The sequence below is a fragment of the Mustela nigripes genome, chromosome 1 (genome assembly GCF_022355385.1).
Source record: "Mustela nigripes isolate SB6536 chromosome 1, MUSNIG.SB6536, whole genome shotgun sequence".
NCBI classification, from domain to species: domain Eukaryota; kingdom Metazoa; phylum Chordata; class Mammalia; order Carnivora; family Mustelidae; genus Mustela; species Mustela nigripes.
This window is the reverse complement of record NC_081557.1, coordinates 146,087,991-146,232,169: the sequence shown is the minus strand read 5'-3', so window position 1 is coordinate 146,232,169 and position 144,179 is coordinate 146,087,991. Positions and strand designations below refer to the sequence as shown.

The 144,179-nt window shown below is 37.4% G+C and overlaps 1 long non-coding RNA gene and 2 pseudogenes across 2 annotated transcripts; 1 reads left to right on the top strand and 2 right to left on the bottom strand.

Moving 5' to 3' along the window:
• Nucleotides 1–5,324: 5,324 nt before the first annotated feature.
• Nucleotides 5,325–15,247, bottom strand: LOC132013854 (uncharacterized). 2 transcript variants are annotated; one of them, XR_009403128.1, is made up of 4 exons: nt 15,164–15,193; nt 12,909–13,029; nt 12,710–12,795; nt 5,325–5,610 (listed from the first exon to the last, which is right to left on the bottom strand). It is a non-coding gene; the product is annotated as an uncharacterized LOC132013854 (long non-coding RNA). The 2 variants fall into 2 exon arrangements; XR_009403127.1 differs by lacking the exon at nt 12,909–13,029 and having other exon boundaries at nt 15,164–15,247.
• A 7,708-nt stretch (nt 15,248–22,955) lies between these two features.
• Nucleotides 22,956–109,724, top strand: LOC132025440 (peroxynitrite isomerase THAP4-like; annotated as a pseudogene).
• A 2,619-nt stretch (nt 109,725–112,343) lies between these two features.
• LOC132025397 (large ribosomal subunit protein eL8-like) lies at nt 112,344–140,711 on the bottom strand (annotated as a pseudogene).
• Nucleotides 140,712–144,179: the final 3,468 nt, after the last annotated feature.

Sequence of the window (144,179 nt, the reverse complement as noted above, 5' to 3'; positions counted from 1 at the left end):
GAGACTATTAAACATAGTTTGAGAAATGACAATAAAAACTATGACATGCTGGCCATTTAGGACAGAGTTTTTTTTTTTTTTTTTTTTTTTTTTTTTTTTTTTTTTACAGAAAAGGCATTGTGCGGATCTGACGACTGTAGGCAGCATTCTACTTTGGTGACAAGGGTTTGCCCTGAGGAGTGCCCCAATGCATGGAGACAGCCATCCAGACAAGCTGAAGTAATCATCTTTGAAAAAATAAGTTTCTTTTTCTGTAGATAGTTTTTATCTGGAGACTGCTTATAACCTTTTTATGGTTTGATTCCATCACGTTCCACTGTGTCGCACACTGCCTGTTTTTTCCTTCTGTCCTCCTTTGGACCTATTTTTCCTTTGTAACTTTGATTCATTGGTATCAAGGTATAATTCAAACAGAACATTATCCAACCAGAGGATGGTGTATGGGTTTCATATCCTATGTTAATTCTGGTCAATTCATAAGAACTGTCAGGTGTGCTGGGTTAAGAAATTATAGTGGTCTCTCCACCCAACAGAAAAGGATATTGTGATTAATCAGAAGTATGTGGCTTGGAAAAGGGAAGGGTGTGTTGATCCTCCGGAAAAGCATTTTTCTCTCACGACAAAGATTTTAGTCACTAACTTTTCTGACTGAAACCCTCAGAAGCCGTTATTTTTTCCTTGCATCTTAGAACATATAGGTAGAATGCATCAAATAAATAAAACTAGAAGTGACATCTTGTTATAAAAAAGTCATATATTTATGTGGCAAAAAAAATTCTAACAATACAGAAAGTATAAGATAATCATGAAATTGTCCCTCCCCTGTCCTTTTACATATTGATTTCTAGAACTTCTTTTTAAAGCAAATGTTAACCTCTCTTCCAGAAACTGCTTCCAGAAAAATGCTGAAATAGGATTGAATGAGAAAATTACTTTTTAAGTGTCTTACAAATTGCCAGGAGCTATGCAAATAAATAATATGATTCCCACCCTCAAGAAACACAGTCTACCTGATAAAAATAACATGTTGAGGGGCCCCTGGTTGGCTCGGTGAGATAAGCCTCCGACTTTTGATTTTGGCTCAGGTCATGATGTCCTGGTCATGGGACTGAGCCCCACATGGGGCTCTGCGCTCAGTGTGGAAGAGTCTGCTTCAGATTCTCTCTCCCTCTCCCCCTCACTTGTCCCATCTCTCTCTCTTTCTCTCAAATAAATAAATAAATAAATAAAATCTTAAAAAAATATATGTTTATCGAGTGGGGAGGGATGCCAAAAGGGAGCAGGTGTGCAGCATGTGAACTGGGAGGAGTCTGAAATCACTCTAGTGACCCAGTTGCTATGGCGATTCTGCCTTTACCTATGGATGTACTGACTTCCATGAAGAAAACTAAATTGTTTGCCTGATTTCTACTAGAGGTGAATGATGGGAAGCCAAGGGCAACTGGTATTGGAGGCCAGAAGCCTGGAAACACAGCAGCAGCTGGGAGGATGGGAAGCCATGTTATGGGAGGGGAAGACACACTTGGTTTCTCAGAGGCTTCTGAGCAGTCTGTTTGGTAGGAATTACCAGAGATATGAGTCCCTCAAATTTGAAATACATTTGTAGAGCCCCTGGAATATTCATAGAAAACATCCTTCTAACTTTGGCAGCTGAGCAGGGACTGCAGAAGCCCCTTTTTTCCCCTCATGTGGAGTTGGCCTCCTTCTTCCAGAGTCCAACTGCCAAGATTTCTGTCAGCTTCTGGTGGTGGCAGTTATGCTCAGATTCTGGATTATTCTGAGAAGACTTAATTAATTAATTTACTTATTTATTTTAAGACTTTATTCATTTATCTGACAGAGATAGACACAGTGAGAGAGGGCACACAAGCAGGGAAAGAGGGAGAGGGAGAAGCAGGCTTCCTGTAGAGCAGGGAGCCCGATGTGGGGACTCAATCCCAGGACCTCAGGATCATAACCTGAGCCGAAGGCAGACTTTTAACAACTGAGCCACCCAGGTGCCCCTCTGAGGAGAATTTAGGTGTAAGCACACTCAACTTTGTTCCTCTTCTAGGCCAAGGCACTTCCAGTCCTCACTTCCTCAGAGCCACTGTCTTCTAGTGGAGGAGACAGTTAGTTAGCCAGTTAACACACGGTCTCCATTAGGATCTTCACTGGTTCTGTGACGCTCAGGGGTATCATCACACATCATGACCAACAATAACAAGAGTACTGATTTTAGCCTCTTTTCAAGGATTTTTCCTCTTTCTTTTTATTTCCACTTAACACTTGGAAGCTCTAGCTTCCAAGAAAAGTCTCTCTCTCTTTTTTAAAAAATTTTATTTACTTGACAGACAGAGATCACAAGCAGGCAGAGAGGCAGGCAGAGAAAGAAGGGGAAGCAGGCTCCCTGCTGAGCAGAAAGCCTGATGTGGGGCTTGATCCCAGGACCCTGGGGTCACGACCTGAGCCGAAGGCAGAGGCTTTAACCCATTGAGCCACCCAGGAGCCCCTAAGAACAATCTCTTTGAACATAACTTGTAAAAGCCTGGTGTGGGCATATCCTTCAATTCTGAGAAGGGGTACCCTTAATGCAGGCTCAGCACAGCCCTCCAGAGGAGGCTAACCTTAGCTGGACAGGAAGAAATATTATTTCTAGGTCATTTGCTTCCTTGATTCATTAAGAAAAAATACGATGCAAGGCTTGAAGTTTCTCTCCCTCTTTGTTACCAAGTAAGCAAAATCCTCAGAAGTTCCTCAATAGTGGTTTATGTGGAATGGCCTGATCAGGTGGAGGCCAGTGGTGTGGATGGTGAAAGAATTCACCCAAGGCAGAACAGAGGAGATAGAAGTTTGTTCATTTACTCATTTTTAAGATTTTATTTATTAATTTGAGAGAGAAAGAGAAAAAAAAATCATGAGTGGGGTGAAGGGCAGTGGAAGAGGGAGTCATGCAGACTCCCCACTCAGTGGAGAGCCCATTGTGGGGCCTGATCCCAGGATTCTGGGATCATTACCTGAACTGAAGGTAGATGCTTAACTGACTGAGCCACCCAGGTACCCCAGAAGTTTACTGAATACACTGCAAGGGAGCAGTGGGCAGGAGAGCAGAGGAGAGACAATCTGTCAGGAGGAGGTTGGGGGGCTATATTAATGGTGTATACATATGTATATATACATATATACACACACACACACACACACACACATATACATATATATGTATAAATACTATGCATATATATGTATATGTGTATGTGTATATATATATATATATGTATATAAAATACAGTATGATTTGACTAATGTCTGCTTGCCTCCAAAAAAATAGGCGGGAAATGCTTTGAGGGCAGGACCATATCTGGCCAACAATATAATATTGTCTATCCCACTCATTAATTGCTACAATTCTTTCAAACCATGGCTTTTCTATAGGGCTGATCCTGTGCTGTGCCTCTTTCTGCTAATCCCCACATGGGTGTTGCTGCATGGAATGATATATGAAGCTGAATTAAATGAATTTCCATGCAAATAAATGGATCTTCTTATTCTTTCACAAATTTACAAAAGCAAAATAGCAAAGTCATTTTCAAGTGGATTGAAAACTCTGTTAGTTTTTCTGTCATTTTCCCATTAGGCTTGTGGCCACTTTATCTGGTCCAGACACATGTATGTCTCATCCCATGATGAACTAAAGAGTTCTTTATTACATTCTACATCCTCTGCATCACTTTGCCAACCTGCAAGCATGGAACATTGCTCAGAAATGCAGCAGAGTGGAAATGCAACTGAAGATCAATAAAAATTTACAACCATAACTGTGACATGATTTCAACTAAGTATATTACTGTCAGAAGATCACTATTTTATTTTATTCAACAGCATTTCTATGGAATCTGGTCTTTAGCCACATTATAAATTCCATAAAGGAATAAGCTGATTAGTTTCTTTTGTAAACTGGGGAGGGCAAGAGAAAGTCATCATGAGCTCTCAGCTTACTCGAAATATTTATTATTACTTCTGAGTCTGGCAGAAAAGGCCATCAATTCTTATATACTTCATTTTGATTAATTATATCACTGGAGATCACTTACTTGTCCACGTCATTTTTTACAAATCACATTTCAGCTACCTGTATATTGAGGGAGAACAACACATAGCATTTTTCAAGCTTGTCTGATTATTGTTTGTTGAATATACAAATATGTGCTTAGTCTCCTTTCCTGAAGTAGAAGGCTTCTGGTAGGAATAGTCACCTAGTTTATGACATCCACTCTCCAGTGTTGATAGTAGCTTGATTATCAAGTTAGGTCATAATGCTTGGATTATTTGTGAAACAGTTTTAGAAGTCATTCTGTGGAACAATTCTACAGATAAATGAGGATCCTGACTGAGGTGTGAGGTGTCAGAGAGAAGCAGATGTGAATCAGCTCTAATGATTATTCATGTGTAACATTTATTAAATTTGTTTTTATGTGGTTCAAAGCAGTTCAAAAGTTTGACCTCTCATTATTGTTTCGGTTTTTATTTCGAGTCATAATGCTGGACTATCTGTCTGAGGTTAATCACTTGCTCCAGAAGAATAAAAACACAAGATCGATAGGACTCTGGATAATATTCTCTCACCACTCCATCCCCTCTGCAGAGCTATGTAAATCTTTTGATGTACTATTCAAGGCACACAATTTTTTCCAAGTCCCTTGGAGATGACTTCATAATGTGAAGAAGCTGTAATGTTCTAAGAAGTAAAGGAAAATTTCTATGATTTCTAAGATTTCTATGACTTTAAAAATTTAACACTGGGAGGAAATAAGTGAAATAAAATATAATAAACTTTCCCTTCCCAGATTTAATTTTAGCCACACTCTGGTAATAGAGTCCAGATCATGAAGCTTTATAGGTCAGTAAGATTCTTGATGGAGCTATGTTCAGAGTATTGAAAATCATACATTTGTTTCCATTAGAGCTAATAATCTAACTAAAATATCAGGGTTCTGAGCTTTGGGCTAATAAAGCATTTGTGAGCTCTGGTTCATCTCATGTACTTTTTTAAGGATTTTTTAAAAAATATTTTATTAATTTATTTGACTGAGAGAGAGAGAGCACAAAAGCAGGGGGAGCAGAAGACAGAGTGAGAGGGAAAAGCAGGCTTTCTGCCAAGCAGAGAGCCAGATATGAGGCTCAATCCTAGGACCCTGGGATCATGACCTGAGCTGAAGGCAGATGCTTAACTGACTGGGCCACCCAGGCGCCCCTCATCTCATATACTTTTATATATTTCTATCTTATCCTTTGGTCAACAAAAATTACAAAATGATTTTTTCTTGAAATGTATATTTGATGGGCATAAATTTCACACATGCAAGGTCCACATGCAGAAAGTTATTTAAAGGAGTCCTTTGTGAGGAATAGTTGTTGAATCCTTAAGCCACCACATCCGCCTGCTATGGTGATGAATGATATGAATTGTTCCTGAGATGGGGCCAGTCCAAAGGGCCACAGAGTTCTGGGTAGATTCATTTTATGGAGAGTTAGCTGCAGAGAGCTGATTGTATTTCAGACTGGACTTCGACTCTCTGTCAGAGGAAGCAAACCAAGGCATGGCACATAGCATCATCACAGCTGTGCACCCTGAAAGAGTTGAGAAGCAAGGTTTGGTGGGAAATGTTGAGGAGCATTTCAAAGTCAATGGGATAGCTCTAAAGCAGTCTGGAACTCCCACAAGCACTGTAGGCCTCCCTCAGCTGAGCCCTGCCCCACCCTACTCCCTCTCCAACACTCTCCAACCCGAATATTGTTGAGAAACCTGCCCAGCATTTAGTGTGGCCACTTCCTAATCCTCAGCCTGCCCACAAAGACAGGTGATCAAGGGTGTCTCTGGTAGACACCAAGCTTACTTTTTATTTTATAGTTGACTGAATTAAAGAATATTGCTTAAAATTTTATTTTTTATTAATTAGTTTTGATGACATATAATGTATTATTTGCCCCAGGAGTACAGGTCTGTGAATCGTCAGGCTTATATACTTCACAGAACTCACCATATCACGTACCCTCCCCAATGCCCATAACCCAACCACCCTCTCCACACTCCCCCTCCCCCCAGCAACCCTCAGTTTGTTCTGTGAGATTAAGAGTCTCTTATGTGCCTATTAGTTTAAACAGAATCCTTCAAAGTATCAGACACCTGGTTGTAAGGCTGATGTCAGTTGGATGTTCTGCCTTGATGAAATGTTATATACCACCTGTGGCTTCTGAAATTTGTAATATTAAAATCAAACGTATAATGATGGTGACATTGCAGATTGTCACCTTTTCATGTAGGTTCCTTTTGTTCTAATTTAAATATACAGGGAAGTAACACAGAATCTTAAAGTTAAATTTGCCATATTTGCTTTGGACTTTTTTAAGTAAAAATACACCCATTAGAAATAAAGCTGAAATCCTGTTTTCCTTCCTCAGACCCCTTAGAATCACTTTCTTCTCAAAGATAATCACTTTTGGGAATTTATAATATGCTTTTCCAGCCCATTTTAAAGTCTTTTAACCGTTTTTATGGAGTACTGTTTTGAAAGTATTTAAAGTTTTACAGGAGGTGTATATATTTTTCATTCACTTTTACCACCCCCTTTTTACATTTTGCATTACGTTGTCACTCAAGGAATATGTATTTTGTGTTCGATGTTCTGGGCACTATTCTAGATGTTAGTGCTAGAGATTAACAAAATGATAAGAAAGTAACCTACCTAAGTGAAGTTTATGTGTCAATTGGGAAAGGACAAATAAATAAAGAGGTAAAATATGTTGGACAGTGAGAATATTATGGACAAAAAAATAGGAAGGGAGAATGCAGAGGGATAGGCTGAGGCAGTCTGGGCAGAATGAGAGGAGCCCTGAGGACATCAAGGGAAATAGGGCAGTGAGGTTTAGAGTTGCTTAGAAGTGAAAGGCTGGGGTGGGGGCTCATTTGGAGCACACAGAGTTCTGGGATTTTCTTCTGATTTGACATGTTGTTAAGATAGCACTGTTGATATGTGTGAACCTGGTTTGTAGACATGAACTCCTGTAGAGCATTCCATCAGGTAACTTAATCCCATTTCATCTATATAGTCTTTTATTGATGACCATTTGGCTATGTCTCATTATTTGTTTCTATTGTTGAGAATATTGCTATGAAAATTCTCCATTCACTTCTCCTGGTGTCCATGTGCAGGTTTCCCTGGGCTCAGAAATGGAATGGCTACCATTTTTGTCATGCACACTTTCAATGTTATGTACATTGATAAATTATTCCTCAAAGTGCCCGTTTACATTTTCCCCAAAACATACAGACTAACACACATAGCACACGAAGCCATTCCCTTACAACTTTGTCCACACTAGGCATTGTCTTTTGAACTTTGGAGCCTTGAATATTGCAAAATGGGGGGTTATTTCTTTAATTTGATTTCTCTCTATACTAGTGAAGATAAGCATTTTTTCACTTATTTCTTGATCATTTCACTGCTTTAAAAATTAGTTTTCATATACTTTGCCTGTTTTTACCTTCATGCTGTTTGTCTTCTGAATGATTCATATCAATTTCTTATATATTCTGGATATGAAGTCTTGATAATACACTTGGCATGTATCTTCTCCAAGTCTGTTCCTTGTTATTTATCTTTGCCTACACTGTCCTGAACTGTGTCCAGGTTTTAAATTTTAATATTGCCTGGTTACTTATCTTTTTTTAATAATTGGAAGTTTCAATGTCTTAAGAATTTTTTTGAATACTCCTATGTCACAAAGATATTCATATCTATCAATTTATCCATCCATCCATCTATCCACCTGTCTATCATTTATCATTCAAGGTTTGTTTTATACATTTAGAGCTATAGCACATGTTGTGGTACAGAGCCCAGAGTCTATTTCCAGTACTGTCTTCCAATAGCACATAGCATAATCTGTCCCTCAAATTAACAAAAACCTGTTTTGCTCAAGATTCTGCTACCTCTTCAGAGATAGCCTTGTATTCAATTACTGAGTTTGTGTGGAAGGACAAAAGTCTGGCTCCTGGCCTCAGTCTGGGATTTCTCTAAAGGGCCAGTTCTACTTCCAAGCTCTCTGTGAGACTGATGAGTCCTGTGGCAATGAATCACAATTTAACTTCTCTCCTGCCCAAGTTTGCTTCCTTCCCTCCTTTATGCAAATTAATCACCCATAAACCATGCTAATCTACATCTCAGAGTCTGTGTTCTAGAAAACCTGACTTGTAATAATGGGCACAAGAAGTGATCCTGGAAAACAGATTTAAAAACGGATTTTGGAGCTGAATCTTCCATCACCTGGCTAGTAATGATGACTTTTTTTTTAACACCATAGATGAAATAATGATAAACATTGCCAAGCAGTAGCCCAGTGACTTCTAAAACTTTCACTGGGGGGAGGGGGTACTGAGGCTGGAAGAAAATACAGTGGTGGGTACAACATCTCAAGTGATTGAGAGGTTTAGAAGTAGTAAGAAATTATAAGGATTTGGGACTTGAATGGTGTTGAGTTAAACTACTCCCATAATACTGCTGCCCTGGCTTCTATTCTGTGTTGGTCAAGCAGCCTACAGAGGCCTTGAACTTGAACTGACACCAGCTTCTGCTGTGAGCTCAAGCCCAAGCTAATAGCCCACAGAGTCACAGATAAATGTAAATTTGTGATATGACACCTGTCAACTATTCCTGTGGTAAGCATCCCCCCCACCCACGTGTGTGCTGCACAGCACTACCACCTAAGGCCTTCCTACTTCTACTCCTAAACTCCTGCTGGTTTTGGTTTGAATTGCTAATCCACTTTTAGTCCAGAAACCCAAAAGCACTCCACTAGCAGACCTTAAAAGAGTCATGTGCCCAGACCTTGACACCATGTTCTTTCTGCCTGCACCCTGCCTTGACCTCCTCTGTGCCCAGTACCTCCTCTAGGATCTGTGAATGATAAACTTCTCTATTTCATTTTTCTTTGTGGTCATTTGTTGACCTGTCTCATCATCTCACAGTCCCCCAGGCTCTACTTAAGAAACATTAAAAAAAAATCACAACAGATGGCTGGTGCTTGGGGCTATTGATAAATTAGAAAAAGACAAAGAAAAGCTGAAGACCTTTAATCACCAGTGAAGGCTTTGTGATAGCCAGAGGATGTCCTGGGTCATATATAAAGAGATTCTGAGGTTTTGCAGCTGGAAGACAGAAAAAAGCTGAAGATAAAGCCCCTGTTTTTGTTTTTTTATTTTTAAAGATTTTATTTATTTATTTGTCAGAGAGAGAGAGTAGCAGCAGGCAGAGAGAGAAGCAGGTTCCCTGCTGAGCAGGGAGACCAATATGGGACCCGATCCTAGAACCTTGGGGTCATGACTTGAGTTGAAGGCAGATGCTAACCAACCGAGCCACCCAGGCACCCAAGCCCCTGCCTTAATGATCATGACGCTCTAAAGAAAACTGAATTTTCAGCCCTGGGAAGTTCAGAACACTAAGTTCAGGGCAGCAATGAAGGAGTGGGAGTCTAAGATTTGAGTTAAGGCACTCAAAAAATCTTGAATCCCCAGATTCTCCTAAATGTTTTAAGCAAGAATAAGTGGCCCACTCCTTGCTGAGAGTCTAGAGCTCCTTGTTTATATTAAGATGATGCAGAGGCCTCTTGGCTGGTGACAACAGTTGTTCTTCTCAAGATCTCCCTGGCTCGCCACCCTTTGAACATCAGCAGTTGCTAGGGTGAAGTCCAAGCTGGACCTAGCCAGGGAAGTAACTGCAACTGCTAAGGTGAGAATAGGACTATACCTCAGACAAACTACAGGACCTACCCAATATATTTTAACAAGAGTTGAGAGAGTATGTCTTGGACTATAACATCCTGAGAGTTCTAGATGAGAGGAGATGGAGTACAGAGTTGGATAAGGGAGCCTTTAGTGATATGGGACAGTTATTCCTGATAAAAATAACACTCTGACAAGAGCCTCGGGAGTCAGTGCTAACAGGCTGTTTAGATTACAAGTAGAAAGAAGGGTCCCCAGAAAAATGAGGACATAGCTTTCTCAACATAAGAAAAGTCATTTTGCCTCCCCCTCCACCCTGCCATCTTGTGACGAATGTTATAACAAAGAGCTGCTATCAGGCCAGGAGATACCTAATCATATTCAAAACTGAAGATTGACATGGTGGATATTCAGGAGTTATCTCTGCAGGATCTAAACGCCTTTGAGAATTCTGATACTGTACCAACAGGTGCCAGAGAATCGATGATGCTGACCCTGCCAGCCCTCCTGACTTTGACTGGGACTCAGCTGCCTTAAAATGACCTTTGCCCGATTGATTCTGTGCTATATTCCCCACTGCACCAGCTCCCTTATGAATATGCATGAACCCCTAGCTTAAAACTTCCCGATTTTGTCCTTCAGGGAGACGCTTTGGGAAAGATCCCTGGTGTTCTCCTTTACTTGTTGCAAGTAAAGTTCATCCTTTTCCTATTCTTTGGCTTGGTTGTGTCTTTTGGCTCAGGACCCACCAAGAGGGGAGCACAGTTTTAGATAACGAGAAGACTCTTAAAAACTTGGAAAAAGTGAAGTACTACATCAGGTGAAACAGAAATGCCAGAAACATTGCAGAGAGAGGGAGACAAGACAAAAAGAAAGAGAAATGAACATGTTAAGGAGAATGTACTATACAAGGCTGGAAAAACAACACATGTGCCTGGGAAACCTATTGGCAACTACATTCTATAGTAGGGTCCAAAGTACACTCTGTTTATTAAAGCAATAAAGAATGCACTTAGAGGAGGGACCAAAGTAATACTGAGAAGCCCACTGGCAGTGTCCTCTTTTGACCATGGCTGATGGTAAAACTGGGCTCCTTGATAGCAAAGGAGATTTTATGATCCTAAAATAACTATAGGTCAAGGGCTCAAGCTTCAGAAGAAAGATAGAAACAATTATAATGAATGGGAGTGTTATGATATTTATATCATATGGTTATTACCACCAGACCATATCCCTCATGTAATAGTCACTAAACAACCAAGTAGACAGAGTAATATAGTCAGTTGACATTAACCACTTTTTTGTTAGGGCATACCTTAGAACAAGCACAATGGATAAAAAACTGGAATTACCATTATGAAGGGATAGATAATATACATAGTACCCAAAATATGGACTCTCTCTCACTCAGGCTGATTTAACTATTGCTGCTGTCAAGTGTCCAACCTGTCAACAGTGGAAATCAACAAAAGATGAGTTTTCAGTATGATGAGTTCCATCTTTCTAGGAAACCAACTAGCTTTGGTAACGGGTTAATTATATCTGATCTTTTCCACCCTGAAGGGGTAGTAATTCATCTTAAAGGGAATTGACTTGTTTTACCTTTCCTGCTGATAGGACCTCATGCACCATTATCTAAAGACTTATATACTATTTCAACCATAAGGATTCTGCATACAGTTGCCTCAAATGAAGAGACTAACTTTATAGCAAAGGAGGTAGAGCAGTAGGCCTGTGCCCATAAGATCTCTTGGTTCTGATGAGATTTCATAGCTGGATTCCTCCATAGGAATTGTCCTCAATCAAAAGGTGCTGCTCCCCCAAATGTTCCTCCTCATCCTGCCCCCAACAGGGGCAGTCTGTTTTGTAGTTCAGGATGTCTCTGAAGAGCCTTCATAGGTCCAGAGCCCCTATGCCATTAGCCAAAGTGAGTTAAAGTTTAGCTTCTCTGTCTGATTCTATTTCTCTCACTCCCATGAGCCCTCCCCATTCAACCTTTTGCACACAAATTTAAGAGTTGTTTCCTGGGGAAACTGACCTGCATGGCCCTCATTTAGCATTTATTTTTGTGTGGTGTATTATAAGGATCTATTATTTTATTCTTTACAGAAAGTCGAGTGTTCTAAAGGTATTTAATATAAAAATCATCAAAAGATGGAAAGCCCCCCTGATAGGTAACACCAGTACTATTATACATCAAGTGGTATAGACACACCTTTCCCTTGCCTTTTCTATAGAATAAAAATAGATTGATCTATTTGTTTACTCCCATATTAATGTCACATAATTATAATTCTTATATAATTATAATAAATATTATTATCTGTTAGGGGAGATCTCTTGCCTTTGCACATTTACTTTAGATTTATCTTGAATGGAACAACTGGGTGGCTCAGTTGGTTAAGTGTCAGCTTTCAGTTCAGGTCATGGGCCCAGGAACCTGGGACTGAGTCCCTCATTGGTCTCCTTGCTCAGTGGGGAGCCTGCTTCTCCCTCTCCTTCTGTCACTCTCTTCTCTCTCTCTCTCTCTCTCTTTCTCAAATAATCAAATAAATTCTTTAAAAAAAAGATTTATCTTGGATATCCTTAAGCAATTATTATGCCACATACAATTTAAAATCCTGGTTTCAAGTTAATGAAAACATTGTTTGGATTCAAGTTATGAATGAATGGAATTTATAAATTAATAATGGTAAAAATTGACAGCTTTTAATATCGAATTTTCTCATCTGTTAACACATTCTAAATATATAAATGTATAGTTTCCTTTTATGTCCTCTCTTTAGTTCTTCATATCCTTTCTGATATTCCTACTGACTTCAGTGTTACGATTTGCTAATAGTGCCATTTCTTTTTCTTTCTTTCTGGATTTTTGTCCTCTCTTGAGAATTCTGTCCAAGACATTTACCCTGGCTGTTTACCTTCTGAAGGTATGCATAGTGGACTTACCTGACAATTCTGTATTTCTAGATATCTCCTTTCTTGTTCTAGTGAAGAACAGTCAAATTCTGGGGGAGAGTCAGGTTCATGGCAGGCTGGCAGATTGGTGGGATATAAAAAGCACTATGAGTTAGACTCACAGAGCATGAAATGCCACATCACTCAGCATTTTTAAGCAGCTGTACTGAATGTAAAAAGATTACATTACCTTACATCCATCTTGGTTCTTGAATATTTTGCTGTATTGATTTGATAGTGGCCCTTCTTTGATTTTGCAAAAAGAAATTACTGAGCAAAGAAAACTTAACATAAAACCAGAGAGGTGTCACCTGCAGTGAAATAAAGGATTTCTTTAGTGATCCTAGGTTCCATGTAATTTTAGAGAAGCTGAAATTGTTCAGAATTGATGTGTGTGGAGAAAGCCACTCCCTACCACTCTTTTTGATTTGGTATTAAAATCCTTCAAAGGAGTAAAAATTAGCATGTAAAACAGCTGAGCCAGGTGGATATTGAAAGATGTGAAAGATTTTTTTTTCCTAAACCATTGTAGAATTAACACATATGGTGTTTAGATTCAAACTTAAAGTATCATATATCAAACTAAATTGCGAGTCAGATTTGTGCTGACTCAGAAAATATTTTATTGCTGTCTTCCTTGAGATGAGGAGGAAATCTGAAGCCCTGAAATACATACGTGGGTATATAAATCTTGTTTTAAAAGTTATTTGGAATTTTACTTCTGGTTATCCTGGAGTATAAGGGTCTGTACTTATCTTACTATCATAAAGGACTAAGAAATGGGGCACTATAAGTGAAACTCTTTTCAAACATGAAACAAATGCCAGTTCAAGTCTTTGATCTCAGGAAAGGGGGAGGGGGAGATTAACCTTATCACTTTATTCTCCCAGATTTTTTCTTGGAAGAAATTATTAGCCAGTAACACAAAGAGTATATCAATAGTCTTGCTGAGTTGAAGAGACAAAATAGGAATTCAAAGACTTTGAGGCAGCTACATTTTTAAGGGATGTGTGCTATAGAGGATCACTATGCAGAAAAAAATCTCAAGAAATATACACAGACATCCTATTAAATCTTTGGACTGATAACATTTTGAATATGCATAGGCCATGAAACCAAGTGAAAAAATCCTAAGAAAGGAATAATTACTGAGGAAATGTGAGTTATTCTATTTTCAGAGTTTATGTATGATTGAAAATTAAGTTTCTACTATGTGTAATAGAGAAACTTGACTGGATATATAGGGAATTCAGTAAAGACTCCAGATGGTCATGCCTTAGTCATGGGCTAAACCAGTTCTAGAGAAAGATTACTCTGGTGCCATTCTAAAATGTGATTAATAACAAGCCTCAAAAGAGCAAAAGTATATTTAAATAACTTAATTGCCTGCTAGAACAAAGCCCAACACTTTTTAAGGAAATATAATTTTATCAAGCATTCAAAAATGTAAAAAAATAGTGTCTACCATACAAATAAAAATTTCTGGATATGCAAAGACCTAAGGAAATATGATCAATAAAAAAAATTTTCAATATAAATGGTATTTAAGTGACAGATGATGAAATTAGCAAAGACTTCCAAGAAGCCATTATAAATATACTCTATGCACTTGAGAATTTAAAGGAAAAAACAACATGATGAGAGGAGATATGAAATATATATAGAAGATTTAACTATAACTCCTATGATAAAAAATGCTCTATCTAAAATGAAAATATTTAGACGGCTTAATCACACATTTAGAGCCTATAGCAGCAAAGACAACATACTTGAAGATATAACAATATAATGTATCAAAAGTGAATGCAGGCAATAAAGATGTAAAAATTTAAAAATACTGCTTCAATGAGCCATAGGAAAATATCAAGAAGTCTAAAGGGCTGGAAAAACATATTTGAAAACATAATTGTTCAAACCTTTCCAAATTTGATGGAAACTATAACACAATTCAAAGCATTTCAATGAGCCTCAAATAGGATAAGCAAAGAATAATCACAAAAATGTGCACTGCAATCACATTGTTGAAAATGAATAATAAAGAGAACATCTTAAAACCAGCCAGAGAAAAAAAGAGAAAAGTTTAAAAGCTACAGAATACAAAGAACTGCAGACTTCTCACAAAAAATTTTATGTCAGAAGACAATGAAATTAACCCTTTAAAATAATAAAAGAAATAAAAAGACCTATCTAGACATTAAAAGAGAAAAAAATTTATGTCAGAAGACAATGAAATTAACCCTTTAAAATAGTAAAAGAAATAAAAAGACCAATCTAGATATTGAAAGAGAAAAAAATAAAGAGGTAGAATGAATAAGTAGTAACTGTAATAAAGTGGTATTGTAAGGGCCTATTTAGCCAGCGTGGCCCCACCTCGGCTGAACAGCCATTTTGTTGTTTATGCAGTAAAACTTAAAATGACCGTGCCCCACCCCCAGGGGAACTTACTTAAAAGCAAGTCCAGGAAACCAGTCCCAGGTAACAAAGCCCAAATACAGGTCAGGTCAGGTGGAGATAACAGCCCGAATGCGGGGATAAGTCGGGTCAGGTAGAGACGTCCGTCCAATCAGTAAAGCTCGAATACTGTCTCCCTAGCTAACAAGGAGTGTGGGCCCCACCTTTTGGGTGCCAATTCTCACCAAGGTGATAGGCTAGTTAAAATAACTACTATGGGGTGAATTGTAATTCAGTTGGCCACCTAGCATGACTGTGCAGCTTTCTCTGTGTGTTAAATCTCATTGGCCACCTGTGTGTGGCCAGGTCCAACCATATGGCCTTTGCTCTATAAAAGTTAGTCTGTAAACCAGGGAGGGGTCACCTCTTTGCAAGAGACGGCCCTGGCCGGTCAGTTTGATTCTCAGTGCTAGGTGCAAAATAAAGCTTTGCTTGACCTTCGCTTTGTATCAGTCTTCCTCCTTTGACCACGGACCCAACAGTATAATAAAAAATATGCAACTAATTTTAAAAATTAAAAAAATAAAAGAGTAAAGAAGACACAAAGAAGACATGGAACAAATAGAGGAGAAAGATGCTTCATTTTAAGGAACTGACTCACGTGATTATGGGGGCTGATAAGTCCAAAAGGTGCAGAGCAGGCTGGCAGTCTAAAGACTCAGAGTTGCTAATGTAGCTTGAGTCCAAAGGCAGTTTGGGGGCAGAATTCCCTCTTCTTCAGGAGACTTCAGGTTTTTTCTCCTACCCCTTCAATTGATTGGGTGAGGCCTATTCACATTATAGAGAGATTTCTGCTTTACTCAAAATGTACAGATTTAAATGCTGATCTCATTTAAAAAATACCTTCACAGAGACATCTAGATTCATGTACAGTACATATACTAGACTGATTTCTAGACCAGATATCTGGCCATCATGGCCTAACCAAAGTTGACATATCAAATTAGTTATCCCAGATAGATTTATACTCAAAAAAATGATAATCACATTAAAATGTAAATTGGCTAAATACCTCAAGTAAAAGGAAGACTGTCAGATTGGATAATAAACACAACCCAGATAAATGGTATCTATAAGACATACTTTAAATATAAAGACATTGACTAAAAATAAAAAGGTGAGAAAAGGTATGCCCTACGAATACTATTTATAAGAAAGTAGAAGTGACAATATTAATATCAGATATAGCCAACTTTAGAACAGTAAATATAAATATTACCAGGGATAAAAGACATTTTATAATGACACTTTACCAAGAAGACAGAATAATCTTAAGTTCACTTGTACCTAAAACAAAAGCATCTATATACACGAGGAAAAAATTTGAAGGGAGAAGTAGATAAATAAACAACTGTAATTAGAAATGTCAATACTTTTCTATCAGTAATTGACAGAGCAAGTGGAAAGAAACTCAGATATAGAAAACTCAAATAATCAGCCTACACTGAAGGATAGAGAAAGCCTTTAGGTAATCTTGACCTATTGAACCATGGTGCTATGGTGCTTATGCCTTAATCCTATATTTTGTGATTATCAAAATATGTTAATGTTAATATGTATTTGTGATTAACAAATATGTTAATGTTAATATGTAATATGAGATTATCAATTATGTATGGTGTTAGCAGTACGTGATTACAGAGCAGAGTTGTTAAATAAGAGCTTAGAATTTAAACCAGCAGAATGGAGAGAAATGGTTAAAAAGACAAAAAGAAAAAAATGCAAAGAAGTGCATTGTAGTTAATGGCTTCCACCATTCAGCAGGGGGCATCTTATTTCAGTGGTCTTGGGCAGAAGTAGTTTCCCTCTGGTAGTAATCCCTTGTTCTGAAAATTTAGAGCTAGCAGTTTACTAGGTCTTAAAATCTGTAAACTCTTTACTCCTGGAGATTCTCTGAGAATTTCACCTTATGGCTTCGAATAGTGTCATCTTCATCATTTTTAGAGTTGGAGAAAAGATCATGTTTTTGCCCAGAGGAATTTATGCAAGGATCAATCCCTTGCTACGTCATCTCCAGCAAGCGTGTTCTCCCATGTTGTTTTCAAAATACCCAATCTTTTGCTCAAAAATCATGTAGAAAATAATTAGATGGTTTCTTGGGAGGGCAGTTGGTATGTATGGATGATAGGACCAAATAGCACTGGCTAATTTATCATAACATATCATATCATAGCTATGTGAACAGAGGAGAGTGAGACTCTTTGCTGAGTTACAGCATGCAATTAGTTTGTTCTCAATGACTTTTTGGAGAATAAGGATGTTATAAAAACTGAGAACATTAACAAAACTTTTAGACCTTTAGTTTAGTGGTTTTTTTTTTTTTTTTTTTTTTTTTAGTATTAGGATTATGGTTGGCTTTTACTGAGAAGAGTAATTTACTGGAAGACAAATCTTTTTATACACAATACTTCATGAGTCTTGAATATGAGTATGAGTTTTTTATGTCTGAATAGTACGCAATCATTGAAACATGCTTTACCACAGTTTACTTAGAGTTAAACTAGGAAGGCTGAATTCTTAATTTTTCAAATTATTTTTGATCCTAAATTTCATAAATAAAAAAGTCTCACAATAGTGTTGAGATAAGTAAAATTTGGAGAGATGGGGCAAACCTAATTATTCTTTTGTGTTGTTTTTATAAAATGAAGATAATGAATGGTTTGTTCTACTAATAGTCATTTAGGAAAATCAAAGACATTTTGTGCTAAAAAAAAAAAGAAGAAACTGTGCTTTTTGTTTTAATTTGAATTTGGGGTCTGAATTAGATAGTAGCAAAATCCATAAGGATTTTTAGAGGAGTCAAGGTTTGACCATAAGTAACAAGGATTTGAAAGCAAGAAATAACTCTAGGAAATATATTTAAAAAATAAATTACAGTAATTAGTAGGAAATTTTATAAAAATGATGCAAGGATATGTTGAAAACACAGAGGATAGCAGAATATTTTAGTAATAAAAGAACCTCTGCTATCTGGGCACAAAAACCTGCAGTTTTGACAGAAAGAAAGCACAAATTCTGGTTTGGGTCTCTTTGTATTTCCTTTGTGTAACAATTGCAGTAAAAGATCCTTTTGCCTCATGAATAAGCCCATCATATTTATTTACCTTTGTCAAACATTTCAATACATTTTGTTCATTTAAAAATTATTATTTGTAGGTGTTACATTGCCAGGAAAATCATGTTCATTTCCCTTCAGACCTTAAGCCATCGAAATCATCCAAAAAATGTTTTCCAACCACAATGGAATGAAATTAGAAACAGTAACAGAAGGAAATTTGGAAAATTTGCAAGTGTATGGAATTTGAACAACACATTCCTAAATAATCAATGGGTCAAAGAAGAAGTCATAATGGCAATTAAAAACTACTTCGTGATGAATGAAAACTCGTACCAAAATTTATTAGATGCAGTTAAAACATTACTTAGAGCACATCTGTAGCTGCAGATGCCTATATTAAAAAAGAATTAAGTTCTCAAGTCAGTAACTTAACTCTCCACCTCAAGAATCTAGAAAAAGAAGAGACTGCTAACCCTAAATGTTCATCTACTGAGTAATGGATAAATGAAAGGTAGTGTAGAGTCATATAAGGAATATTATTTAGCAATAAAAAGGAATAAAGTATTAATACATGAGATAACATGGTTAAATCTTTAAAGCCTTGTATTAAGTGAAAGAGGCTAGTTACAAAGAGTCATGTATTATACATACCCACTTGCATGAAATGTTGAGAACTAGATACCTTTATAGAGGCAAAAAGAGATCAGTGGTTGCTGCCCTGAAAGGAAGAGAACATGTGGAGGGACTACCAATGGATAGGGGATTTCTTCTGGGGATGATGAAAGACTACTGTGATCATGGCACAATTCTGAGAATCAACACCACTGAATTGTATACTTAGAAATGGTGAATAGAGCAGTAGTGAATTAAATCTCAACACACTTGTTAAAAACAAAACAAAACAAAAAACCCAAACCAGAATCCGCCCCTAGAGGTTCTGATTCAGGTTTGTGGTGGACTCAGATGAATCATGCTCTGTGGGAAGTGTGTGAGCTAATAGCTTGGCTATTGTGCCTTCAGAGGACTGCTGTCAAAATGCAAACATGGTATCTGGGAAAGTTAAGTTAATGAACACCTGCTATTCCATAGATAGGAGTTAAATTATGAAGTTACCATCTGTTCTGTGGACTCTGAGCCATTGAAGTCCAACTATGAGAATCTGAGTGGCAGGAAAGTAAAATACAGTTAAGATAAGTAGTTTAATGATGGGGAGGTGTGTAAAGGGGTCCTAGGAGAGACAGTTTGTAAGGGAGAGGAATTCTGGGATGACAGAGGTACCCGAGCCCACTCCTCTTGGACTAACCTGGTACCATGTGCATCTCAACTTAAGAATTAGGGAAAATGATAGCTAACATGTATTAATTACTTACTTTATAGAGGTCAATGTTGTAAATGCTTTTTTGTGGGCTTACTTTGTTTAACTCCTTCCAAAGACCTGTGAGATTGATATGATTTTTATTTCCATACTACAAAAGAAGAAACTAAGGCATAGAGTAGAGTGATTATTAGGTCTCAAATTACATAACTAACACTTGAAAAAGCCGGGATTCAGACTTGAAAGTTTGGCTCTAGAGGCTTATGACCACCCCCTGTCCCCAGGTTTGTATGTTGATGTCACCTGGCCGTCACCAGCCAAGGCAGAGGGCAGAAGGAGAGGGTGCCAGTTACTTTACCCATGGCTTCTTGAGGCCATGACCAGGCTGCAGGTACTTTAGAGAGGTTGGGTGACGCAATGTGGTGGTTCAAACAAGCACTAAATTGGATTTGGACCATCTTGAGTTTGAGCTCTAACTCTGCTACTAGTGTCTGGAAGATTAGGGGCATTTGATCTCTGTAGGCCAGAACATCTTAATATATAAAAGAAAAAAAAAATTGTATTGTCTCTGCCTTGTGGTGAGATTCCAACTCAGACAATGGATCTCAAAAATCTCAGTGAACCTCAATGATTCATCTTAACGTAAGGTAGGGGAATGCCAACAACAACAGATTAAACCACAGGAGAGTCCCAGCTTCTAGATTATTCCTGGAGGCTCGTGGGTTGATAAGCAATCAGGGAAGGAAACATCTGTCTTTTCAGACCAATTCCTAATGTTGAGAGTTTGTTACTGCAGTTTGAGGATCGCCGTCTCTCCTACTGGTGTCTGAGGAGTAGCTACTCCCCATTTCAAATAATTGACATTTAAGAAAATTCTATCTAAAAAATGAGTATTCGATATCCGTGAGATACTCAGCTGGGGACCATGTCATCTCCAGCCCAGGCTGATGGCTCAGCAAACCCTTGAGAAGGCAAGCTGTGGCAACAGCTGTTGCTTAGATGAACAGACCGAAACATCTATACGTCTTGACAGCTCACTTCAAATTGTAATACCACTCTTTATTCAGGTGGGGGTCCATCTTTTATGTTTGTCCTCCACAGTTCAAGAGGGAAAAGGAGAAACGGTTTGATTTTGATTTCAACTTGTACTGAATGGAGGGTGGTGGAGGACTTTTACTGAAAGCACTGTTAGGATGGCAGGCAGATGTCTCCTTAACAGGGGTACTGGAATTTAGAGCATTTTGGAAAGCGTTTTTAATGACTTTCCAGTAGCTGTGGGATTTCATAGCTCCTGAATGTGCTCATTTAACATTTGTTTGGTTAAGGGACCCTTCTTTTGAAATGGTAGCAAAGAAAGCTCTGAGGACCATGTTGAAGGAGAGCTGTTTTGAAATGTAGTGACAAGCTCATAAACTAAAGGTCATATCTGTGACCGGTTGATCATTAATTTGTTTTTTTGCCTCTGAGAAGACCAGAGCCTGCGTATTTGCAGCAGACCTTAACACCGATGATTTGAACAATGAAAAATGCCTGTGCTTTTACTCCAGCTTTCAGAGGTCCTGACGTATCAAGGGAAAAATGCTGAGCTCAAGGCCTGGAACTTGGGGTCTTACCATCTGTCTACTCTAATGGCCCTTCAACCGGCTCTATCTCTGTCTTTTTCACTGTTAGAATAGAAACCTTGAGATAGATTTCTGGGGCAAGTTGAGGACATTCTTTTTTCCAGGGATTTTTTTTTTTTTTTAAATTTAGGTTTTATATTTTCTGCCTTGGCTGGATTCTTTAATCATCAGGCTGATGTAGTTTAAAATAATTTAAAGTAGTTTTTAAAGGAGCACCTTATCATTAACTCAGACAATGTAATTAAGAGTTTGGTTCTAATCACACCATATTCTTATGTTTGTGAATAATGAGGGTGCTGATGGTGTTACCGCTTCCTGGTAATCTAGTGTATTCGGGATTACCTCTTTAAATTAAGATGATGCTTGGCCCTGTCCTTGGAATCGTATTTCACATGTGATCTGCTACTCTAGCAGCTCTCGGGAAGAGAACCTTCTCATCCTCTCAGCTCTGCTGCCTCTCTTCTGCCCATGCCTTACCGGTTTCTCCCAAGGGAGAGCTAATCAACAATTAAACCAGGCAGAGCTGGGAACACGGACTGGAGACTATGTAATTGGCTGGGGTGTGTGGGTCACTGTGGTTCGGTGGTTAGTACTTGCGTGTGACCCTCTCTTCCTCTGCTCTTCAAGGGAGACCCACCCAGGCTGCTCTCTCCCTTTCTCTCTGTTCCAAATACAGAATCCAAGAGGATTCCTGTTCTTGGGTTCCTGGCTCTTCATTCCATATTAGCCTGGGCCTTGTTGGCATACTTAAAAAGGCTGACTTTTAGAAGAATGTAAGAGCCCTACTTCGGCTCATGTCTGAGTCACGTACTCCAACTCAGCTTTCACCAAAAAGCCATATTGTGACAGTCTGTAATATTGGCTCACTTGCAAATAAATATTTGCTTCCCCAGATGACTAGTCTTCCAATCCCCAGAGTTCCCTGGGACAGAGGCATGAGTAATAACAGCTCAGGATTCAGAGTCCTGACTCTCTGAACTAATATTTTTGGAATAAAATCAAACATTTTTGTAACTGATAACACTGAGTGTTCCACACCTCGCTTGTCTGACTTTTGCTTTTTCCTACACTACAATGGGAAGCATACTGACCTGGCTGTCCTTCATTCTATTCTCTTCCCAGCTTTGCCCTTTATTCCTTCTGTGCGCTGGGCCCTTGATTTCTTCAAGTGTAGAATGAAGGGGTTGAGCTGAATCCTTTTAAGTTCACCTCTAATCTGTTCTGTGCTACTGCAAATGTCCCTTTTGTGGGTTCAGAGCCCACTTAGGACATTTATTTTTATTTTTATTCTTTGTTCTGAGTTATCTTTTGAGTCTCTGTCTCCCTTGTTCAGTCTCTCTTTTTCTGACACACACACACTCGAATATCAGTGAATTAAATACATTTTCTGTGAATGGAGAACACATTTTACATGACATAAAATGCTTTTTGGGAAATGGAAGAAAACACCCTGAGCAATGCAGGGTTTTTTTAAAAAAGCAGCTTCAGGCCAGATCTCCTGGTGCCAGAGGAAACAGATCAAGCAGCCTCTAATTGGCCTCATTTATAGCCTTTTCACATAACCCGGGGTATCCTATTTTTTTTTTTTTTTTAAAGAAGAGCCCGCTGCACTCTGAAAAGAGCTTAATGTTTCTGTGAATAACATAATTAAAATGGAGATTAACATCAATGACTTAATCTGGGCCATTGATCTATGAAGAAGTTCTGCAAGGATTTAGTCAGAAGGCCTGTGGAGAGGAAAAATAAAAATATGGCTTGGTGCTGGAGCTGGAGGTTGCACAGTCCTGGAAGATGGCTGCTGCTGCCAAGCTGGATGAAACACTTCTGCTTGAAAACACCGTGGTCACGTGGGCGGAACCCCTCTGGGGTTAAATACACACACACACACACACCCTTATTATATATATATTATAATATATATAATATATATATATTTTATATATATATAAAGGTATATATAATATATGTGAGGATATATTATCTTCATATCCTGGGGGAAATATGCTTTGTTCTGGCAAACGCTGATTTGCTCTCACACCACAATCTCTGTTGATACCTGGTGTTTAGCGTGGTTTGCTCCACCACCTCTTGTGGAGGAGAGGGGAAAGGATGGTGAGAAGTGGTAACAGAGCAAACCAAACTGTCACCAACTTTTATCATCATCCCAGAGGAGGTTCTATTTCATGCATGAATTGCTTGGTGTGTATATTATTTATGGAGTCACCCAATGAAAACCACAAACTCTCAAAAACAAAAATAATCCCTTCTATTCACCCATGGAGTATATCTTCCAGTTCTAATTATTATCTGGAGAATTGAAGGGAGTTTCAGCCCACATCTATAGAATGTTACTTTTCCACTCATTTTTTTTCTGTATGTTTGGGAGACCATTCTCCACGGGTCTCTCATGTTTCCGTGTCTTACGACAGAGGTACTACCTGCCCTCTTATTGAGAACTACCTTCTACCTTCTAGTGTTTGTCTAGAAAACAGCCTTTTCTTTGGAAAAAACAGTATTTTTTCCAAAGCAATGAACAGGTATGCTTACTACAGAAGAAAATGAAAAAAATCTCTGTAGAGCAAACAACAAGTATACATATTGTCGATTACAGAAGGTTAAGTCTCCTTTTCTTTAATGCAAACCACTCTGTGTGAAGCCATGTATTTGGGCCCATTCCTGCCCCTTCTGTGAGACTTGGTACGAAGGGGGAAATCTAATTATGCTGATGCTCCTGCCTCCTGCTATGCCGTGAGTAGTTGAGTCCTTTGCCTGTGGCCCACAGATCTTGTTTCTTTTCTTTTCTTTTCTTTTTAAAGATTATTTATTTATTTATTTATTTGAGAGAGAGACAGTGAGAGAGAGCATGAGAGAGGAGAAGGTTAGAGGGAGCAGACTCCCCATGGAGCAGGGAGCACGATGCAGAACTTGATCCCAGGACTCTGGGATCATGACCTGAGCCGAAGGCAGTCGCCCAACCAACTGAGCCACCCAAGTGCCCCAGATCTTGTTTCTTCTGTGAGCATCGATGACCTGTTGCTACGTTATGGCAGCCTAACCTGTTTGCTTTTTTTTAAAATGATAAAAAATATAACTGCTTGAAGCAGAAGTTTTAAAGGTTTAGATTGCCTTTTGTTGTGATTATTGCACTTAAAATGGGCTCTGTGCTGATGTGAAAGGTCGGTTTATTAAAAGTGGAAGCAGGTAGAACTACACAAATACAAAAAACATTGAAGTCCCAGGAAGACTCTGAGTGGCAATGTAAATAAATTAAAGAAATTCTTTAGAGAGAACTCCCTATCTAAAACTCAGTTTTATCTAATATATGGTAGGCATATTATTGATGTCTGTTAAACTGAATTAAATAAAAGCCATTTTGCTTAACTCAGTGCACGCACGATATCCATGGCCAGCATCTAGTTAAACATTTACAAAATTTGTCAACTTGATTGATGGAAAAAACTAGTTTCTAGATATGGAGAGACAGTAGAGGAAAAAATAAACAGTATTGTAGAAAGACTGTGAAAGGCTAGGAAAATACAATTCTGAGGAAGGTCTTCCAGCACAAATGTGATTTAACCATAGAATAATCGATTTTCCCAAAGAACATGAAACTTCTCTGAACCATTCTTATCACTTAACCACAAGAGGAAGGGGGTGATGCTGCAAATAAACTGTCCATGGACGTGTGGTTATACCTGCATGTCCTTCATATTTGCAGAACTACACTCAACCATGTTATCTTGGTCTGTGGTTGTGACTGATAAGTTTGTGGTCAGACTGCTGGGCTTGCCAGACCTTTAGTTTATGGCTACAGGTCTTCTTTGTAGAGACTCGTTTTTATTTGTAAATGTGCACCTTTGCTAGGAGTCTGAGTGCCTATACCCAGAAAAGGTTCCTTCCACCTCCATTCCCAGCACCCGGTTGATGCACCCCAAATTGGTCTCTCTCTTCGTGCTCCTATTAAGGCCATCTATATAGCTTAGAACTTACAGCAAGGGTTTGACCTGATTTCAGCTGCCATTTACTATTATTATTATTATTTTGAGAGGGAGGGTGGGGAAGGGCAGAGGGAGAAGGAGAGAGAATCTTAAGCAGGCTCCATGCCCAGCATGGAGCCCAACGTCGGGGTTGATTCTGTGACCATGACCTGAGCTGGAATCAAGAGTCGGACTCTTAACAAACTGAGCCACACACGTGCCCCTATTATTATTTTTTATTGTCCTTTATGCTAATGGATTTATTATTTTCTTCATTAGCTTTTATGTTTATTTACTTTCCATATTCCAGTTCTCTGCTGTATTTTTAAAACTTCATCTTTTATAAAAATATAATTTTTTACATCCACATGTGTATGAACACATATATAACATGTTGTGTTATTCAGGCCCTCAATAAAAATGCCTGTGTACTCATTAAACAGATTGAGAAATAAGATTCTGGAAGCCTCCTTTATTCTTCCTTCTAATAAGTACCCCTCCCTCCTCTCAAAGGCAGTCAATATGTTGATTTCTAGCATCAGAGAAGAGTTGGTCTTTTTTGAACATGATGTAAATGAATCAGACAGTTTGTATTCTTTTATGACTGGTCTCTGAATTAGAAGTATATCTGTGAGATATATCTATATTATTGCATAACCAATGCATAACCATTGTGCTAGTACACACAACATATACCCCCCACACCATGCTTTATACAGTCTACTGTTGATAGATTGTTGGGTTATTTCCAACATTTGTCTCTTGTATAAAAGGTAACTTTTATACATCTTTTGGAGCACATGTATATACCACTCTGTTATATAACCAGGAGTGGAACTGGTAGGTATGGTCCATATATGTGATATTAATTTTATGTGTCAATCTGACTGGCCATGGGCTGCCTAGATTACATGTTATTTCTGGGTGTGTCTGTAAGTGTGTGGTTGAGATTAGCATTTGAATCTGTCCCCAGTGTGTACATGGGCATCATCTAATCCACTGAGGGCCTGAATAGAACAAAAAGGGATGGTGGGAGGAAATTGCCTGGCTTTTCTACCTACCAGTTTGAGTTGGGTCATCTCATTTAATCTTCTTTGGCCTTCAGATTTGGGGGATTTTTTTTTAAGATTTATTTATTTATTTTTAAAGAAGGGACGTGGGAAGGGAGAGTAAGGGGAGGGGCAGAGAGAGAGAATCTTTCAGGCAGATTTATTGCTGAGCATGGAGCCCAAGTCAGGACTCTATCTCACAACCACAAGATCATGACTCGAGCTGAAACCAAGAGTCAGATGCTCGACTGACTGAGTCACCCAGGTGCCCCCAAAATGGGATTTAAACCATCAGCCCCCTTGGTACTCAGGACTATGTATAAACTTGGACAGAATTATACCCCTGGCTTTCCTGGGTCTCCAATTTGCTGTAAGGTGGATTTTGGGATGTCTCAGCTTCTGTAATCACATGAGCCAATTCCTCATAATAAATCTCTCTTTCTCTTTCACTTGCACATGGAGGCGTGTGCACATACATGTCTCTTTGTTTGGTTAAATTGTTAACCTCTGTTATTTCCATAATATTTAATTAAATAATGGAAAATTATAGAGATAATTTAGGGTCTAGAAGAGTTTAACTTTCTCCAGCAAGAATTTATTTCTCCTTCTGGAAGGCAAATGGATTTAATTTAATGGATTTAACATTTGAGCTGATTTGAAGCTCCTTGTGAGGTCTGCCTTGTTTTTACTTCATTACTACTCCAAGAGCATAGATTTTCTGGAGTCCTAGCTAAAAATCTTGGTTGTTTAGCATAGTCCTTCTTTCTGGGACTGCCAGAGTTCATAACAATGAATAAAACAATAAATAAATAAAATAAAAAGACTTTACAATTATTTTTTAATTTTTAATATTATGAGACATATTTATATTAAAACAAATTGTTTTTTATCTGAAATTCAAAGCTAGCTTACATGTTGTATTTTATCCAGCAAATTTACTTCTCCTTTAGTGGATCTGCTCTTTAATTTCCCTTTAGCCAACCCATGAGGGCTTTGAAGGTTCTGTTCAGTTTTTCTTCCACCAATTTCTATTTAGCTCCTGAATTATGTGTTGGAAATAACAAATACCTCGAGGAGAAATGTGCTGAATATCCAGCATACCCCTGATTGTCACTTTTTTCTTGCTCTTGATCTCTTAAGTCCTCACACAATTGTAACTGTCTGATGTTTTCTAGAAAATGTATAAATATTTTATTTTAGATACCAGTAATTAGAACAGAATTTCCAGTTCTTTGTCCAATTCAAAATTTAAATCTACTTATTAAAATTACTATTTCTGGGATGCCTGGGTGGCTCAGTCAGTAAGCTTCTGACTTTGGTTCAGGTCATGATCTTGGAGTCCTGGGATTGAGCCCCATGATGGGCTCAACACTCAGTCCAGAGTCTGCTTCTCCCTTTCCCTATGTCCCTCTTCCTTCCCTCCCCTTCTCCCTGCTCTTCCTCTTTTTCTCATATAAATAAATAAAATCATTTTTAAAATGTTACTATTTCTGATTTATGAGTATCATTAATAATAACAATAATAATAATAGAAGATAACATTTTAAACACAAAATGTTTCTGTCAATAATTTAAGTATTTTACATGGATTGACTAATTCTCACAAACCTGTTTGAGATAGATATTATCGTTATGTCCATTTTTTAGAAACCTTTTTTTAAAAGCCTGCAACTGATATCTATTAGGGACTGAGGAGCACCACCACAGAGAACTGAGAAAACAATTAGTGCTCACTGTTGGAGCTTGGCACGGTGCCTCATATTAGCTACTTACCCCATAAATAAGAATTAATGGTCACTGGACAGTTTGCCATTCAGGTGGCACAACTCACATTAGCTAATTGCATTTACTTGGCCTTGGGAACACCCACCTCATTTAGGATGCTGGTCTTTCAACATTATTATGCTTTTGTGGTGTGTTTCCTCAGACAATTTTGGAACCGTGTTTTTCAAGCCCTGTTTTAGCAACAGCAATTCAGTATTCCAAACAGATCAATGGCTGAAGAAAGTTAGAGTGACACACGCTACTTGGTTATCTTTCTTTCTCTCCATTGTGAACTTAAGAAAACTATTTAGAAATCTTCAGAGCTTTAGGGCAGCACAAAGTTTTGAAAAATGCCCATCTGACTCCTACCTGATTGTTCCAGAATTTTTTTTAATTTATTTTTTTAAAGATTTTATTTATTTATTTGAGAGAGAGAGAGAGATCACAAGTATGCAGAGAGGCAGGCAGGTGGGGGATGGGGATGGGGGGAGATGCAGGCTCCCTGCTGAGCAGAAAGTCCCATGCGGAGCTTGATCCCAGGACCCTGAGATCATGACCTGAGCCTAAGTCAGAGGCTTTAACCCACTGAGCCACCCAGGTGCCCCATGTTCCAGAAATTTTGTAACAGTAAAATATGGTTCCAGTCCATGGGCATGGTTGATTGATCCAGAAGTAGAAACCTAGCACAGATTGAGCCAAGTTGAGCTCTTCTCTAGTATTTTGGGAAAACTAGTTGAGTAAGAAGCTGAGCTTTAATATAGAAAGAAGCCAGTTCTTGGTCCCATCTCAGGGACTTGGACTTTACTCCTCAAATTGGGATTTTCTTGCTTGGAAACATTGCATCTTTATTTATCTATACCAAGGGAATTTTAGCAGACGTCCATTATGAAGTCTTTCCATGGATTTTAAGCCTCTTGAGGGCCTCAGCCATGTGCTCTTTGCCACTTGTAACCTCTGCAATGGTGATCATAATTGCACTGATGAATCTCCATGGTGTACTTATAGGAGCAATGGGTTTAAATACAGAAATTCTTCCATCTCAGTGCACTAGGTCACAGGTTCTTTGGTTAACTTCAGAGGGTGTCATGTAATCTCTTTAGACTAAAAAAAAAAAAAAAAAAAAGAGAGAGGAGAGAACTTTTTTTTTTTTTTTTGTATTTATTAAAAATGTAGAAGAGAGAGGGATATCTGGGTGGTTCAGTTAAGTGTCTGTCTTCACCTCAGGTCATGATCAAAGCAGCCTGGGATTGAGTCCTGCATCAGGGGGAGGTCTGCTTCTCCCTCTGCCTATTGTTCCCCCTAATTGTGTTCTATCACTCTGACAAATAAATAAGTACATTTTTAAAAATAAAATAAAATAAAATGTAGAAGAGAGATGACACTAGAAAACAATACAAGTTCACAACTGCAAAAAGTCAACAAATCTCACCAAAACAAAGACAGAGAGAAACATGGGTGAGTGAGAGTTTTCCTAAGAACCATAAATTGAGTGTGCATAGAAACCTAAATTTTCCAAGAGAAATAGTCTAGATCTGATGAGGTTTTTCTTCTCCAAGAAAGCCCAGTGGCTGAAAGGGAAATAAAGACAGTAGGACAAGAGGAAGAACAACAGAGAGGAAAAGGACAAAGGGAGGGAACATATTGAGAATCTCTGAATCTCAACAAAAATTTCATGTAGATAACTTAAGAAATCCTCAAAGCAGAGGTGATCTGAATTAACAGATGATTCAAGCAGGGCGATTTCAACAGGGAATGGTGATATCATCAAAGTGGGGGAGACAAATAAAACTCGGTAAAAACACAGCAACTCTGCTCTTCATCAGCAAGACATCTTGGGTATATAGATCCAAAAATCCTGAGGGCAAAGCTGGGAACATTGCTTATGGATCAATAGGACTACATCATTTAACCAATGACATTTATATGTGACACTTTGATGGCCACGAGCACAAATTTTGAGCTAGAGAGACCTGAATTTAAAACCCAACTTTTTGTAAGTTTTCTCATCTTTAAAATGTAAAGAGCAAAATTTACCTATTTTTCCTTCTCTGTCTCTGTCTTTGTCTTGTGGTCATGAATGAAAGTAACCAAAGCCATGAACCTGTCCTTGCAAACAACATCCTGTGAAGCAAGGGCTAGATCTTTGATGTTATACCTCATGGGGTCCCATTCTCTCTGCTCTTCATGGAGATATCAAACCCAATGTCCCCTGGTCTTCTAATAGTAATATTATGAGATTCTTACCATACAAAACTTTTCACATGTGAAGTGCATATATTCTGAGGCATTCAAAAACTAGGTATAAAGATGACAGAATCTAATAAAATGAAACAGTGCAGATAAATCTGTGCCTAATGCTCCTTATTTTTTCCATGCCTTTCAGTTTCTAAGTCCACACAGTGTTTTGAAGTGAACTGCATCCAAACAGTACAATTTCAGGTCACAGAGGCTAAGACAACTCTCTAAATAGAAGAGTGCCGCCTCAAAAAAACATAAAAAATTAAAAAAAAAAAAAAAAAAGCGCATGTGAGAGAGAAGCTATTTGGCAGGAAGGAAAAACTCTCTCTGAAAAACAGCCTGAAACAAAAAATCAGAAACAAGGCCAAAAGAATGTAAATGTATTTCTTCAGGCTGCCTTTGTAGGCACAATATTTATTTTACTTTCTCTATCAGGAAATAAGAAAATTGGCCAACGAAGAGATCTGTTTTTATGCTCGGCATTGAAAATGGACAAACTGCCATCTTCCTGGAGGAATTCTAGTATGATTGTTATTTACAAATGTTTTGCTTAGAGAATAAGGCACAGAGTGGAGTTCTGTCCATTGAATACCTTTGTTTGTTTTTGCTTGGTTAGCTGATTTTCCACAATTACTTCTTCCACACCCACCTACAAATTACAGTAGAAATGTTGATGTTGCATTTCTGCCTGCGGAGTCTTCCTGTCATCAGATAGGAGCGCTGGAAATCCAGAATATTAACTCAAAAGGTTACACTTCTATAGCCCCTTCATTTCTCAAATTCATTTTTGGCATGAGACAGCAACGCTTTCTCCTTGCTTCAGTGTGAGACTGAGGAAATTACTGTTTGGCTCAGCTCTGTTGTCCAAGGTCATTTCCCAGGCTACGGTATCCAGTTTAGACTATTCCATAAGTGGCGCCTGAGTGGCTCAATGGGTTAAACCTCTTTAGCTCAGATCTCAGGGTCCTGGGATTGAGCCGTGGCTCTCGGCTCAGTGAGGAGCCTGCTTCCCTCCCCTTCTCTGCCTGCTTCTCTGCCTGCTTGTGATCTCTGTCAAATAAATAAATACAATCTCAAAAAAAAAAAAAAGGCTATTCCATAAGCAACATAAATGTTAACTAAATAATAACCTATACAATGGCATGTATTAAGACAGACGGAAGAGAAGAAACTCTCTCCAAAGAAATAGCTACAAAGCTGGTTATTGTAGTTTCTTCTGACTCATCCTGAAAATACTGAAATGTGGTTTGAAGTTAATGTCCCAATAAATAGAGGGGTCTTTTGATTGGCATGATTAGTTGTCTTGTATTACAGTATGGGACAGCACAAGGATAAACATAGCTGGGTGAAATTCTACACAGTCTATAGCAGAAATAATGTTAAAGTTATCAATTTACTGGCAAGACCAGGACGACATGTGCTCGCACCTTTTCTTCATGTGCTTTTAGTCCTTTGTTTCTTTTTTCTATCATCTGTGCATGGTGACATGCTCCGCAATCAGAGGCCTACGATCAAATCAATTTGGAAAACTGCATATGCCAGTTTCCTCTTGGATATTTGGAATGTAGAGCTGAAAGTCAAAGGATTTGAGAAGTTCTGTGTAAAGAAGGTATTTAACTCAGCTTGTTTCTCAGGTTTTTGACCACAAAACACTTTTGATTGCTTTTTGTCACATGCAATTTACATGAAGAGTAGAGTGGGTTTTTTTTTTTTTTTTTTTAATTAAAGTAGCGATCAGAAGCTATGGATTTTAAACTGTTTTTTTCTTCTACTTTATTGGTTATGGTTTTCTTTTCTTTTCTTTTTTTTTTCCTGTTGGCGAAAGGAGAGCTCCAATAGCAGTATGAAACATTGAGTAAGCCAGTGTTTCTTCTCTGCCAAGTTCTTGCAGGCCTCAGGGCTTGTGTTGATAGCTCTCCTCTCCTCTGGGTGCACCCTGGGGACACCCGCCGAGGCACAGGTGAGACACTCTATTGTCCTGTCTCCTCTGTGCTCGAATCCAGGGGTCAAAATTTGGCTTCGGAGGTCTGAATGTAAATATTACATGTTTTTCATTTATTGAATCATCTATATTTATCACAGAAAATTTTTCCAAAATTTTTTCCGGTAATTATCTTTGATCCATCTCTAAACTACTGCCTCCTGCTTTTTTCCAAGTCATAATTTTTCTTAAAGATTTTATTTTTTAAAAATTTTTGAAAATATTTTATTTATTTATTTTTAGAGAGAGGGCATAAGTAGGGAGAGGGGCAGACAGAGAGAGAAGGAGAAGCGGGCTTCCCGCTGAGCAGGGAACCCAACATGGGGCTGATCCCAGGATCCTGGGATCATGACCTGAGCTGAAGGCAACTGCTTTAACCAACAGAGACACCCAGGCACCTCCCAAGTCATAATTTTTAAAAACTTCTTTTTATAAGTATTTGTAAATTAAGGTAGTGACCACTGCAATTACAGGCAAACCACCAAATTTCATCCATTGATTCAATACAAGTTTTCTTCTCTGCTCATGAAGTTCAAAGTAGGCCCTTCCACATTGTAGCTCCATGATCTTCTCTATTTGGCCTCCAAAATCTTTGCAGAGGGGAAAGAGAAAGGAGTGCCACATTTGGAGGTTTTATAGGCCAGGTCTGAAAGAGGCACAAGTCACTTCAACTCTCATTCCATGGGCTACAATCCAGTCACACAGCACAACAACCATAAGAAATATGAAAGATAGTCAAGCTATCTGCTTGTGCAAAGGGGTGAAAGGGCTTGCTTCACAGCAATCTCAACACTAGCACTGATCATCTCTAACCCCCAGGATGTAGGGGAAGATTGCACTTCAATTATTTTGGGAGGAATTTTAAATTGTTAGCTGAATTAACATGAAAGGTGAACTAGTCTTTCACCAGTGCTCTTACATGTTTCCATGACCATAGCTCTTTCTAACCCAAAGAATTTACCAAGGAAACTAATGTGACAAACAACACAAAGGTTATTTTGTGAGCTTGATCCCAGTTAGATATGAAGATGATTAACGGAGAAAAGCCAAATATCCGTGAAGCATACACAATTCTCTAAAGGAGTCATCTTTATGTAAGCAATGAGTACACTGCACTTGGTTACTTTTTCCTTCCTTCTTTTTTTTTTTTTTTTTAAGATTTTATTTATTTTTTTGGCAGAGAGAGAGAGGTAGCAAGAGAGGGAACACAAGCAGGGGGAGTGAGAGAGAAGCAGCCCTCCCATTGAGCAGAGAGCCCAATGTGATGTGATGCATGGGTTGATCCCAGGACACTGGGATCCTGACCTGAGCCAAAGGCAGCCGCTTAACGACTGAGCCACCCAGGTGCTCCCATACTTGTGTTTCATTAAAATTTTAATGGACAGTTTAGACTTTTAAAGCTTGGTCTTATCATTTTTATTACAAAATCTATTTATCTAACTTCTAAATCAGGTTCCTGACAGCAATAAATTCCAAACCTTGCCAAATGTTACATTCCATTTGCTATACGTGCCATATTGCATTTTTAGGAGGCAATTTCGTAATGAACGCCAAAGATTTAAAATACTTATTAAAAGGAAAAGTTTTCAAAGTCACCTTTTCGAGTATCTAAAACTTTTTCTAGATTCAGAGAAATAAAAGAAAAGCAATGTTATAAATGTCTTCACATAATAAAACATATGCAGGATAATATGTTTTCTTTCTTGCTGTAATTGATGGTATCAAGAATGTTAATTAATGAGGAAAGTTGGGGTTTGGTTTTTAAGAACCTTTACTCAAGGTTCAGATCGGCCTTTTTTTAATTTTTATTTTTTTCTTTCCAAGTTTTTATTTAAATTCCAGTTAGTTAACATACAGTGTAATATTAGTTTCAGTTGAAGAATTTAGTGATTCATCACTTACATACAACACTGGAGCTCGTCACAAGCGCCCTCCTTAATCCCCATCACATATTTCACACATCCCTCCCTCCCCGGCCTGGCCCACCTCCCCTCTGGTAACCATCAGTTTGTTCCATATAGCTAAGAGTCTGTTTCTTGGTTTGTCTCTTTCTTTCCCACTCCGACCCATGTTTGTTTGTTTTGTTTCTTAAGTTATACATATGATTGAAATCATGGTATTTGTCTTTCTCTGACTTATTTTACTTAGCATAATACTCTCTAGGTCTATCCATGTTGTTGCAAATGACAAGATTTTATTCTTTTGATGGCTGAGTCATATTCCATTGTGTATATATACCACATCTTCTTTATCTATTCATCAGTCGATGGACATTTGGGCTCTTTCCTTAATTTGGCTACTATAGATAGTGTTGCTATAAACATTGGGGTAGGATGTGCTTTTTGAATCAGTATTTTTGTATCCTTTGGGTAAATACCTCATCGTGAAATTGCTGGATCCTAGGACAGTTCTATTTTTAACTTCCTGAAGAACCTCCATACTGTTTTACAGAGTGGCTGCACCAGTTTGCATTCTCACCAATATTGTAAGAGGGTTTCTTTTCTGCACATTCTTGCCAGCACCTGTTGTTTCAGGTTGATTTTAATAACTGCTGATATAATTGCTTTCAATAGGAGTTTATGGTTCAATTATGCAAGTTGTTTTTTAAAAAATAATGATGCTTACAGAATTTTTGATTGACATTTTCCGTGGTTATTCCTTCTAACTTCTTTTCTTCCTTCCAAATTTCTACCAGTTCCTTCCAAAGTCCATCCAAATTTCCTTTTCCCAACCTCTTGATTAAAATGTAATGATTTTTCCTCTAGTAAATATCTTCATACTCTAGGTTTAAACATAACGTTTAAACACATGCACACATACACACACACACACACACACACACACACCCAAAACAATTAGAAGAAACACAGAGTATATGTGATTCCTTACAGTATATTGAGTAAACTGGATTTTACTCATTTCATTTTTATTCTTAGTTTGTTTGTACATTGGCCATACAAAGGCCAAAAATGTTTATTCCCAGACCCCTTGATTTTTGGACCCATTATAAATATGTCTTGCCCATTTGGGGGGATGGTGTTAGAAATGTTACAGCCATTCCAAGGCCACATTTTGAGGTTGACCCTTATCCTGCTTTCAGTAGCCACTCTGGGGCTTATGCTGAAGGGAGACCTGTATTAAAAATATACTATTAATTGACCAGTGCTATTACTAAGAAACTTATCCAGAGACATGACATTTTACTCTTTATTATCATTATTATTATTTTCATCAGAATTAATTTCTCTGTGTGGTCCATGTAGAAAAAAAATTAAATTCCCTTGGGAAGTCTAACTCATCAAAGAAGTGGAGAATGAAGCAGCTAAGACTCATTGTATTCTTCACTTAACCCTCAAAGAAAAAGTATGTTTGTTCTATGTGTCTTATGTTAATGTCATTTGCTTCTTTTTTGCTAGGTAGAGTGTTAAAGACAAGACCAAAAATTTGGTATTTTTTTGAAACAAGATGCGATTGGGAGGGAGACAAACCATAAGAGACTCTTTTTTTTTTTTTTTTTAAGAAGTTATTTATTTATTCAACAGACAGGGATCACAAGTAGGCAGAGAGGCAGGCAGAGAGAGAGGCTGGCAGAAGCAGGCTCCCTGCTGAACAGAGAGCCTAATGCGGGGCTCAATCCCAGGACCCTGGTATCACGACCTGAGCTGAAGGCAGAGGCTTTAACCCACTGAGCCACCCAGAGGCCCCCGCATAAGAGACTCTTAATCTCACAAAAACACTGAGGGTTGCTAGGGGGGAAAAGCGTATCTAGAGGGTAGTGGGGTTATGGACATTGGGGAGGGTATGTGCTATGGTGAGTGCTGTGAAGTGTCTAAGCCTGATAATTCACAGACCTGTACCCCTGGGGCAAATAATACACTATATCTTAACTAAAAAAACTTAAAAATAAAATAAAATAATTTTGGTAATTTTTAGTAATGAATTCTGAATGCAGGTGTAATGCTCATGATCCTTCATGTAATGGTAGTTCTCTAAACAGACACATTTTAATTAGGAATTCAATTTTCAGATCATATTTGACTTATCAGAATATAGATATTGGTATTTTTAATTACCTTGTCTTTTAAAATCCAAAATGAAATGGAATTTACCAGTGCAGGAACATCTCTTCACAGATAATTGGCTGAAAATTGAGAAATTACTTGTGGTTACAAGTGGGAGATTTTAGGCATTGTGAAGCTTAAAAACAAAAAAGGTTATAAAGATATAGTGTCAAAACATAGCAAGAAAATGGAAGCATTTTGTGACTGTAAGTTATTTTACAAAATGTGGAATTCTCTTTGTTATGAGCAAAACATTAAATATTCATAGTACAATGCTCATTTATCAACTGTAATCAGCAGTCTTTAAGTTTTATGAAATGATCAGAACATGTTAATTACCTAATTAAATACAAATTTGAGTAAAATGAAGTATAGCATGTTTAATTTAGACCAATTTACATGTAATTAATTTAAGTTTAAAAGCTTTCACCAAATACAGCACTCATGAATCCACTCATCCATTTATTACACAAAGGCTTTTTTTTTTTTTTTTTTTGCATGAAATCAATGTTTTAAAGTTTTCTTTGATCAGTCTATGAGCACCCATCATGTACTGGGCACTGTGCCAGTGGCGACTGTCACAAACAGTTCAACAAGGGAAGGAAGGAACTAGCCTGTTCTTGACCTTTAGATTTCTGTCTAAATGTTCCCTCACAGGCATCCCCTGACTGCCCGCATAAATTAGAATTCCCAGTAATTGCTATTTCAGTGCTTGAATAATTTCTTTGTAGGGTTTATCACCACTTGTTAATTTGTCTACTTATATTTCAGATCTCTGTTCTCTACAATGTAAGCTTTATGAAGGTAGGCTGTTTACATGTCTTGTTCATAGTAGTATCTTCAGTGCCTAAAACATATTAGATGCCTAACAAACAAGCTGAAGGAAAGAGCCATGTATTGGTTAAGGTAGCATGACTTGGTGGCTTATGGTCAATAAGTGCTTTTTTCTTAGTGGCATAAAGTACAGTTAAAGTAAACAATCAGTCAGTATAAGAATAAATGATGTAGACCCATCCAGCTCTAAGAGTACATATTCATAAATGCTATGGAGATATATTTTATATAATTTTAAAAGATTTTATTATTTATCTGAGAGGGAGTACAAGCAGAGGGAAGAGCAGAGGGGGAAGGAGAAGGACAAGCAGACTCTGCACCCATCAGGGAGCTGGACATGGGGCTGAATCCCAGGACCCTGAGATCATGACCTGAGGTTAAGGCACCCAGAGATCTTTTTTAATACGTGCTATTTTTGTCCCTCCTCCTATTATATGTAATCTTTTAGGAGATGCTTGGTTTATGAGGGTGGAAGCCTCATTAATATGATCAATGCCTTTCTAAAAGAAACCTCAGAGGGACCCCCCACCCCCGTTTGCCATAGGAAGACATAGCAGAAGGACAACCACTGATGACCCAGGAGGAGAGCCCTCACCAGATCCCCAATCTGCCAGCACTGAGATCATGGACTTCGCAGCAAACAGACTATGAGAAAAAAATTTACGGTGTTTATAAACCACCTAGTCCGTGATATCTTTGTTATGGTAGCTGCAATGGACTAAAACATAGAGGTACACATTAACACATGCTCTGGAAGTACAGACTAACATATATCACAGACATACACAGTCACAGTGTCAGCAGTTTGTGTTAACGCATTTTATAGAGGGACACGTTCTCACATGTTATGGAGGTACATGCTAAGAGCTAAGGAAGCACCATCATGGATCCATTAACATAACTCTGGAGAAAACAGATGACATTTTATTTGGATCTTAAATGACAAATTCGAATTTTTCAGGTGAAAAGCATTCAATATAGAGCACAAAACTGAAAATAATCGGAAGGGCTAAACGTGTGATCTCTGTATAAGGCAATCTTCTTCTTTCTGTGTCTATGTGGCAAAAATCTACAAATCTGGATATGGTGAGAAGATTCATGGGAGAGTGGCAGAGGTGGTCCTGGTCAGGTTTTGGTCCCCAGGGTTGGCATGGGAAGCACACTGAATGCCTGGGGGAGCAGCAAGCGAGAGAAGGAACATGGTGGTCACGGCACAGAGAAGGTAGTAGTAGTAATAACTATGAAGGCTAGACACAAGAGTACTCTACTGGAAGCCCTGTGTCTTTAAGGGCAAATAATGAAACTACACAAAGTGAGCAGACAGCGCTCTGCAGAGGGTATAATCATGTCTCTGAGAGGACAACCCACCTATGCCCTTTTGGGCTACACTGCCTATGAGTGAGTAAAATGAAGGGAATAAATGAGTGCTAGTACTTTGAGAAATACCTGGGATTTTCTAGAATGTATATCTTTCTCATAGAATCTGCAGATTAAGTATATGCAGTTTTTCACAGTGAGTACACCTTCCCCAGTATCCTGAGAATGCCTGTAAGTAAGGGATGTTTGACTTTCTGTGGTGATTTGTCTTACCTTGATTGAGTTGAGACACTTGTCTCAGACCTTATATTAGGAAAGTTCTTGTATTAGGAAAGATTTGTTATGACGCTTACATGTCTGTTAAACACAATCCCAGGGACTGAGGGACTGTTAGAAAAACCATTAGCCAAACTGTAAATATTTTTAACACATGTTTTTCATTCATTTTTAAATTTATTTAATTAGTTTCTCAAATTTGAGACAGATCTCAATAGTTTTTCTGTTAGCGCTTTAACAGTTTTTGTTCGTTTGTTTGTTTTAAGCATAGGAAGTGGTCCTTAAAGAGGATTCAGTATAATGCCTCTGAGACTCTTATGGACACATAGAATTGGTAATGACAGTTTTTTTGTTTGTTTGTTTGTTTGTTTTTTTAGCTAGAATATATTTGTGAGCATGTGCAGAATCTGTGTGGAAGGTATTTTGGTGTCTCTCTGAGCAATAAGGCACAGAGTTCCTCTAGCACAAGAAGCTTCCAGAAAGGAGGGTATACCATGACTAGCTTGGAAGTTGATGACTTGGTCTGGTAAGTTTTGGATTTCAGTTGAGCATTGTAAGCTTTAGGCATTCTTGCTTTCAACTAATCTCTCTCCATTTAGTTTTGTCTTTGTTATTGGTTTGAAAACTGAACAGCTTACTTGACCATGCTCTTTGGTTTCTTTTCACATTTGTGATTTTATTTTATTTATTTTTAAAAAGATTTTATTTATTTATTATATATATATATATAGAGAGAGAGAGAGAGTGAGTGCGAGCGCGCGCATGCACAAGCAGGGAGAGCAGCAGGCAGAGGGAGAAGGAGAAGCAGGCTCACACCTGAGCAAGAAGCCCCATATGGGACTTGATCCCAGGACCCTGGGATCATGACCTGAGCTGAAGGCAGATGCTCGATCAACTGATCCACCTCAGCACCCAGCTTTGTGATTTTAGATTTGCCTACGAGTATGCTCCTTTTGGCCACCTCAGGTAAATATCCCACCTGAACTTTACTACACCTGAGAGAAGTTCTTTTTACCTCTTTCTCACATTTGTCACCTGGTGAGCAAACCCTGGGAAAATGCTTCCTCTTTGTAATGTGTAGACATTGCCAGTGTGTTGAATACTAGGAGTTTTCAATTGCTCTAGGAATTTCAGGTTTTCTAATCATGGAAATAATACAAGATGAGTTTATTAAATGGCATTAAATGTAATTATTTTTAAAAAGGAAAAGTACAAATATACTTATAACCTTAAACTCTGTTAAAAAATTTTGATGAAAATGGAGAATCACCAATGGTTTTTCAGGATACACTGAAGTTTATGTCCTTTGAAGTTCTTCAAAAACTCAATATAAATCAACATACCATTTTCACATTCTTTCCCAATCGAATCATAGTTGTGAGTAAATGGTCTTTCACATATGAAATGAGATTGTAAAACTGTGCCCTCTGCTTGCTCATTCTGGGAGATTTCATGTTGCACGAAGAAAGTTATTCAAGATCTATGTCCAAGTTGCTGGACTGAGATGAACTAGGCATGAAATCTGATCTGAGGACCATGAGGGATTTACCAATGTCTTTGTGTGACCTCAGTCTCTTGGAGAAGCTTTTGTAAGTTCCTGTAGGTCAAGAGCTGGAGGCAGGAGAAATCATAGCTGCAGGGTCACAGATAACCACAAACCCTTCCTTCCTCTGCATGTCAGCAGTCTCCTTGGCAACACATATTCTCCCATGCCTTTGAAAATTATTTTCAAGTAGGAATTATTTGGGTTGTTTCAGCAATGAAGATGTCTAAAGCTAAGGACAAGAAATCAATGTTTTTCTCCTTAGTAGGGAAAGAGCTCTCCCATGAATGTAAATTAGTCATAAGTTAAGCATTTCAGTCATGCTTAATGCATTCTATAGCTTCATAGGGGCTCTCCTACTAAAGTCTCATAAGCTAGACTTGAAAATACTGTGGAAATCCAAGTGACTTCTGCCAGGTTCATTTTAAGAACCAGTTCTAGGGAAAATAAATCAGAAAGGAAGAAATCAGGATGCCACTCTGGATGGCTGCTGCTGGGAGCCCCCATTTTCTGCTTTGTTTCTGTTCAGTGGAAGAAACCACAATCTTGGAGTTACCACTTACAAAATGGAACAGCATGGCATCACTATTATTTCCTTTAAAAAAAAGAGAAAGATTTGTTTATTTGTTTTAGAGAGAAAGAGAGCATGAATGGGAGGGGGAGGGAGAGATAATCTCAAGCAGACTTCCACTGAGTGTGGAACCTGATGTGGCTAAAATTGTGCTTATGAAATAAAAATGCTGCTCTGTAGGGTGTTGCTGGGAGTAAAACAATCCTGTTTTCCCTAATTTTTCTCCTTCATGGGCTCCTTCCTTCCCCTATTCAGTTTTCCAATTCAAGTTGTATGGAAGGAGGCTATTTAGAATATTTTTATCCTGAAAACTAGATAGTTTTTAAGTTTTTCATGCAAAACCTTAAGTATTTGTATCAAATAAAAAGGTCTCCAATGTAAAAAAAAAAAAAATTCCTACTGAGCATCTCTGGGAATATACATGAACATATATGTACCATGAATGTGTTGTAATTTTAAATACAAAAATTCTCCTTTCATTACAGTGTTCTGGATCTTTGGGAATTTTGGGTTCCCAGCATGAATTGAAACCCATTTTTTTTTTTTTATTTTGACTGGAATTTTATTGTCTTTATATATCAACTTGGGGATAACTTCTATCTTTATAACATAGAGTCTTCTATTCCATAAATGTGGTGTTGCTCTTTATTTGCTTAGATTTCCTTAACACCTTTTCACTGAAATTATACAGTTTTCTTCTCAAGAATTGAACCCCACTTATATCCTGACCCATACTAATCCTTTCTAAAAACTTAAAAAACAATGGGCAGTTTGCATGAACTAAAAGAGCTCGATGACCAGATGAAAAGCTCAGTATTAATGCTTAAAAGGCTTTCATTTGTGTAGAACGGGGTGACTGCCCCATAACGCAGGGCATGGAAATAGCCCTCCATAGGAGATGGAGCAGTTAGGACTCATTCATGAGATACAGTAGTCCTTCATTACCTGAGGTTTTGTTTTCTATGGTTTTGGTTACCAGGGTCAACTGCCGTCTGGAAGCAGATGATCCTACATCCCAATGCCCATAGTCATGAACCTCACCTCATCTCATCACAAAGCATTTTATCATTGCATATTGTCACCAGAAGAATAAGTATAGTAGAGTAAGATATTTTCATAGAGAGAGCACATTCACTTAACTTTTATTACAGTATATTGTTATAATTGTTCTATTTTATTATTAGTTATTATTGTTAATCTCTTACTATGCCTAATTTATCAATTTATCAATTTATCATATGTAACTCTGGATAGGAAAAAATAGTATATATAGGGTTCAGTACTCTGCAGTTTCAGACATCCGCTGGGGTCTTGTAACATATCCTGCATTCGTAAGGGGAAATACTTTATTTGCCTGTCGTGCCCGAGGATTGAGACTTCATGATCCTTTCTGAGTGAGTCCTCGATACATCGCTCAGCCTCCTTAGCCAGAGTGGGCTGACTTAAGCTGGACAAGCTGGAGCCTATCTTTCAGTAACTTAGAAATAAGACAAATTGGATCTAGCAAGTGTCCACACCTGATTAAGTTGGCCATGATTGTGTATATACAAGGATAGTAGAGAATGTTGGTCTGCACAGAGAAAGAAGGTTGGAAGGCATTTAGTGGAACAGATATCACTGACAATGTGTCTCTAGAAAGAGAGAATCCCTGGGCATCTCGCTATTTGATTGCCTTTGGTTTTATTTTAAAATTTTATTTATTTACTTGACAGAGATCACAAGTAGGCAGGGAGGCAGGCAGAGAGAGAAGAGGAAGCAGGCTCCCCATGGAGCAGAGAGCCCGATGTGGGGCCAATCCCAGGACCCTGGGATCATGACCTGAGCTGAAGGCAGAGGCTTTAACCCACTGAGCCACCCAGGAACCCCTGGTTTAATTTTAAAAGAACAATACTCGTTAGCTTATACCTGGTTTCATTTTGGGAAGTATTACTGAGCATGAGCCAATGTCAACCGTAAGAAGAACCTAAGTTTGCACTAATAGAAGATTTTGGTCTGCCCTGTAAGGCTTCTAATGGCAAGAAAATAATCAGAGCCTAGGCTCAACTATTATCTCTACTTAGCAGCTATAACATATAGAAATATATGGTGGAAAATGGCCAAGAATACTCATTGGTTTATGGATTTCATAATACAGTAGTTATATCATAACTTTTCCCAGGTGGGACATAAGAAGGAACTTTCTGTAGTGGCCTATGGCAAAGTGGTTCCTCCCCAATATCTTCTTTCTAATCACCATAGTACTATTTTTTCTCTCTCTTTTTAAAAATATTTTATTTATTTATTTGACACAGAGAGAGAGAGAGATAACAAGTAGGCAGAGAGGCAGGCAGAGAGAAAGGGGGAAGCAGGTTTCCTGCTGAGCAGAAAGCCTGATGTGGGGCTCCATTTCAGGACCCTGAGATCATGACCTGAGCTGAAGGCAGAGGCTTTAACCCACTGAGCCACCCAGGCGCCCCAGTACTATTCTCTTTTAACCCAAACATTAAATGTATCTGCTATAAGAATGAGGTCATGCCGTAGAATCCAGCTCTAGTTACAGAACACTTGCGCTGAATTTTGTTTTTACCACTTCACTGATACTGCTCACACCAAAGCGGCAGATAAACTTTCCTGCTACCAGATCCAACGGCCCCATTCCAGTTCTCATTATACTAATCCATTCACCAGCATTCATCAGGATGGATCACTGACTACCTCAAAAGCTACCTTTTTGTGTTTCTTCCCTGTCTCCACCTTCCTTGTTTTCCACCAACCTGACTATTCTTTCTCAATTTCCTATGTTAATCATCCTCTGTTCAACCTCTAATTTTGCCATGTCTCAGATCTGCCAATATCCTTGTTCCTTTCTTGCACATCTAAACTCTCATAGAGGCCAGTCACCTCAAATATTTCTTGTATGCCAATGGCTCCAAATTTTATCTATCTCTGATATTTCTCATGAATTTCTTAGGCATGTATACAACTGCCTACTCAAAATATCTGTACATATTTGTTTCCAAGATACTTCAAACATAAAATGTCCAAATAGAATTCTTTATTCTTCATATTTCCAAATAAATCCCAGTCTCAGTAAATAGCAATAGGTTCATGCCCCAACCTTAGGAATAATTTTTTTTTTCCTTTTTCCACATCAATATATATACCAGTCTTCTCACTCTGCCTTAAAATAATCCCAAATCCCTTCCTTCTTCCCTATCTCTCCAATATTAGTATCTTAAAGACTCAGTCATTGCTTATCTGAACAACTATATTAACCTCCCTTCCTTTCACTGTTCCTGCATCCTCATCTAACCACCACCGGAGCAACCAAAGTGATCTTTCAACATCTATGTAAGGCCAGAATACTCCAGCTTATAATTCTCCAGTGATGTCCCATCAAATTTAGAAGAGGGTGAGTGGGCTCAATCTGATATTTAAGACCCTGCCTAATGAAGAACTTCATCTTGTACCCTTCTTTCTCCCATAATTCTCCCCTTCTTTTACTATGCTTCTGTTTCATTGACCTTATTTCTGTTTCCTAGACATTGGAAATAATTCTCATTTAAGAACTTGTGTACCAACTAGTTCTTTCTTCCTGTGTCTTCTTCTAACTTAAGATCTTAGCTTAAACATCACCATTTTAGAGTTTTCCCTTGACCGAGCATATAAAGCCATACATAAAACTCTACATACTCAGTCTTATTTTCTTATGGTGTTAGTGAATTAGTAATATTACTGAAAATTTTGTTTATTTTTTTTTATCACCTCTTTATTCTCTCTTTAGAATGTGAACTCAAGCTATCAGGTTAGAAGTTGCAATTCACAATGTGCACATTGTTAATGTTTTCAGGTTAAAAGATTTTATTATTGCTTTATTATATTATTATATTATATATTATTATTATATATTATATTATTATTTATTATATTATTGCTTTATTATAATGGCAACAAAATGTTTTTTTCCTAACAAATCAGTATGTTATAATAATTTTTAGGCAGAAGGAAGTAGTGTCTTATTCTAATGTTATATATGTATACATTCTAATATCATTATATATACATATTTGATAGACATTGTTGATATAATATCTCAAATAATCTGTGCTTCCAAGCAAAGAAATTGCATTTTAAGTTAGCATAGTAATCACCATATCTTAAAAATTTTTGGAAGCTCCCATTATTCTTAGCACAGTGACCAAATTTGATATTGAATATTGTAGTTCCTATTTACTCTTTTATTTGGTGCTGTGTTACGTTGCTGAGTTTTAAAATTCAATATATAAGTACTTGCATAATACAATCCACTATTTAATAACTAAGGTATTTTTTTGAAGTGTTGTCTGTAGATATCTTAGAGATCACCCTTGCAACAGTTTGGTGAGTATAGCATAGCATTATTTGTTACTATGATTATTTCACTATGTAAAATATAACTTTCTAATTTAAATAACCTTTAGATGCATATTATTTTATTTTAGTTTATTTTATTTTTTTAAAGATTTTATTTATTTATTTGACAGAGAGATCACAAGCAGGCAGAGAGGCAGGCAGAGAGAATGGAGGAAGCAGGCTCCCTGCTGAGCAGAGAGCCGGATGCGGGGCTCGATCCCAGGACCCTGAGATCATGACCCGAGCCGAAGGCAGCGGCTTAACCACTGAGCCACCCAGGCACCCCTAGATGCATATTATTTTAAAGTGCTATAAAATTTAAGATAAAATACTACATTGTTAAATCTTATTTGACTACAGATGTCAAGATTAAAGAAAAGTAGAGCTGTTAGAATAGAACTATAAGAATATTATTCTGTATCATTAAACAGAATTTTGGAGAAATGTGATGGAATGCCAAAAAAAAAAAAAAAAGAGGAAAAATAATTCAGAGCTATTACTTTCAGCAAACTATAGCCCAGATATGCCACTGATAGAGTAAAACACAAATTTACCCTGTACCTCCATATCAACCATATCTAATGAATTTCAAGAAAAACTGATAGGAAAAGAAATGGATGACTAGGGCGCCTGGGTGGCTCAGTGGGTTAAGCCGCTGCCTTCAGCTCGGGTCATGATCTCAGGGTCCTGGGATCGAGTCCCACATCAGGCTCTCCGCTCAGCGGGGAGCCTGCTTCCCTCTCTCTCTCTCTCTGCCTGCCTCTCCATCTACTTGTGATTTCTTTCTGTGAAATAAATAAATAAATCTTAAAAAAAAAAAAAAGAAATGGATGACCTATTTATACCAAATGTACTTTCTCCTGTCCCAGATATATAACAATGTAACTAGAATATTCAACTAGAAGACATTCTTGTTTAAAGTTATCCATTACAAGTTGGAAATAATAACAGGGTAAATCTCAAAAGATATTGCATGTAGAAAGTTTTCAGTAACTTATTTTACATAAATTATTCTAAATGTTGAAAAAAAGTCAACATTTTTAATTCTCAAAGGTTTTGTATTTGCTCTTTAATAAAGACCCTTTGGGGATAGGAAAAAATGACCTGAAAAATGAGAATGGGTGAAAGGATTGGCAATAATTATCACATATTTTCTGTAGACATAAATAGAATGTAACATGTAATAATGATATCAAGTATTCAAAATGAAATTCTGATTTAACTACTATAACTCTGGATCCCACAGAGTAGAATCTATGAAAATGAGACACAATATTGACATGCTGCTATTGAATGCCTGACTTTGATTCATTTTTGTGAAAGTGTCTAACATTCAGTGAGTCATCTATAAAATTTTGATTATATCAATAAGGATATTCTTAAAATGACATGTGGTGGACTAGATTATTGTCCAAAAATATTTTCTCTTTCTCCCCCTTCCTTCCTTTGTGGAGTATATTTCCCAGTCCCTTGAATTTAAATGAGACCATGAACTTCCTCCAATCAATGAAATGTTCATGGGCTCTACATGACTGAAGATTTGAAAAGCACAAAAAGTAATAATCTTTTTAATTTTTAAAAATACAGGAAAAAGTTCAGGAACCGGGAATATGATGATGCTGTTAACATACTGTAAAAAACTAATTGAATGAAAATTTATTATAAAAACTGTTATGACACTTTACATTTCTTGGTAGGTGCATTCTTTAAGTGTTTTTTTGTAAATACAACAGACACAAAATATCTTGTTTCCAGCTTTACTGAGATATAATTGACAAATAAGACTGTATATTATGCAACTTGATACTTTGATATACTTATTTGTCAAAGCAGGTTCATCAATTATAACAAATGTTCTACTCTGGTAGGGAATGTTGATAATGGGGGAAGCTATGCATTTTGGGAACAATTATATGTAAATATATATATATATATATAGTATATATACTATATATATAAAGTCTTAAGTAAGATCATACAGTATTTACCTTTCTGTGTCTGGCATATTTCACTTAGCATAATGTTCTCCAACTCCACATCTTTCTAAAAGGAAGAATTTCATTTTTTTAAAGTCTGAATATTCCATTGTGTATATACAGAGCACATTTTCTTTATTCATTTCATCTGTTAATGGATATGTAAGTAGTTTCCATATTTTGGTTATTGTGAATACTGCTGCAATGAACATGGGAGTGCAGATATCTCTTCAAGATACTGATTTCATTTTCTTTGGATCTGATTGCCAGATCATCAAGTAGTTCTATTTTTAATTTTTTTCAGAACTCCATAATGTCTTCCATGATGACTGAACCTATTTACATTCCCACCAACAGTATACAATAATTCCCTTTTCTCCATATCTTTCTCAATACGTGTTATATTTTGTCTTTTTGATACTAGCCATTCTAACAGTAGTGAAGTTATATCTCACCATGGTTTTGACTTAATTTTCCTAATGATCAGTGATGTTGAGCACATTTCACATACCTATTGGATATTTATATCTCTTCTTTAAAGAAATGTCTATTTAGATCCTTAACCCATTTTTTAATAGGGTTATTTGTGTGTTTTTTGCTATTGAGTTATAAAAATACTTTATATACTTTGGATATTAAGCTCTTGTTAGTTATGTGGTTTGCAAGTATTTTCTCCCATCTTGTGGGTTATCTTTTCACTCTGTTGGGATTTCTTTTGCAGCTCAGAAGCTTTTTAGTTTTATATAGTCCCACTTGTCTATTTTTGTTTCTGTTGCTTTTGTTGACTGCTTTTTGTATTATATAAAAAAAAAAATCACTCAGACCAATGCCAAGAAGTTTTATAAATTTTCTTTTAGTAGTTTTCAATTCTAGACCTTGTGTTTTAGTTTTTAATTCATTTTGAGTTGACTTTTGTATATGGTATAGGACAAAGGTCCAACGTAATTCTTAAATGTATGGACAATTAGTTTTCCCAAACCCATTTATTAAAGAGACTACCCTTTCTCCACTGTGTTTTCTTGTCACCTTGTTAAAGATTAGTTGACTGTGGGTGTGTGGATTTATTTCTGGGTTCTCTATTCTCTATTCTGTTCTAGCTGGTATACATGCCCATTTTTATGCCAGCATCTTACTGTTTTGATTACTGTAGATTTGTAATGTATTTTCAAATCAGGAAGTATGATTCCTTCAGCTTTTTTCTTCTTATTGCAGATTGTTTTGGCTACTCAGGGTCTTTTGTAGTTCCAAATGAATTTCAAGATTGTTTTTTTTTCTCTTCCTATAAAGAATGGTTTTGAGGTTTCGATAGGGATTGTATTGAATTTGCAGATCACTTTGAGTAACACAGACATTTTAACAATACTAATTCTTCCAACCCATGAATACAAGATGTCTTTCTATTTGAGCTGTGCTTTTTCAAAAATCTCCTTTATTAGTATTTTACAATTTTTAGTATAATATGTATTATTTAGTTTCCACTTGTTTTTGAATTTTTCTGTTTCTTTTTATTGATGTCAAGTTTCATTCCATTCTGGTTGGATTAGTTTTAATCATCTTAAATTTTTTTATACATGTTCTGTGATCTAAAATGTGATCTACCTTGGAGAATGTTCCATGTGCATTTGAGAAGAATGTGAAAAGTTCTTGAAAAGTTGTGAAAAGTTGAAAAGAAGGTGAAAAGTTCTATTTGTGTCTGTTAGGTCCATTTGGTCTATAATGTTAGTTGTTTCTTTACTGATTTTCTGTCTGTATGTTCTACACATTTTTAAAAGTAGCCTATTGACATCTCCTACTATTATTGTATTGCTGTCAATCTCTCCCTTCAGATATGTCAATATTTGCCTTATGTATTCAGGTGGTTTGAGGCTGAGTGCATATATATTTATAATTATTGTATCTTTCTATTGAGTTGACCTTTTGTCATTATATAGTTACCTTCTTTGTCTTTAGAGACAGCTTTTGACTGAAAGTCTTTTGTGTTGAATTTAAGTATAGTCACCCCGACTGGGGCCCTCAGTGATGAAGGTTGCTGGAATTCTCCTCTTCTCCTAATCCACCATGGGATGTAGGAGATCCTGCAGTTCAGGAGATCATGTTTAACATTAAGCTATGCCAGCTTGTGATATAAAATGACTCATGTAAAATGCTTTCTATGCTTTTCCACATGGCCATCCTCAGTTTTTGTACTCTTCTTAATTATATTCCAGAGCTCTCCCACAGCTATTTTCACCCATGACTAGTTATAAAATCACTATTTGTGTAAGGGCACAAGGGCTGTGACCTCCTAGTCTACCATCTTGCTGAGTCATTCTATAAAATTTTAGCAAAAAATAGCCTTGACTTTATTAATATTCTTTTTTGTTACCTTTTGGAACATTGGCATTTGTTGAAAGGCATTCACCTAACAATGTGAAACCACCAGAGAATATATGATACAAATAATCAAAATGATATCACCAAGGTCTAATAAGTTATTTAGTAGGATACTTAGTTCTATTTTTAAAGAAGTTGTTGATAGTAAGATATCAATTCTAAAATGTAAAAAAAATATCCTTTAGAAAATGTCCACTTGTAAATTTCTTGGCTTAATACAAATTTTACATGACATTTTCAGTAAAATTAATATTATAAGCAAATTTATGCTAAAAAATTTAAATATATAAACTGTCCTTGGAAACATGGAGAAGAATAAGAAATTATTTCAAGGAACACCTGGGTGGTTCAGTAGGTTAAGCCTCTGCCTTCGGCTCAGGTCATGATCCCAGGGTCCTGGGATCGAGTCCCACATTGGGCTCCTTGCTCGGCAGGGATCCTGCCTCTCTCTCTGCCTCTACCTGCCTCTCAGCCTGCTTGTGTGCTTTCTCTCTCTCTTTCTGACAAATAAATAAATAAAATCTTGAAAAAAAAAGAAACTATTTCAAGTAATATTATTCATTAAAATATATTATTGATTCTAAAACAAATTAACACCAAGTATTTAGCTAGCTTTCAAAGAGAAAATGCAGAAAAAAATATAAGAAGAAGAAAATTCACTTCAACTGTATATCCCAATATTAGTTTAACATTAATCCAAAACTGAATTTTAAAATCAATTTATTTTTCTATATTGGATAAAATTTTTTTTTTAAGATTTTATTTATTTGTAGAGAGAGAGAGGGAGCGAGAGCGAGCACAGGCAGACAGAATGGCAGACAGAGACAGAGGGAGAAGCAGGCTCCCTGCCTAGCAAGGAGCCCGATGTGGGACTCGATCCTAGGACGCTGGGATCATGACCTGAGCCGAAGGCAGCTGCTTAACCAACTGAGCCACCCAGGCGTCCCTGGATAAAATTTTTTAAGTTGCATTTATGATCTAAAGTTGCATTTATTGTGGTCTTCTCATTGTTTAGATGATATAAATACATAATAGAATTATAGTGAATATAAGGTAGTGCAATAATATAAAAATTAGCAAAAATTTCCAAACACAGTAAAGAATATATTATTTATGTACATCATTTTATGTACATCAAGTAACTAAAAAAAAAATTAACACTGTCTTAAATTTTAGTAAGGAGACTCCTGGTGGCTCATTCGGTTAAGCTGCTGCCTTTGGCTCAGATCATGATCCCAGGGTCCTGGGATCGAGTCCCACATCGGGCTCCTTGTCCAGCAGGGAGCCTGCTTCTCTCTCTGCCTTTTCCTGCCACTCTGCCTACTTGTGTTCTCTCTCTGACAAATAAATAAATAAAATCTTAAATTTTAGTAAGGATATAATTCAAGTATTTTACATATTTACTGATATAGTTCGCTAGAACTACTGAATATTTCTGAAACTGTCATTTATACCTAAATTTGCAGAATTGTTCCTCATAGCTTCTCAAAATTATTATTGAAGAGGTACAGAAGGACTTCAATGTCATTAGAAGGACTATTATATTTAACATTCATTTGTATAGAAAATTCAATAATGGAGCAATCAAGCATTGAAGCTATCATGAAGATTTTTCTATCTACAAAAGCAGATGTATAATTCTTTTATGGTAATGATTATTATATCTAGATGCTTTGACTTTTTAATCACTGTGATTAAATTTTTTATGTTCAAAAATGTATTTTTATTTCCAGAATTATTTTCCATTTGTAACTCTTATATAACAATTATATAAATAAAATAATATAAACAATTATATAAATAATTATATAATAATTATGTATGTAATTATTATATAAATAATATCCTGACCTCAAATATATTTTATTTGAGGAACAATAGCTTTTTTTTAAAAAAATCACTTAAAGATGTCACAGATAAAGGATTCCTCAAACTCAACAATCACAAAACAGATAAGCACATCAAAAAAATGGGCAGAAGACATGAACAGACACTTCTTCAGAGAAGACATAAATGGCTAACAGACACATGAAAAAATGTTCATCATCATTAGCCATCAGGGAGATTCAAATCAAAACCACATTGAGATACCACCTTACACCAGCTAGATTGACCAAAGTTAACAAGACGATAAACAACAAGTGTTGGAGAGGATGTGGAGAAAGGGGAACTTTCTTATACTATTGGTGGGAATGCAAGTTGGTGCAGCCACTTTGGAGAACAGTGTGGACATTCCTCAAGAAATTAAAAATAGAGCTACCCCATGACCCTGCAATTGCACTACTAGGTATTTACTTCAAAGATACAGATGTAGCGTTGGTGGTATAGTGGTGAGCATAGCTGCCTTCCAAAGATACAGATGTAGTGAAAGGAGGGTCCATCTGTACCCCAATGTTTATAGCAGCAATGGCCACAATCGCCAAACTGTGGAAAGAGCTGAGATGCTCTTCAATGGATGACTGGATAAAGAAGATATGGTCCATATATACAATGGAGTATTACGCCTCCATCAGAAAGGATTAATACCCAACTTTTGTATCAATATGAATGGGACTGGAGGAGATTATGCTGAGTGAAATAAGTCAAGCAGAGGGAGTCAATTATCATATGGTTTCACTTGTGGAGCATAAGGAATAACATGGAGGACATTAGGAGTAGGAAAGGAAGGGTGAATTGGGAGCAATCAGAGGGGGAGATGAACCATGAGAGGCCGTGGACTCTGAGAAACAAACTGAGGGTTATGGAGGGGAAGAGGGGTTTAGGTGAGCCTGGTGGATGACATGTATTCCATGGAACACTGGGTATGATGCATAAACAATGAATCTTGGAACAATGAGAAAATAAAATCAAATTTAAAAATAAATTAAAATATGTATACACACAGCACAATATACATTAAAAAACATACAAAGAATAATATATTTAATAAACACATTTGAATAGTTGTTCAAGTTGGTAGGGTAGGTACTTAAGCAAAAAGATGAAGTGATTATATAAAGAAGTAAAACAGAGTGGTCTGGTGTGACCATGAAATGACATGGTACCTGGAACCAAGGGAATGTCATTAACTCAGTCCCAAACAATTACATTTCAAACAAAAGCAGACACACAACTTTAAGTGCACATGTACTGTGGACAAACTATATGCTAATTCATTTTTAAAATCTAGATTAAATAAATGCATTTCCAGAAAAATATGTTAGTATTAAGACTCAGGAATAAATATAAAATTGGAATAGTCAATAAAACTGAAAGAAATTAAGGGGCAGGAGTCAAGATGGCGGAGGAGTAGCAGACTGAGATGACATCAGGTAGCAGGAGATCAGCTAGATAGCTTATCAAACCATTCTGAACACCTACAAATCCAACAGGAGATTGAGGAGAAGAAGAGCAGAAATTCTAGAAACAGAAAATTGACCACTTTCTGAAAGGTAGGACCCATAGAGAAGTGAATCCAAAGTGATGGACAGATAGATCATTGGGGAAGGGGCAGGGTCTGGCAAGTGGTAAAGCAAATGAGCACAAAATTGGAACTTTTAGAAGTCTGCTCCACTGAGGGGCATTTCTCCAGAGGCTAAGCGAGGGTGGAGTCCTTGTGGGGACAGTGTGGTCTTAAGTTCTGCATTGTCACAGAAGGATTGGGGGTGACTGAGTATCACAGAGCTCACAGGTATTAGAACAGGGAAGCTGGCTATAGAGATGTAGCAGAAGAGTGAGCTACCAACCCGGGGTTACCTTAAACTGTGATCTGTGGCATAGTCAGCCCACTTCTCTTTGAGCAGGGACCCCACAAGTGGTGATCTGGGGAGATACCCCTGGAAGAGCAGCATGGATCTGCTGGGTTTGGATACTCCAGGCAGGGCTGTGTGCCAGAGACAGGGATGCTCAGTCACAGGCCAGGTGAGATCAGAGCATGACTAAAAGCCAGGGAGATGGAAGTAATTGAGCGCCTTTCTCTGAGGGTACATGGAGGAGTGGGGCCCCTAGCTCTCAGGTCCTCTGGGCTGGAGATTGGGAGGCCGCCCTTTTCATTCCCTTCTTCCAGAATTCTATGGAAAGCATTCAGGGAACAAAAGCTCCAGGGAGAAGATTACTTAGCCTGGCCCCTGGCAAGGGTGGATCAATTCCACCTTGGGCAACAATACTTAAGAATCACTACAACAGGCCCCTCCCCCCAGAAGATCAGCAGGAAGGTCCAGCCAAGACCAAGCTCACTGATCAAGGAGAACAGTAGAATTCCAGAGGAGAAGAAAGCAAAGCATGGAATTCATGGCTTTCTTCCCATGATTCTTTAGTCTTGCAAAGTTAATTAATTTTCTTAAATTTTATTTTTTTATTCTGATTTTTTAAAACTTTTACTCATTCCTCTTTTAATGTTTTTTAAACTAGTTTATTTTTTGAACCTTCACTATTTTTAAAAAGAATTTATTTATTTTTATTTGACAGAGAGAGAGATCACAAGTAATCAGAGAGGCAGGCAGAGAGAGAGGGGGAATCAGGCTCCCCACTGAGCAGAGAGCCCAATGCAGGGCTTGATCCAGGACCCTGAGATCATGACCTGAGCTGAAAGCAGAGGCTTAATGCACTGAGCCACCCAGGTGCCCCTGAACCTTCATTATTATAGTCATATTTTATCCTTCATTGTATCTAACTTAATTTTTTGTATACATAATAGGGTTTATTATTCTAAAAAATTTTGGTATACAACTTCTTCTAATAGATCAAAATATACCCTAGATCTAGCACAGGGTTTGTTCTAGTATCCAGCCTGAGCAAATTCTCTCCACTTTCTTTTCCTTTCTTTTCCCAACCAACTTAACAACTTCTTTTTCAGATTTTTTTTTAAATTTTCACATTTACAGTCATATTCTGTCCCTTCATCATGTTTACCTTTATTGTATGTGTGTGTGTGTGTGTGTGTATTCTTTTCTTTCTTTAAAATTTTGGGAGTTTCTTCTAAGAGACCAAATACTCCTAAAATTAAGTGGGTGCCTCTGTTCTATTCACCAGTCTAATACATATTTTTTCTTTTCTTTTCTTTTTTAATATTTTGAACTTCTTTTTTCCCCTTTCATCTCCTCACAATTTGGGGTCTCTTCTGATTTGGTTAGCACACAGTTTTCTGGGTTCTTTGTCACCCTTTTAGTATTTTATTCTCTCATTCATATATTCTTATCTGGATAAAATGACAAGGCAGAAAACTCACCACAAAAAAAGAACAAGAGGTAGTATCAAAGGCCAGGGACATAATCAATAAGGATGTTGGTAATATGTCAGATCTAGAATTCAAAATGACGATTCTCAAGGTGCTAGCTGGGCTCAAAAAAGGCATGGAAGATATTAGAGAAAACTGTCTGGAGAAATAAAAACCCTTTCTGGAGAAACAAAAGAACTAAAATCTAACCAACCTGAAATCAAAAAAGGTATTAATGAGGTGCAATAAAAAATGGAAGCTCTTACTGCCAGGATAAATGAGGCAGAAGAGAGAATTAGTGATATAGAAGACCAAATGATGGAGAATAAAGAAATTGATCAAAAGAGAGACAAACAACTACTGGACCATGAGGGGAGAATTTGAGAGATAAGTGATACCATAAGATGAAACAACGTTAGAATAATTGGCATTCCAGAAAAGAGGAAAGAGAGATGGGAGCAAAAGGTATATTGGAGAGAATTATTGTAGAGAATTTCCCTAATATGGCAAAGGGAACAAGCATCAAAATCCAGGAGGCACAGAGAACCCCCCTCAAAATCAATAACAATAGGCCCACTCTCTGTCACCTAATAGTAAAACTTATAAGTCTTAGTAATAAAGAGAAAATCCTGAAAGCAGTTGAGTAAAGAAGCCTGTAATATAAAATGGTAAAAATATTAAATTGGTAGCAGACTTAGCCACAGAGACCTGGCAGGCCAGAAAGAACTGGCATGATATATTCAAAGCACTAAATGAGAAAAACATGCAGCCAAGAATACTATATCCAGCTAGGCTATCATTGAAAATAGAAGGAGAGATAAAAAAAAGTTTCCAGGACAAAGAAACACAGGTTTCCAGGTGTTTGCAAACAACAAACCAGTCCTACAGGAAATATTGAAAGGGGTCCTCTAAGCAAAGAGAGAGCCTAAAAGCAGTAGGCTAGAAAGGAACAGAGACAACATACAGTAAAAGTCACCTTACAGGCAGTACAATAACACTAAATTCATATATTCAATAGTTACCCTGAATGTAAATGGGTTAAATGTCCCAATCAAAAGACACAGGGTATCAGAATGGATAAAAAAACAAACCCATCAATATGCTGTTTAGCAAAACTCATTTTAGACACAGAGACACCTCCAGATTTAAAGGGGGGTGGTGGTGGTGGAAAACAATGTACCATGCTAATGGACATCAAAAGAACGCTGGGATGGCAATCCTTATAAAAGATAAATTAGATTGTAAGCCAAAGACTATAATAAGAGATGAGGAGGGACACTATAGCATACTAAAAGGAAGGACACTATAGCATACTCAAAGGGTCTGTCCAACAAGAAGATATAACAATTTTAAATATCTGTGCCCCTAACATGAGAGCAGCCAACTATATAAACCAATGAATAACAAAATTAAGAAAACACATTAACAATAATACAGTAATAGTAGGGAACTTTAACATGCCCCTCACTGAAATGGACAGATCATCCAATAAAAGATCAACAAGAAAATAATGGCCTTAAATAATACACTGGACCAGATGGACATCACAGATATATTCAGAACATTCCATCCCAAAGTAACAGAATACACATTCTTCTGTAGTGTACATGGAACATTCTCCAGAATAGATCACATCCTGAGTTACAAATTAGGTCTCCACTGGTACCAAAAGATTGGGATCATTCCCTGCATATTTTCAGACCACAATGCTCTGAAACTAGAACTCAACCACAAGAGGAAATTTGGAAAAAACCCAAATACATGGAGGCTAAAGAGCATTCTACTAAAGAATGAATGGGTCAACCAGGAAATTAAAGAAGAATTGAAAAAATTCATGGAAACAAATGATAGTGAAAACACAATGGTTCAAAACCTGTGGGACACAGCAAAGACAGTCCTGAGAGGAAAATATATAGCCATATGAGCCTTTCCCAAGAAACAAGAAAGGTCTCAAATACCCAACCTAACCCTACACCTAAAGGAGTTGGAGAAAGAACAAGAAAGAAACCCTAAACCCAGCAGGAGAAGAGAAATCATAAAGATCAGAGCAGAAATCAATGAAATAGAAACAAAAAGAACAGTAGAATAAATCAACTATACTAGGAGCTGGTTCTTTGAAAGAATTAATAAGATTGATAAACCCTGGTCAGACTTATCCAAAAGAAAAAAGGAAGGAACCAAATTAATAAAATCATGAACGAAACAGGAGAGATCACATACAACACCAAAGAAATACAAACAATTATAAGAACATATTATGAGCAACTATACACCCGAAAATTTGGGAGAATTACAATTTGGAAGAAATGGATACTTTCCTAGGGACATAAAGTACCACAACTGAACCAGGTAGAAACAGAAAACCTGAGCAGACTCATAACCAGTAAAGAGATTGAAGCAGTCATCAAAAATCTCCCAACAAATTAGAGACCAGGGCCAGATAGCTTCCCAGGGGAATTCTACAAAGCATTTAAAGAATTAATTCCTATTCCTAAAACTGTTCCAAAAAATAGAAATGGAAGGATAACTTCCAAACTCATTTTATGAGACCAGCATTACCCTGATTCCAGAACCAGACAAAGACCCCATCAAAAAAGAATAATTATAGACCAATATCCTTGATGAACACAGATGTGAAAATTCTCACCAAAATACTAGCCAATAGGATTCAACAGTACATTAAAAGGATTATTCATGACAACCAGGTGGGATTTATTCCAGGGCTGCAAGGTTGGTTCATCATCTGCAAATCAATGTGATACAATATATTAATAAAAGAATGAATAAGAACCATATGATACTCTCAATAGATGCTGAAAAAGCATTTGACAAAGTACAGCATCCTTTCTTGATCAAGACTCTTCAAAGTGTAGGGATAGAGGGTACATACCTCAATATCATCAAAGTCATCTATGAAAAACCCACAACGAATATCATTCTCAATGGAGAAAAACTGAAAGCTTTTCCACTAAGGTCAGAAACATGGCAGGAATGCCCATTATCACCACTGGTATTCAACATAGTACTAGAAGTCCTAGTCTCAGCAGTCAGGCAACAAAAAGAAATTAAATTGGCAAAGAAGTCAAACTCTCACTCTTTGCAGATGATATGATACTTTATGTGGAAAACCCAAAAGACTCCATTCCAAAACTGCTAGAACTTGTACAGGAATTCAGTAAAGTGTCAGGATATAAAATCAATGCACAGAAATCAGTTGCATTTCTATACACCAGCATCAAGACAGAAGAAAGAGAAATTAAGGAGTCTGTGCCATTTATGACTGCACCCAAAACCATAAGATACTGAGGAATAGACCTAACCAAAGAGACAAAGAATCTGTGCTCAGAAAACTATAAAGTATTCATGAAAGAAACTGAAAACGACTCAAAGAAATGGAAAAATGTTCCATGCTCATGGATTGGAAGAACAAATGCTGTGAAAATGTCTATGCTACCTAAAACAATGTTCATATTTAATACAATCATTATCAAAATCCCATCCATTTATTTCAAAGAAATGAAACAAATAATTCTAAAATTTATACGGAACCAGAAAAGACCTCAAATAGCCAGAGGAACGTTGGAAAAGTAAGTCAGAGTTGGTGGCATCACAATTCCAAACTTCAAGCTCTATTACAAAACTGTCATCCTCAAGACAGTATGGTACTGGCACAAACAGACACATAGATCAATGGAACAAAATAGAAAGCCCAGAAATAGACCCTCAACTCTATGGTCAACTAGTCTTCGACAAAGCTGGAAAGAATGTCTAATGGAAAAAAGACAGTCTCTTCAACAAATGGTTTTGGGAAAATTGGACAGCCACATGCAGAAAATTGGACAGCCACACCACACAAAAAAATAGACTCAAAATGGATGAAGGATCTCAATGTGAGAAAGGAATCCATCAAAATCCTTGAGAAGAACACAGGCAGAAACCTCTTTGACCTCAACTTCAGCAACTTCTTTCTAGAAACATCACCAAAGGTAAGGGAAGCAAGGGCAAAACTGAATTATTGGACTTCATCAAGATCAAAACCTTTTGCACAGCAAAGGAAATAGTCAACAAAACCAAAATTCAACTGACAGAATGGGAGAAGATATTTGGAAATAACATATCAGATAAATGGCTAGTATCCAAAATCTATAAGGAACTTATCAAACTCAACACCCAAAGAGCAAATAATCCAATCAAGAAATAGGCAGAGGACATGAACAGGCATTTCTGCAAAGAAGACATCCAGATGGCCAGCAGACACATGAAAAAGTGCTCCATATCACTTGGCATCAAGGCAATACAAATAAAAATGCAAATCAAAAGCACAATGAGATACCACCTCACACACTACTCAGAAATGGCTACAATTAACAAGTCAGGAAATGACAGATGCTGGCGAGTATGCAGAGAAGGGGAACCCTCCTACACAGTTGGTGGGAATGAAAGCTGGTGCAACCACTCTGGAAAACAGCATGGAGGTTTCTCAAAAAGTTGAAAATAGAGCTACCTTAGGACTCAGCAATTGCACTACTGGGTATTTATCCTAAAGATACAAATGTAGTGATCTGAAGGGGCATGTGCACCTGAATGTTTAAATCACCAATGTCCACAATAGCCAAACTATGGAAAGAACCTAGATGTCCATCAACAGATGAATGGATAAAGAAGATGTGATATGTATACACATACATACATACATACATACAATGGAATACTATGCAGCCATCAAAAGAAATGAAATCTTGCCATTTTTGATGACATGGATGGAACTAGAGGGTATTATGTTGATTGAAATAAGAGAAAGACAATTATCATATGAGCTCCTTAATATGAGTACATTGATAGGCAACATGGGGAGTTTGGGGGTAGGGAAGGAAAAAAATGGAGCAAGGTAGGATCAGGAGGGAGACAATAAGAGACTCTTAATCTCACAAAAGAAACTGAGGGTTTCCGGGGGTAGGGGGTGGGGGGTAGGGGGAGGGTAGTTGGGTTATGGACATTTGGGAAGGTATGTGCTATGGTGAGTGTTGTGAAGCATGTAAACCTGGCAATTCACAGACCTGTACCCCTGGGGCTAATAATACATTATATGTTAATAAAAAAATAAAAAAATAAAATAAAATAAAAAACTGAAAGAAATTAAAAATATTCACCAAACACCATCTTATCCCTATTCTCTAGGCACTTTTTTGAGAAGAGTTCATCAGCTGTCAAGAAGTAGTTTTCTTTCAAATACAAGTATATCCAGAAAAAGGAGAAAAGAAAAACTTTTCTGCTCATTTTATAAGGCTTATATACCTGAATTCCTAAAACAGGTAAAAGCAAAATTGAAAATAAGGAAAATGTTAAATTTTAAATGTATAATTTTATTTTGTCTTGCTCCAGCACAATCCACAACATTTTGATTTGGGGATAATTAAAACTTTCTCACTAGACTAATGTTTCACTCACTTCATAAAATATTTTTCATGTGCTTAAAAAGAAGGAACATTTTTTGTTGTAGACATCTAACAGGGCCCAATGATGCCAAGTAGTTCAAGTTTACTGATTATAGTTCTGTTTGTTTTTTGGTCTGTGTGGTCCTCAGTTTTAGAGTGGGATGGACTGAAATCTCCAGGTACCATTGTTTTGTTTATTTTTTCCTCACTTCTGAGGTTGTTGTTTTATGCATGTTGGAAGTATATCATTAGGTGCATGTATGTTTATGATTATTATATCTTCCACCTCTGTTACTCCTTTACAAAATATAATATTCTTGTATTAAATTAACATAAGCTGCAGTTACAGATAAGCCACAAAACAGCACTAATGTGACACAATAAAAAATACTTTCTTCCTTACACAAAGAACAATAAACTCCAGGGGATGTGATGTGTTCTACATGGTCATTCATGGACCAGGGCTGATAGAGGCAATGCTACCTCCAAAACATAGCTCCCAAACTGGCTTGACCACCTATATTGCCAAAATATGGGGAACAGTAGGATCACATGTTTTATGAGAAAGTGTCATACTTTGGGTCATTTTTCCTTGGCCCAGATAAAACCACAGAGCCACACCCTGCCTCAAAGAATGTTGGGGAAGATGGCCTTTCTATGTGTTTGTTCATAATTAAATGTTAATCTAGCTGATCTAAAAGTCTTAGGTTCAAAGTTGATCTCTTTAAATACTTAAAATATATTATTCCATTACCGAATTAAAGTTAGTGTTAAGAAGTATCACATAGGGGGCACCTGGGTGGCTCAGTGGGTTAAAGCCTCTGTCTTCAGCTCAGGTCATGATCTCAGGGTCCTGGGATCGAGCCCCACAGGGGGCTCTCTGCTTAGCAGGGAGCCTGCTTTCCTCTCTCTCTCTGCCTGCCTCTCTGCCTACTTGTGATCTCTCTGTGTCAAATAATAATAAAAAAAAAATCTTAAAAAAAATAAGGAAGTATCACATAGATCTTGTTCTTACTTCTTTGTAGGAAGCTTTTAGAAATATCTGATGTCCTTATATATCATTAAAATTCCTGTTTCTATTTTATCTTTTCATAATATTTCTATTTTCCATGTGTCAGTTGTTCTGCTTCTCTCCTCCACATCTCTTAGGTTTTCCTTTATACTTCATTTCCCTTTTGCCTTTCATGCTATCCTCAAGGATATTTCTTCAATATAATCTATAGGTACACTAATTACTTTCTCAACTATTTATATCCTACTACTTACTTATCTTAACCTATTGTAACTGTTTTCTTTCTAATATTTCTGCTTCCTGTTTGTGACTCCATCCTACTAAATATTACTAATACTCATTTTAACATTTTTGAGGGCATTTATCATTATTGTCTAAAATTATTTTTCTATTTTAATAACTATTTCATGTGATATTCATTGTTGGTTTTGCTTTCTTTGTAGAAAGGATTGTTCTTCTAAGATCCTAGTCATGTCGGCTTGTATGTGTTCTCTTAGAATGTCTTCCTGCTCTGACTTGTAATATGTAGCAGGGAAAAAACAAAGGTCTGGAGGAGTCTGTCTTCTCTGACTTTTAGGAAAGGGCAAGAGGGGAGGCCAGCACACACAGTTCAAGGTAATACAGAGCCATTAGGTAGACCATTTAATCTCAAAAATTCATCTTTAAAATCCCCTTAGATGGAGACAACTTTAGAAGGGGTCATTTCTTTGGAATGATGTGAGCCCTGGTCTTTGGAGTGAGAGAAGGCAAATAATGTAGGGTCATCCAGTCTGCTCAGACCAGTTTATGCCAGCTCCTGGTCCCAGTGGAATTTTGTACTATCCTTGAATCCTCTTCCATATTCATCCATCTCCACAAAACCAGGAGGCCTAGGCTTTCTGTGGCTATGGGGCAGGTAATAATTTTCCAAAGCAATGTAAAGAGAAGAAAAATATATCTCCTCTTGTGTATTCTTTCAAAGTTGTGACAGGATGTTCTGAGTCAGATGCTAATGCTGCCTCTGAGACTATCCCTGTCCTTTCTGTTCAAGATGCTATCAGTCTGTCTGAAGCTGGCAGCTGGCACAGGTTTTGTATAATTTTTTCAGATCCTTGGTTCTTGTTCTCTGTGGATTCTCCAGGGCTGGTTCAAGGGAGGGAGTAAGAAGAAATCTTCATCATCACTAGCCATCAGAGAGATTCAAATTAAAACCACACTGAGATACCACCTTACACCAGTTAGAATGGCCAAAATTAGCAAGACAGGAAACAATATGTGTTGGAGAGGATGTGGAGAAAGGGGAACCCTCTTACACTGTTGGTGGAGCCAAGTTGGTGCAAGTTGGAGTCCAAGTCGGTGGTGCAAGTTGGTGCAGCCACTTTGGAAAACAGTGTGGAGATTCCTCAAGAAATTAAAAATAGAGCTTCCCTATGACCCTGCAATTTCACTCCTGGGTATTTACCCCAAAGATAGAGATGTCATGAAAAGAAGGGCCATCTGTACCCCAATGTTTATAGCAGCAATGGCCATGGTCGCCAAACTGTGGAAAGAACCAAGATGCCCTTCAACAGACGAATGGATAAGGAAGATGTGGTCCATATACACTATGGAATATTATGCCTCCATCAGAAAGGATGAATACCCAACTTTTGTAGCAACATGAATGTGACTGGAAGAGATTATGCTAAGTGAAATAAGTCAAGCAGAGAGAGTCAATTATCATATGGTTTCACTTATTTGTGGAGCATAACAAATAGCATGGAGAACAAGAGGAGATGGAGAGGAGAAGGGAGTTGAGCGAAATTGGAAGGGGAGGTGAACCATGAGAGACTATGGACTCTGAGAAAGAATCTGAGAGTTTTGAAGGGGTGGGGGGTGGGAGGTTGGGGGAACCGGGTGTGGTATTAGAGAGGGCATAGATTGCATGGAGCACTGGGTGTGGTGTTTTTGTCTTCATTTCAACACATTCCAGACATATGCCAATAGCACATTAGTACCCTTTCAGGTATTGGTTCTCTGTATGTGAATAGGGCAGAAGACCAGCCTAGGGGCACACATCACTGTGTGTGTGTGTGTGTGTGTGTGTGTGTGTGTGTGTGTGTAAATAAAAGGTCATGTATAATTTTAAAATAGTCTTCCAATTCAGGATGTTATATCCTCTCTATTTTACAAAGGAATCTGATAATTACTAGTGTTGAAAGTACTTCCCCAACCCAAGGCTTGAGTTAAATTTAATATAGCCCAGTGAGTTATGCAGAATATGTATGCAATTCAGGAAAAATTCAGAGGTAATGAAAAAAAAAAAGTTCTTTGAGGGCTAAAGATAAAAGAATTAGGAATTTAATAAGAAGATTGAAGGATGATAATGGTCACTGATTCTGTGAAGTTGCTCTTCAAGCCCAGCCTGTTTTAGTCACTGTGAGTGTGTATGGGGTGGGGAGTGAGGAAAGATGAAAAAAGAGCTTCTTTTTCTCAAAAGACATGCCATCTAATTTGGAGCAGATTTGCATTTATAAAATAATGAGAAAAAGCGAACAGTGTATAATTATCAGCTAAAAAAATGGTATCAACCTCAAGGGCAAGAGAAATCAGAGATGGGAGAAAATAAAATTATTCTGAGTAGTTAGGGAAGCAATAAAGGAAGACCCCAGAATGGATTTAGATATGAATTTGACAGATGGGGAGTGAGGGGGGCACATGTTTCAGTTAGGGGTGTGTGTGCAGGTGTGTATTCATTTGTGTTTCATGTTGGAGATGTAAAGAGTAAAGGACTTAAATAATGAATGTTATTATAGACATTAAGCAGAACTATTTGGCATTTATTTCCTAGACAGCAAAGGGCTGTTGAAATTTTGTGTGTAAGGGACCAATGTGAGAATAGCAGTATTTTTGTCAGGTTGCAGAATGCAGGATATATTGGAAGATGGTAGAGAATAGAAAGGCCATTTTTGACCATCCAGATGTGAGGGAATACGAGTGCGGACAAGGGCAATCGCAGTGCCATAGAAAAGAAAGAACATTATAAAATTCAAATATACTGACATCAGCAATAAGATGATTTGTGATTACATGTGAAAAAAAAATAAGGGGCAGCAATCTTTTTGCCAAAAGGATACAAATATTAGGGGGAGAAAATAGTTTTTGATGAAAAATGAACACATTATGAAACAGAAGAATGGCTTTTAAAATGTGCATTATGAATTATTATAGTTCCTTAGAAGAATTTCAGGGCTTCCAAAAGTCAGAAAACATAATTTAAAAATGAACTATTGACAAATTTTAATTTAAAAGAACACACTCCCTCATATAATAGATAAATGTTAACTCACTGGCGGACACTGAGGGCATGAATAGGAGCATCTGTGTTACCTCTTTCATAAAGCAGCATGTTTCATCTCTGTACTCAAATTAAGAATTCTCACAAAAGTACTGAAGAAAGGTTGTTGTTTTTCAATTTCTTTTTCTGAATTTAGGCCAACCTACAGAAATACCCCTCAATCATCATCCATAACTTTTTATCTACATACATATGTATGTAGCAAAATGACTCCATTGCCACATTTAAGGATTTCACAATAAGTATTTGCTATTGTATTAACTTTGATCGGATAAAATATTGGGTTTCCACTTAAGACATATTCTAGAAAGGGATCTGTTTTAGAAAAAGTTGAAAGCTACCAGGTCAGAAGATGCTAAGTCTGAAATTTTAGTGGAACACTGTTCAAAGTAACCTTTTAGAAAACTGGAAATGTGGGATTAAAAATCCTATTACTCATTCTGAGACTGGTGTGTAGATTTGAAACTAACTCACATAGTTGAAACTGAGAGTGAGTGAGTTCTCTAAGGGCAACAGGTGTTTTATTTTTTATTTTTAAAAGGATTTTATTTTATTTATTTGTCAGAGAGAGAGAGCACATGCACAAATGGGAAGAGAAGCAGGCAGAGGAGAGGGAGAAGCAGGCTCTCCAATGAGCAGGGAGCCCGATGTGGGGCTCAATCCCAGGACCCTGGGATCATGACCTAAGCCAAAGTCAGATGCTTAACCAACTGAACCATCCAGGTGCCCCACAACAGGTGTTTTAGGCATCTTCCAAGGATATGGAGTGGGAAGGAGCCGGATCCCAGATTGGAAATGAAGGGAAATTGGAGGGTTGGAGATGTATCATTTCTCAAGCATATTAGATTATTGGATATTATCTGAGAAGCCAATGAAAAGAGTCTCAATCTCAAGTGAAGGTTCTAACAAAAATATCTAGACAATAAAAATCAAATTTCACAAGGAGCTGGTGAAGAAGAAATCTCAAATGCATTGCATTGAAAAGTGGAGGCGTGCCCAGAGGAAAACAAATGCATTCCATTGCTTCTTTGAAGAAAACTGACCCAAAAGAAAGCATGGCTAGCTAATATAACATCTCTTCTAACTGAGAGAGGCAAGGAGGGAGAGACAGAGAGAGGGGAGCAAGGATAAATGGAAAAAAATAAGAAAGCGGTATTCTACTATACAACACAAGTCAAAAACAACAGAAAACTGGTAAATATGACTGGATATCAGTAAAAAGGAAAAAAAATGAAAGAAAAGTCACAAAAGAAATTTATCACAACTGGAGTTCTTTCTGTAGAGCATGATGGAAATGAAAAGTTGAACTTGGGGATGTTCAGGTCTCCCAACAAGGCATGTAGAAAAGGAAGAGGAATTTCAATGAAATGAGGCTGTTTCCATTTTTTGTTCTGTAGAAATGACTTTTATTTCTTCCCAGATCTTAGGAACACTTATGCTCCATTAAGAATCCCAGGCAGCTCTTGTCAGAGTTTATATTTTCTTCACTCACAATTTTTCTTTCTGATTGGAGGAAGAGTTTTGTCTTCTACTTTAATAAACTGTTTAGAAAACTTGCTATTGAATTCTGGCCTTTTTCCTGTAAAAGGCTAAGAAGTGATTGCATTGAGCTTTGGACAAAGTAAACACTTCTCTTTCTGTTTATTTAATTTTAGAGCTTGTTGCTTCTTTCCTATTACATGCTTGCATGATGTATGTTCATATATAGATTCTATTCAAACCAATATACATTTTTATGTACAGAAAAGGGAAAAGACTGAAATTGTATAGAGCATGTCCCTGTGTGTTTATATGGTTTCAAGTATAAAATCTGGGGGCTCTGCTGATGATAAGAATAGGTTCTTTCGTTCAGTTAAAGTTTAATGCGACACTTCCTAAGGATAACATATATCACAATAGCATGAATGCATGTATATTGCTTCCATTTTAGCCTTGTCTACACCAAGCTTTGACTTTGAGACTTTCCAATCTAAAAAATAGATGTAAAATACTCTAGTGCCATAATCGCACCAAATTCCCTCAACTTACCCCTAGGAAATGTACACAAAGATAATCTCATCTTGGAGTTGGAAAAACTGAGTCAGAATGATGACTAGTTTTTTCAATGATCTAATAGAAATCTAAAAGTACACACCAAAATACCACATAAAGTTCCCGCTTTCTTGAACCCACTTGCCGCTTTAGTGTACCACCAGCTGCTAGCACCATTTTGATTTTAGGCCAAAGGGATTCATTTAATGCTATGATCTGGGATAAACACACTTGAAGCTAATCTGGTGTTCATTTTGTGTGCTAATTGTGGTAACATTTCTGGATGGAACCTCCCCAAATCTTCAGACACCCGCTTTGCACCATTTTGTTTCTCTCAAAGACTGAGTGGAGTTCTTGCCTTGAGTCCCAGTTCAGTGTCTGGCTATCCAACTTCCCGCTGTCAGAGGTCTTGCCAGCAGGCTCCATGGTAGTCCCCGTAGTTCTGCTTGTCTCATCTAGGGAGGGATGTTACTGTGGCCGTGCATGCTGTGGGCCCCAGGGATTCCTGGCTTCGTCCAAAGCCTTCTGTTTATGACCCCAATCCACTATCCTAGTGGTTTTAAAGCTTTCAACCCGGTATCCAGCCCTGACTTCCACTCAGTTGTGCTATGGGTTTCTGCATTACCCTGGGCATATCCCCATCTTGCACCACCTTTCAGTTCACCCAGTATCCCCTGATGCTGATGGAAATTATAACCAAAAGAAAACAGTATTAATTTTTTTTATTTTGCATTCAATTCTACAGGTTTGGAATTCAGGATAATTAGAATAAATGCTGGTTATTAGAAGCTATTAAAGTTTAACTTTAATATCATACTAATGAAGGAAAGAAATATGCTAAAAAATATTAAGGCATGAGGTAGAATATTAAATTTCATGAGAGAATGAACTTTCCAAACACATTTAAGATCTTTTCACCTTTCCATAGAAAATACTAATATATTATTTGGGAATCTCGTGTTCTCAACAAAGCATTCCCTTTAAGAAATTTTTTCCAAGTAAGTTTTATTTCATTTATTGATCAATACTATGGTATTTATTTTAAAATTGTGAACAGATATATTTTTATTGTTTTTTAAACACCCTGCTGTTCCTTTTCACTTAGATAAAATTAGCAAGACTTGTTGAATTAGTTCAAAAACATCGATCATGCTAACATTTATACATTTGTGAGTTTATAGAAGAACATGCAATAGAAAACACATAGGAATTAAAGCCTCAATTTGGTATAACTGTCAAAAAATAGTTTTTTTCTGTACTCCATTGAAAACCTATGGTATCTGAGCAGTGTTAAAAACATATTTGACCCAATTGCATTAAGTTTAGAATATGGCTAACTTAAAATTCAGCTTTCTGGGCCCTATGTCCCTATTTTTGAAACTGTGCATTAAGAAGGGACATAGGGACAAAAAGGAGCCCAGGAAACTGGAAAGTGTGTGAATGAAGTGACATGTGAGGCTCATGGAGATCTCACAGTGACCCCTGCATTTCATAGATGAGGACTAGTGAAGAACTAGTGAAGAGCCCAGAACTAAACAGAGGAGGAAACATGACAGGGAAAGAACTAGACTACCTTGAACAAAGACCTCATGCCAGGCGCCTTACAGACAGGACTGTTGACTGGGTTGGCTAGACTCAATGTTGGACAATGAGGAAGTAGCTTTATTATTGTTCTTCTACTGCCCTGAAAACTGGCTCTGCTGGGTTTTCTTATCTCTGAAAGTTAATCTTGCAAATACGCCTGAGATTTGGGGTTACTCAGATCTCATTTTCAAGTGTTAAAAATCTGATGCCTCTTGAAGTTTCAATCTGTCCTCAGATTAAAATCTCCACTCCCTGTGCTTAGGGGGGTGAGGTGGAAGGGGGAAAGGTCTGATTTTAAACTATTCTCCCAGGTCTTCACTCCCAGTTCTCACCATCAGGGGTCATGGCAAATTCACCAACTGCAGATTGCTGTCTTGGAAAAGATATTTGGGGATGCCTGGGTGGCTCAGTCAATTAAGTGTCTGCCTTCTGCTCGGGTCATGATTCCAGGTTCCTGGGACCGAGTCCTGCATTGGGCTCCTTGCTCAGCAGGGAGCCTGCTTCTCTCTCTCTCTGCCTGCTGCTCTGCCTGCTTGTGTTCTCTCTCTCTCTCTCTGTCAAATAAATAAATAAAATCTTAAAACAAAACAAAACAGTTAATCTCTTAAAAAAAAAAAGATATTTTGTGCCTAAATCTGTCTGTAAAATGTTTTGGATTACACGTCCTCCTTATCAGTTACCAATAGGAAAATGGGAATAAAATGTTTCACCTTTAATTGTTTTGGATCATATTCCATTTTTCTTTTAAAATAAGGTGCAGAACATCTTATTAACTAGCCCAAGGCCATAGAAAATGATTTTCCTGGGATTTGAAACCATGTATTTGGAATCTAGGGTCCAAGTTCTTCTCATTGTTTTATCAAGCTTCCCTATGAGCCTAAACATAGATAAATAAGTTTCATACCTTTAATTCACCTTTTACTCTCAACCAAGGTTAAAATAATAGATTATATGTTTAAGACAACTAATACCATTAAAGAATCAACAACCAAAAAGTGACTTACAAATCAATAAATAAAATGCTTACTTTGTTTATTAAAAAGAGACCAAAATATTGAACATTATAAATGAAATAGATTTATATGGTTTTCTATTTTTAAAATACAGATAATATTTTAAAAATGAAAACTGATTGGCTAGGAATCAGAATATAGATGGAAGGCTTTTAAAGATTTGAATGTTTGGACATGTGGAGGGCAATCCAACAGTTCTCAAACAAAAATAAAAACCTACCATGATTCCAGGAGGAAATACTGGTTCGTGAGGTGTTCTTACCACTCATTGTTCAGGGCCATTAGTACAACCCTGAAGACATGCAGCACTGTAACTGTGAAGTATAGTTGGAGGTGGAGAGAAGGAGTGGGAGCAGAGGTGGCTGAGACGCCTGACTTGCTGATTTGCCTCCTTTCCATAAAACCCCCAGGTTTTATTTCCACCCTTTGCCTGATGTAAATGGAGACACTGCACTGCCAGTGAAAGAGTCTTGACAAGTACAAGTAAATCAGCATTCCTCAAAACTATTTCCTTTGGATTGTTTAAATTAGGGAAAAGATTTTTGGAAACTTGGGATAACAAATAAAAATATTGAGGAAAAACTGCCTGTTCTGAAGATAGCTATCCTTCTGGGTGTAAGGTTAAGCCAGATGTTTCCTATTCTTCCATCACCTTGCCACTGAAATCCCCTATCTCACCCCTTTTGGTCCAGTATCGAAAGCTGTTCTAGAGGCAAATAAGAAGAGGGTAAGAATGAAGGGTGTAGTGATTTACTGAATTATCATGACCTGTTTTACAATTTGGGAAGTGAGTAATGGTCCCAAACTATGGGTTCACTTACCTGGAGGATTTACATAAGGGGACTCAGAAGTGTTTGCTATAGCACTTAGCTAGCTAAGAAGAAAGCAACAACCATGTGACTATTTGTGACAACCTTGGGTAATAAATGGAAACAAGTTGTGGGGTTTCCAGAGCAGTATCCATCCTCATAAAAGGTACCTGTAAAAAGACAGATACATTAGGAATGTACATGGTGTTTATATCAATAATAATGAGCAAATCGTTGTTCATTTACAGTAAGCAGATTTTTTTTTTTTTTGTGAAGTGTCCCTAAGGAGAACAGACTAAAGATTATAGTTACAGAAGTGCCAACATTAGTTCTAGCTTTTGTTGCTAGGGTTGGATGACCTGGGAAGCATTTTCTGGATATAAAGTCAAGGTTCACATTTTACAAGGCTGAGTTTGGCATGCATTATGGGGCAGAAATTTAAGCACCAGAGGAGCCTATATAATGAAATCTACCTTCTGAAATACTAAAAGGAGCAACTATTACATTTTTTGTAGACAGAATCAGGTGGAGGGAGACAGATCTGGCAATGAATTAACTTCAGAATGGTAGCTGTATTAGTTGGGGTTCACAAAAGAAATAGAACCAACAGAATATAAAAGGAGATTTATTTTTTATTTTATTTTTAAATTTTTTTATTTTTTATAAACATATATTTTTATCCCCAGGGGTATAGGTCAGTGAATCGCCAAGTTTACACACTTCACAGCACTCACCATAGCACTTACCCTCCCCCATGTCCATAACCCAACGCCCTCTCCTGACCCCCAGCAACCCTCAGGTTGTTTTGTGAGATCAAAAATCACTTATGGTTTGTCTCCCTCCCATCTTGTTTCATTCATTCTTCTCCTACATCCCTAACCCCCCATGTTGCATCTCCACTTCCTCATATCAGGGAGATCATATGATAGTTGTGTTTCTCTGATTGACTTATTTTGCTAAGCATGATACTCTCTAGTTCCATCCAGGTCGTCCCAAATGGCAAGATTTCATTTCTTTTGATGACTGCATAGCATTCCATTGTGTACATATACTGCATCTTCTTTATCCATTCATCTGTTGATGGACATCTAGATTCGTTTCATAGTTTAGCTATTGTAGACATTGCTGCTATAAACATTCGGGTGCACGTGCCCTTTCAGATCACTACTTTTGTATCTTTAGGGTAAATGCCCAGTAGTGCAATTGCTGGGTCATAGGGTAGTTCTATCTTCAACATTTTGAGGAACCTCCATGCTGTTTTCCAGAGTGGTTGCACCAGCTTGTATTCCCACCAACTGTGTAGGAGGGTTCCCCTTTCTCCACATCCTCGCCAGCATCTGTCATTTCCTGACTTGTTAATTTTAGCCATTCTGACTGGTGTGAGGTGATATCACATTGTGGTTTTGCTTTGTATTTCTCTGATGCCAAGTGACGTGGAGCACTTTTTCATGTGTCTGCTGGCCATCTGGATGTCTTCTTTGCAGAAATGTCTGTTCATGTCTTCTGCCCATTTATTGGTTGGATTATTTGTTCTTTGGGTATTGAGTTTGCTTAGTTTTTTATATATTTTGGACACTAGCCCTTTATCTGTCATTTGCAAATATGTTCTCCCATTCTGTCAGTTGTCTTTTGATTTTGTTAACTGTTTCCTTTGCTGTGCAAAAGCTTTTGATCTTGATGAAATCCCAATAGTTCATTTTTGCCCTTGCTTCCCTTGCCTTTGGTGATGTTCCTAGGAAGATATTGCTGTGACTGAGATCCTTGAGGTCCTCAACATGTGGCTGTCCAATTTTCCCAACACCATTTATTGAAGAGGCTGTCTTTTTTCCATTGGACATTCTTTCCTGCTTTGTCAAAGATTAGTTGACCATAGAGTTGAGGGTCTATTTCCAGGCTCTCTATTTCTGTTCCATTGATCTGTGTGCCTGGTTTCATGCCAGTACCATGCTGTCTTGATGATGACAGCTTTGTAATAGAGCTTGAAGTCTGGAATTGTGATGCCACCAACTTGGGCTTTCTTTTTCAATATTCCTTTGGCTATTCAAGGTCTTTTCTGTTTCCACATAAATGTTAGGATTATTTGTTCCATTTCTTTGAAAAAAATTGGATGGTATTTTGGTAGGAATTGCATTATATGTGTAGATTGCTTTAGGTACCATAAACATTTTCACAATATTTGTTCTTTTAATCCAGGAGCATGGACATTTTTCCATTTCTTTGTGTCTTCCTCAATTTCTTTCATGAGTACTTTATAGTTTTCTGAATATGGATTCTTAACCTCTTTGGTTAGGTTTATTCCTAGGTATCTTATAGTTTTGGGTACAATTGTAAATGGGATTGACTCCTTAATTTCTCTTTCTTCTGTCTTGCTGTTGGTGTAGAGAAATGCAACTGATTTCTGTGCATTGATTTTATATCCTGACACTTTACTGAATTCCTGTATAAGTTCTAGCAGTTTTGGAGTGGAGTCTTTTGGGTTTTCCACATATAGTATCATATCATCTGCGAAGAGTGATAATTTGACTTCTTTTTTGCCGATTTGGATGCCTTTATTTTCCTTTTGTTGTCTGATTGCTGAGGCTAGGACCTCTAGTACTATGTTGAATAGCAGTGGTGATAATGGACATCCCTGCCGTGTTCCTGACCTTAGCGGAAAAGCTTTCAGTTTATCTCCTTTGAGAATGATATTTGCGGTGGGTTTTTCATAGATGGCTTTGATGATATTGAGGTATGTGCCCTCTATCCCTACACTTTGAAGTTTTGGTCAGGAAGGGATGCTGTACTTTGTCAAATGCTTTTTCAGCATCTGTTGAGAGTATCATATGTTTCTTGTTCTTTCTTTTATTAATGTGTTGTATCACGTTGATTGATTTGCGGATGTTGAACCAACCTTGCAGCCCTGGAATAAATCCCACCTGGTTGTCATGAATAATCCTTTTAATGTACTGTTGAATCCTATTGGCTAGTATTTTGGTGAGACTTTTCGCATCTGTGTTCATCAAGGATATTGATCTGTACTTCTCTTTTTTGATGGGATCGTTGTCTGGTTTGGGGATCAAGGTGATGCTGGCCTCATAAAATGAGTTTGGAGGTTTTCCTTCCATTTCTATTTTTTGGAACAGTTTCAGGAGAATAGGAATTAGTTCTTCTTTAAATGTTTGGTAGAATTCCCCTGGGAAGCTGTCTGGCCCTGGGCTTTTGTTTGTTTGGAGATTTTTGATGACTGTTTCACTCTCCTTACTGGTTATGGGTCTGTTCAGGTTTTCTATTTCTTCCTGGTTCAGTTGTGGTAGTTTATATGTCTCTAGGAATGCATCCATTTCTTCCAGATTGTCAAATTTGTTGGCGTAGAGTTGCTCATAATGTGTTCTTATAATTGTCTGTATTTTTTTGGTGTCAGTTGTGATCTCTCCTCTTTTGTTCATGATTTTATTTATTTGGGTCCTTTCTCTTTTCTTTTTGATAAGTCTGGCCAGGGGTTTATCAATCTTATTAATCTTTCAAAGAACCAGCTCCTAGTTTTGTTGATTTGTTCTATTGTTTTTTTGGTTTCTATTTCATTGATTTCTGCTCTGATCTTTATGATTTCTCTTCTCCTGCTAGGTTTAGGCTTTCTTCGTTGTTCTTTCTCCAGCTCCTTTAGGTGTAGGGTTAGGTTGTGTACTTGAGACCTTTCTTGTTTCTTGAGAAAGGCTTGTACCACTATATATTTTCCTCTCAGGACTGCCTTTGTTGTGTCCCACAGATTTTGAACCATTGTGTTTTCATTATCATTTGTTTCCATGAATTTTTTCAATTCTTTTTAAATTTCCTGGTTGACCCATTTGTTCTTTAAAAGGATGCTGTTTAGTCTCCATGTATTTGGGTTCTTTCCAAATTTCCTCTTGTGATTGAGTTTTAGCTTCAGAGCATTGTGATCTGAAAATATGCAGGGAATGATCCCAATCTTTTGATACCAGTTGACACCTGATTTAGAACCTAGGATGTGTTCCATGTGCATTGGAGAAGAATGTGTATTCTGTTGCTTTGGGATGAAATGGTCTGAATATATCTGTGATGTCCATCTGGTCCAGTGTGTCATTTAAGGCCATTATTTTCTTGTTGACCTTTTGCTTGGATGATCTGTCCATTTCAGTGAGGGGAGTGTTAAAGTCCCCTACTATTATTGTATTATTGTTGATGTGTTTCTTTGATTTTGTTATTAATTGGTTTATGTAGTTGGCTGCTCCCACGTTAGGGGCATAGATATTTAAAATTGTTAGATCTTCTTGTTGGACAGATCCTTTGATATGATATAGTGTCCTTCCAATTCTCTTATTATAGTCTTTGGCTTAAAGTCAAATTGATCTGATATAAGGATTGCCACTCCTGCTTTCTTCTGATGTCCATTAGCATGGTAAATTCTTTTCCACCCCCTCACTTTAAATATGGAGGTGTCTTCAAGTCTAAAATGAGTTTCTTGTAGGCAACATATAGATGGGTTTTGTTTTTTTATCCATCCTGATATGTGTCTTTTGATTGGGGCATTTAGCCCCTTAACATTCAGGGTAACTCTTGAGAGGTATGAATTTTGTGCCATTGTATTGCCTGTAAGGTAACTATTACTGTTTATTGTCTCTATTCCTTTCTGATCTACTACTTTTAGGCTCTCTTTTTGCTTAGAGGACTCCTTTCAATATTTCCTGTAGAGCTGGTTTGGTGTTTGCAAATTCTTTCAGTTTTTGTTTGTCCTGGATGCTTTTTATCTCTCCTTCTATTTTCAATGATAGGATATAGTATTCTTGGCTGCATGTTTTTCTCATTTAGTGCTCTGAATATATCATGCCAGCTCTTTCTGGCCTGCCAGGTCTCTGTGGATAAGTCTGCTGCTAATCTAATATTTTTACCAATGTATGTTACAGACTTCTTATCCCGGGCTGCTTTCAGGATTTTCTCTTTGTCACCAAGACTTGTAAGTTTTATTATTAGGTGATGGGGTGTGGACCTATTCTTGTTGATTTTGAGCGGGATTCTATGCACCTCCTGGATTTTGATGCTTGATCCCTTTGCCATATTAGGGAAATTCTCTACAATAATTCTTTCCAATATACCTTCTGCTCCCCTCTCTCTTTCTTCTTCTTCTGGAATCCCAATTATTCTGATGCTGTTTCATCTTATGGTGTCACTTATTTCTCGAATTCTTCCCTCATGGTCCAGTAGCTGTTTGTCCCTCTTTTGCTCAGCTTCTTTATTCTCTGTTATTTGGTCTTCTATATCTCTAATTCTTTCTTTTGCCTCATTTATCCTAACAATGAGAGCCTCCATTTTTGATTGCACCTCATTAATAGCTTTTTTGATTTCAACTTAGTTAGATTTTACTTCTTTTGTTTCTCCAAAAAGGGCTTTTATATCTCCCAAGAGGGTTTCTCTAATATCTTCCATGCCTTTTTCGAGCCTGGCTAGCACCTTGAGAATCGTCATTCTGAACTCTAGATCTGACATATTACCAATGTCTGTATTGATTAGGTCCCTAGCCTTTGGTACTGCCTCTTGTTCTTTTTTTGTGGTGAATTTTTTTGCCTTGTCATTTTGTCATTTTGTCCAGGTAAGAGTATATGAAGGAGCAAGTAAAATACTAAAAGGGTGGCAAAGACCCCAGGAAAATACACTTTAACCAAATCAGAAGAGATCCCAAATCGTGGGGGTGAGAAAGGGGATAAAAAGAGATTCAGAAAACAACAAAAAAAGAATCAATTAAAAAAAGAAAATGAATAAAGAAAAAAATATATATATATTAGATAAACTAGTTAAAAAACATTAAAAAAAGGTAAAAGTTTAAAAAAATAGCAGCAGAAGAAAAAAATTGAAAAAAAAATTAAATTAACTGCAAGACTAAAGAATCATGGGGAGAAAGCCATGAGTTCCATGCTTTGCTTTCTCCTTCTCTGGAATTCCGCTGCTTTCCTTGGTATAGAACCTGCACTCCTTGGTAGGTGAACTTGGTCATGGCTGGATTTCTTTGTGATCTTCTGTGGGAGGGGCATGTTGTAGTGATTCTCAAATGTCTTTGCCCCAGGCGGAATTGCACCACCCTTACCAGGGGCCAGGCTGAGTAATCAGCTTGGGTTCGCTTTCAGGAGCTTTAGTTCCCTGAATGCTTTCCATAGAGTTCTGGAGGACAGGAATGAAAATGGCGGCCTCCCAGTCTCCGGCCCGGAGGACCTGAGAGCTCGGGACCCCACTCCTCAGTGTGCCCTCAGAGAATAGCACCCAATTACTTCCATCTTCCTGGCCTCCGGCCATGCTCTGAGCTCACCGAGCCTGCGACTGGTTCAAGGTAACCCTGAGCTGAGAGCTCACTCCTCAGCTCTGTCTCTGTAGCCAGCTTCCCCGTTCTAATACCTGCAAGCTCTGCAACACTCAGACACCTCCGATCCTTCTGTGACCCTGTGGGACCTGAGGCCACGCTGACTCCAGGTGGCCTTCACTCTGGTTTAGATGTCTCTCAGTGGAACAGACTTTTAAAAGTCCTGATTTTGTGCTCCATTGCTCCGCCACTTGCCGGGAGATAGCCCCTCCCCCTGCAGTCCATTTTCCCTTTGCTTTGGATTCACATCTCTGCCAGTCCTTCCTTTTAGAAAATGGTTGATTTTCTGTTTCTAGAGTTGCTGTTCTTCTCCTCTTTGATCTCCCATTGGATTTGTAGGTGTTTGCAATCTTTAGATAAGCTCTCTAGCTGATCTCCTGGTACCTGATGTAGTCTCAGCCTGCTACTTCTCCGCCATATTGACTCCTCTCCCCTAAAAGATTTATTATGGAGAACTGGGTATTAAGTTCTTGAGGCTGAGAAATCCCACAGTCTGCAAACTAGAGACCTAGGAAAGCCAATGGCATAATTCAGTCTAAGTCTGAAGGTCTGAGACCCTGTGGAGTTAATGATGTAAATCTCAATCTGAGGGCAAGAAAAGATTAAATGTGATGTTCCAGCTCAGGCAATGAGGTAGAAAAAAGCAGCAAAAGCCTCCTTCCTCCACATCTTTGTTCTATTTAGGCCCTTAGCAGGTTGGATGATGCCTATCCACACTGGGGAAGGCAAACAACTTTCATGATCCCACCAATTCAAATGGTAATCTCACCGGGAAACACCATCACAGACACCCAGAAATAATATTTTACCAGATACCTGGACATTCCCCAATCGAACCAAGTTGACACATAAAAGTAACTATCACAGTAGCTAAGAAAAAAATAAGCAAGAGAGTTTGTTTTTTCTTAAGTGGCAGAAGAGAGAAGACCTTAGGGCGTAAGTAATAACATAATGGAAATAATGGAGAGTATCTTGAAAACCTTTATTCACTTAATAAAACAGACTATTTTTCAATCTGTTCTACTTGATGTTTTGTTATCTGTCCCGAATCTTGATATATGACACATGAAGACTGAAATAGGGCCCATATTACATGACTGGCATGCTCAAAATTATTTATAATTAGTTATGTAAAATTAGTTATGTGAAGAATAATAATAAGAGATTAAATTACTTTAAGCCTATAGAATTCACAAAAATTAGAAAGCTTGATAATGTTAAGTGTTGGTGGGATGTTAGGATAAACAACTACTATGTATGTATTGTAGGAACTATGTGGAAATATTTGGTCAAATTATTAAATGTGATTATCTGTTTTTTGAGTGTTGAATTTGAGGAGTTCTTTATACATCTTGGATATCAGCCCTTTGTCTGTGGTGTAATTTGTGAATATCTTCTCCCATTCCTTGGGTTGCTTTTTTGCTTTCTTGACTATTTCCTTTGCTATGCAGAAGCTTTTGATTTTGATGAAGTCCCAAAAGTTCATTTTCGCTTTTGTTTCCTTTGCCTTTGAATACATGTCTTGAAAGAGGCTGCTGTGGCCGATGTCAAAGAGGTTACTGCCTATGTTTTCCTCTAGGAGTTTGCTAGATTCCTGCCTCACACTGCGGTCTTCTATCCATTTTGAGTTTATCTTTGTGTACAGTGTAAGAGAATGGTAAAGTTTCATTCTTCTATACATAGCTGTCCAATTTTCCCAGAACCATTTATTGAAAAGACTGTCTTTTTTCCATTGTATATTTTTTCCTGCTTTGTTGAAGATTATTTGACCACAGAGTTGTGGGTCCATATCTGGGCTCTCTACTCCATTCCACTGGTCTATGTGTCTGTTTTTGTGCCACTACCATGCTGTCTTGGTGATCAGAGCTTTGTAGTAAAGCTTGAAATGAGGCAACGTGATGCCCCCAGTTTTGTTACTGTTTTTCAACATTTCCTTAGTAATTTAGGGTATTTTCTAGTTCCATACAAATTTTAGGATTGTTTATTCCAGCACTTTGAAAAATGCCAGTGGAATTTTAATTGGGATGGCATTTTTGATTTTGGATGAAAGGGACAGTGGAGTTTCAGAATAAAAGGTAAAAATTTACAGTTATCTAATAGCAATACCAGCAAAATGTGTGTCCTTGGCACTGGAGAGATCAGGAAAATAAAACCAAGCAGTAAGTATTATCACCATCATTACTACTATTACTACTACTACCACCACCATTAGGAGGACCATAGCTCTCTGGCAAGTAAAGCCCTTAATTCACTCTAAGGTTAAGTAAACAATAACTAAACATAGTCATAACTCAATGCTTTGACCATTTGTATAAAATATATTTGGGGGTGTTCAAGGGGGCTTTCAGGGTTTACTTCTTTTTGTATCCTACTTTTATAGTTTTGCAAGGATCATGTCATTACCAGGCAGGACATATATTTAAAAGATATCCTCAGCAGTACCCTTAAAATAAGGCTATCTAGTTTATTTTCAAATTGTTTACAGTTTCCCTCTGCCCCATGGGATAATATAATGAAACATTTTTGCTTAACTCAACTTGAAATCCTTTGGTTCAAGAAGTACCTTTTGAGTGCTGAAGTTTCCCCATGTACTCCACATCTTAATCTTTGAGTATTATTTTTCTCTGTATCATTGGTTTGTCTCTGACAGTCAAAAATAACCTCCATGAGACTCCTCAGTGTGTGTCTTTCCTAAGTGCTTATAAACACAATTGCTCAGGTAAATGGTGCTTGCTAATATGGTAGAGAGCTGCTGTGTTTAGTTTTATTTGTCCAGAGTCAGAAGGCTCCCAATAGATGACAACTGGTTTTTGGGCAAGCAGCAGAGACATGAGGTTACTCAAGCACCACAAAAATTCTCATATCATCTGCTGAATTTGAAACTGTGCCTTCTTCAAGATGAGCACCTGCTTCTTTCGGGGTTTCTCAGTCCAGAAAAAAATCTATTAGCCTTGAGGTCACATGGCCAGGAAGAAAAATAAATTTCAACTTACATATACATTTTGTTGTTACTGTGGTCAACAACACTTAGAATCATAATAATGTGTTATCTTGAGATAAAATTGTATAAAATTTAAAGGAATGGAAACACAAGGTCAAGGATTAAAAAGAATGATATAAAATTTCTGACTGTTAAAACAACCTTAATGGATTATTTAAAAGTATAAATATCACACTGCCATGTTCTTTAGATTCCCCTGGATACATTGAGAAAAATAAAACAATAAAGTTATTTTAAAATATTGGTATTTCTAGTGTGCCAGAGATGACATCTTTTATAAATATTTACATTCATAATAAAAATTTTGAGGTCAACTTTCAAATGGGTCAGGTAACACTTGCAAAACTCTTGGAGTGCTTAAGATGAAAAACTCTGAAAGCCTCAAAATCTAGAACCCTGATTCTCAATGCTGGCAATGCATTAGAATATTACAATCACCTGGGGATCAGGAACATTTATAAAACACTGATGATTGGATGTACTAATGGTTTCAGGGAAGGGACAGGGCAGACAGCGAGAACTGAGGACCACAGATGTAGAAATAACCCCAGAGTCACTAAGGACTCTGCCAGACTAGTCCAGAAGTATATTGCTGCCTACATCCAAGACATTTAGGAAATACTATTAATCAAAATTGTTATAAGACAGAATGTTGACTACCTAAATGTGTGTCTTGGAAATGAGTTTTAAATTGTTTTTATTTTTTTATTTTATTTGACTGAGGGAGAGAGTGTGTGTGTGTGTGCATGAGTGGAGAGGGGTGGAAGAAGGACAGAGAGAATCCCAGACCCCCATTTGTGGGCTCAGTTCCACAACTCACAGATCATGACCTGACCGGATACCAAGCATTGGAATCCCAAGCAATTGAACCGTTTAGGTGTCCCTGGAAATGAATTTTGAAAGGAAATATACTGTAATATTAGTAGTGATAAAATTGTCTTTTTGTTCTGGGATTGTAGATAGTTTTTTCTGTTTCTTAATACTTTTCTATTTTCTATAATAAAATATATGATTTTTCCTAACTAAAAAAAAGAATATGCTCCAAATTCTGAGCATTCCCCTTAAAAATAAGTTTGCTGCATTTAGATCCAGCCCAAAAGCCCAGACACAGTAATAAGCCATGTTATCAAAACTGCTTCTTGTGATGCTGTGTCTCTCATTCCATATGATCCTAAATTAAGCAAGCATACTAAATGAATAAAAATAAGGGTTTTTAGACAGCCTTTTTTTGGGTTTCATTGTGATCATGACTTGATTTACTAGTTAAGGAAAAATAATAATATAAGAAAAGGAAAAGAGCATAATATGCAACACTTGTGAATAGAAGCCCATGCATTTATCAAGTTGTTGCTCTTTACTATAATTATTTCAAAAGAAAATTTTCTACCTGATTTTTTAATCCCCATCAATAAAATTATTTCTGGCAATAAAGTATTTTCCTTTCACCTAACCCCAAAAGGATTCACCTAATCTATTTCTTTAAAGGATAAGTTTGCTAGGGTCACAGCTCATGAAGGCATTATCTCCATGGAGACCCACATGCAGAACTTACAAGGCTAAAGTGGTTTTCTTTGGACGCGATCTATTATCCATGTGGCACTCTAAAGATACATTGGATTTTGTTTACTCAAGTAGAATAGAAATCAGTTTCTTGGAAAATCAAGCTCTCTGAAATAATTTAAAATGACTATTTGGTGTTCTGACCTTAAATTATTCTGGTGAAATTTTTGATTTTTGATGAAAATAAATAAAAGGTATGATATATATGCATAACATGCTCACACATACATGCCACACATGCACAAGGTGATGTTGTGGCTAGAGGCTAATGGTACTGTCATAGGGATTTTGTGGATAGTCGCTTCTTTTGGTCTCAGTTTAAGGGTTCCACAGCTTCCTTTGTGAGGGTTAGTACTCTGAAATTATAGTCTATGTCCTTTATGCACTTTACTTTCTACTTCCCCAAATCCCAGATCTTTATGACCCTGTGTTTTTCTTAGTATACTTTATTCTCTCAAGCTAGAGGAAGAGGGTGAATGGGGTGAACATGGGCCTTGGAGTCATAGAGACATGAGTTAAAACTATTTATGTAAAATGCATTAATTAACTGGCCCCAGGAAAGTTATTTATGATGCTTGAGCCTCCATTTCTTTATCCTTAATGTAAGGGCCTGCTTAGCCAGAGTGAGCCATTTTGTTGTTTATTCAGTAAACTTAGATTGACCCTGCCTTCCCAGAGGAACTTACTTAGAAACAAGTCTGGGAAACCAGAAAAATATGACTGACCAGCCCCTGATAACAGAGCCCATATACTAGGACGTGTCAGGTCAGGGGGAGGTAACAGAGCTCAGAATACAAGGATGAGGCAAGCCAGGTGGAGACACCCAATCAGGAAAGCACCTCCCTAACCACCCAAGAATGTGGGCCCTGCCTTTTGGGTGCCAGTTCTGACCAGAGTGATAGGCTAGTTCAAATAACTACTAGGGTGAATTATAATTCAATTGGCCACCTGTGTGTGGCCAGGCTCAACCACATGGCCTTTACTCTATTAAAGTTAGTCTGTGAGGCTGGGAAGAGTCTCCTCTTTGCAAGAGGCGGTCAGTTGGCCAGTCAATTTGATTATCAATGCTTGGTGCGAAATAAAGCTTTGCTTGACCTTCGCTTCATATTAGTCTCGCTCCTTTGACCATGGACCTAACAGAAAGGTCAGGAGACATCCCGGCCCTTTGGCACAGGTGCTCCCAAGTTCTCCTGCCTGCTTTGTAACTCCAAAGATGGGAACCTTCAGAAATTGGATGGGATTTTTGCCTGAGAACTGGGTTAAAAATAGAGACACTGCTAGATTGGCCAATTCGTCCACCATATTTCATTAAGCATTTTCTCTCATTTTGCAAATCCACTTCCCTTAAGCTTGTTGTCTCACCTATTAAAATTCTTTTGTCTTCTTGAATGCATATTTGCTGTCAGAGTCCCAGAACTCAAAAGCATAGTTATCAAAAACCCAGAGGCATTTTAGACAAACAAGAAGCAGGATCCATTTAATGTTCCTTGCATTCTGCTACACACTGACTTTAATAAAAATTAAGAATATTTCAACCATAGCATGACAAAGTTCACACAGAGTAACATTACGTGTTCACATGAGCCTTATTACTTAGCTACAGCTTAAACTTTCCTTAATTTCACTCCAAATAATCTACCCAGGGGTGATGCAAATGTCAGTGGGAAAACATGAATCATTTAAATACCTACTAAAGAACCTGGCTAGAGATACTGTGAAAACCTTTGAGGTTCTTCAGTGAAAAGGAGCAATATTAATCATAAAGTATGCCATCATTAAGATGACTAACCAGCAGGAAAACTTACCAATGTTAATATTGCTATGACAGATCTCCAAGTTTTTTTCTGTACTGCAACATATAATATGTTCCCATGGATACCTTTGGCTTGCCTGAAAAAAAGCAGTGCTGATAAAGACTATGCTTTTCATATTGTCCTGATTATCTAAATGCCAAATGCTAAATTTTAGATATTTAAGTGGTCTAAACTTTAGGAGTTGAAAGCAGCCTAAAAATTCAATTAAATCCTAATCATTTAATTTACTAATTACTGGAATAAAATGGTTTCTTTAGAAATGAAGTCACTAGTTGGGGAAAATGAATGCTAACACTTTTATTTTGATTTAGTCATATTTTTACATGGAAATAGATTTGTGGTTTTAAAAAGTATGAAAGCGGGAAAGCGGAGCTTGAGTCTGGCACCTTAGACCACTCAAGATGGGATTGGGAGGGAGACAAACTATAAGTGACTCTTAATCTCACAAAACAAACTGAGGGTTGCTGGGGGGAGGGGGTTTGGGAGAAGGGGGTGGGATTATGGACATTGGGGAGGGTATGTGCTTTGGTGAGTGCTGTGAAGTGTGTAAACCTGGTGATTCACAGACCTGTACCCCTGGGGATAAAAATATATGTTTATAAAAAATAAAAAATTAAAAAAATAAAATAAAATAAAATGAAGAGCAAGAGAAAAAAAAAGTATGAAAGCGGAGTAAAGGAAAAGCTCATTTCGTTTTCTAAAACACATGACTTTATTTCTGTTTCATTTACAAAATATTTCATAATAAGCATGAACATAAACATGATACCTCCAATCACAGTCTTAACTGTAGCTTGCTCAAGGGCAAATGGATCACTTGTTTTCTTGCCTTTTTTGTTTATTGCAACTTCCTCCCATTGTTCATGATATTGAAAGGCAAGAAAGGAGGGAGACTTGTAGTGACTTTTTTTTTAAGCACTTCTGGCTCAGGTTGAGTGTGAGGAGACATTGAGAGTATAATAAAGATACGTATGAAAAGACAGTAGATGAAGCAAGCTGATGACAGGGGTCTGGATCATACTCACCAGTTGGTAGTCTATGGGAGACAGGAGTTGCCTCAGGAGTGAAGTTTTCAGAAAGCAGAAGAATATAATCCAGGCCCATATGGGGGCCGGGGGAGAAACAATAAAATGCAACTGTTATGGGCCGACCTTTGTCTCTCTCCTCCTCCTTCCCCAAAATTCACATGTTGAAATTTTAACTCTTACTACCTCAGATTGTGAATGTATATGCAAGTAGGGTCTATAAAGAGGTAATGAAGGTTAAATGAGGGTACTGGGGTGTGATCTAATTTAATGACTGGTGTCCTTTTAAGGGAGAGATTAGTGCACAGACAGACACAGAAGAAGGACCAGGTGAAAAAATGGAGAGGACAGACATCGATAAGCCATGGAGAAAGGCCTAAAAGAAACCAACCCTGCCAACATCCTCCTGATCTTCAATTTTGGTCTTTGGAACTTGTGAGGAAATATGTTTCTGTTGTATAAGCCACCCAGTCTGTATTACTCTGTTATGGCAGTCCTTGCAAAACCATATAGCAGCTAGTTAGGTTAGCAAATTGTTGCATAGTCCGTGAAAGGTCTTCCCTCCATAACTCTCTTCGTAAACCTGACTTTATGATTTTAGTGAAGTTACTAAATTCATGAAGCATTTAGATCTCGTGAAGCAGAGAAACAAAGATAAAAACAGCAAGAAAACTTAAGTTGCAAGCAATACTACTCAGAGTTAGGATAATTGCAGAAAATTCTCCCAGGGGGCATTTCAGCCTTTGGGGAACTACCCGGAGGCCATATTTTTCAATCAGAAAGTACAATGGGAAACCGCTGAACTCTTTGTGAAGTTACAAGGTTGAGATTGATGTGTAACTTGTGTTCCATTAAAAAATGACTCCTTAAGAAATTGGAGTTCTCTGGGACCAACTTGCCTGAAAAACTGTGCTCTTCACAAGGAAAGCTTATTATTCTGAACTGAGGTATCACTGTTGGAGCAGTGAGAAAACAGGAAACAGGTGCCAAACCTGCCAGTTCAAGGAAGTGGACCTTTAATGTCAGAGGACGCTGAATTGTCATGGCCTAGTGTTCTCAATCATATTTTTTAGTGGCGCTTTTGGCCATGGTATTTGAAAGTAAGGGGTAAGATTTTTATTAATCTGTTCATTGTCTTGAAACCACATTCTCTTGGCTGCCACCAAAATTACAAGATGGGACATGAGAAGAAGCAGCCCTCCACACCACACCTTTAGTATGCCTCCAAACTAAAGCTAACAGAACGAATATTAAGCTATGAAATATCCATCCTTGAGCCTTAAGCCAGCTGTGCCTTAATGACACTGAAGTGCAATTGTCTTATACTAGGTTTGTGTTCTGAGTGATCATAGGTATCACAGCCTTCACACTAAAATAAGTTCAACCAGGCAAGAGCTTTGGATGAACCATGCTGTTTCTGCTGGGGTGTTTAGGTATAACAGATGAATGGTACATCAGAGAAATCTGTCTGCTCTGCCTTACTTTCCTCAATGTGATACTATATACACTATAAAGCCTTACACAGGGCTCCCTGATGAACCCAACAAATTGATAGATGGCAGCTCCATTTAGAATGTCAGAGTGACTATGTTTGCATGTGGGAAATTTGTACAATTCTTCTATTAAACTGAACTCAGATAAGTCAAGGTCACCAGTCCTTCAGGATTTGAGAATGGTTGAGTAGAAATAGAACAATCATAGCCATTAGATGTTCAGGATATAGGAAACAATGATTCAGTTTTTACCTTGAGCTTCTGTTAGCTTTAGTTTGTAGGCATTTATTTTTATAGATAGATCTGAAAGTTTACTGATCCTCTACTACTAACTTTAGGGTACTGTCTATATAATCAGGTGCCTGTAAACATTCCATATTACTCTAAGTAAATAAATGTATGTGAACTTTGAAAGGGAGCAAAGCAGAATGGAAAAAACAATTTAGGCTTTGGAATTGGAAACACCACTGTATCTCAACTTTGGCACTTACTTGTGGGTTGAGTTTGAAAATGTACTTAATCTTATTTTCCTCATTTGTAAGATGAGAATAACAGCCATCCAGTTCTTTGGGTTGTGATGAGTAGCAATCAGTGATGGAATGTTTGAAGGCACTCAGTATCGTTGTGAGCACATACTAAATATAAAATAATTGATCAATGTTATCATGGACTCTTGGCTTGATCCATTTGAGTATACCAGTAGGTCTAATTTGGGAGTTTTCTTCTCTTCTTTTTTGCTTTGGTACAGCCAATGTTTTCAATTTTTCTCAAATTATAATGACCTTATGTTGTAGATTAAAGTCTTCTCTTAGTCTATGTCATAGCATAGAAACATTGGTATCCCTATTCAAAACTGTTTATTCAGTGCCAGTGAAGCCAGTTTTGTCACATCTGGTCTCTGCAAGGCGGGAAGTGATGGAAAAGCTGTCCATGTCACCAGGGATAAGTAGCAGACATTTTGTTTTTGTCTATCTGCTGTGTTTCCAGACAGATAACACTTTGGTAGTCCTTACATTTCCATCTTTAAATAAGGAATCTGGTTCAAAAAGCAAAACAAAGAAACTTTAAATGACTTGAAGACAATGACAAAAGTCAACAAAAGCAGGGTATCTGGGTGGCTCAGTGGATTAAGCATTGGCCTTTGGCTCAGGCCATGATCTCAGGGTCCTGGAATCGAGCCCCATATTGGGTTCTCTGCTCAGTGGGGAGTGTGTTTCTTTCTCCCTCTGCCTGCCACTCCCTCTCCTTGTGCACACTCGCTCTCTCTCTCAAATAAATAAATTAAGAAAAATTTCTTTAAAAATGTCAACAAAAGCAAGGCACTGTTTTATAAGAGAAACTTAAGTATCAAAAGGAAACAATGAAGCTCCGAGTTTGAGAGATTCCTGGAAAGAGTGGTTTGAGTTGAAAATGAAATAGGTGAATAACATGACATTTTGAATATTAGTCATTTGTTTACATGTTCTACATAATTCATAGTTATGAATAAGAAATATCTTAATTGTAGTCTTAAGATGAGAATAAGGTTACTCTTACAATGGAAGAACATAATATTTATTGAGCACCTTTGAGTTGAGAGCATAATGTTAGCTCTGTTCCTTTACTCATTCATTTCATTCATTTTTTAATCTCATGTACTCGTCACTGTTGGAATATGGCTTGCTTTATCTTTCTTTCAGAAACTGAAACTCTGAGAAATAATTAACTTACTCAAAGTCACACACTGTGTTGCAGATCTGGAATCGAAACTCATCTGTATGACCATAAACCCAGCTCTGCACATCATAGCATGTGAACTCATTACAAACAAATAAAAGTGATAGACCTCAGAGAAAAGCTATAAAGAAAATTTTCTTCTCCTTAGTAAATCGATTTGTTTTCCAGTAGTAGGCAGATCTCTCTCTGTTTTTACTTACTGGATATGTTAGAGCTAGATCTGTGAGATGAGTATCAGTGGCTTAGTTATCACAAGCTTGGTGAGAAAAATAAATTTGCTGTGATAAACATGGTTTAAAAAATGGAGCTAGGGATCAGGAGGGAGACAAACCATAAGAAACTCTTGATCTCACAAAACAAACTGAAGGTTTGGGGGGAGAAGGGAGTATGGAGAAGGTCGTTGGGTTATTGATATTGGGGAGGATATGTGATATGGTGCATGCTCTGATGTGTATAAGCCTGATGATTTACAAACCAGTACCTCTGAGGTTAAAAAAAAAAAAAAAAACAAAAAAAAACAAAAAACTGCATCTGTCATCCTTCTATGCATCTATCTATTTATCTATCTATCCATCCATCCATCCTCTATCTCCTCTCCTTCTCCTCGTTCCACATTGCACCCCTCTTTTCCTGCTCTCTAATAGCCCCTAAATGCCCTTCTCTCTCCCTTTATCCTTTGGATTTCCCTCACTTCTTCAACTCTCCTTTTAATTTTTCCTTTATTATTCATATATTTTTTTGTTTTTTATTCATACATCTTCTTCCTTGATATAGATTGATTTGAGAGTTTTCCGCTCTTATTTGTAATACTATGAGGTAATAACGCAAATATTATGCAACCTGATGTTAATTAGATCCTTCCGTGGATTTTTGTTCCATAAAAATCTTTTGACATTTTTAGTAAAGAAACACAATTCTTATGTCAAGATTTCCAAAGATAAGAAACTCCTCTCAGCACAAGGCATTTTCATGAAGAATAAGGAATTTCATGATTTGGTAAGCAGCAGGAGAGAAAGGGAATTTGGAAAGAACTATCTAATTCTTTAATGGTTTTATACAGCTTACATATGAGACCTGCTGGGTTTACAAATTGGTTCATGGGTTCAGTGTATAACCTCAGGAATCCTTCTAGAATAAAGAGAATTGGGTGCTAGACCTCTGTACCATCCAGGATTAGTGGGTGAGACCCAAATACTCCATAGATTGATTTCAATTAAAGGTTAAATACATTTTTTTCTTAATTTAACTGTTACATGAGATGTTGATATATGAAATTATTATTGTTAATAGTATTAATACTTGAAAAATTTCCTAATATCTCCAAGCTTCAGTCACTTTCATCTCTAAAATTCTACAGTATAGGGTTGTTGGATGACTAAATTAGATATTATAAGTGGATGGCTTACTTAGTTGCTTAATGCAGTTTTATTTATTTATTTATATACACACAGGTGCATATGTTATAAAACCTTTTCTAAAGTCCCAAAGATGTTCCACTCATTCATGATCAAACTCTACTTGAACGAAACATCACCAGTTTCAACTAACAGTCAGTGAGAAAAACTTACTAAGATATATCATGATAAAAATGTGATTTGTACTGGTGCTTAGGGAGGATAAAACTTTAGATTAACCATTATACTTGCCTAGAGAGTCAAGAAGATTAAAGAGTGTTTACATGCCAATTACTATGCATTTAATCTAAAGTTATACTTATTTGCTATTGTATCATCATAAAGCTGAATTTCTAAGTCTGTTTACTAAAGAAATATAAAGTAAATATTGTTAATCCTGATGATGATGATTATAATAAAACCAAATTCAAAGCTCTGGTGCCCATACTACGTCTTCATATAATAAACATTCCATGCTCTTAGTTTCAAATATTCAGCTTCTCAGATATCTCCATAAGTATCTAAGGTTCACATTTATTTCAAACAACTTGTATACTTATATCCTTCCTTCCAGACATTTTCACCCATGTTATCTAGTCACCCATCATATTCTCTATCCCAAACATTGCTCCTGACTAAATTCTTATCTTCGTTTGTGGCATCCCACAATGCTGTGAATCTGCTCATCCACTCAGAAACATGGTGTCCTCCTGGGTTTCTCCCTGGCCTTTCCTCCCACTCTGTATCCTTCCCATATCATTGAGTCAGTAAGATCTACCTAATCTACCCACAAATGTAAAGAACTACTTCTTGTCTACTTTTTCCATTATAGGCACAATTATAGTTATTTTAGCTCTATATCATGTTTAATTCTTTTCAATAGCTCTTCTATTTACAGATGGGGAAGCAGTGTTCACAAAACCTCCAAAGACTGCTCATGCCACAAAGCCACATTGCCCTTTGTAAAAATTTCCTGCTATCTCTTGCCATTCTCCTTTTTTGTCCTTTCCTATTTCCCTTGGTCTATTCAGAACTTTGATTTTCCCATGTAACCTTCTACAATAGTAGATGTGAGACCATATTATTCATTTTTGTATTCTCTCATACAAAACAGATATTTGTTAAATTAATGACTTTATGTCATTAATTCAACAAATAATTTAATGATTTTTATTATTTAATTTAATTTAATTTAATTTAATAATATTTGTTGTGCCAAGTACAGACAACACCTATAAAACTTATATTTGTGCATCAAATAAATTTTTATTTTTCTCTCATTTGGTACTTTTAAATGTAAAAACAATTTAACTTATGTGAAGTTCTAGAAATAATCATTTTTTTAAATTTTTTTATTCTTTATAAACATATAATTTTATCCCCAGGGGTACAGGTCTGTGAATCGCCAGGTTTACACACTTCACAGCACTCACCAAAGCACATACCCTCGCCAATGTCCATAACCCCACCCCCCTTATCCCAACCCCCCTCCCCCCAGCAACCCTCAGTTTTTTTTTGTGAGATTAAGAGTCACTTATGGTTTGTCTCCTTCCCAATCCCATCTTGTTTCATTGATCTTCTCCTACCCACTTAAGCCCCCAAATAATCATTATTTTGAACAATTTTTTTAAAAGATTGAATTTTCTTATTTGACAGAGAAAGAGAGAGTAAGAGGGAGCACAAGCAGGGAGATCATCACAGGGAGAAGGAGAAGCAGACTCCCAGCTAAGCAAGGAGTCCAACATGTGGGGACTCTATCCCAGGACGCTGGGGTCATGATCTGAGCTGCAGGAACATGCTTCACCAACTGAGCCACCCAGGAGTCCCTAACAATTTTTGTTTTTAAAGCAATAGAGAGAGAGCTGAGGCCAAGGAATAGCAGATTGAAATGACATTAGCTCCCAGAAGTTCAGCTAGATAGTCATCAAACCATTCCAAACACCTACAAACTCAATAGGAGCTAGAAGAGAAGAAGAGCAGCAATTCTAGGAACAGAAAATAGACCACTTTCTGGAAGATAGGATGTGTGGAGAAATGAATCTGAAACCACAGGAAGATAGACGACAGGGGGAAGGGCTGGGTCCTGGCAAGTACTGAAGCAATGGAGCACAAAATAGAAACTTTTCGAAGTCTGCTCCACTGAGGGACATCACACCAGAGGCTAAGCAGGGGTGGAGCCCTTGTTGGGACAGTGTGGTCTCAGGCCCCACAGGGTCACAGAAAGATAGTGAGTGTCTGACTGTGGCAGAGCTCCCAGGTATTGGAGCAGGGAAGCTGACTATAGAGACAGAGCCAAGGAGTGGACTTTCAGATCAGGGTTACCTTAAACCATAATCCAAGGCATAGTCACACCACTGCTCTTTGAGCAGGAACCCCACAAGTGACAGATCTTGAGACCGACCTCCTCCTTCCTCCTCCAGGAGTGGCACAGAAATGTGTGGCAGGAATCTGCTGGGTTTGGAGACTCCAAACAGGGCCATGCACAAGAGACAGAAATGCTAGTTCACAGGCCAGGAGATCACAGACCATACCCAGAGACCAGGGACACCAGAGTCATTGACTGCTTTTCTCTGAGGGTGCACTGAGGAGTGGGGCCCTGAGCTCTCTGCTCCTCCAGGCAGGAGACTGGGAGGCTGCCATCTTCATTCCCATCTTCCAAAGCTGTATGGAAAGCATTCAGGGAACAAAAGTTACTGAGAACAAACCTGAGCAGATTACTTAGCCTGGCCCCTGGCAATGGTGGCGCAATTCAGCCTCAAGCAAAGACATTTGAGAATCACTTAAACAGGCCCCTCTCCCAGAAGATCAGCAAAAATATCCAGCTAAGACCAAGCTCACCGATCAAGGATAACAGCAGAACTACAGAGTTAGGGGAAAGCAACTCATAGATTTCATGGCTTTTTCCCCATGATCTTCTAGTCTTGAAAAATTAAATTTTTTGTAATTTTATTTTTTTCTTATTCTATTTTTTTAACTTTTCCTCTTTGCTCTTTTAAAGTTTTCTAACTAGTTTATCTTAACAATACCTTTCTTAAAAAAAAATCCTTTTAAATCTTCATTGTTATAGCCATATTTAATCCCTTTGTTGTATTTAGCTTAATTTTTAAAATACATATAGGTTTTTATTCTTTAATTTTGGGATACAATTTCTTTTGATAGATCAAAATATACCCCAAATCTAGCACATGGCTTTGTTCTAGTCTCCAGCCTGAGCGCATTCTCTCCTCCATTTTTTTTCTTTTTCCAACCTAATTACCTTCTCAATTCCTTTTTTAGATATTTTTAAATTTTCATCGTTACAGTCATATTCCATCCCTTTATTGTGTTTACCCTTATTTTTGTATATTTATAAGTTTTTCTTTCTTTAAAATTTTGGGAGGTACTTTCTTCTAAGAGACCAGAATATATCCAAAATTAAGTGGGTTGCTCTGTTCCATTCACCAGTATAATACACACACACACACACACACACACACACACACACACACATATTGGGGGTAAAAGAAATTTAAAAATTTTTTAAATTCTTTTAAATTTTCTTTAAAATTTCTTTTTACTCCCACTCTTTTCCTTCCAGTTTGGGGTCTCTTCTGATTTGGTTAGTGTACATTTTTCTGGGGTCTTTGTCACCCTTTTAGTATTTTATTCTCTCATTCATATATTCTTATCTGGATAAAATGAAAAGTTGGAAAAACTCACCACAGGAAAAAAAGAACAAAAGGCAGTAACAACAGCTAGGGACCTAATCAATATGGACATTGGTAATATGTCAGAACTAGAGTTCAGAATGACGATTCTCAAAGTGCTTCCTAGGCTAAAAAAAGGCATGGAAGAGATTAGAGAAACTCTTTCTGGAGTAATGGAATCTCTTTATGGAGAAATAAGAGGACTAAAATCTAAACAAGTAGAAATAAAAAAAGCTATAAATGAGGTGCAATCAAATATGGAGGCTCTTACTGGCAGGGTAAATGAGGCAGAAGAGAGAATTAGTGATATAGAAGAGCAAACAATGGAGAATAAAGAAGCTGAGCAAAACAGAAACAAGCAATTACTGTTTGAGCAGAGAATTCAAGAGATGACCTATAGCATAAGATGAAACAATATTAGAATAATTAGGATTCCAGAAAAAGAAGAAAGAGATAGAGAGGCAGAAGGTATAGTGGAACAAATTATAGTAGAGAATTTCCCTAATATGGCAAAAGGAACAAGCATCAAAATCAAGGAGACACAGAGAACCCCCCTCAAAATCAATAAAAAGTTACCCCGTCATCTAATAGTAAAAGTTACAAGTCTTAGTGACAAAGAGAAAATCCTGAAACCAGGTGGGGACAAGAAGTCTATAACATACAATGGTAGAAATATTAAATTGGTATCAGACTTATCCACAGAGACCTGGCAGTCCAGAAAGAACTGGTATGATATATTCAGAGCACTAAATGAGAAAAACATGCAGCCAAGAATACTATATCCAGCTAGGCTATCATTAAAAATAGAAGGAGAGATAAAAAGTTTCCAGCACAAGCAAAAATTAAAAGAATTTGCAAACACCAAACCAGCTCTACAGGAAATATTGAAAGGGGTCCTCTAAGCAAAGAGAGAGCCTAAAAGTAGTAGACCAGAAAGGAACAGAGACAATAAACAGTAACAGTCACCTTACAGACAATACAATAACAATAATTCATATATTTCAATAGTTACCCTGAATGTAAATGGACTAAATGCCCCAATCAAAAGACAAAGTGTATCAGAATGGATAAAAAAAACAAAACCCAACAATATGCTGTCTACAAGAAAACTCCTTTTAGACCCAAAGACACCTCCAGATTTAAAGTGAGGAGATGGAAAACAATGTACAATGCTAATGGACGTCAAAAGAAACCTGGGCAAGGGGGAGAAAGAAAGCTGTAATCGCAATCCTTATACAAGATAAATTAGATTTTAAGCCAAACACTATAATAAGAGATGAGGAAGGACACTATAGCATACTCAAAGGGTCTGTCCAACAAAAGATATAACAATTTTAAATATCTATGCCCCTAACATGGGAACAGCCAACTATATAAACTAATGAGTAACAAAATTTTAAAAAACACACTGACAATAATACAATAATAGTAGGGGACTTTAACATACCCCTCACTGAAATGGACAGATTATTGAAGCAAAAGATCAACAAGAAAATAAAGGCCTTAAATGACACACTGGACCAGATGGACATCACAGATATATTCGGAACATACCATCCCAAAGCAATAGAATGCACATTCTTCTCTAGTGCACATGGAACATTCTCCAGAATAGATCACATCCTGGGTCATAGATCAGGTCTCAACCAGTACCAAAATATTGGGATCATTCCCTTCATATTTTCAAACCACAATGCTCTGAAGCTAGAACTCAATCACAAGAGGAAAGTTGGAAAGAGCCCAAGTACATAGAGGCTAAAGAGCATCCTTCTAAAGAATGAATGGGTTAACCAGGAAATTAAAGAAGAATTGAAAAAATTCATGGAAAAAAATGATAATAAAAATATAACATTTCAAAATCTGTGAGACACAGCAAAGACAGTCCTGGGAGGAAAATATATAGCAGTACAAGCCTTTCTCAAGAAACAAGAAAGGTCTCAAATACACAACCTAACCCTACACCTAAAGGAGATAGAGAAAGAACAACAAAGAAAGCCTAAACCCACTAGGAGAAAAGAAATAATAAAGATCAGAGCAGAAAACAATGCAATAGAAACAAAAAGAATAGAACAAATCAACAAAACTAGGAGCTGGTTCTTTGAAAGAATTAATAAGGTTGATAAACCCCTGGCCAGACTTATCAAATAGAAAAGAGAAAGGACTCAAATTAATAAAATCATGAATGAAAGAGGAGAGATCACAACCAACACCAAAGAAATACAAACAGTTATAAGAACATATGAGCAACTATATGCCAGCAAATTTGACAATCTGGAAGAAATAGATGCATTCCTGGAGACACATAAACTACCACAACTGAACCAGGTAGAAATAGAAAACCTGAGCAGACCCATAACCAGTAAGGGGATTGAAGCAGTCATCAAAAATCTTCCAACAAACAAGAGCCCAGGGCTAGACAGCTTCCCAGGGGAATGTTACCAAGCATTTAAAGAAGAATTATTTCCTATATGCCTGTAATAACTTCCAAATTCATTTTATGAGGCCAGCATTACTTTGATTCCAAAACCAGACAAAGACCCCATCAAAAAGAATAATTATAGACCAATATCCTTGATGAACACAGATGCAAAATTTCTCACCAAAACACTAGCCAACAGGATCCAATAGTACATTAAAGGGATTGTTCACCACGACCAAGTGGGATTTATTTCTGGGCTGCAAGGTTGGTTTAACATCTGCAAATCAATCATTGTGATTGACAATGCATTAACAAAAGAAATAGCAAGAACCACATGATACTCTCAATAGAGGCTGAAAAAGCATTTGAAAAAGTACAGCATCCTTTTTTGATCAAAACTCTTCAAAGTGTAGGATAGAGAATACATACCTCAATATCATCAAAGCCATCTATGAGAAACCCATAGAGAATATCATTCTCAATGGGGAAAAACTGAGAGCTTTTCCCCTAATGTCAGGAACACGGCAGCAATGTCCACTATCACCACTGCTATTCAACATAGTATTAGAAATCCTAGCCTCAACAATTAGACAGCAAAAAGAAATAAAAGGCATTCGAGTTGGTGAAGAAAAAGTCAAACTCTCACTCTTTGCAGATGATATAATACTTTATGTGGAAAACCCAACAGAGTCCACTCCAAAACTGCTAGAACTCATAGAAGACTTCAGAAAAGTGTCAGGATATAAAATCAATGCACAGAAATCAGTTGGATTTCTATACACCAGCAGCAAAACAGAAGAAAGAGAAATTAAGGAGTCCATCCCAGTTACAATTGCACCCCAAACCATAAGATACCTAGGAATAGACCTAATCAAAGAGGCAAAGAGTATGTGCTCAGAAAACTATAAAGTATACATGAAAGAAATTGAGGAATACACAAAGAAATGGAGAAATGTTCCATACTCATGGATTGAGAGAACAAATATTGTGAAAATGTCTATGCTACCTAAAGAAATCTTCATGTTTAGTGCAATCCTTATCAAAAGCCCATCAATTTTTTCAAAGAAATGGAACAAATAATCCTAAAATTTATATGGAACCAGATAAGACCCCAAATAATCAGAGGAATGTTCAAAAAGAAAGCCAAAGTTGGTGGCATCACAATTTCAGACTTCAAGCTCTATTACAAAACTCTCATCCTCAAGAAAGTATGGTACTGGCGTGCGCACACACACACACACACACACACACACACACAAAGACACATAGATCAATGGAACAGAATAGAGAACCAAAAATAGTCCCTGAACTATACAGTCAACTAATCTTTGCCAAAGTAGGAAGGAATGTCCAATGGAAAAATGTCTCTTCAACCAATGGTGTTGGGAAAATTGAACAGCCATGTGCAGAAGAATTAAACTGGACCATTTCCTTACACCACACACAAAAATAGACTCAAAATGGATGAAAGACCTCAATGTGAGACAGGAATCCATTAAAATCCTTGAGGAGAATACAAGCAGCAACCTCTTCCACCTCAGCCACAGCAACATCTTCCTAGGAACATTGCCAAAAGTAAGGGAAGCAAGGGCAAAAATGAACTATTGGGACTTCATCAAGATCAAAACCTTTTGCACATTAAAGAAACAATCAACAAAACCAAAAGACAACTGACAGAATGGGAGAAGATATTCACAAATGACATATCAGATAAAGAGCTAGTATCCCAAATCTATAAGGAACTAAGCAAACTCAACACCCAAAGAACAAATAATCCAATCAAGAAATGGCCAGAGGGCATGAACAAACATTTATGCAAAGAAGACATCCAGATGGCCAACAGACACATGAAAAAGTGCTCCATGTCACTAAGCATCAGGGAAATACAAATCAAAACCACAATGAGATACACACACTAGTCAGAAATGGCTGAAATTAACCAGTCAGGAAACGACAGATGTTGGTGAGGATGCAGAGAAAGGGGAACCCTCCTACACCTCTGGTGGGAATGCAAGCGTGTGCAACCACTCTGGAAGACAGCATGGAAGTGCCTCAGAAAGTTGAAAATAGAGTTACCCTACAACCCAGAAATTGCGCTACTGGGTATATACCTTAAAGATACAAATGTAGTGATCTGATGGGTCATGTGCACCCAAATGTTTAAAGCAGCAATGTCCACAAAGCCAAACTATGGAACGAACCCAGATGTCCACCAGTGGGTAAATGGATAAAGAAGAAGTGGTGTATATATACAATGGAATACTTTGCAGCCACCAAAAGAAATGAAATCTTGCCATTTGCAACAACGTGGATAGAACTAGAACATATTATGCTGAGCGAAATGAGTCAATCAGAGAAAGACAATTATCATATGATCTCCTTGATATGAGGAATTTGAGAGGCAGTGTGGGGATTTTGGTGGTAGGGAAGGAAAAAATGAAACCAGATGGGACTGGGAGCGAGACAAACCCTCCCAATAATTTTGTGAGACTCCTAATCTCACAAACAAACTAAGGGTTGCTGGGGGGAGGGGGCTATGGAGATGGTGGCTGGATTATGGACTTTGGGGACGATATGTGATATGGTGAGTGCTGTGAAATGTGTAAGCCTGATTATTCACAGATCTGTACCCCTGGGGCAAATAATACATTACATATGTTAATAAAAATAATAAAAAATAAAATAAGCAATAGAAAAATAAATCTTAAAGAAACTAAAATAAGTAATCAGATGTGTGTTCTGAGTGAAAAAGTTGATTAAAAATTATAGATATTTCTGCAAAGAAACACACCAGCACTTATCCTTGTCCTCTCACCTCTAAGCATAGGGGATAGGTGAAATCAGTGAAGGGGATTAAAGAGCACACTCATTGGGTGCCTGGGTAGCTCAGTGGGTTAAGCTGCTGCCTTCCACTCAGGTCATGATCTCAGGGTCCTGGGATCGAGTCCCACGTCTGGCTCTCTGCTCAGCAGGGGGCCTGCTTCCCTTCCTCTCTATCTGCCTGCTTCTCTGCCTACTTGTGATCTCTGTCTGTCAAATAAATAAATAAAATTAAAAAAAAAAAGCACACTCATCTTGCCTCGATTTTATTACTGTCATATTGGTCCTTTCTGAAGCCTCTCCATTCAAGGTATTTATTATAAAAGATACCTCAGAAACACTATTCATTCATATATTTGTATGCTTTAGTTCAACATTGATGATTATTTCTTAAGAATTATACTTCATATTGGAGATTCTGAATCCAAGAGCTCACAGTGTACTTTTAATGCTTTCAATTTTAAACTGTAAAAAAGCAAAAAACAAACAAAAAATGAACCAAAGCAACCCAGCTCATCATTATCTATGTTGATTGCAGCACCATTCTTAGGCTTTTTCAGCGAAGACTTACATTTTAATCCATTTGACAGCACATTAAGTACTGTGCCATCTTCAATGAGGATTGGGAACTCTGGATGTTTTAATATGCAAAGTGGAAATTCCAAAGAGCAAGATTTTTATTTACTTTCTATGCTTGCTAATTTTTTAGAAGTAATTTTAGTGCAGATGCATTTTTCCCCTTTTTTTCTTATCTCTGCTATACCTCAGATAAGAAAAGTTCAGATGCATTTCCAGTAGAGATTTGTTAAGTTAAAACAAACAAAATCTTAGAAATTAGAAGAAAATACCATATATTGTGTTATCAAAAAAGTCTTGTGATTACAAGTAATAATGATGTATTAATAATTAAACTTTGCAAGGAGACAGCAAGACAAAGCCACACAAATTATCATCCAAAGAAGTTTACTAATCACGTTAACTTTTGTTTCCTTGTGCACTGTTGGTGGGAATGAAAACTGATGCAGCCACTGTGGAAAACAGTATGGAGTTTCCTCAAAAAGTTAAAAATAGAGCTACCCTATAATCCAGTAATCACAGTGCTTAGTATTTTATTTACCCCTACAATACAAAAATACTAATTCAGGGATATACATGCACTCCTATTTTTACTGCAGCTTTATTTACAATATCCGAATTATGGAAGCAAAGCAAGATCCCATTAATAAATAAATGGATAAAGAGAAGGTGGTATATATGTATGCAATGGAATATTATTTAGCCATAAAAAAGAAAGAAATTTCTCCTTTTGCAATAACATGGATGGAGCTAGAGTATATAATGATAAGCAACATAAGGCAACCAGAGAAAGGCAAATATCATAAGATTTCACTCTTATGTGGAATTTAAAAAACAAATCATATGAGCAAGGGGAAAAAAAGAGAGAGACAAATAAAGAAACAGACTCTTAACTATAGAGAAAAAACTGATGGCTACCAGAGGAAAGAGGCTATGGGGATAGGTGAAATGAGTGAAGGCGATTAAAGAGCACACTCATCTTGATGAGGACCAGGTGATGTATAGAATTGTTGAATTGTATAGTGTACACCTGAAATTAATATCACAGTGCATATTAACAATACTGGAATTAAAATTAAAAACAATTAAAAAAGAAAAGTATTAAAAGTAATTAAAAAATACTTAGGCTTACTAATCCTTGAAATTTAAATTGATTTTAGCCATACTGTCCAGCATCTCCTCTTTCATCTCAGTTTTTAAATTTTGTATTTTGCTAATATCATTTATTTTTGCATGTAATTTTTTCACTGCTGACCGTAGCTAAAGAACACATTCACAATTTTAAGAATCATCTGAAATTTCATCTCATCTATGAAACTTCCCCTAACTCCCCTATGTAGGTAGAGTAGATCATTTCTTCCTCAATTCTCTTGCACCACTCAGTTCATTCTTTATTCTAGAAACTATTACTTGTGATATGAGTATTGGCTTAGGTACATGTCTCCCCCTCTTGAAACATAAACTATGTTAATACAGATTATTTATCTTTGTGAGTCCAGAATCTGAAACAGTGTCAGAGGCATGATAGATGACACAAACCGAAAATAATTATTACATTCAGATATTCACAGACCTGTAACCCTGAAACAAATAATACATTTTATGTTAATAAAAAAGACAAATAATATTAACACAAGTATAATCTTTTAATACATAAAAAAACAAATATTCTGCAATACTTTCTGCTCTCCCCACCAAATACACATAAAGATACTAAATGTTGTTTTTACTTTATTTTTTTCTAAGACCTGAACTCTTTAGTTTACCCAGGAGAAGCCATCTAATTTCCAACAGAGACATAAGGTGGCATTGACATTGAAATCACTATGTATATTAAGCCATCACACTAGATATATTAGATTGATGTCTACAGTGCCAGGTTTGATATGCTCAGGCTATATTGTTAAGTTGACTTCATAAACACTTCCCAAGGAAAGCTGTACCAATCTGGAGTACAGATTCTCCTGGCTCACACTGTCTACAAAACTGCAATAGTTGGAGTAGACTTTATTTCTCTGGATGGAGCAGAGGGTAGCCATGGCATAGTCCCGGCTTCCTGATTTAATTTTTGCCATGTAAACTGGGAGACAAATAGGGTGGAGGACTTCAGAATCCAGTGTAGTGGACAACAACATATGCCATGGGAGCTAAATGATCCCTAAATCCTAAGTTGAATATTTAATTAAGAAGTCATTACTGTGGGGACACCTGGTGGTTCAGTCAGTTGAGTGTCCAACTCTTGGTTTTGGGTTAGGTCATCATCTCTGAGGTTTTGGGATGGAGCCCTGGCTTAGCGGGGAGTCTGCTTGAAAGATTCTTTGCCTCTGCCCCTCCCACTAATGTTCATTCTTTCTCTCAAAATAAATAAATAAGTCTTTAAAAAAAGGAAGTCATTACTATCCCTTACTATATGCCAAGATCTATAAAAAAAAAATGCTGAATGATAGTGAATGTATCTTCTTTTTCTTTATTTTCTTTATTGTTTTACTCTTTTTTAGTAGTTTCTTCCACATTCCTTCTGGCTCTTGCCTCCAGAGGTCTTTTCTCTTCTTTAAGAGAAAAGGTCTTTTCTCTTGAGCTGGCTGTAATAAAATAATTGTCATTTTGATTTATTTTCATTATTTATTCAATGAAAATTAAGACCTGATCAAATTGATATCCTGGAGAGTTGCTGCTTCCCTTATGATTTTGAAAATAAATACACCACTTGAGCATATTAGGCTCTTGTGTTTAAATATTTAACAATTATTTCATTCACAAGTCAACTTCTCTTCTCAGCTAGACTGCTTTCCGGTGTTCTCCAAACCCATTCCTTCCAAACCTTATCACCAAACTTGTTATTGAGCCCAATTCTCTACCTCTCATACAGTGGGCAATGTGTGAATACATACTTGTGTAAATATCTTCAAAATTGGTTCTTGTTGGCTGAATACAGGTAAAGATAGTAGTAGATTCTAGGTTGGTTTATAATTGTTCTGACTGAAATTTTCATGGAGGCATGGAGGGATTCTCCTTAAACCAGACCAAAGCACCTTTGACATCAAGGTTAAATCTTGAAAGGTAACCAAAGACTTGATAATATAAGAGTGTCAGTCTCTTCAGAAGAATCCCACAAAAGAAAAGGGAGAAATCGTGCATTTAGAGACTTCATGAGTGGAAGAAACCCAGGAAATCAGAGGTGTTTAGGACTTTAAGAATGGCTGACCAATAAAATACCTCTCAGAAAGGTGACCCATGGGAATGAACTCTGCTATATCTAGGGTGAATTAATGATAGGACTTGGGATGTGTGAGACTGAAGTTAGGCTGTATAGGGAGTTGCTATCTGACTAGGTGTGTCTCCGTCTCACATTGTACATATGAGTTATGGTTCATGGCCAGTTAAATTGAGAGTTTTTAAAACCATGCTGACTCCAGACTATTGTGCTAGCTCTCTATTTTGCTGAATTTAAATTTTAGAATTTGTGCTCTGAAACCCTATGTGGCTTGGATTTGGTCTTACTCTAATAGCTAGTCAATTTCTCCTTTCTCTTCATTTTCAGTCTTCTTATGGTTTATGGTAGATTTGTATAAAAATAGCTACCATAATTTATTATCCTATGAATACTCTTTGCCAGTGTCTTTCCACACTGACCCTGAGCTTGTCTATGTGACCTGTTGAATAAAGGTGTATTAGCTAACTTGAAAGAGATTACGTTGGAAGTACTTGCACACTGGAGCTCACCCTCTTCCTGAAACTCTTGAAACTCAGAGTTCTTGAAACTCTTATGTGTGGAAAACTATGCTCCAGTTAAATGTCAGTGTGAAAGGCCATCTTTGGTAATACACCCCCCAGCCACCATGCCAGCTGAATGCAATGCTTAGAGAACTCAGTAGAGATCAGCTTATTTTCAGGGTGTCACAGAATGCCAGACCAGATCAAAGAATCACTAGAATGACCTACAAACTACAAAATAGTGAACTAAAGAAATGGTTGCTGTTTCGAGAGACTATGTTTGGAGCGATTTTTTTTTTTTTTCCAGCAAACGTTAACTGATAAAGAAAATGATATCTAGACTTGGGATGTTTCCATAACAACAACAACAACAATAAACATGTGACAGTGGCTTTGGAGACCATTCTGTGCCAGAAGCCATAAGACATTTTGTGAAGTCTGGAAGATTGGCAAGCAAACTGCTAGTGGAGAATGGAAAGATTGTGACATGTATGAGATGATCTTATGAAACAACTCACAAAACTATTTCCTGGTGTAATCTGGAAGATAAAAACTGTGGACATTGGCAAGATAATTTTCAGGAGGACTTTAACATTTCTATTGGATTCTTTTAGTTGTCTGTGATAATTCATAGGAAAAGAAAGATGAGCTAAAGAAAGAACTGATTAGCTTGCAGGAAGAATTTATGTAAAACATGAAGGACCCAGGATGCACTAGATTAACTATTTCTCATTTGCAGTCTCTCCAGCCAGTAAGAGTCCCAGTGTAAATTAAAACCTAAGGGTGTTTTGAAAATTCAGAACACTTGCAATAAAACGTGACTTCTGTATCAAGATCAAATCAAGGATATGACTGTAAAATCTTTGTTAGGACTCTAAAAAACACTTATGGTGATATCTAGTGGACTTTCTCAGTTAGACCAAAGCACTTCAAAGGTTCTAAATAACATTGCCTTATCAGCAGCCCAAAGTAAAGAAAGGCCTGTATTGAAAATAACTGTGGAAATTACTTTTGTTAAAAGATGTATAAAAAGCACACACATTTTTTTTTAAGATTTTATTTATTTATTCAACAGAGGATCACAAGGAGGCAGAGAGGCAGGCAGAGAGAGAGGGAGAAGCAGGTTCCCTGCTGAGCAGAGAGCTTGATGTGGGGCTTGATCCCAGGACCCTGAGATCATGACCTGAGCTGAAGGCAGAGGCTTAACCAACTGCACCACACAGGTAACCCAGCACACACATTTTTGAAGGAAGTTGTATCCATTTAAGATTTCTTAGACAGAAACTGAGTCACTTCAAATAAAAAAGAGTCCTCTGGACTTTCAAATTTCTATTGGAAGCAGTCTTAGAAAACTACTCAACTGTCAACCAGGGACATTTACTTTTTACAGAGAAGAATATCTCAGAGGGAGGAACCAAGAGCCAAGAGCTAAGAGTCATGGAAAAGAGACTGCTTACAAAACGGCAGGTTAAATTTCTATTGTACTCCCAGTGCCTCTTGATAGTGTCCTCTCACACTGCCTTGGGGCTTGTCATGTGACTTCCATTAGTGGATGTAGCATTAGCAAACTTGATCTAAACAAGTACTCTTAAGAGTAATGGGCCCCTTCCTTGTCCTAATTTTGGATCTCTGCTTCCTCTGTGTAAGGAAGTGTAGCCAGCCTATTTAATGAGTGAAATTTGGCATACTCACCCTTGTCACTCTACATGTCCCCACCAATCACTGCACCTTGGAGTGAGGTTCTATTGAAATACTGTGTCATGGTCAGCTATCTTTCTAATACATGGGACACTTCTGAGGAGATAAGTTAGAACCACCCAGGCAATCTATAGAATCATGAGCTAATAAAAGGTTATCATTTGAAACACTAAATTTTGGGATAGTTTTTACACAGAATAAGCTCATTGATGAACACCTTGTCTAAGTCACTTATCATATTATATTTCTCGTTTTAATCAAGGTATAGTTGACATAAAACATTACATTAGTTTCAGATATACAATGCTGTGATTAAACAAGTTTTATGTTAGGCTATGATTATCACAAGTGTAGCTACTCTCTGTCACCACAGAACACTATTACAATAACACTGACTATATTTGCTATACCTTGTATTCCTGTGACTGATTTATTCCATATCATATTATATTTTAATTAACTGCTTAGAGGTCTAGAACCCCTATTGTACTATCATGACCATGCTTTAGTAAAGCACATCACATCTCAGTCACCTTTTTATCCCTAGCAACTGGTATAGTGTCTGGGAGATAATCAGGATGGGAAATGTGATTGCCCTTGAAAAATATAAAACTGATTATGTCATTTCCCTAATTAAAATTCTAAGCTCTTTGTGCATGCATACAAAATATTCAATAAATACTTTTTAAAAACACACGTTAAGCTTTTAAAATGCCTTTTTGTTGACAAAATTAATGATTCATCTCTAACTTCCCCAGCTCTAAGATGACTGTTGAATTCATGAAAAATTTATTAACAGCTAATATATATCTGGCATACTATGTGCTAACATTCTAATAAGGGAAACAGGATTTTAAACAAATGCAAATACAAATAAAAAATAAGTATTACTAGCATAATAATGAGCATATATATTGAATACACAGACCAACCCAAAGGAGCACATCTCACCCGAAAGGAAGCACAATGCTTCAGCTGTGTTCAGTTTTGCATTATGAGGCTGTACTGGTTGGGAAGAAATAGTGAGAGGAGAAGCAGTTTTGGCAGAAGAAGCAACATGGGTAGATCCCAAGTGGCAGGAAACTGCAAGGAACAGAGGGGTATAAAACATTTTCTTTGGTTGCATTGTAGGGGTAAGAAGGTCAAGTGCAATTCTTGGTTAGAGAGGTGAGGCAAGGACAGATTATGAGAAACTGCTCCTGACACCAAGGGGCTTGGGAACATGCCAGTGGGCTTACTTGGAGAGGAAGAAGCAGAGGCATGCCATGATAAAATGTCTGTGTTAGACTAAACAGTTTCAAAGTAGTAAAATATGGTGGAGGTCATATTGTTTTCCATCCATCCAGATATAAATGCTAGAATAAATGGAAGGAGTATTATAGGTTTTGTTGCCTTTTCCAAATAAAAAAATAAAGACTAAAGATTTTTAAGCATGCACATCAATTCAGCAGTGTTTATAGTGGAATGAATCTAAGTTCTCCCGGGAGAAGGGAAGTTTTGTTGATGAATTATCCTTGTCAAATGCTTAATGCCATGGTGTGGGTTGGGGCAGAAGAAGAAAATGAAAGTTTCTGCCAGATCACAACATACAGTTAAAAAATGCTGTTGTTTTTTATATGCAGATGAGTCAGGTCAAGGAAAAAATGGTGCTTATGACATTTCAGATCTGTAACTGAACCAACTTGAACTCCAGGTGTTCCTCTGTATAGCAAGCTGCTTCTTCTTCTTCTTCTTCTTCTTCTTCTTCTTCTTCTTCTTCTTCCTCAAGATTTTATGTATTTATTTGATAGAGAGAGAGCAGCAGAGGGAGAGAAAGAGAAGGAAAGGGAGAGAGAAAGAGAAGGAAAGGGCTCCCTGAGCAGGGAGCCTGATGTGGGGCTCATCCTGGGATCATGACCTGAACCAAACCCAGACACTTAACTGACTGAGCCACCCAGGTGCTCTATGGCAAGCTTCTTGTTTCAATTCCCATTTTTAGTAAATACTTGTTGAATAAATAAATAAACTGCAGAGGCCACAGATATTAGTAATAATTTTTATGTTCTATAAAGACTATATGTTTTATGTTCTATAAAGGGTGAGATTTTCTTCCTAAACATTTTCTTTTAAAGATTTTATTTACTTATTTGACAGACAGAGATCACAAGTAGGCAGAGAAGCAGGCAGAGAGAGGAGGATGCAGGCTCCCTGCTGAGCAGAGAGCCCGATGTGGGGCTTGATCCAGGATCCTGAGATCATGACCTGAGCCGAAGGCAGAGGCCACTGAGTCACCCAGGTGCCCCTCCTTCATAAACATTTGATGGAAATCACCAATAGAACTAAATGTGCCTGATGCTTTCTTGGTGGGAAGATTTGTGATAAGAATAAACTAATTATCTTTAGTGGTTGTAAAGTTATTCAGATTTTCTTATTTATTTTGTGTCGATTTTGGTTAATTATAATTTTCTAGGAATTTGTACATTTTATCTAAATTATCAAAATTGGTAGCTTAAAGTTGTTCATGATATTTTCTAAAATGCCTTTTCATATATAGAGAGAATTTGAGTGATGACTGTACTGTCTTTTCTGATATTGGTAATTCATGTTTCTTCTTTCTTTTTTTTCTTAATCCATCCAGTTAAAAGTTGACTAAATTGACTGATCTTTTAAGAGAATCAATTCTCTTAATTTGTTTATTTTTTTCCTATTTGACTAATTTCTATATTTTATTATTTCCTTCCATTTACATTGGTCATTAATATACCTTTGTCCTTTTTCCTAATAATTTAAAGCTGCAGATTTCTCTCTGAGCACTACTTTATCAAGAGGAAAATTTTTTGATATGTTGTATTTTCATTTTCATTTGCTTAAAAAATTTTAAATGTCTCTTATGATTTTTTTTACCCATGAATTATGTAGAGCTTAATTTACAAATATTTGAAGTTTTCTAGAGATTTTATTCTTATTGATTCTAATTTTATTCCACTATGACCAATGAACATATTGTGCAGGATTTTCATCCTCTTTTAGTCTATGGAGACTTTTCTTTAGCCCAACATGTGGTTTATCTTTTTTTTTTATTTTTATAATAAACATATAATGTATTATTAGCCCCAGGGGTATAGGTCTGTGGATTGCCAGGTTTACACACTTCACAGAGTCTCTTATGGTTTGTCTCCCTCCCGAGCCCATCTTGTTTCATTTATTCTTTTCCTATCCCCAAGCCCCCCACGTTGTGTCTCCACTTCCTCATATCAGGGAGATCATATGATAGTTGTCTTTCTCTGATTGACTCATTTCGCTAAGCATAATACCCTCTAGTTCTATCCAACATGTGGTCTGTCTTAATGAAATACCATAAGCACTTGTAAAGAATAAGCATTCTGTTGTTACTTGGTATAGAGTTCAATAAATATCAAAAACATCGACACTGTTCAGATCTTCTATGCCTTTACTGATTTCTTTTTGGCATAGTTCCTTCACCAATTTTTGAGAAGGCTACTAAAATCTATAATCATTAATATAGTTTTATTTATTTTTCTCTTTAATTTCCATCAATTTTAACTTCATGAACTTTTCATTTCTGTTGTTAGGTATGAACCCATTTGAAATTATGTCTTTCTTATTAAGGAACTCTTACCATTATGAATTATTTCTCTTTATCTATGATAATTATCTTTGTCTTGATATTTTTCACTTTATCTGACTTTAATAAACTCACTCTGATCCCCTTAATCTTATTGTTTGTATGGTATAATTTTTCCCATCCATTTTTCAATATATCTATTTTATTTCATAGACTAACTATGTGCTGAAGAAAAAAAAATGTTTTAACAGAAACTTTTTTCCTTCTTCATTTTTAAAGGCTATTTTCATGAAGGTATAGAGCTCTGGGTTGATAACTTCACTTTCATCACTTTAAAGATGTTCATCTGTTCTCTTTGTTCTCTATTGTTTTCATGAGAATTCTTCAACCATTTGAATAATAATTGTTCCTCCATATTTAACATGTGATTTTTCTCTTATAGATTACAAGATGTTCTCTTTATCATGGCTTTTCAAAAGTTTGTCATGTAACTAGGAATGTTATTCTTTGTATTGACATTTACTGAAAATTTTCAAATATGAAGATTCTTATCATTCACCAAATTTGGGGAATTTTGAGCTATTATTTCTACAATGGTATCTTTTGCTTTGTTCTTTCACCACTCCCCTATGGAGACACCAATTGTACCTATGTTACACATGCTGATATTGTCCTACCAATTACTGAGCATCTCCTTATTTTTAAAATGTTTTTCTCTATCAGATTGCATAATTTCTATTGATAGATTTTCAGGTTTACATAGTCTTTCCTCTGTCATCTCCATTCTGCTATTAGATTCATTATTTGAATAATTTTATTTTTGGCATTATATTTTTCAGTTCTATCAATTTTATTAGTTTCTTTAGGTTTCCTATATTTCTGTTTGGATTTCTAATCTTTAGTTCTTTGGAGCCATAATTTATTTTACATCCTTGGGCACAGTTTTAATATCTGCCTTTAATGCCCTGTCACCTCATAGTAACATTTGGATGGCCTGGGATCAGTGTCTGTTGATTTTTTTGTTCCCTTGAGGATGCATTGTGTTTTCCTACTTCTTGATAGGTTAATTAACTTGAACCTGTAAATGTTATATGAGAAGATTTTGGATTCTGTTATATCTCTCCAAATCAGTGTAGTTTTTTGTTGTTTGGTTAAGCAATTCATTTGGTCTGTTTCAAATAACAAACTCACTCCTAGGCAGCAGCATACATCTTTGTGCACTTCTTCTAGCCTTGATTATAGTGATTGGACACTGACACATACATGGTGTAGGTGTCAGCGAAGGACTTAGGCAGAGTTTCAATATAGACTTTGAGCCTGTCTTCTTTTGGGGGATTTGCCCTTATTTTCCAGTGATTCTGGCTACCCCAAGTCTTGTCTTCTGGTTCTTCAACCAAGAAATATAGTAGATTTCTTATTAATTTTTTTTTTAAGAGAGAAAAGAAGAGCACATGAGTGGTGGGGGAGAGGCAAAGGGAGAGGGAGAGAGAATATTAAGCGGACTCCACATACAGCATGGAACCAGATAGGGGCTAGATCTCATGACCCTGAGATCATGACCTGAGCTGAAATCTAGAGTAGAATGCTAAATTGACTTAGCCATCCAGCAACCCCACTCTGCCTGTCTTCTTTTGGGGATTTGCCTCTCATTATCTAGTGATTGTGGTTACCCAAATCTTGTCTTCTGGCTCTTCAGCCAAGAAATATAGTGGATTTTCTTCCTTGTTGTTGTTTTTTTTTTTTTTTTTAATTATTTATTTATTTTAGAGACAGAAAGAGCTAGAGAGAGAGAGAGTACAAGAGAGGTAGGGAGCAGAGTGGGAGGAAGGCTCCTCACTCAGCAGGAAGCCCAATGCAGAGCTCAATCCCAGGACTCCTAGAGCATGACCTGAGCTGAAGGTGGACACTTAACCAACTAGAATCATCCAGGTACCCCAGGATTTTCTATTACATTTTTAACTGTGCTTCCTGGCACAGATTGTGAGGGTCCTTCAGAGTAGAAGCCCTAAAACAAAAATGGAAAATGCACCCAATGTTCCTTCTTTCCTCCTAGTTGTAATTCCCCTCTAAAATTTGCTGCGGCCTTCTCCTTCCTTCCCCTCTCCTTTTTGCTCGTGTTCTTTGCTTTCCAAAGAACTTCCATAGTTGTTTTGATAAGTATTCCAGCATGTTTAGTTGTTGTCTGAGGAGGATCAGTCTAGCAAGAGCTAACTTGGCCATTATTAGAGGTGGAATGCATAGAATTGATATCCCAGAAAAAAATTACATTTTCTTTAGAAAGAAGAGAGGTCTGTCCCCAGAACAAATGTTTTGGAAAGCACTTAACAATTACCTAATTATCTTGTTTTTTAAGATTTTATTTTTAAGTAATCTCAACACCCAGTGTAGGACTTAATTTCACAATGCTGATATCAAGAGTCAAGGTTCTACTGACTGAGTAGAACCCGAGCTGCGGAGAGTGAGCTTCCCCTACCTGAACAGCCTGCTGCCCTTCAGCCGCGAGCCTCCCACGATGAACCCCGTGGTGGCACCGCTGTCCTGGATGCTGGGTACCTGGCTGTCAGACCCGCCGGGAGCCGGGACCTTCCGACGCTGCTGCCTTTCCAGTACCTGGAGGAGGTGTACATCTCCCACGTGGGCCAGCCTGTGCTGAACTTCTCGTTCAACACCTTCCACCCGTACACGTGCAAATCCATGCACAGGGAGTGTGGCTTCATCTGCCTCAAGCCCGACAACCAACAAGGTGGCCTTCCTCAGCGCCCAGAACACAGGCATCGTGGAGGTGGAAAACGGTTAGGTGAACAGGCAGGAGCTGTGCATCACGTCCCACTGCATTGCCAGGATCTCCTTCGCCAAGCAGCTCCACGTGGAGCAGATTACCCGAAAATTCAGGCTGAATTCTGAAGGCAAACTTGAACAGACGGTCTCCATGGCAACCACTACCCAGCCCATGACTCAGCATCTTCACATCACCTACAAGAAGGTCACCCCGTGACCTTTCGGCTTCTCCATAGTCGCTCACAGCCTGTGCGGATGTGGCCGCTGGCCTCGTGGGCCCCAGAGTGCTGCAACGGGTTCCTGTAACAGCGTAGACAAAAACAAATAAAAGGCCTTTATTTAAAAAAAAAAAAAAAAAAAAAAAGTTTCTACTTTTTTACTCTAAAAAGGCCAAGGTTCTACTGACTGAGTCAATCAGGTGCTCCCTAACTTCTTGATAAATGTTTTTTTTTGTCAGATACTGTGGTAAACCTCTCAATTCCAGGTTCCTATAGTCACCATCATGCATAGGACTGAAAGCTGATGGTATCTGCATAGGACTGAAAGCTGATGGTATCTTAGCCAAGCTGTAACTTCCAATAAACAGATTTGGGGTGAAAAACCATAAATATTTTGCTATATTATATAAAATGCTTCTATGGGTGCAATTAATGTAAAATAAAAACTACTCCAGACAGAAAGCTGAAGACACTTGAATATACCAGGGAAAATTACCATGTCAAAGATCAGATGACTAGTACTTAACAAATACCTACAAATTTCTTACATTTCTCAGTACCCCTTTCGACTATGTTAGGTTTATTTAACTAATTCTGGAAAATGAAATGGAAGTGCAATGATACAAATCTCTTCTGAGCCAAGGCATTTATGAGTTGGTGAGCTGCCTCTACCTCTATCTCCCACACCCTGGGATCCGGGAGACTGCATACTCTATGTGACATTGGATTTATATTGAAGAGGGTTGCCTGGCCTGTCATGGATTTTGCAGGAGCAAGAATTAAGACTTTAGTTTATTTTGCCACTGAGATTTTGGTGTTTTTCTACTGTGTCAGCTATTTTTAATTTTTGAATATACCATTCTACAGTTTAAATTCCTATTTAAATTATAATTAGCAACCTTTTCATTAAAGTTGCCCTTGGAGAATTTACTGAAAGTTTACTTTTTATTTTAACTGCATTTTTTTTTATTTATATGAGCTTTCTTTTTTTCTCTCTTAAGAGTAGTCAAATTTTGCATTGAAAAAATGAGGACAAGAGAAAATATTTTTACATTTTGGACTCTTAGAATAAAATGCATTTCCAATAGAATACAAATTGCATTCTCCTATTATATCATTGATCTGTCTAACTTGTTCATAGCAAGGAAGTTTCTAAAAGTCTTTATGCATTAATTTAAGGTATTCGATTATTAAAGTGCTGATGGCTTCTAAAGCTATGTTATAAAAGTCTTTGTATATCTATTTCAATGTTTTCGAACACAAAGTCATTCAGAGTAAAAGCAGAACAGAAACAGTCTTACTTTCAAAATGTTCCTATGCTAATGCAAAATCTGGTACCAAAGGCATAACTTTATGGAAAATTTTGATCAAAATGTACATTTTACCAAGGTGTTACATTGTAATCTACACATATAATTTAGGCCAAATCTTTCTCTTGTTGCATTCCTTATTCAGCTCCATCTGTCTCTTTTCTCTCAAACAACCAGGTCTTATCAACGGAGGAGTCCCATCACTGCTGCTGTTGCCATGAGTCTATAGATATTTGACCTCAGAGTCTTCCTTTCCCATGGGCTCTTGATGTTCTATGGTGTACAGGCAGGCTCGAGTACTGAAAAATTACGTGATGGATCTAGAACCTCTTAACATCTTAACCTTAAAGGAATTACTGGTAATTAGTAAATCATACACATCAGAGAAATGTCTAAAGAGCACTTCTAAGGTGACAAGCCCAATATCAAAACCCTCAACCTATCCTTTGGTTATGTCTTCTAGGTACCATCCATCCAATTTTACACCCAGGCAGCCTTGACATTCTCTCTTACCCCACACAGTTAGTCACTTCACAAGTCTTATCAATTTTATCTCAAAATATCTCTCAGGTGTGTGCCGTTCTTTCCATCTGTACTTGCAGCCTTCCTTTTCAAACTACTGGTATAACTCTCCTGAGCAACTGTGACATGGGACAGTCTGGTCCCAACAGTCTCCTCTGCCTCACTCAAATTCCCACTTCAGAATTTTTTACCCAAGGTTTTAAAGTGCAATCATGTCATCTCCCTGTTCACAATCCTCTTAAAATTTTCCTTTGCTGTTATGAAGAACAAAACCCATGATATAGCATACAAGGCTATTAGTCTGCCCTCCATGACCACTCTGGTGTTATTCCACACTTACCTCCCCTCCTGCTCTCTGTGCTCAGTCTTGATGATCTTCTGGGTCTCAGTGCCATTCCTTTGGCCTTGGACATTCTTCATCAGGTTAAAATTCACTTGTCTTTCAGGTTCTGGCTCAAATGAAACTTCCTAATAGGTCACAATGTTACATCTTTTCTTATCCTTTCATAATTTTTCTTCATAGTTTAAATGAAGATTACATTTATGCATTTACTTCTGTGACTTTTTATGGTAACCTCCATAACCAAAGGGGCTGTGGCTAGTCAAGCTCTTCATTTCATCCCTAAAACTTAGTACTTTCCTTGTACTTAGTTGGAGCCCCAAGGATATATACTTCATGAGTGTATGAATATACAATTAAATGAACAAATAGAATTTGTAATTCCAAAAAAATTTTTTTTTTTAGTGGCTGAAAGACAACTTTATTACTTTTATGTACAGAAAATCAAGCCGTGTCCACTCAGCCCAGTTTGGTGGCCAGTTCTTTAGCCTTTGCCTTTTCCAGCTTGGCGATGTGAGCCACCAACTTCGGACGTTGCCTCCCCAGTGGCGGAGGATCTCGTCGTATCTGTCATTGTAATTGGTCCTGATGGCTTCTACCAGCTTTGCCAGAGCCCCTTTGTCTTCTGAGTTGACCTGCGTGAAGGTGACCGTGGTGCAGGTCTTCCTGTGGACCAGATGCCCCAGCCTGGCCTTCCCCTTGATGATGCAGTAGGGAACCCCCATATTGTGACACAGAGTGGGCAGGAACACCACCAGCTCAATGGGGTCCACGTCGTGCACAATCACGACCAGCTGGGCCTTCTTGTTTTCCAACAGTGTGGTGACTGTGTTCACCCTGGCTCGCAGCACAGGGGGGCTTCTTGGTGAGGACATCCCCTTTGCCGGCATCTTTCTTCTTGTTAGATTATCTGGTTAGATCTACTTAATAGAAAATGAAATGCGAGAATAACAGAGTGCTGTAGTATTATCTAAGCCTAGGAATCAATGGTAAGAAATAGTAATTAGAGAAGCTTTAATTGCAGATCTCCCCAGTGTAAGTGGGAATTCCAGAATGAACCATTTTCTTACTGAAGTCCCATTTAAACATTCAAACTCATTTTTTTCGTATTATAACTGCCTCTGTTTTCCAAATATTATTTGTTTGTTTTTGTTTTGTTTCTAGTTTACTTGTATGTAGAATTTGTAGTATTAAAGAAAAGTTAGCGTCATTGATTATGATGTCCGGTAGTTACATTTTCAAGAAATAGCTTAGGACTAGAAAAGTATGCACTTCACAGTACATTTCATACAAAATAATCTACCATATTTCCTATATTCATTCTATTCCCAAATACCACCTTTGTGGTAATGTTATGAGAACCATTATTTTCCAAGTCAAAACTAACATACCTCGTGCTTCACGTGTTTGACAAACTCATTCGAACGTTTTTCCTTTTGAATTTTTACTTAAAAATATGCTTTGTATTTTGAAAAGAAACCAAAGACCCATCAAACTTTCACCAAATAGAATTTCTACAATTGTTGCTGCAGAGGAATAATTAGTGTGTTTTACTTATTGCTGTTCTTAAAGCCTTCATTCTCCTTCTGGTTACATTCGCCAGATTTAGGTTCCTGCTGTTTGGGTCTATATATGAAATGCTGCTCTTAACGCAAAAGATTTTTGGGTGTTGGGTAACTGAAGTGCCTGAAAGTCAACAGGCTTGGGAACTTATATCTCAGAAGACTTATGATGTCCCTTTGGCTACCAACTTGGAAGTGCCAAAGAGTATCTTTCTTGAGCTGAAAGCACTTTTCCATTAGGAATAGGAAGTACTGAATTGATAGTACAGATGAATGGTTTCCAATCCCATCCTGTGACCTGTAGGGCACAAGCCCCACATTTTAGTGACTTAATGAAGATGAAATGAGTGTCTTTTTAATACATGTATTTTAATACTTTTCTCATACTGAGTGATTTGGTAATTCCTATGAAAACTTAACAAGCAAATACTCTTTATTTTCATTTCTAAGAATGTATCTACAATCAAGGATATTAATTACAGCCTTGTCAACAGAAGGAAATAAAATAGACTAACCTAAGCGAGAAGGAAAAAAGAAAAGGCAACTGGTTTAGTTCTTTACCTCTACTCAGAATGGGAGGGAGACTCTGGGGGCTGTGTCTCCTCTTAGAGCTCAACATTCTCTCAGATCAACTGTTCCAAGGTTTCTACTGGGGAAGAGGTTATTAGCAAGCCCTTTTGGTTCTCACATTAAGCTAAGTCCTCTTGTTCTTCATTAGTTTAAAACTGGTCTTGTGTTCTCCATCTGGTAATTTTTGTCCCAACTCAATTGGTTCAGAAGTCTGGTGATTAGTTGTCATGCTATTTATTAGATTGTGTCAAAACCCAAAAGTGTTGATAATCGGTGATCCCCAAGATATAAAATTAAGTGAAAAAATAAGGGGTAGAGAAGTAGGTATCATTTGTACTGAACAGGAAGATTTGCATATATTCTTTTATATTCATTTGATATCACTGAAAGTTTATACTGTTGATGCTCCTGAGGGGAAATTTCAGGAAAAGGAATAGAGAATGCCTTATTTTTCACTATATACCCTATAATTATTTGTCATTGTAAAACTCTGTGCATGTAGAACTTTTTCAGAAAAATAAGTTAAAATATAAAATTTATAAAAACATAATATATGCATTTCAATCTGCTCTTTGGAAGTAATGTGATTAATAAGACTCCGAGATAGTACTTACTGAGAAACCTGCTATGCCAGGCTCTCTGTTAAGCATCATGATGACTCTCTCATTTCAACTCTATCAACCCTATTATGTAGATACAGATTTTACAATTGTAGATGAGGAACTTGGGCCCAAAAAGGTGATTCACACAAGATGACACAGTATTTATCAGAGCAAACATGTAAACTTAGCTTTTGTAATTCCAAGGTGCATGCTCACTTCATTATATCACACGGGAGTTCAGTCTTAAAACTCATTTCGTTTATTCACCAGGAAAAACTGAATTGAATTAATAAATGGTGGCAAGCCTAAGCACTACTGCCCTGCCATTGGGTGCCTGAGATTTGTATAATGCATGTTGAATTTGTTATATTAAGGCTTAGAAAATCCTTGGGTAACTTGCAATAGATTTAGTAATGATCATTTTATCTAGTCCATTTTATCTAAAGTCCTCCTGCCCTGCCCCCCCGCTTTTTTTTCTGAATCAGGCAACTAGCTCCCAGAAGAAGCACTAGCAAAATGGAGCACAAGATAGGTAAATAGTTTATCATTCTTAAATCATCTTGTTTGTGGTATCACAAGGACATATGTGGCTTTGTTTGGGGGGCTTACCACAGAAGTGGCAATGTGAGGCCACCACTAAATCACATGTTGTATTTATTTCACGTTTTAATTTAGAATACACTGTGTTTCTCTTGGTATATTACTGGACTCTAGCCTACGCTATGTTACAGAATTTCCTTTGAGATTAGACAATTCAATTCTTTATCACTTCTAGCTGATGACCTTGGGCAACTTAATCTTTCTATGCCTCAGTTTTCTCATCTTTTAAATGGGGATAATAAGAATACTATCTCATAGACTTGTGATGAATATTATATGAAATAATAATAAAATAACAATGCCTATGAAATAATAGGCATGTAATGCTGAGGTTGCATAATGTTTAATAAGTCTTACCTATGTATCATTATGATTTTATCCTAAAAATCAGTTTTTGTTTTTGTTTTGTTTTTTAATTTATTTTTTATTTTCAGCATAACAGTATTCATTATTTTTGCACCACATCCAGTGCTCCATGCAATCCGTGCCCTCTATAATACCCACCACCTGGTACCCCAACCTCCCACCCCCCGCCCCTTCAAAACCCTCAGATTGTTTTACAGAGTCCATAGTCTCTCATGGTTCACCTCCCCTTCCAATTTCCCTCAACTCCCTTCTTTTCTCTATCTCCTCATGTTCTCCATGCTATTTATTATGCTCCACAAATAAGTGAAACCATATGATAATTGACTCTTTCTGTTTGACTTATTTCACTCAGCTAAAAATCAGTTTTATATTTGCTTAAGACTTTAAAATTGTGATAGTCCTGCTTTCATAGGAAGGATAATGTGAAAAATCTTAAGTGGGTAATTATGTCAAATGGATCAAATACTGAATAAATTACCATCCATTTATAGCTCCTTTAATGGGACTTTAATGTATTGTGAACTCAAACCAATTTGGAATGTTTCATTTATTTTTTCCTTTGTTTCTCAGTTTGGTTAAATCAAGAAAGAGTTTGGGACGCCTGGGTGGCTCTGTCAGTTAAGCTGCTGTATTTGGCTCAGGTCATGATCCCCGTCCTGGGAATGAGTCCAGTATCTGGCTCCTTCCTCAACAGGGGGCCTGCTTCTCTCTCTGCTTCTGCCTGCCACTCCGCTGCTTGTATGCTTGCATTCTCTCTCTCTCTCTCTCTCTGACAAATAAATAAATAAATGTAATCTTTAAAAAAAAAGAGAGAGAGAGAGCTTAAAACATTTTAGTCTTGGTCAAAGTTTGGATGATAATATAAGTCATGTAGTTGTGAAAAAATTGGACATATTTTACAATAAAACTTTCCATTTGAGTTTATTGTATTATTGTAAGCATATTCATAGATTTGGGTTCACAATGAGCTGAATTGCTCTCCAGACAAATGTTATGGATTTCTTTCCCTCTCTCTTTTTTTTAAAGATTTTATTTTTATTTGACAGACAGACATCACAAGTAGGCAGAGAAGCAGGCAGAGAGAGAGGAGGACGCAGGTTCCCAGAAAGCCTGGGCTCAATCCCAGGACCTGGGATTATGACCTGAGCCAAAGGCAGATGTTTTAACCCACTGCGCCACCCAGGTGCCCCTGGATTTATTTTTCTAATTCTGTCATATACACTGCTTACCCTTCTGAAGGGGAGAGGGCAGCTAAGTTTTATTAAGGTCATCAATTTCCCTCTAAAATGGTCTGGTAGAAATATTTAAATATTAGGTTTTTGAAGTCTTTAATTTTTCACTAAATAAATATTATTATATTCATAAATCTCACATGTTACTTTATTATATTATATATTATATTCATGCATTACTTATTTTGAGATCATATCTTAGCTACAATTCTCACTGAATTTAATGTTGTATTAGGAATTTAATTTTTAATCAATGTCTGCAATTTTTGTCTTCTTTTTTATTCAGACTTATTCTTTACTATAATATAAGAGATATAATTTTTGTTAATTACTGGCATATAATTGCATACAATAAAGTGCCAAATTTTAACTATAATGGTGAATTAATTTTCAGTAAATGATAAACATGGGTATGTGAAATGTATACACCTGTGTGATCATTTCCCAGTTAAAATACAGAAAACAGCAAGCTTTCAGAATGCATGTTTTCCTCTTACCTCTTCTCAGACAATCTCTCCTTGGAAAGTTAAATATTATTCTGACTACTGTACCCATAGATTAGATTTGTCTATTTGAAAACTTTAGGTTAAATAAAACATATGGTATATACTGTCTTGCGCATGGCTTCTTTTGTTCAACTTTATGTCTGTTAGGTTCATTTAAGTTGTTGTGTGATACCTTTTTATTTTTTTTCATTGCTGGGTAGTAGTCTGAGAGTGTGTGTGTGTGTGTGTGTGTTTATTTACATTCTCCAGAATGTTTATTTATATTTCTCCAACTCACTGTGGATGGGTTTTTCCAGTTTTTAGTTATAAACAAAATTGTTATGAATATATTTCTATATTTTTTGACACAACTACTTATTATTGTTGAACATATATGTAGGAGTATAATTGTTGAGTTGTAGTATATGTTTGTGTTCAGCTTGGTACATGCTATATATGGGATGTGTGTGTCCCCCCAAACTTTTTAATATATTGAAATCCTACCCCTCAAAATGACAGTGTTAAGAGGTGGGGCCTTTGGAAGGCAATCAGGATTAGATGAGTGGTGAGTCATGAATGGTGGGTGCATATACTAATTTATATTCCCATCAGTAGTTTATCAATTTTGTAGATTTTTTTAAAACATTAGCTTTTGATTTTATTTTTTACTTTTCCCTAGCTTTTACATTTTCTATTTCATTCACTTCTGGTCTGATATTTATTTATTTCCTTTCTGTAACTTTGGGTTAGATTTATTCTTTTCTTGGGTTTTTAGAATGGAACCAGGATTATGGATTTTAGATCTTTCTTCCTTTCTCATGTAAACATTCAAAGCTATAGTTTTCCATCTAATCACTGCTATAGCTTCATCCAATACATTTTTATTTTTATTTTCAGTTGTTATATTTTATTTTCTCTTTCTTTTTGATTTCTTCTTTAGCCTAGAAGCTATTTAGTCTATGTGTTCCCGAAGCGAGCACAGCCTAGAAGTTATTTAGAAGGGTTGTTTAATTTCTACATATTTTATGTATTTCCAATTTTCTTTCTGTTGCCAACTTCTAATTTGATTCAGTTGTGGTCAGAGAACCTACGTTGTATGATTTCAGTCTTTCAAATGTATTTAAGCTTATTTTATGTCTTCACATATTGTCTATAATAGAGAATGTTCTATATGCACAAAACAAATGTATTCTGTTTTCTGTAGGGTAGAATGTTCCATATATATTCCATATATAAGAATTTGGTCAAGTGGGTTGATAATGCTGTTCAAGGGTTCTATATTCTTACTGATTTTCTGTCTAGTTGTTATGCCATTTCTTGACAACAGAATATTAAATTTCCAGTTGTAAAGTTGAATTATACATTTCCCCTTTTAATTTGTCATTTCTCACATCATATATTTTAGGGATCTGTTTTCATATAATCATGTACTTATAATGGCTATTCCTCCTGACACATTGCCCTTTTTATTATTATGAAATAGCTTTCTTTCATCCTGTCATATTTCTTGTTTTGAAGTCTTGTTTTATATTAATGAAGTCACTCCATTACTCTTATGGCTAATGTTTCATGGTAAATATTTTTCTACCTTTTCTTTTCAACTTATTAGTCTTTGATTCTAAAATGTACTCTCCTAGTCAACATTCTGTTCTCAGAAAGTAGCATAACAGCCATTGATTGTTAGTTATTCTTCACTCTTGAGATTTCAACAAATGAGTGATCATTTCTTTGGAATTTTTTAAATAAAGTGCTACTGAAAGGGATGGAATAAGACGGGGTAGAAAACATAAATAAGTTCCCAAAACTTTGGGGAGTTGTATTTCATAAAGTTTGGAGAAAACTAAGTATATTAAAAGCAAAAAGTCAAAATACTTAGTATAAAGTTAGTTAAATATTAGTAATTCAAATGAATAATTAAAGAAGAACAGACCAATAATTGTACTCATTCATGATGCAGAATTTTTTGTATGTTTTATTTAAAGCTATATCGCCTTTACCCAGAACTGTGTTTGGTCCAGGGAAGACTCTTAATAAATGCATTTTGGATGAATGAAGGCAGTCCTTAAAGAAACCTTTTAAAAGAAGAAACTATAGAAATATAACCAAGAATAAATATTAGCGAATTGTTAGAGGGATGCTCAAACATTACTAGTAAGGTAATTCTTATAAAAGTGTGAAAGCTACAGAAAGATTTCTGATCTCCAAAGGAAATAAAACCCACAGTTTTGGGGACCAGCAGGTATTGACTACAAAGATTAAACAGATATACTAGAATTATAGTTAAGATACATGCGTTCTAATCCTTGTTCTTTTTTTGTTCTTACTTTTCACTTGGACAGATCAACTCAATTGTTGAAATATGGGAAGTGAACAGACATGTTTATAGTTTCTTCTGTTTTTTTTTTTTAATTTATTTTTTATTTTCAGCATAACAGTATTCATTATTTTTGCACCACATCCAGTGCTCCATACAATCTGTGCCCTCTATAATACCCACCACCTGGTACCCCAACCTCCCACCCTCCCGCCCCTTCAAAACTCTCAGAGTGTTTTTCAGAGTCCATAGTCTCTCATGGTTCACCCCCTTCCAATTTCCCCCAACTCCCTTCTCCTCTCTATCTCCCCATGTCTTCCATGCTATGTTATGCTCCACAAATAAGTGAAACCATATGATAATTGACTCTCTCTGCTTGACTTATTTCACTCAGCATAATCTCTTCCAGTCCCGTTTCCTCTGTTTTTAACATTGAAATATTTCTTAAATGGCATATTACTTTTACCTTTTCTGCTGAAAGAAATTATTTTGATGGAAAATAGATAGAATAAATGTTTCCATGGAACTGTATCATTTACAAAAATCACTTAGGATGCAGCCTACAAATGCAAATATCTGGGCTCTATTGTCTGCTCTGTATGCCAGTTCAGTAAGTCTCACATGGTACCCAGAAATCTATAATTTTACCAATCATTCTAGATTATTCTGATGCAGATGCCCTGAGGATTACTCTTTTAAAAAGTATAGTCTTGGTTAAGAGAGAAATTCAGCCAAGAGTTGGTGAAGAGGCTATCTGAGAGCATCTAGGTGCTTCAAACTAAGATGCCTTGCAACTGGTGGATGTAGAAAAATAAATTAGTAGAACATTTCCTATTATGGAAAATTTTATTAAAAATTTAAAATTTACGTATTTAAATTACTATGAATAGATACTTTATATTATTATTATTATTATTATTATTATTGGAAATCCTAGAAAATATAAAAAGATTATTAAAAGTTGGTAAGCTTACATTAGGGCAAAATCATATTCACATAATAAGAGCTATTATATGAAAGAATACATTTCAGTAACCCCCTGGGCAGAGTTAGCACTATTTAATCAAATATACAAAGAGAAAGATTTTATCTTTGAAAATATCTTCTTGAACATCAAAATTGTTTAAATAGCTAAAAATTCAGGAATTGATTTAGCTTAAAGGAAGGTTTCTGGTTTCTGGTTATACTCCAGAGATCTCTGTTCTCAATTCTGTTCTCTGTAGCACTATTTATTAGTCATAAGTTATAGGCATTATTATAACATTTGGAAATACTATCTAGAGTATTTTCATCTGATATTTCCATTTTCTATTGATGCTACACACTGCCCCCACCCAGTCAGCTAGGTAATCCCATATTCATTGCCATAGGGAAGGAATGCAGAACAGAGAAAAAGTATTCTTTATTGGTTCCTGAGTTTAAAGTTTAGGATTTGCAGAAAAAGAGAAGTATTCTAATAAGATAATACATTTGTATAAATACACAGAAGGAAAGAACATGCATTCTGGCATCCAAGGTAAAGGTTCTTCTGGTTGGAGAAGGAGAAGTGGATGAGGAATAGTGATATGAGTTTTGGTGATGCTAGCTTCTTCATAAATGGTGCTGGGCCCCTGAGTTCATGCCCCTCAGGATGAGTGGAGGGGGATGTGGCAGGGGGGAAACTGTGTGCCCTCTCCTGGAAAATGTAGTTGTCAGTAGAGGAGCTCTGGCTGCATGTTGTGTCTAGGCAGATAGAAATTCCATGGAATCCCAGCTCAGAGTCCACGAGCTCCATATTAGCAACAGAACAGCAGTCTGAACTGTGTGCTCAAAGAGTCCCTTGTGTCACAGAAAGACAAGAAGTTCTGAAGAGGACTTTTGGAAGGGAACAAAGTATAGTACAACAGGACTTATATGTAATAAAGCTAAGTTGCCATGAGCCTGAAGATGACTCGACAGATGTCCACATAGTCAGATGGCAACCAGAGCAGATGCATTCCTCCTGCCAACTTCCCACCACCTGCCTCCAATCTCATTGGCATCCTTCAAACCTTCTTGGAACGTAAAGGTGATTTTAAGTAATGTCAGCTGGGGGTCTTAAATCTACAAAGATTAAATTTCTCCACTTGGAGGAAAGGGCCAACTTAAGTTGGGTGATTAAAAACAAAGAAGAGGCTCACATTTGCTCTGTAGACATATATGAAATTTAAAGAAATAATGAAACCATGTGAGATAGGAAATGTGTGGGTGTTTGGCCCATAATCCAAAAAGTAATAAATAGTTGGAACTATGGGCCAAAGCCATCAACATAATATGTTATGGGGAGAATGTGAACATAATATAAATATTCCAGCAGAGCCTGAGAGCTTAGCCACAGAGAGGGTAAATAGCTAAGAGCTTCAATGAACCTTACAATGCATCAATAAAGTCATAATGGCTAAAGAAAAGGATGGTTCTAATCCACTGCATTGGAAAGATAATCTCGGAGGGTGTGTGTTTGGAGGGTGTGGGGGTGTGATGGCAGTTATTTCTTTTTGTTTTGTTTTTAATTAATTTTTATTTTTTATAAACATATATTTTTATCCCCAGGGGTACAGGTCTGTGAATCACCAGGTTTACACACTTCACAGCACTCACCAAAGCACATACCCTCCCCAATGTCCATAATCCCACCTCCTTCTCCCAAACCCCCTCCCCCCAGCAACCCTCAGTTTGTTTTGTGAGATTAAGAGTCACTTATGGTTTGTCTCCCTCCCAATCCCATCTTGTTTCATTTATTCTTCTCCTACCCACTTAAGCCCCCATGTTGCCTCACCACTTCCTCATATCAGGGAGATCATATTATAGTTGACTTTCTCTGCTTGACTTATTTCACTAAGCATGATACGCTCTAGTTCCATCCATGTTGTCGCAAATGGCAAGATTTCGTTTCTTTTGATGGCTCCATAATATTCCATTGTGTATATATACCACATCTTCTTGTTCCATTCATCTGTTGATGGACATCTAGGTTCTTTCCATAGTTTGGCTATTGTGGACATTGCTGCTATAAACATTCGGGTGCACGTGCCCCTTTGAATCACTATGTTTGTATCTTTAGGGTAAATACCCAATAGTGCAATTGCTGGGTCATAGGGCAGTTCTATTTTCAACATTTTGAGGAACCTCCATGCTGTTTTCCAGAGTGGCTGCACCAGCTTGCATTCCCACCAACAGTGGAGGAGGGTTCCCCTTTCTCTGCATCCTCGCCAGCATCTGTCATTTCCTGACTTGTTGATTTTAGCCATTCTGACTGGTGTGAGGTAATATCTCATTGTGGTTTTGATTTGTTTTTCCCTGATGCCGAGTGATATGGAACACTTTTTCATGTGTCTGTTGGCCATCTGGATGTCTTCTTTGCAGAAATGTCTGTTCATGTCCTCTGCCCATTTCTTGATTGGATTATTTGTTCTTTGGGTGTTGAGTTTGCTAAGTTCTTTATAGATTCTGGACACTAGTCCTTTATCTGATATGTCGTTTGCAAATATCTTCTCCCATTCTGTCAGATGTCTTTTGATTTTGTTAACTGTTTCCTTTGCTGTGCAAAAGCTTTTGATCTTGATGAAATCCCAATAGTTCGTTTTTTCCCTTGCTTCCCTTGCCTTTTGCGTTGTTCCTAGGAAGATGTTGCTGCAGCTGAGGTCGAAGAGGTTGCTGCCTGTGTTCTCCTCAAGGATTTTGATGGATTCCTTTCTCACATTGAGGTCCTTCATCCATTTTGAGTCTATTTTTGTGTGTGGTGTAAGGAAATGGTCCAATTTCATTTTTCTGCATGTGGCTGACCAATTTTCCCAGCACCATTTATTGAAGAGGCTGTCTTTTTTCCATTGGACATTCTTTCCTGCTTTGTCGAAGATTAGTTGACCATAGAGTTGAGGGTCTATTTCTGGGCTCTCTATTCTGTTCCATTGATCTATGAGTCTGTTTTTGAGCCAGTACCATGCTGTCTTGATGATGACAGCTTTGTAATAGAGCTTGAAGTCCGGAATTGTGATGCCACCAACGTTGGCTTTCTTTTTCAATATCCCTTTGGCTATTCGAGGTCTTTTCTGGTTCCATATAAATTTTAGAATTATTTGTTCCATTTCTTTGAAAAAGATGGTTGGTACTTTGATAGGAATTGCATTAAATGTGTAGATTGCTTTAGGTAGCATAGACATTTTCACAATATTTATTCTTCCAATCCAGGAGCATGGAACATTTTTCCATTTCTTTGTGTCTTCCTCAATTTCTTTCATGAGTACTTTATAGTTTTCTGAGTATAGATTCTGTGTCTCTTTGGTTAGGTTTATTCCTAGGTATCTTATGGTTTTGGATGCAATTGTAAATGGGATTGACTCCTTAATATCTCTTTCTTCTGTCTTGCTGTTGGTGTAGAGAAATGCAACTGATTTCTGTGCATTGATTTTATATCCTGACACTTTACTGAATTCCTGTATAAGTTCTAGCAGTTTTGGAGTGGAGTCTTTTGGGTTTTCCACATATAGTATCATATCATCTGCGAAGAGTGATAATTTGACCTCTTTTTTGCCGATTTGGATGCCTTTAATTTCCTTTTGTTGTTTGATTGCTGAGGCTAGGACCTCTAGTACTATGTTGAAAGAAGGTGATAATGGACATCCCTGCCGTGTTCCTGACCTTAGCGGAAAAGCTTTCAGTTTTTCTCCATTGAGAATGATATTTGCGGTGGGTTTTTCATAGATGGCTTTGATGATATTGAGGTATGTGCCCTCTATCCCTACACTTTGAAGAGTTTTGATCAGGAAGGGATGCTGTACTTTGTCAAATGCTTTTTCAGCATCTATTGAGAGTATCATATGGTTCTTGTTCTTTCTTTTATTGATGTGTTGTATCACATTGACTGATTTGCGGATGTTGAACCAACCTTGCAGCCCTGGAATAAATCCCACTTGGTCGTGGTGAATAATCTTTTTAATGTACTGTTGAATCCTATTGGCTAGTATTTTGTTGAGTATTTTCACATCTGTGTTCATCAAGGATATTGGTCTATAGCTCTCTTTTTTGGTGGGATCCTTGTCTGGTTTTGGGATCAAGGTGATGCTGGCCTCATAAAATGAGTTTGGAAGTTTTCCTTCCATTTCTACTTTTTGGAACAGTTTCAGGAGAATAGGAATTAGTTCTTCTTTGAATGTTTGGTAGAATTCCCCCGGGAAGCCGTCAGTCCCTGGACTTTTGTTTGTTTGGAGATTTTTAATGACTGTTTCAATCTCCTTACTGGTTATGGGTCTGTTCAGGCTTTCTATTTCTTCCTGGTTCAGTTGTGGTAGTTTATATGTCTCTAGGAATGCATCCATTTCTTCCAGATTGTCAAATTTATTGGCGTAGAGTTGCTCATAGTATGTTCTTATAATAGTTTGTATTTCTTTGGTGTTAGTTGTGATCTCTCCTCTTTCATTCATGATTTTATTTATTTGGGTCCTTTCTCTTTTCTTTTTGATAAGTTGGGCCAGGGGTTTATCAATTTTATTAATTCTTTCAAAGAACCAGCTCCTAGTTTCGTCGATTTGTTCTTTTGTTTTTTTGGTTTCTATTTCATTGATTTCTGCTCTGATCTTTATGATTTCTCTTCTCCTGCTGGGCTTAGGGTTTCTTTCTTGTTGTTTCGTCAGCTCCTTTAGGTGTAGGGTTAGGTTGTGTACCTGAGACCTTTCTTGTTTCTTGAGAAAGGCTTGTACCGCTATATATTTTCCTGTCAGGACTGCCTTTGTTGTGTCCCACAGATTTTGAACCGTTGTATTTTCATTATCATTTGTTTCCATGATTTTTTTCAATTCTTCTTTAATTTCCCGGTTGACCCATTCATTCTTTAGAAGGATGCTGTTTAGTCTCCATGTATTTGGGTTCTTTCCAAACTTCCTTTTGTGGTTGAGTTCTAGCTTTAGAGCATTGTGGTCTGAAAATATGCAGGGAATGATCCCAATCTTTTGATACCGGTTGAGTCCTGATTTAGGACCGAGGATATGATCTATTCTGGAGAAAGTTCCATGTGCACTAGAGAAGAATGTGTATTCTGTTGCTTTGGGATGAAATATTCTGAATATATCTGTGATATCCATCTGGTCCAGTGTGTCGTTTAAGGCCTTTATTTCCTTGCTGATCTTTTGCTTGGATGATCTGTCCATTTCAGTGAGGGGAGTGTTAAAGTCCCCTACTATTATTGTATTATTGTTGATGTGTTTCTTTGATTTTGTTATTAATTGGTTTATATAGTTGGCTGCTCCCATGTTGGGGACATAGATATTTAAAATTATTAAATCTTCTTGTTGGACAGACCCTTTGAGTATGATATAGTGCCCTTCCTCATCTCTTATTATAGCCTTTGGCTTAAAATCTAATTGATCTGATATAAGGATGGCCACTCCTGCTTTCTTCTGATGTCCATTAGCATGGTAAATTCTTTTGCACGCCCTCACTTTAAATCTGGAGGTGTCTTTGGGCTTAAAATGAGGTTTTTGGAGGCAACATATAGATGGGTTTTGTTTTTTTATCCATTCTGATACCCTGTGTCTTTTGACAGGGGCATTTAGCCCATTAACATTCAGGGTAACTATCGAGAGATATGAATTTAGTGCCATTGTATTGCCTGTAAGGTGACTGTTACTGTATATGGTCTCTGTTCCTTTCTGATCTACCACTTGTAGGCTCTCTCTTTTCTTAGAGGACCCCTTTCAATATTTCCTGTAGAGCTGGTTTGGTATTTGCAAATTCTTTCAGTTTTTGTTTGTCCTGGAAGCTTTTAATCTCTCCTTCTATTTTCCATGATAGCCTAGCTGGATATAGTATTCTTGGCTGCATGTTTTTCTCGTTTAGTGCTCTGAAAATATCATGCCAGCTCTTTCTGGCCTGCCAGGTCTCTGTGGATAAGTCAGCTGCCAATCTAATATTTTTACCATTGTACGTTACAGACTTCTTTTCCCGGGCTGCTTTCAGGATTTTCTCTTTGTCACTGAGACTTGTAAATTTTACTATTAGGTGACGGGGTGTCGGCCTATTCTTATTGATTTTGAGGGGCGTTCTCTGAACCTCCTGAATTTTGATGCTCATTCCCTTTGCCATATTGGGGAAATTCTCCCCAATAATTCTCTCCAGTATACCTTCTGCTCCCCTCTCTCTTTCTTCTTCTTCTGGAATCCCAATTATTCTAATGTTGTTTCGTCTTATGGTGTCACTTATCTCTCGAATTCTCCCCTCGTGGTCCAGTAGCTGTTTGTCCCTCTTTTGCTCAGCTTCTTTATTCTCTGTCATTTGGTCTTCTATATCACTAATTCTTTCTTCTGCCTCATTTATCCTAGCAGTTAGAGCCTCCATTTTTGATTGCACCTCATTAATAGCTTTTTTGATTTCACCTTGGTTAGATTTTAGTTCTTTTATTTCTCCAGAAAGGGCTTTTATGTCTCTCGAGAGGGTTTCTCTAATATCTTCCATGCCTTTTTCGAGCCCGGCTAGAACCTTGAGAATTGTCATTCTGAACTCTAGATCTGACATATTACCAATGTCTGTATTGATTAGGTCCCTAGCCTTTGGTACTGCCTCTTGTTCTTTTTTTTGTGTTGAATTTTTCCGTCTTGTCATTTTGTCCAGATAAGAGTATATGAAGGGGCAAGTAAAATACTAAAAGGGTGGCAACAACCCCAGGAAAATGTGCTTTAACCAAATTAGAAGAGATCCAAAATCGTGAGAGGGGAGAAAGGGGATATAAAAAGGTTCAAAAAGGAAGAAAGAAAAAAAAAAAGAAAAAAGAAAAAAAAGAAAAGAAAAGAATTAAAAAAAAGAAAACACCTAAGAAAAACGTGAAAAAGAAAAAATATATATATTAGATAAACTAGTAAAAAATCATTAAAAAAGAAAAAGGTAACAGTTAAAAAAAAACAAAATTTTACCCGAAGGCGAGGAAAAAAAAAACAAAAAATGAAAAAGAAATAAATTAAATTAACTGCAAGACTAAAAAAAAATCACAGGGAAAAAGCCATGAGTTCTGTGCTTGGCTTTCTCCTCCTCTGGAATTCTGCTGCTCTCCTTGGTATTGAAACCGCACTCCTTGGTAGGTGAACTTGGTCTCGGCTGGATTTCTTGTTGATCTTCTGGGGGAGGGGCCTGTTGTAGTGATTCTCAAGTCTCTTTGCCCCAGGCGGAATTTCACAGCCCTTACGTGGGGCCAGGGTGAGTAATCCGCTCGGGTTTGCTTTCAGGAGCTTTTGTTCCCTGAGCGCTTTCCATAAAGTTCCGCAGGACGGGAATACAAATGGCGGCCTCCTGGTCTCCGGCCCTGAGGAGCCGAGAGCCCAGGGCCGCACTCCTCAGTGCGCCCTCAGCGAACAGCGCCCAGTTACTCCCGTCTGCCTGACCTCCGGGCGCGCTCCGAGCTCACTGAGCCTGCGACCGGTTCAAGGTCACCCCATGCTGCGAGCTTACTGTCGGCTCTGTCTCTGTAGCTGGCTTTCCCGTTCCAATACCCGCAAGCTCTGCGACACTCAGACACCCCCGATCCTTCTGTGACCCTGCGGGACCTGAGGCCATGCTGACCCCGCGTGGGCTTCGCCCCGGTTTAGCTTCTGGAGCGATGTCCCTCAGCGGAACAGACTTTTAAAAGTCCTGATTTTGTGCGCCGTTGCTCCGCCGCTTGCCGGGAGCCGGCCCCTCCCCCCGGGGTCTATCTTCCCGTCGCTTTGGATTCACTTCTCCGCCGGTCCTACCTTTCAGAAAGTGGTTGTTTTTCTGTTTCCAGAATTGCTGTTCTTCTTCTCTTCGATCTGCCGATGGATTTTCAGGTGTTTTCAATCTTTAGATAAGCTATCTAGCTGATCTCCGGCTAGCTGAAGTAGTCTCAGCCTGATACTTCTCTGCCATCTTGACTCCTCCCCCCTGTTTTTGTTTTGTTTTGATGGTGGTTATTTCCATGTAATTTGCTCTAAACTGGGCTGAGTTCAGAGAAATGTAAAAAAAAGCAAAAAAAAAAAATTAATGAGGTCCTATATTCTATGAATAATATGACCATATACCATATATCCAATTAGCTCAGGACAGTTCCATTAACACCTGTTGTCTTAGTGATTTGCAGGTTTTATATAAAGCAGCAGTAAAGAATGGAGATTTGTTTTTATCTGTAGATAAGAACTGGTGCTCTCCCGGATGGTAGATGACTCACCAGGTCTCTGTCCTCCATCACTAAGGGTTATCACTTGGAAGAGGAGTTGAGCTTTTCTGTGGTGCCAGTGGATAGAATTAAGGCCACTTTTTTTTTTTTTTCTCCAAAAGATTTAATTCACTTATTTGACAGACAGAGATCACAAGTAGGCAGGGAGGCAGGCAGAGAGAGAGGGGGAAGCAGACTCCCCACCTGAGCAGGAAGCCTGATGCGGGGCTCAATCCCATGACCCTGGGATCATGACCTGAACTGAAGGCAGAGGCCTTAACCCACTGAGTCACCAGGTGCCCCAGAATTAAGGCCACTTATAAAAGATCCAAGAAGAGGTGTTTTAACTATGAAAACAACTTTTCATACATTGAAGCTCTCTGAGAATAAAGAAGGTGTCCCTTAATGGGAGTGAGTTTACAGTCACTAGCAGGAAAATTAAAGACCAAATGGTTTTCAGTCAGGATACTGCAGAGAGAATTCAAATATCCGATGGATGATGGGGTCAAATGAATTTCTGATCTTTTCTCAAACTGATACTTTTACAGTATTTAGGTTTTGAATCATGCAGGGAATCAGAAAAGGATTTGAAGACTAGAAAGAGAATGATTGTCAGAAATCATTATAGGTTACAAAGGCAGTTCCTACAGCAGGAATAGTTGAAAAAACTGAAGTATATTCATGTTCTCATTTATTATAAACCAAAATGTGTTATTATATTTCCTGTTCTGCTCCTTCTACCAAATAATGTAAAAATCTTGCCGAATACATTTTGCATAAAATAATCTAAAATGCAGAAATGCTCTTTTGGTTTATGGAATCCAATTGCTTTCCTTTGGCAGAAACCATAGCCAGTCTCTGGAACTACAGAGCTCCAGGAAAGAGGGCTCCTGGGTTCTGCCTTCCCGGGACGGAAGAATGAGTACACAGGACATCTAGCACTTTCTGGTGCCTTCATATTTGGATCTGTTGGCATGCTTTCAGGAACAAGTCACAGAAAATCTAGCTAAACCATAAAGATACTCTGTTCCACAGCAAGAAGCCCAGAATAGGCTTGGTGGATTCAGTGGCCCATGCTGGCCAGTATCCAGGTTGAATTCTGTGATTCTTTTTGGCTTTTCCCTTCATAGCTTCAACCTGGCTGAATCACGGGAACAATCACGTAAGCTGGAGGAAGCAGCTGCACAGATATTAGATATTGTTCTCACATTATAATGTCCAAAGGCAAAGAAGAGTGTCAATCCTGTCTTATGTTGCTTATTAAGAGGGAGCAAGCTTCCCCAGAAGACCCACAGTAGATTTATGCAGCAGCAGACAACTCATTGGACAGTACTGCCAAATGTGCTCAGTGCAAGAAAAACAAAACAAAACAAAACATTCCGGGTAGAGGAAATGGAATCACTGGGAGAGGCCAGGTACATGGTGGGTAAATGGATATTCAGTGTTTGAGCTCATTCAGTGTTCTCTCAGTGGGGGAGAAAAGTGATGGGGACATAGATGGATTTCAGCTAGGTAGCTAACAAGGTCTGCTACAACCCTCTCATGCTGGGCTCAATGTCTGCTCCAACGTGGAAATAACTGCTGTATTAATTTCCTAGGGCTGCCCTAACAAAGTACCAGAGGAAGGCTTGCTAGAAAGGCTTAAAGCAGCAGAACTTTATTGTCTCACTGTTCTGGAAGCTGGCATCTGAAATCATGGTGTTGACAAGACCATGCTGTCTCTGAAACTTTCAGGGCAATCCTTCATGGCGTTTTCTTAACTTCTGGTGTTGGCTGGTAATCCTTGGTTTCCCCAGTTTGTAGATGCATCACTCCAGTCTCTGCCTACATTGTCACATGGATGTTTTTTCCCTCTATAAATACCGTCTTAAAAGAATACTGGTGGAGGGGTGCCTGTGGCGGGGGCGGGGGGGCTCAGTTCCCTAAGCATCTACTTTCAGCTCAGGTTGTGATCCCAGAGTCCTGGGATCCCAGACCCACATCAGGTTCCCACTTAGCGGGGAGTCTGCCTCTCCCTGTCCCTGTGTGCCTCTGCGCTGCTCATGCTCTCTCTCTCTCAGGCTCTCTCTCTCAGATAAATAAATAAAATCTTATTAAAAACAAAAACAAGAACAAAAAAGAACACCAGTCCTACTAGATTAAGGCTCACCCTAATGATTTCATCTTAATTACATCTACAAAGATTCTATTTCCAAATATGTAGTGATGCTCTTTTAGGGATCCCAATGCTAGAAGTTTGCTTCTTCTAAGTCTTCCTATATAAAACCAAGTTTCCACCTAATGACACAGTATAATATATTGGAATGGGCACCCAAATAAGGTTTGAAGGCTCTAACACTATTTGGGTCATCTTTAAAAAGTCACTTATTTTCTCTGAACTTATTAGTGTCCTTACTATATAAGAACTTTCCAATTCTCTGACCCAAAGGCATTACTTACATGTTCTCCAAGGAAACCTCTTTGCAGGTGAATTGATCTGGTCATCATTGCCTGAAAATATTAAATACTAGAATTATTTAGTTTATCCCTTTCCAATGTTATATTCATGTTACACTCTGATTATAAAGTTTTTCCATAAGATATGCTTATAGAATATGTAAATTCTTCTCCAGTGTTGTTATGTTTCTCAGTATAATTTCAACCATTGGCCCCTGAATTGTTATGAAAAAATGTGGATTTTTTTTTTTTTTTTTTTTGTATTTCCAAATTCTCAGTTGTGAGACTTCATGATCTTTCCTCTATTAAGGCAGGTTCTACAAGGCCATGTGACATTCTCATTTTTAATATATAATGTCTTGGTTAGAAATGTGCATTTTGAGATGTTTGTGATTTTATAAGAGAAACATAATTATTGGTGGAGATATTGAATTATGAGAGGAATAGGAACGTGTTGAGGTGAATGAAGTCAAGTCATTACAGGTGGAGTTCGTAAAGAAAGACACCCAGACTTCCAATTACAGGAGTGGGGTGGTTTAGAAGGAAAGGAGATTTCTTGAATTCCACTTGCCTCCTTAATAAAGGTGGAGGAATCCAATTGTTTGAGGAGATAAGCCCAGCATAGAACCAGCTGAACTGATATATTTTTTAGGAGAAGGGGCATTATCCGTGAATGAGATCACTTATTCTCCTACATTCTTAGAGAGTCACAAGGATTTAAAGAGGTTCAGGATAAAATAGTGAGAGCTGGCTCTCATGCTGGGTCAGGACATACAGCCCTGCTTTAGCGACTATGGTAATGAATATTTATGTCTGCCTGATACCTTTTCTCTCCTTCTTCTAATTGAGCATGCCTCACTATCCTCAGGAGTACATCTACAACATAGGCTGGAACTATCATATTCCTTTACACTGGTGCACTGTATTGTTTCTTTTTAATGCAACATCATCCCCTTGAGCAGGAAAGAGGCTAATAAAGATGGTCAGTCTCTGAGGAGGGCACAGACCACATGTGTCTACTTTAGATTTGGCTAAGGAGGATTATGGACAAAGAACAAACTTATAGAGGGTTGGGCTAGCTGCTACCAAAAAAAAAAAAAAAAATGGATAAGGGTGCCTGGGGGGTTCAGCTGGTTAAATGTCTGCCTTTGGGCTCATTATCTCAGGGTTCTGGAATTGAGCCCTGCATGGGGCTCCCTGCTCAGTGAGGAGCCTGCTTCTCCCTCTCACTCTGCCTGCTGCCCCCCCCTTGTTACTCCCTCTCTCTGTCAAATAAATAAATACAATCTCAGAAACAACAACAACAACAAAACCACAAAAAAACAATGGATAAACACATCCAAAGGGTCAGATAATGCCTATTCAGGAACCAGTTATTGCTGGGGTGCCTGGGTGGCTCAGATGGTTAGGCCTCTACTTTTGGCTCGGGTCATGATCCCAGGGTCCAGGGATCGAGTCCCACGTTGGGTTCCTTGCTCAGCAGGGAGCCTGCTTCTCCTGCTCTCTCTGCTCCTCCCCCTGCATGTGCTCTCTCTCTCTCTTTGTGTCAAATAAATAAATAAAATCTTAAAAAAAAAAAAGAACCAGTGATTGCTGCTAGAATATACTTATTCCCAAAGTTCACTGCACTATGCAAAATCACGCTATAGAAACTACAGAGCTATCAGGAATATGTGGCTAGGGCCACAACACTCCAAAACTGTCAGTGACATATAAGAATAAAAAGATAGGTGAAGGGAATGGAGGGTTAGAGAAACTGGGTGCTGGACATTAAGGAGAGCATGTGATATAATGAACACCGGGTATTATACAAGACCGACAAATCACTGAACTCTACTTCCGAAACTGACAATCCATAATGTGTTAATTAATTGATTTTAAATTTAAAAAAGAATAAAAAGACAGGACTGTAATCAAAATGGCAGCACAGTTTTATATATATTAAAAGGTTAAGGAATCCATAGATGATAAGATAAATTTTATCACTTGACCCTGAAAAAGACCCAAGTGTGCTTGTGTAAGTGGGCATTGGAAGGCCTGTAGCTTGTGAGTTATTGTGGAGTGGTGGAAGAGGGTTATGTCAAACTGGACAGGAAATTCTATCACCAGATGTGGATAGATGTGGCTCCTAACATGCAGTGAGTAGGGCCAGCTGGTTGACTCTCAGAGGTTTGTGTATATGGGTGGGTGTTTTTCTACCCCTCTTTCTTCAGCTAGCACAGTTTTCTGTGTTTATCTAGTTTTTCTTATGCACCAGGTTGTGCATAAGCAAACACGAAATGAGTGTGGTGTTCCAGTTGTTCCTAACACATCAGTCACATCAGAACACTCACATTTTTGGGCACCTGGGTGGCTCAGTGGGTTAAGCCTCTGCCTTTGGCTCAGGTCATGATTCCAGGGTCCTGAGATCGAGCCCTACATGGGGCTCTCTGCTCAGCAGGAAGCCTGCTTCCCCCTCTCTCTCTGCCTGCCTCTCTGCCTACTTGTGATCTCTCTCCGTATCAAATAAATAAATAAAATCTTTAAAAAAGAAACAACTCACATTTTTAAAACAAGCATCATAGCAGAAATGATTATATTCCTAGAATAAAGCACATTTTCTCTCTATCTAACTAAAGGTGTTTCATGGCAATATATTTGAATAAGACCTTTCCCATTTGGTGATCTAACAGTTTCTTAAAAACTGATTTTCACCTCAAGCTTGTGTGAAAAACCACAAAACTCATAAATTAGACACATATTCTGAGATCCAATGGTATATTTTTTGACATTGTTATAATATGCTTCTGGCTTCAGTAAAAGTAGAATTTGGAGCACTGGCTGAGTACTGTGCAGACCCAGCTTAAATCAAGATTTATAATGCTGATGCTATGTATTTAGAATGCATCTTTGTGCCAAATTACTTTGTTCTGAGGAAAAATAAATTAATCACAGGATAGAAAAGGGAGAAAAAAATCAATTGTTAGTTGGCATAGCCAAAGATCAGTTCGGCATTTTCTTTACAATGTCAATTTCCACACATTTCTAAATCAACCTGAAAAATGCTCTTCAGGGTGAATATTGCTTTTGTTTTCTTCATTCTGTCTCAGAAAAGTGGCAAACCAGAATAAAGTGTGTATTCGTCTGCTGGGGCTGTCACAACAAAATACCACACACCGGGTGACTTAAATAACAGAAATGTTTTCCTCACAGTTCTGGAGGCTGGAAGTTTGTGATCACAGTGTTGGGAGTATTGGTTTCTTCTGAGGCCTCTTTCCTTGGCTTCAAGATGGCCATTCTCCCCGTGTCTTCACATGGTCTTTTCCTCTGTGCATGTATGTGTCCAAATCTCTTCTTATAAACACACCATCATATTCGATTATGGCCCACTCATGACCTCATTTTACCTCAGCAACTTCTTTTTTTTTTTAATTTTTTATTTATTGACAGAGAGAGATCACAAGTAGGCAGAGAGACAGGCAGAGAGAGAGAGAGAGAGGGAAGCAGGCTCCCCACTGAGCAGAGAGCCCAATGCTGGACTTGATTCCACGACCCTGAGATCATGACCTGAGCTGAAGGCAGAGGCTTAACCCACTGAGCCACACAGGTGTCCCCCTCAGTGACTTTTTTGAAGGACCTATTTACAGACACAGTTACATTCTGAGGTACTGAGGGTTTGAAATTCAACATATGAATTTGGGGAGGACACAATACAGCTATAACAATACATCGAAGTGAAAAACATTTTATAGGTTAAGTGTAAGGCTGGACTTGGATTTAGAAGGGCTTAGGTCCCAGTTCTTTGTTCACCAACTCTGTGATTTTGGGTAATAATCTAATATTTCTCAATCATAGTGACTGTGATGGGACAAAATATCTCTCCCAATATCCAGAAAACAGCTGTCAATGAGTTCTCTTTTCTCAGGTTCTCTTGTTCTCATCCCTCTTCTTCCCAACACTGTTCCCATCAGTCTGAAAAGAAACACACAGTCTATACAGAGTCTTACTGGGAATCTTAGAGTAAATTGAATAGAGAATTACAACTTGAGAAAAAAAGATTAAAAGTCTGTTTTGCACTTTCCCTAGAATCTCAAGAAGGAAAACACTTAGGACTTATGTCTTTTCAAAAGAGGGTATGCCCCGTGACAATTTACTTTACTCCTATCTTTACATCCAGCCTTAAATTCATGTTCCTTGTCCACCAATTCCTCCTTCTCTTGTCTCTCTGCTCTTATCTCAGGTTCCTTTGCACTACAAAGTTCCACTTTATCCACCAGAGTGGACCCCTGTCCCTCACTCTGCCACCCAGCCCTGGGACTCAAGTAGATTCAGGAGGACTTTACCATCACAGGATTTTAGCCATCCGTCTCTAAGATTTGCTAAAACAGAGGTGGAATGAGATAGTTGAGTGGGGGATGGTTGAAATCTTCCCTGCAAAAATGTGAGCCAGCATGATACTCTCAATGTCTATTTTTCCCATGAGAGACATCATTCATTTTTCCCCAGGGAAGCAGGGAAAAAACAACAACAAACCACAATAAACAAAAAACACACACAAAACCAAAAACAATCAAACAAACAAAACCAAACCCATAATGAGGAGATAAGCAATGCATCTCCCACTATTATGTAGAAAAAAATGTTTTCTTTCTGTGGATATTTTTCTGAGGATAGGAGGGAGGTGGCTGGAGGAAGATGACAAGGGGAGGAAGAGTCTGTGACTTCCAGCTACTTACATGAAAGTTTCCTGTAGTTTTTAATGAAGACTAGAATTTTGCAATACTTCAAGGTCTGTAAACCCTGTTTGAGGATGCACTGAAGACTGTCAGGTGATTAGAGCTATCTTTTTCATGCCGTTCAGATCCTGTTTTTTTTCCCTAACAATTTAGTGGGGGTTACTGTTTTTAAAGAAACAGTGTATTTAAATATCAGGTAAAGAGGTAAATGGTTAAAAGTCTACTCAATACAGAGACTGCCTTCAGCTCAGGTCCTGAGATTGAGCCCTGGGGCTTCCCATTCAGTGGGGAGTTGCTTCTCCCCCAGTTTGTGCTTTCTCTGGGTCAAATAAATAAATAAGATCTTAAAAAGAAAAATATCTAAAAAGACCAAAAGCCTTGTTAAAGATACAGAGATATTTCATAATATTAACTTATCAGTTACCTGTAACGATTCTGATTCTAATTTGTACATACTTAATTCTTTGGCCAAGGTTCACCTTCATTTCCTTGATATATGGACCTTCCCAGTGTGGCTGTTTGCTTCGGCAAAGCCATCAAAGAAGAGTCTCCTCTCAAGACAGGTGTTACAATCTGATATAATGTAATCATGTACATGTAATCACAGATTCTTATATGTGACTGTATGCCTTGGTGGAGATTGTGGGGGTGGGGGCTACCTTAGAGTCTTTCCTCCACTTGTACATATATATTTCCATAGGGTGTCTCATTTATTCCTCACAATAGCGCTAAGTACCATAAATGCCTCTATTTTACAGAGAAGGACATTCTGGCCCTAGGAAGATAAAATAACTTGTCCATGTATGTGCTTTGGAATTTTCATTCAACTTGAAGCATCTAGAAATTGAGGTTATTTATTTGGAGGTCTTTATTGGGTTAAGGTTTACTATTTCATAATTAATAAAAAATTCATAATAAAATATATTGCAAAAGGTGAACATCTCTTTAACTATCTTAGAAAGAATATAGTCTAATAAATTATTGATTTACTTACTCTGTTATTCAAACAAGTAGTAAATCCCTTCCCAAGGTTAAAATGAATTTGAGCCTGAAATGATCTTTTCTTGGAGTATTTGTACTACATTCTTAAAAAATATTTAAGATTTCTGATGTTTTATTCACATATTTGTATTGGTTATAAGATTGTGTATGTTACTGATATAATTCCACATATCAAAGACATATATAAGCCCAGAGACTGGGCTTAATTAAAATTTTCATTAACCTTCTTTCAGCATACTTTGAATTATTTTTATCACATTTCTAAAAGGAAAGTGAGAGAGGGAAAGAGAGAAATTACTGATCCTAAGCATTTAGTTTGTAATTAGCTGTAGGCTGGCTTTATAGTGGTACCACAGTACATGCAGGTCATTGCAATCATGAAGAGTGAATTCTTAAAATATTATCGTTTGAGTACTATGGAATATTAAATAAATGGCTGAAAGTGAGACCTTTGTAGAGTAAATAATATTTGTTGCAAAACGCTCAGCTTATGAAGGTACCATGCTCAGTAGTGGACAGTTTGTAGTATTTTGCCCAAACAGCTAAAGACAGAAAGTGTTGACCACCATCTCTAATGTTGGCTTTCACTGACTGAGAGCATCCACTCATACTCAGAGCTTGGGGAACAAAGATATTGTTAGGTCCCTGTGAAGGACTATCTATTGAAATATCTTCAGGGAAATAGTTCATAAATAAATAGCATTGGAAAAAATCAGCATCAGGCCAAGCAGGGAGTAATAACTTAGGTATCATTGGAATTCAATCCTGGATTGGCAAAGCAATTTGCTCAGGTGCACACAGCAAGTACAAAACAGAGCCAGGATTGACCCTCTGGCCAATGGACCCTGTAAAACCTCATTCAGGGCTTCTCAACCAGGTGCTCATAAGAGTCACCTGCACAGCTTTCAAAAATTATGAACACTTTGGCCACAAATGAGACTAATTAAATCATAAACCCAAAGCTTGGGACTCAGGCATTTACGTAGTTTTAAGAAGTACTTCTGAGGATTTCTAATGAGTAACGAGGGTTGGAAGGCATGGTTTTATGCTATTTTATGGCCTTACTCATATCACAAAATTTTAGTACTCCATCAAGTTCCTCAGCTATGTCTCCTTTGCTCCTGTTTTTATTGTTTGCTTTTTTTTTTTTTTAATTTCATAGTTAAGAGGACATAAGTATTACATATTTTGGAAACCATATTCATTCAGAGTAAGCTACAGACACATGTCTCATGGAAACCTATCAAAGATAAACAGGTAACAAAATGTGCTATTTTTCCCTTTTTAAATAGCAATGTCATCTCAGTTTTGATTTATTCGATTTTACCTTCTTTATGCTACTTAAAGGAAAGATTTCATTTTTTGTAGGGTCTGAATTCATGCCAGTCAATGGATATTTTTCTAACCCCAGTGTTCGTGTTCTTTAATAAATGTTTTAAAGCGTCACATAACAGGAATTTAAACTGTCCAAATCGCTTTGGGATTAAGTCCAAGTTAATCATTTGTTCAAATGTCAGCACAAGCTGTAATTTGAGGGCAACTTTAGGTAGTTCATTTAACTCCTTTCTGAGTATTAGATGAAAGGGTTTTCCTGGCCTTTTGATAAGAGTTTCACATTGAACTTATTCAAGAACATGGAAATAATGGATTTCTAACTGTCAACGGTGTTGAAGAAACTAAGAACCAAGTTTGCCTTAATTAATTAACTCTAGATACAAAGTAACTAAAATATCTATTACTAGGTACTCTGCTAAAACTTTTTTTTAATCTCATTTATTCCTCACAAATATTTTATTCTTATTTTTCAAAGACTACTGTTTCTTTTTTATGGCTGAGAAAACCTGGGCCCCCAAGCTGGCAAGTGACAAAGCTCAGATGTCTCTGGATGGGATATTTGGAACATCATAGGCTGCACTTAAAATATGTATTTTCAAATCCCTATATTTAAATCTGCTTTGGGCCATCTGGGTGGCTCAGTTGGTTAATATCAGACTCTTGATTTCTGCTCAGTCATGACTCTGGGTCCTGAGATTGAGCCCCTTATTGGGCTCTATACTCAGCAAGCAGTCTGTTTGGGATTCTGTTTCTCCCTCACCCTCTGCTCTCCCCTGACTCATGCATACTTGCTCCCTCTCTTTCTCTCTCTCAAACATAAATAAATAAATTTTAAAAAATAAATCTGTTCTAAATCTTTGGATCATGATATATTTTATTAAGCACAGAGTATAAGAAGAATTTTTTTATGCAAAGCATAAAAAGAAGACTGTGGATTGAGAAAATACATTTTGGAAATTGAAACTATACTGGCTTATTCTATGAAAAAAGTTCTCCTTCAGCCTTAAAATCTCTGAGACATAGTCATATGGAAAAGGATTTGAGAACAATAGCACGAGTCTGGAAGAGTCTGAAAGATGTATTATATGGGAGGAAGTTCAAGAGAAGTGAGGCTATTAATGAGAACTTTCTGATATTCAGTCATTACCATGATTAAAATAATTACTTACAATAACATGAGAATCATCCCACAATGCTAACTCTAGCCATGACTGATTTTTGTTTGTTATGTCTATTTTACTGCAAGGATGAGAAACTGCACAGAATAAAACTGAGTTATTCTGAAACTATCCTCTAATAGGTAGAAAATTTAAAAATCTTTAAAAATAGAATTGGATCTTAATCTTCTATATGAAAGGGAAGAGATATCTCATTCTATCCCAATTTTCCATAGTTAGCTTGGCAGTCTTCTGCAGCAGTTAACTGAACCATGGGGTAGTAATTTTAGGGTATCATTAAGGCAAATATGTTTAACCAAGTACCAATTGCAGATAAACAAAGTGTGGTTTTCACATTATATTCCAAGGAATATGAAGAAAGAAAAAGACATGATGCCAGGTTTTGTAAAATCTGCCTGATTATTTGTTAATACACAAGGGAGATGCAATCAGTGCAAACTGCATTACTTAGGGTAACAAACTGAGGGTTGCTGGAGGGAAGGGGAGTTGGGGGGATGGGGTAACTGGATACTGAGCATGAAGGAGGACACTTGATGTAATGAGCACTGGGTGTTGTATGCACTGATGAATCATTAAATTCTACCCCTGAAACCAGTAATACAATATATGTTAACTAAATTGAATATAAGTAAAGAATTTTTTAAAAGTTTTTAAAAGCTGAAAAGAAAAGAAGATTACTCTAGATGAACACAAGTTAAACCTCAATAAAGAAAATAATTTTGTCTGTATTAAAACCAACCTCAGCTCTGCCATCTAATCATGTCTTTTAATATCCAAATCTTACAACCTTTACTTCAGTCCGTTTTTCTCAGTATTGCTGAGAAAGTGAAGAGATCACTTTGCTTCATATGCAACTAGTGGATTTGAACATTGGTAAAGATGGTTAATTGCAATATCTAGATGATAGTGACTTGTCAGTGTTCATGCATAATTTTTTGTGGGCTGGTCTAAAGTGTAGTTGCTACTAAAAGTGAAAAGATAATAAACTACTAGTTACTTCTGGGTAACACTTCTGAGAAGTGATGTGTATTAGTTTTCTATCTGTTGCAAGAGATATAAATTGAACTCAAACCACTTTGAACCAACGAAGATCACTGAACTGGTCACGTACAAGAGATGTAGAGGGTGACGCCTCTCCCCCTCCATCTCTCAGTGCTACTTTCAGCTGGGTTGGCTTCATTCTCAGAGAGAGTCTTTCTATGCCCTGAAGATCCGCCAGGAGTTCAAGGAGTACAGTGTTCCTGAAGTGATCACACATCGAGGTTCCCTTAGGACAGTCTGAGTTTGGGTCTGTGGCATTGCTATATGAATAGTGTTCCCTTTCACTCTCAGAAGTGTCCTGCTTGGACAACAAAGTATGTGGTCACCTTAGAGCCAGCGCAACCACAAAGTTTGTGACATAAGTATGATGCAAAGTCAGTTTTGTCGCCCAGTATCCCTTTAAAATTTATTCAGTGACTGTACTCTCTCCTACCCGGGTTGGAGACTTAACTCCTACGAATTTTCTGCTCACTCTAAATGATATAGGCAGTTCTGTGGTCAAGTGTGGTCATGTGACAGCTTCAATTCTGTTATAAGTATGTTTCTATTCAAGGGTTTAGTTTCTCGCTTTAATCTTTCTGCAAATGTTCCACCTCTCTTCCCCTTCCACCAAGAGGTTGGCAACTGCCTTTGAAAAAGAGTGAGATCATCTGCTTTTCTCTTCATTAATATCTTTCCTCATATGTTAACTACTTTTTCAAATACTCTAAGATGAATGGAAGGGAATGGAAAGGGGCTGTGGGGTAAGGGTAGGTTAAAGAGGCTGGGGATCATCACATGCTTTTCATATGGAAGCTAGTTAAACCTAATATTTTGTCCTTGAGGTACTTCTAATTTATTTGATGGTTGCCCATTGAAGTTTCTTTTAACCTGGTAGATGTGTCTAAATTTTAGGTAGTTGCTAGCAAATTCTTTGACAGTCCCTGGAGGTCCAGAATTCATATCCCACATCGTGCTCCTGTGCTCTCTTCATCTTTCCAGGCAACCACGTTGGGCTGGACCCTAAATAATTCCCAAGTACCTCCACTCTCTTCTTTGTGATCCATTTTGGTTCATGGAGACATCCATGGGTCTTATGCCTTATTATACTCTTTAGAATTCCAGTTGATCCCAATGCAGCACCCTTGATCTCATTAGCACAGTCTGAGGTAGCTATCTCAGATGTGAATCCAGTGCTAGTCCTGTGCCTCCCAGTTGTGGGTATATATTCCAAACTCTTTGAGAGGTCCCATGGAAGCCTCATGGCTGAAGGTCCTATGGAAGCCTCAGGGGAAGGTCTCATAACTTTCTCCCTTTTGGGTGGAATTAAGGACTCTGAGGACAGCAACAAAATTCTCCAAGGAAATTGCAACATCCTACTTTTTAAAATATTGTTGAAAACTTCTACAGAATTTATCTGGTGAAGGGGTCAAAGTGTTACTGAAGTTATCCTTGTCCATTTTCTTTATATAACAATTTAGCTTTGGATTTTCACATTTCTTGAGTCTTAGTACCTCTGGAAATTCCACTTAAATGTTCTATTACTTTAATAATCCCAGATTCTCTTTCCTCTAATGTCCAAATAATCACCACAAAAAGATTTTGTGTGATCTTGCTTGGGACACATGCCCATGGAGAGAGGCTAATTTGATGGGTCAGTGTAGGTCATATGTCCATTTCTGTGATGGGGGGGGTGGATCTATGTATGTAGCAGCTCTACTAGAAGAGGCAATATGCAGAAGTGGGGGCTTCAAAGAAGCAAAAAAAAAATCACAGTAGTTATATATTTCTCTCTCTCTCTCTTTTAAAGATTTGTTTATTTAGTGAGAATAAGAGAGCTTGCAGACACAGAGGGAGAGGGAGGAGCAGACTAAACACTGAGAAGGGAATCTGATGCAGGGCTCGATCTCAGGACCCTGGGATCATGATCTGAGCCGAAGGTAGATACTTAACTGACTGGGCCACCCAGCCGCCCTTACATGTTTCTTTTAAGTGTTTTCAAATATAATTCCATTTTTTTCAGAGGCACTTTAAATGAGCCGAAGGTAGATACTTAACTGACTGGGCCACCCAGCTGCCCTTACATGTTTCTTTTAAGTGTTTTCAAATATAATTCCATTTTTTTCAGAGGCACTTTAAACTAATTGATACTTGTTTTATTGTCCAGCATGTGGGCTATCTGATGTATGCTACATGTATATTTTAAACAAATACCTATTTGAAATTTTAGGATAAATAGTTCTGAGTAATGCTACCATTGTGAGTTGGGTCCAAGTCATGTGCACCTGATGACTTGGCTTGCCTTCTCAATGGCCCAGTTGTTTGCAATGCTGGTAGAAATGTCAGTAAAGATAAGTTGGTGGATACTGTTGTTTGAATCATCTATAAATTTATTGTTTTTTTCTATACTTGTTCTCTGTACTGTGAGGGAGGTTGAAATAGACAATGATTAATTGTGCATTTTTCTTCCTCATTTTAGTTCTTTCAGTTTTTGCTTCACAACTTTTGAAGCCTATTTAAAGCATATTAGCAAATTATGCATTTGATAAATGGAATAATTCATCTTTATTTTAGAGGTTCCTCTTTGTCTATATGAATAGTCTGTATTCTTAAGTCTGCTTAGCTTTAGTTTTCATTAGCTCTGAAAAACTGCCAGATATAATTTTTTCAAATATGTATGTATGTGTATGTGTATATGTGTATTATATACATACACATATTTTTATTCCCTTTGACTAGTTTTGCTCTTTAACCTCAAATTCACTGTTCTTCTCCAACCCCGCCCTACAGGGTCTAATTTGCTGGTAATTGCACCTAGCAAATTTTTTATTTCAAACACTGTATTTTTCATATCTAGAAGTGTTCTTTTTCACATATTCCATTTTCCTCTTAATTATGAAGATTAAGATGTGTCCAGTACATCCTTGAGAATATTCAGAACACCTAAAAAAACTATTAAGTAGGTTCTTGTTTGCTAATTCTAACGTATTTGCCATTTCTGTGTCTGTTTCTATTATCTGATTTTTCTACTGGTTATGAGCCACATTTTCCTACCTCTTTGATTGTTTACTTATTTTTTACTGGATGCCTGATATTAACAATTTTTATGTTGTTGAGTGCCTGATTTTATTGTATTCCTTTTACTCCTGTTGGCATTTGTCCTAGTAGGTAGCTGAGTAACTTGTGGGACAAGCTTGTTTTTAAGTGTTTTGTTTTTGTTTTTGTTTTTCAGGGTGGCTTTTCTAGCTTTTCTAGTATCCTCTACCCTTGGGTTATTTTCCCACTTCTTAGCCATAACCATTTTTTGAATCTCAATTGATGGCCCTATATGTCAAGTGAGTCCTCTCAACTCTAGGTACTGAGAACTCAAATCATTCTCAGCCCCTGTATGAGCTCTGGGGAGTTTTTGTATTACAGTTTTCTAGTAATTCTTCTTTCCAAGAGTGTTGTTTTTCTCTAGTCTCATGAGGTCTCACCCTATGCATGCACAGATTACTGTTCAATCAAAGACCCAAAAGACAGATTATATAACTCTTTCACTTAAAGGTTCTCTTTTTTTGATATTCTGTCCTGTAAATTCTTGATCACATTACCTCCCCAAATTTCAATCACTGTCTTCTCAGGTCAGTGAGACTAATGGGCCATGTTTAGAATTTTATTTTATACCTTTCTACAGTCTTGAAGTTTTCTCTAGGAAGAAAACTGG